The 144,179-nt window shown below is 47.9% G+C and overlaps 3 protein-coding genes across 5 annotated transcripts in view; all 3 read right to left on the minus strand.

Moving 5' to 3' along the window:
- Positions 1-551: 551 nt before the first annotated feature.
- On the minus strand, positions 552-2,209 carry LOC140425422 (E3 ubiquitin-protein ligase NHLRC1-like). Its single transcript, XM_072509689.1, has one exon. It carries the CDS (start codon positions 2,135-2,137, stop codon positions 905-907), a length of 1,233 nt encoding a protein of 410 aa, XP_072365790.1. The 5' UTR covers positions 2,138-2,209; the 3' UTR covers positions 552-904.
- A 5,002-nt stretch (positions 2,210-7,211) lies between these two features.
- On the minus strand, positions 7,212-79,240 carry LOC140425423 (probable thiopurine S-methyltransferase). Of its 3 annotated transcripts, XM_072509690.1 has the most exons (9): positions 79,108-79,240; positions 55,669-55,818; positions 51,279-51,371; positions 49,546-49,678; positions 47,453-47,505; positions 40,401-40,475; positions 37,792-37,877; positions 14,356-14,400; positions 7,212-7,926 (listed from the first exon to the last, which is right to left on the minus strand). In XM_072509690.1, the coding sequence occupies exons 1-9, from the start codon at positions 79,131-79,133 to the stop codon at positions 7,802-7,804; spliced, it is 786 nt and encodes a 261-aa protein (XP_072365791.1). In that variant the 5' UTR covers positions 79,134-79,240; the 3' UTR covers positions 7,212-7,801. The 3 variants fall into 3 exon arrangements, with proteins under 3 accessions (XP_072365791.1, XP_072365792.1, XP_072365794.1); XM_072509691.1 differs by lacking the exon at positions 40,401-40,475; XM_072509693.1 differs by lacking the exon at positions 55,669-55,818 and having other exon boundaries at positions 79,108-79,170.
- Positions 79,241-106,791: 27,551 nt separating this feature from the next.
- LOC140425425 (probable thiopurine S-methyltransferase) overlaps positions 106,792-144,179 on the minus strand; it is a 117,526-nt gene continuing 80,138 nt past the window's right edge. Inside the window, exons 6-9 of the mRNA XM_072509695.1 lie at positions 140,336-140,410; positions 123,686-123,771; positions 114,980-115,024; positions 106,792-110,895 (exon numbers count right to left, since the gene is read on the minus strand). Coding sequence (XP_072365796.1) covers positions 110,753-110,895; positions 114,980-115,024; positions 123,686-123,771; positions 140,336-140,410 — 349 coding nt within the window. The 3' untranslated portion in view covers positions 106,792-110,752. The remainder of the gene's footprint in view (positions 110,896-114,979; positions 115,025-123,685; positions 123,772-140,335; positions 140,411-144,179) is intronic.

Raw genomic sequence — 144,179 nt, forward strand, 5'->3', positions numbered from 1 at the left:
GTGAAGGCAGTCCCACCCAGCTGGATGACAGTGGAGAGGCATGAGCGTGGTCACTTGTAACAATCCTCAGCTGTGGTAGTCCTCAGTTCAAATGTCTATTGCCACCGTCACATGCAGAATGACCACTAATTTGAAACAGTCAAGGCTTGGTTGCACCCACGTCAGCTTGCTTCAGTGCTCTTGTCTCCTAGTCAGATGGTTGTTTTTGTCGCCTCCACAGTGAATCCATGATAGTGATGTCCCCTTCCACGGAGGCAACACACTGTCAGATGCGCAGCCTTTTGAGTTGAGTTGTCAAACCCATGCTACATCTGCCTGACGGTGCAAACGTTCCTGCAGCATTATTCAGAAAAGAGGCGTTCTCCTTATGTCCTGCCCAAAATTTCTTCCTCAAATATCATAAAAAACTGTAACTATCCTTCAAAAGTAATCTGGCTGGCTTGAAAGCACTGGGGGATGTGAAAAGGCTGTTATTTTTAATAACATTGGGAGATGAGAGGATGACAGGAATGTCTGCTAGTAGTGAAAAAAAAAGAGAAATTCAAACTAAATCGAGTAAAGAATATTTTATGAGTAATCAGGAGAGAAATCTTGCACTGGTACAGTGGGGAGGGAACAAGCTTCTCGGTTGAAGTGTATTTGCTCTTTGAAAGGACTTTCCCCACCTGTATCCCGGACCTTTGCAGATACACAGCAAAGTTTTACTCTTTTAGAAGGGCGGCCTCCTCTCCGTCAAAAGGTTTCCAGCGGAGGAGACGAAATCTCAATTCCATTTCCAGTCTTTGAGAGTATTTTTGGAGGAAAGAACAAGTCTTTATAAATTGCGGCCGGTCTCCGGGCCCTGCGGTTGTCGACCCCGGGGTGGGGGTGTCAGCGGAGCGGCGGCGGGCTTCCTGGCGAGTGGTCATCGCAGGCTGGCGGTTGAGTCCGGCGCCTCTGGCGTGCGGCTCCGGTAGACTTTCCAGGTGTGGTCGCCGGCGTCCAGGACGATCAGCGTGTCGTCGGCGGGGCAGGCCAGGGCCACGGGCCGGATGAGGCCTTGGTCGATGATGGTGCGGCGCTCGGCCTTGTCCACGGTGCCCACACACAGCACGGCGCCGCTGTCCCCGTCGGCCAGCAGCACGTTGCCCCGACCGTCCACGGCGATGGCGGAGACGCCGGCGGGCAGGCCGCCCCCCGGGCCCAAGCCCAGGCTGTCCATCCGGCGGAGCAGCTGCCCCCGGCTGTTGAAGGTGCTGAGCCGCCGCCGCCCGGGGCACGCCGCCAAGTGCTCCACGACGTGGACGCAGCCGTCGAGCGGGCAGAGGGCCACCTCCCGGGGCCCGCACAGCCGCTCGCACACGCTCTCCTGTTGGAGCAGGCCGCCGGCCGGCAGCTGCAGGGTGAGCCGCAGCAGCGAGCCCCGGGCCCAGTCGGTCAGCAGCACCGTCCCGCCGGCCGGGCCGCCGGCCAGGCCCCAGGGTAGGCCGAAGCCGTCGCGGGTGAACGCCAGCTCGGGCCGCCCGCCCGCCCCCCAGCGGAACACCTTGAGCGACGAGTCGCCGGCGTCCGTCACCAGCAGCAGCCGCCCTCCGCCCGCCAGCGCCACGTCCAGCGGGTAGCGGAGCTGCTGCTGCCCCCGGTCCGGGCCCGGCAGCGGGCGGCCCCCCCGCTCGAAGAGACCGAGCGGCTGCTCGCCGTCCTGGACCACGGCCACCGCCCCCGAGCGCCCGCACACCGCCAGGCCCCGCGGGTTCAGCAGCCGGCCCCAGCCCCCGAAGACGGCGCACAGCTCCGGCCTGAAGCCGCCGCCTCCTCCCCCCGCCGCCGGGCTGGGCTCGCCGCCCGCTCCGGACAGCAGCTCGGCCAGCTGCAGCAGCGGGACGCAGTCGGCAGCTTGCGAGAGCGGCCCGCTCCTCCGGCAGAAGGGGCACTCGAGCTGCGCGGCGGCGGCCTCCTCCTGGGCCTGCTGCGCCCGGCGGCGGTGGCTCAGGGCCGAGGCGCAGTGCCGGCACACGGCGTGCCCGCACGGCAGGGCACAGGGGCGGCGGGCCGGGCTGCTGCTGAACCGCTCGAAGCAGACTTTGCACTCGAGCACATTGAGCTCGATGTCCCGGAGGAGGCTGCGGGGCTGCCGCTCACCCTCAGCGCTGCACATCGCCCTCACTCACTCCTCTGCCCTTCACTGGACGTCCTCTACTGGGCAAGGAGCGTCCGACAAGGCAGAGAATACCCACAGCAGCTGGAGGGCTGCTGCCCCCCTGCTCACTACAGCATTGCAATCATTCTTACTTGACATCACAGCAGAGGAAAGGGCCCTTTGGCCCATCGAGTCTGTGCTGGCTTTCCCATCCCATTGAGTCCTATCCCGATAGTCATAGATTTCATTTCATTTACAGTGCGGAAGGAGGCCATTCGGCCCATCGAGTCTGCACCGACCCTTACAAAGAACGCCCTACTCAAGCCCACGTATTTACCCTATCCCAGTAACCCCCACTTAACCTTTTTGGACACGAAGGGCAATTTAGCATGGCCAATCCACCTAACCCACGCATCTTTGGACTGTGGGAGGAAACCGGAGCACCCGGAGAAAATCCACTCAGACACGGGGAGAACGTGCAGACTCCGCACAGACATTGACCCAAGCCTGGAATCGAATCTGGGACCCTGGAGCTGTGAAGCAACTGTGCTAACCACTATGCTACCGTGCTGCCCTAATCAGTGCCGCGAGTACTTTTATTTTTGACGTAGCTGACCGGTTTCCATTTAAAATCATTGATCGTCTCTGCTTGAGTCACCCTGGTAGGCAGCGAGTTCAAAGTTATTTTTTACACTTTTATAAAATTAAAGTACCAAATCCTTTTTTTCGAAATTAGAATGGCCAATCCATCTACCCTGCACAACTTTAGGTTGTGGGCGTGAGACCCAGACAAACACGGGGAGAATGTGCAAACCTCACACGGACGTAAGTTCCAAGTTATCATAAAAAAGTTCTTACAAACATTCCACCTTGCATGTATTGCCCAAAACCTGAAAGCTGTGCCACTTTCCACAGAATACCTACAGTGCAGAAGGAGGCCACTTGGCCCATCAATTCTGCACTGACCCTCAGTAACAGCACCCTACCTAGGCCTACTCCCCCCGCCCTGTCCCCATAACCTGCACATCTTGGGACACTAAGGGACCATTTAGTGTGGCCGATCCACCTAACCTGCACATCTTTGGTCTGCGGGTGGAAATCCGAGCACCTGGTGAAAACCCATACAGACACAGGGAGGACATGCAGACTCCACACAGTCACCCAAGACTGGAATTGAACCTTGTATCATTAGCTAATGGGAACAGCTTGATGAGGTGACCTTGGTTGTATTATTTAGGACATTGTTAATGATTGACTCTGATACTTCTTGAACGTAGGTTAGATGCTTTTGGTTGGGTTGGGATCAGGTGATTCAGTCACTCAATTCCAAATTCCCACCAAGGAATTTGTGCCAAGTGTCCATGTTCACAGACTCACAGAATTGTTAAAGTGCTGCAGAAGGAGGCTATTTCACCCACCATGTATGCACTGGCTCTCCAAATGAACGATTCACTGAGTGTCACTTTCCTGCCTTCTCCCCGTGACCCTGCACATTCTTTTTCTTCAAATAACAGTCTAATTATGTTTTGAATGCCTCGACTGAACCTGCCTCAAAGTATATTCCCTGAATTAAGTCTTTACAGCTCCAGACAGAGCGACTGGAGAGGGATAATCACAGGTTAAAGAGGTGTGAATTGTCTCAACCCAGGAGGCAGAAGGAGGCCATTCGGCCCAATTGAGTCTGCATCGGCCCTTGGAAAGAGCACCCTACTTTTTTTTAAACTTATTTTTTTAAAATTTGAGTACCCAATTCATTTTTTCCAATTAAGGGGCAATTTAGCTTGGCCAATCCACCTACCCTGCACATCTTTTGGGTTGTGACCCAGAGCCGGGATCTAACCTCGGACCTTGGTGCCGTGAGGCAGCAGTGCTAATCACTGCGCCACCGTGCTGCCCAGAATAGGGTTGTTTTACTACAATTGTATGGGGAATTAGTGAGGCCATACCTGGAGTATTGTGTGCAATTTTTGTGTCTTATCTGAGGAAGGATGTTCTTGCTGGGGAGAGAATGAAGCAAAGGTTTATCAGGCTGATTCCTGGGTTGGTGGGGATGTCATATGAGGAGAGACTAAATCGATTAGGATTATATTCATTGGAGTTTAGAAGAATGAGGGTGGATCTCATAGAAACCTAGAAAATTCAATAGGATTAGGCAGCTGGATTCAGAAAGAATGTTCCCAATGGTGGGGGAACTAGGGGGTCATAGTTTGAGGGTAATAAGTAAACCTTTTAGGCTGAGGTGAGGAGAAATTTTTTCACCCAGAGTCATGTATCTGTAATCTCGAGAATATGTTTTGGGGTTAAAGGGATCAAGGGATATGGGGGGAAGGCGGGATCAGGGTATTGAACTCGATGATCAGCCATGATCATATTAAATGGCAGAACAGGCTCGAAGGGCTGAATGGCCACTTCCTGCTATTTTCTATTTCACCAGTCCTGTGGCATCTTCCCTCAGTCTAGGAAAGATGAAAGACTATGGCCAGTGCTCCTACAATTTTCACACAGATACATCTCACCCGGTCCCAGTGCCTTGTCAACTTCAAGTACCGACAGTTAATGCAATACCTCCTTATCAATTTTGAACCCTTCTCATGAGAGTCCTCCTCTGTCACCATGGTCTGGATAGCATCTGCTTCCTTGGTAAAGACAGATACAAAGTGTTGGTTTAACAACTCAGCCAGGCCCCTTGCCTCCATAAAGGACCCGCTGGGTCACTGTCTGTGCGGAGTCTGCACATTCTCCCCGTGTCTGCGTGGGTTTCCTCCGGGTGCACCACTTTCCTCCCACAGTCCAAAGACGTGCAGGTTAGGTGAATTGGCCATGCTAAATTGCCCTTAGTGTCCAAAAAAAAAAAGGTTAGGAGGGGTTACTGGATTACGGGGATGGGGTAGAAGTGAGGGCTGAAGTGGGTTGGTTCAGACTCGATGGGCCGAATGGCTTCCTGCACTGTATGTTCTGTGAGTAAATCCGCTTTTTGGTCCCTAATTGGCCCTACGCCTTCTTTTACTATTCATGTACCGATGGATGACTTTCGGATTCCCCTTTATGTTGGTTGCCAGTCGTTTCTCATAATCCCTAATTGTTTCTTTTATTTGCTTTTTTACCTTCCTTCTGAATCTTCTGTATTCAACTTAGTTCTCAATTGTATTTTCTACCTGACAACTTGTCATAAGCACACTTTTAATTCTTTACCTTAATTTCTATCTCCTTTTTCATCTGAGGTGCTCTGGATTTGTTTTCCCTACCTTTCCCTTTTGAGGAAATATATCTTGATTGTGCCCTATCCATTTCTTTTTCGATTGTAGTCCATTGTTCAACTACAGTTTTCCCCACCAATCTTTGGTTCCAGTTTATCTCGCTCCATTCTTGCCCTATTGAAGTTGATGTCAGTTAATCATTCATATTCTGAATTGCCCATTGTCCTTTCCTACCATCATACTGAACCTTATAATACAGTGATCACTGTCTCCTAAATGTTCCCCCATAACACTTGAAGTACTTAGCGCACCTCATTTCCAAGGTCAGGTCCAACAGTGCTTCCTTGTTGGACTGGACCCACAATGCTGTAGAAAATCCTCCTGAGCGCAATCTAGGAACGTTTTGCCCCTCTGCCCTTTACATTACCTCTATCCCAGTCTATATTTGGGTAATTTAAGTCCCCCATTGTAACTAGATTCGCACATGAGCAGTTGAGAGAGAATGAGACAGAGGGGGACAGAGCAAATGAATGCGTGGCTGAAGAGATGGTGCAAGAGGGAGGGCTTTAGTTTCCTGGATCTGTTTCTGGGGAAGGTGGGACCTGTACAAGGCGGATGCGTTGCACCTGAACCGAATGGGACCAACATCCTTGCGAGGACGCCTGCTAGTGCTTTTATGGGGGTGCGGGTTGAAACAAACTTGGCAAGGGGGCTGAGTTATGGAGTGGAGGTTCAGTAGGGGGTGATGCACCCCCAAATATAGAAGACAATCCAACCCAAGTCAGTCTGGAAGGCAGAGCAACGATAGACATGTTAAGGCATAAGGCAATGAGGCGAGGACGGTTGTGCGAGGAGAGTAATGGGGCTGATAGCAAGGTTGGCTCTCTGAGCTAAGTGCCTTTGAATGAGGGAATCGCACACCCCAGTTTTTCTCGTCATGCTCCCCTCCTGGCGAGCCTCTGCCAACGGCTGTTCATACCAGCAGCAGAGGGATGAGGCCCTTAAGTGGGCATTAATTGGGGGGGGGGGGTCAGTCGCCCATGGGCCTTCTTGACATAGACTTAATTGGGGTGGAGGCAAGAGGGTGGTGGGGTACCCACCTGGCACCCCTCTCCACCAAACTTGTCATGAGGGAGGTCATTAAATTTCACCTGTAGAGAAAGAAAGATTTCAGTGGGAGAGTGAAATTCATTGAGTGTGCAAAATAGTGACTGATCTGAATAGTCATGAAGAAAAGAGCTAAAAGAGTTAACATTTAAAAACTTTGTGACACAATCTGTTTTATATTTTCATTTGGAGATTTTTCCATTGAAAATCATGTTTCTAAAACAAGTATTTTTGAAAAAGATATTCTGGAATATGCTTCACTTCCTTGGGATAAATTGCTCTGTCACTTCATGTGAATATGATAAAGTATTTATATCAATTAAATAAATTGTGAGGGATGTGTTGACGCTTACAAATTCCATTTTAACCACTGACCACAGTCAACTTCGACATCAAAGATCCAAACCAAATGGTTGGTACCAAACACAGTTCCATGCCAAATTTATCAAAGCCATAAACATCCCACTGCTAAATCTGGAACAGTGTCTGGCACAGAGGAGTAAACACTGGCACAAACAGACCATGTTTTGCATTCGACTAGTAAACCACAAGAAAACTTCGAACTCCAAGATTAGGATCCAGAAAGTGCTGTCCAGCTAGATTCCTGCCAAGAAAAATGTCTGTTGTGCATTCTCTAGAAACTCACATTCTTGATCTTTGCCACATGACGTTCTGAAATTTCATACCACTTCCAAAATCTGTCTCCCCATCGTGGATTCAGAGCTCACATGTCATACTTCTATCACTGTTACTAAAACTAATTTATGAAAACAAAATGAACCAGTACATTTTTCTCATGACAGATTTATTGCACATTAAAATTCATAATTGTAAAGGCATGATTATTTTCTACTTTCAGTTTGCAGAGCTTTGCACAAGGTAAATGTAATACAGACTATTTTGGAGTTGTTGAGTTTTATACATCTGCAATTTAGATACTGAATGAAAAATTAAAATTGGGGCTACATGGTGAGTGTATATTACAAGGCTGCCTTTTTGAAGCGGTTACAGATGATGGTCATTCACACACTGACGAGGCAGGTACTTGGCTTCCCTCAATGAACGTGGCATTTTGTTCACACGCAGTCAGTAATTAAACGTACAGGGGTGCACTTCTGAATGTGGCAGCCATGTTTATTATATCTCGACAATAAGAAATAAAACATCGTCTTGACAAACAACCTAGACATAGACTATCAACTGACAGGGACAGTTGGTCATAGAGAAGTCTTTCCTCATGGTGTGAGAAAATGGTATAAGCCCATGATAGGGAAATTAATCAGGTTACATTTGTGCACCAGCCATCTTGAAAATTGGGAGAATTAAAACAGATGATTTTATTTTTAAAAAATGAACAGAGCCTGTGTTATATGAATATTCATGAAGAATCTGTCTTTGGCGTAATGAGATGAACTTCCTCAATGAAGGATTCCAGACCCCACAACTTTTGTTTACCAGTCAGTGTGTCAGATGAGTCCAGCAACTGAATATCGCAGGCATGACCTGGAAAAAAGGATACCAGTGATTGCAAACAGTAAAACTGGAGGGTTTTCACAGATATTAGAGGTTTACGAAGATTCCCATTAGACAGTGCAGGTGAACAAAACTAACTGAAGCCACACACACCATTGTGTTTACAAATGTCACAAGCTTCTTTTGCAAAACTATATTTAGAATAGTCTCATTATTGTTTTACATTTTCACTAAGCATTCAGAAGCATGATGTAGATCAATCAGAGGAGAAGCAGAGAGGCACATTGCTTTGCCAAGGAGGGTCTTAGAAATACCTCAGATGTGACACTGGTGGTTTTGAACTCTGAACAGCATAGTAGGTGTGTTGACAGATGTGGAGGCTGAGGTTCTCCTGGTGTCTCAAAGGTAAAACTATAGTGCCCATGTCACACAGAACAGCATATTTTAGGTTTGATTCCACCCCCCACTCACCTAGAAACCCCTGGTCTGTGCTGAGTTAGCTGATCTCAGCTGGAACTCTACTCGTGGCGTTATGATTAGCACCTGTGCCGGCGGCACGATGGCGCAGTAATTAGCACTGCTGCCTCACAGTGCTGAGGACCCGGGTTCGATCCCGGCCCCGGATCGCTGTCTGTGCGGAGTTTGCACATTCTCCCCATGCCTGCATGGGTCTCACCCCCACAACCCAAGATGTGCATGGTAGGTCGAATGGCCACGCTAAATTGCCCCTTAATTGGAAAAAAAAAGTGAATTGGGTACTTTAAATTTTAAAAAAAATGATTAGCACCAGTGCCATTGGATTTGAGAAGGGTAGAGTTTGCCACGATTGCTAGTACTGACTTTTACGGCTGCTGGATACGTGAGTATGTTAGAATAGGGAGGGCAGGATTCGACTTCAATACTTTCTATCATAGATTATCCTAGAATTTATAGTGCAGAAGGAGGCCATTCGGCCCATCAAGTCTGCACCGGCTCTTGGAAAGAGCACCCCACCCAAGGTCAACACCTCCACCCTATCCCCACAACCCAGCAACCCAACCCAACACTTAGGGCAATTTTGGACACAAAGGATAATTTATCATGGCCAATCCACCTAACCTGCACATCTTTGGACTGTGGGAGGAAACCGGAGCACCCGGAGGAAACCCACGCACACACGGGGAGGATGTGCAGACTGCACAGACAGTGACCCAAGCCCGAATCGAACCTGAGACCCTAGAGCTGTGAAGCAATTGTGCTATCCACAATGCTACCGTGCTGCCAACTATTGTTGGATAGTTTGCCGACAGTCCTTGTTGTGCTGACACGAGTACTGATGTGAGGTATTGGAGGGTGACCAATGCCTGTGGTACTGTAACCTTGCGAGAGAGTCAATAATTTACAGAGCTATGACAAAAGGCCAAAGGAGTGGACTAACTTGATAGCTCGTTCAAGGAACCAGCATAGCATTGATGGCTGAAAGGCATCTTAAGACTCTTATAATTCTGGGAGAGGAGCAAACTATGGGTGCAAGGGGACCAGGGGAAGGAAAGGAATTGGGGGAATAAAAAGCACGAGGCACCATAAAGGCCAACAGGGTAGGAGAATCAGGCATGGAGTGAGCTAGGGGGATAATAATTATTGTGCACTTAGCTTTAAACATTTTCAAAAATGTTGGTTCTGATTGCTGGGTATGTTTCTTTTGGGCAGCTGGGTAAACTTTGATGACCCATTCCCATTCTTCAGAGTCTTTAAACCAAGTTGATTAAAAACGCACAGTTTCTGCTTGCCCGATTATGAAATGCACACTCTCCCCAAAGAGACGCAGGCATTTAATCAACTCTCGACATGGAGGTAGGTGCAGGTTAGTTACAATTAGAGCATCTCCAAGTCCATGCTGCAGCACTGCTGGAATGTAACTAGTTAATACAATGAAGCTTATCTGCTTAAAGCATCTTGCTACCTATCTAGCCGGGACCACCCTAACTATTAGGACACTGTTATACAGGATGATGTGGAAAAATGAGTTGGAAGAATCCAAACTGTCAATGCCAGGAGAATTCCTTCAAGTCCTATTAAACCGATCAATTGTCAATATGGTAATGTTCTGGAGCAGAGGTTCTCAACTGGACAACTACAAGAAAATATCGAATCTGTCAAGACAAAAAAAAGGTTTACATGAAACAAAACTGGTGCTTAATATCAATGATCAGACCCAGAATGGTGCTGCCACTGAGTGGCGTCCCTATGAACTGCAGGCATGGGATAAAGATCTTGCATTGGCTGGAATTCTCCGGCCATTGGGATTCCCTTTACCTACTGGCAATGCACCCCCGCCCATGGGTTTCCCAGCAGAGTGGGGTGGCTTCAATGGGAAATCCCATTGACAAGTGGCAGGAAGAAAGAATCCCACCACCAGTGAATCACGTGCCACCGAGGAACAGGCGGCTGGAGGGTTGAGGGGGACCGGAGACTCCCGCCCATCGAGTGTAGTTGCAGTCTTTGGTTAATTCACTAAGCCCAAGTGTTCCTCACCCTAAACTACACAGGTAGAGAACCAATGCACAGACATTTTGAGTATGATTGTCACTGCTGAACAAGGAGAAGCCGATTAGACTGTCGCTCAGGTTCATCTATCTATAATGTGTTTCTCATTGCCACTGCTTGTTTCTGTCTTGCTGCAAAATGTCAGCAACAGAACATCGGGTTTTACAGCCAACAAATAATGAAATTCTGTTTCACACAACTCTTCAAACTTTTAAATAAAGAAAAGCAGAACAAGAGCCTCCAACCCCAGTGGCCTCTTGGAATCAATATTAAATGTAATGTGAATCTTTAAAAAAAAAAATTAGAGTACCCAATTTTATTTTCCCAATTAAGGGGCAATTTTAGCATGGCAATCCACCTAGCCTACACGTCTTTGGGTTGTGGGGATGAGACCCCGCAAACACGAGGAGAATGTGCAAACTCCACACAGTGTGTAACGTGAATCTTAGGACAGTTACATAAAGAAAGGAAACACTGAGGGAGAGGACAGCAAGAATTCAAACTCTGCAGTTCCTTCTAGAAACTGGCATCAATAATCTCATTTCTGTTCTAGGTGCTGGGTGTGGTTTGGAAGGTCTTAAGGTATTGGTAGTCTTAGGTAGTTTAACAGTAAGTATTTATGAGTTACTAGAAACGACATACTTTGTATAAAAACTCTGGAGGTCCGAGAAGTTAACAGTATTTAATAAATCAGTACAAAATAAAGGCTGCAAACTGGCTTACAGTTCAAACATCCCAACTGGGACTACCAATCATGCCGGTCCTGTCTGGGCCAGCTTATATTAGGTGGATTTATGAACCTCAGCTGGGCGGGCCTCTGCGACTAGCGAGGGAGCTCATATTTTACGGGTCCCATGGGGAGATCTATTGATGTGACCCTGTGGGTCTCGTAAGGGTTATTACAGTTTGGTACAGTAAAGGTCCAAGCTAGAATCTGTCTCCATGCTTGCTTCTATACACGGCTCTGTCCAATGCAACACTGAAGCCGAGGTGCAAGTCATGTTCTCTTACATCACCGTGTGGGTGGTATTACACTCAGCCCCATATTAACCGTTTTATGTGCCAGATTCTTGTATAGCTCCCCCCCCCCCCCCCCCAAGTCTTCAACAGATTTACAAGTTATTCCAGTTTCCCCACGTTTTACATCATTACTACTACTCCATTTTCTCCGTGTTAAGTCTCCGTGTTCATACGTTTATACAGTGCGGAGGCCTTAACCTTTCCGTATCTTGTTCTCACTACTGCTGGAGGAGTAGTCCGGGAAATGCCAGGCTACCACATGGCAGATTGGGCCTGCGTCCTGCACTTGATGATGCCCAGGTGACCCTAGTGTATTTTTTTGGCTGCAGGAAACTGGGATGACCAGCAAATCATTGTAGACCAGAAGTGTTTTTGTTGTCCGAATCCAGCTTTCATGATACCACTGCTTGGTCTTTGTTGTGGCTACCCTTGTTAGAAGTAATGGCAGATTTGGCACCACGGTAGCACAGTGGTTAGCACAGTTGCTTCACAGCTCCAGGGTTCCAGGTTCGATTCCCGTCGTGAGTCAGTCTGTGCTGAGTCTGCATGTTCTCCCAGTGTGTGCGTGGGTTTCCTCCGGGTACTCCGATTTCCTCCCACAGTCCAAAGATGTGCAGGTTAGGTGGATTGGCCATGATAAATTGTCCTTAGTGTCCAAAAAGGTTAGGTGAGGTTACTGGGTTACGGGTATAAGGTAGAGACATGGGCTTAAGTAGGGTGCTCTTTCCAAGGGCCGGTGCGGACTCGATGGGCCGAATGGTCTCCTTCTCCACTGTAAATTCTATGTGGGCACACCAATCATCACATTTATGTTCCTGGCAAATCTGTTGGAGTTTACTTGTGATCACTGGCAGTTGTCTCCCTGTAAATTAGGAGTAGTTTCCTTGATTGGATTGACATCCTGTTTTATCAGAAGACCCACTGTGGCCTTAGAAAGTGTGTCTGCCATTGTTTATTTTTTGCCCTGTATACCATCTTGTAGGTGAACCTCATGAGGCATCAATAGAATCTCTGGATACTGGGAAGCATCTTTGTCAGTTCCTTCTCATCCAGCACTGAGACCACTGACTTATGATCTGATTCAATTGTGACCTGTGGCCAATGATATAGGCCAGGATTTTTCACGCCCAATTGAGACCGCCGTGTTTGGTGGTGAGATAAGAAGATTTTACGAGAAGGCCCTAGGTGTGTTTTCCAACTACGTGAATCCAGGATGCGATTGATCCCCTCCCCCGTCAGTGACGTTTCCCACCGTTGAATGTCAGTAATTTAATTTGAATGCATTTGCATCTCATTATTGTGGCACCTGCTGGAATCACACCCCCATGAAAAATTAAATCCCACGTCAGCGTGACTTTGTGGTGCCGTGATTTACAACTGCCTTTAAAAAGCGTGCACCTGGTGACCTGAACTTCGAGGTGAGTGCACAGAACTTAATGCAGTGTTAATGAGGATCCCAATGCACAGAAGTGGATCTGTGCGTTTGGGGTCACAGACAAGTCTCCACAGCAGCTTCTTTGTGGCTGTCTTGTGGTGTCAGAGCAAAGGCAACAGTGCCAGAGAGAAGGGAATCTTGGGGTAAGTGCCTGGAGAATGGGGAGAAGGTTATCTCAGGGCAAGGGCTACAGTGAAGGTGGGGGCAGGATCGTAATAGGGAGTTCCATCAGAAACATGACTGAAGGGAGTTAAAATCAGCCCCATACCCTGTTGCATACCTTAGTATTCTAAACTACAGAAGAGGATAGTTTGTATACATTGTGAACGCCACAAACCTATACTTGGATTTGCTGTTATTACACACTGACAAACTAGGTCTGTGAGTATTCTGCCAATCATTCAATTGCTGAATGTTTTTTTCATTTGCATGATCGTGAGAAAGACCAGTCTCTCAGACTCTATATGATTTTAGCTGTCCACCAGCCAATTCAACTGACTTCCAGTTCTGACTTTGACTCAGTATTAGTCCTGCTTTTTAATGTGCCACAGATTGGGGGAAGACAGTGTACTCCTTGTGGAATTTTACGATGTCAGCTGGATCATCAGTTGCGGCAGATTCTTGACGTTTAAAGTGAGTCCATCTGGATCAGCTGTTGAAGTCTTGGGGAAAGATTGCCTACTCCATTGACTGCAGTTAGAGCATCAGTCAGAGACGGCAGTCAAAAATTATAAGGTGAAATGGAAGATATCTGTCCTGAAAACATGAAAATAGTTGCATCCCGACACAACCTCATAAGAAAAACAGACATAAAAACAAACAACAGCAAGATCCTTAGCATTGTTGAAAAAGCATTGTGAGGCAACACAGTTTTAAATGAGAATTTTTATCCATAGAATCCCTACAGTACAGAAAAAGACTATTCGGCCCATCGAGTCTGCACCAACCCGATGAAAGAGCAGTCTATTTCCTCTGCCCTATCCCTGTAACCCCACCCATTGATCAAGGCCAACTCATCTAACCTGCACATCCTTGGACTGTGCAGAGCACCTGGAGGAAACTCACGCAGACAAGGGGAGAGTGTGCAAACTCCACACAGACTGTTACCCAAGGCCGGAATCGAACCAAGGTCCCTGTCACAGTGCTAACCACTGTGCCACCGTGCCGTCCTTCTGTAAATGTCTGAAGCTGAACACATATTAAAATTTATAAATATGCTTTAACTAAAAATAAATAAATTTAAAGTACCCAATTCATTTTTTCCCCCAATTACGGGGCAATCTAGCGTGGCCAATCCACCTAATCTTTGGGTTGTGGGGGTGAGATCCACGCAGACAGGGGAAGAATGTGCAAACTCCACATGAACAGTGACCCTGGGCCAGGATCGAACCCGGGTCTTCGGCGCAGTGAGGCAGCTGTGCTAACCACTGGGCCACCCTATAAATGTGCTTTAAAAGATGCAATGAAAATAAACTCACCATACAAATCCCGAGTTTCAGCTTCTGAGATCTTGATTGGCAAACCTATGAACATAAAACACATTACTAGTTCAAAATGTTTAATCATTTTTAAAACGAATATTGATTATTGAAGAATACGTTAATGAATGATTCAGGTCATGCTGCATTGGAGAATCAAAGATAAAGGAGGTCATAATGTCTCCCAGTCAGACAGACCCCCTCTACTCCACAGGCTATGAACTAAGTTGTTTACCAAGTGTATGTTCTTTCTGTAAACTAAGTGCCCACTTTCTTAGATCATAACTACCTTAACAACTATAAGAAACAGGAGCAAGGGCTGAACTTCAACATTCGTTGCACCTTCCTGCCCTATTTCCAGATTGTTGAGCCCTTACTGTCCAAAATTCTATCAATGTCAGTATTGAACATACTCAGTGAGTGAACATACACAACTCCCTGAGGTAGAGAATTCCAAAGATTCACAACCCTTTAACTGAATATATTCCTCCTCATCTCAGTCTTAACTGGTTCATCCCGAATGCCAACATTCTGACTCCTGTTCTGGACTCTAAGCAGGGGGAAACAGCCTTTTAGTATCTACCATTTCAATGAGATCACCTTTGAATCTTCTAAATTCCAGAGATCAGTGGTCCATTCTACTCAATCTCTGCTTCTAGAACAGTCCTCTCATCTCATAAATCAAGCTAAAAAGAGAGCAGTTGAAATTAAAGAAAAGGCGACTGTAAGAAATTGGGGTCTTGAATAAACAGGTAGACATCCGGTGGCGGCTTGTAGGAGGAAGTCGCACGTTGGGTAGCTCCTGCTCGAGACTCAATTATTGGAACTTAATGCCCAGTCCCAGGGGCAATTTTTAAATGAATATGATGTGGAGATGCCGGCGTTGGACTGGGGTGAGCACAGTACAAAGTCTTACAACACCAGGTTAAAGTCCAACAGGTTTGTTTCGATGTCACTAGCTTTCGGAGCGCTGCTCCTTCCTCAGGTGAATGAAGAGGTATGTTCCAGAAACATATATATAGACAAATTCAAAGATGCCAGACAATGCTTGGTATGCGAGCCTTAGCAGGTGATTAAATCTTTACAGATCCAGAGATGAGGTAACCCCAGGTTAAAGAGGTGTGAATTGTGTCAAGCCAGGACAGTTGGTAGGATTTTGCAGGCCAGATGGTGGGGGATGAATGTAATGCGACATGAATCCCAGGTCCCGGTTGAGTTTAAATGAATAGGCACAGGAAGACTTAAGGAAGGAGGGGGATGTCTAAAACTAAGAAGAAGGACACCGGGAAGAAGGGGGCAAGTGAAAGTTCACCGTTGAGCGAAAGGGTCAGCCTGGCAGCAGGAAAGATGGCGGAGGCTGGGTCGCTGGGCAGGGCCGTGCACGGCAGAAAAGATGACCGAGGTAGCACAAGTGGCTAGCACTATGGCTTCATAGTGCCAGGGTCCCAGGTTCGATTCCCCGCTGGGTCACTGTCTGTGCGGAGTCTGCACGTTCTCCCCGTGTCTGCGTGGGTTTCCTCCGGGTGCTCCGGTTTCCTCCCACAGTCCAAAGACGTGCAGGTTAGGTCGATTGGCCATGATAAATTGCCCCTAGTGACCAAAAAGGTTAGGAGGGGTTATTGGGTTACGGGGATAGGGTAGAAGTGAGGGCTTAAGTGGGTCGGTGCAGACTCGATGGGCCGAATGGCCTCCTTCTGCACTGTGTGTTCTATGTGGTGATGGCCGTGGAATTTGATAAACAGTTTGCTAAACACATGGAGGTGATGGTGGATAAAAGATATGCGGAGGCCCCGGACGAAGGACTATATAGAGAGAGGCGAAGACTTCAGGCGGAGTTTGACATGCTGACCACAGGGAAGGCAGAGGCACAGTGGAGGAAGGCACAGGGGATGAGATACGAATATGGGGAAAAGGCGAGCCGGCTGCTGGCCCACCAGCTTCGCAAGAGGATAGCGGCGAGGGAAATTGGGGGAGTCAGGGATGAAACGGGAACTACGGAGCGAGAGCAGGGAAGGTAAATGAGGTGTTTAAGACCTTTTATGAGAGGCTATATAGGTCCCAACCTCCGGAGGGAAAAGAGGGAATGCAACAGCTTCTGGACCAACTAAGGTTCCCGAGGGTGGAGGAGCAGGAGGTGGCAGGTCTGGGGGCGCCAATTGAGGTGGATGAGGTGACTAAAGGGCTGGGGAACATGCAGGCAGGGAAGGCCCCGGGACCAGACGGGTTCCCGGTGGAATTTTACAGGAAATATGTGGACTTGTTGGCCCCGCTGCTGGCGAGAACCTTTAACGAGGCCAGAGAAGGGGGGACTCTACCCCCGACAATGTCGGAGGCGACAATATCACTAATCCTGAAGCGGGATAAAGATCCGCTGCAATGCGGGTCATATAGGCCTATCTCGCTCCTGAATGTAGACGCCAAATTGCTGGCAAAAGTGCTGGCGACGAGGATCGAGGATTGTCCCGGGGGTAGTGCATGAAGACCAGACAGGGTTTGTAAAGGGGAGACAACTGAATGTCAACGTGCGACGGCTGTTGGGGGTGATAATGATGCCCCCAGCGGAGGGGGAGGCAGAGATAGTGGTAGCGATGGATGCAGAGAAGGCATTCGATAGGGTAGAGTGGGAGTATCTATGGGAGGTGTTGAGAAGGTTTGGGTTCGGGGATGGGTTTGTCAGTTGGGTCAAACTCCTATATGGGGCCTGTAGAAGCCAGGTATTTCGAATACAACTAGTATAGGTAAAAGATAGCTGTTTAAGCATAAATATTAGGCCCCAGTTTTAAATACCCACTTATACAGCATAATTCACTTTTACTGAGGTCCGTTGTTCTGGCAAATGCATATTTTCAAAGTCAGTGTGACACTAAAACAGCACAGTTGCAAGACAATTTGACACTGCTTGTGCTAATTGTCAAGGACAAGGACTGAATACCATAGCAACATGAAGGCACCATTGTTCACAATGCAGATAACAGCAAGTCAGAAAAGCTAATGTTGCACATTGAAGATGGACGGCTTGCCATCAAATCAAATGTGTTTGAGTCTAACCCAAACCAATTAGGATTATATTGGGGTGTGATTAGATGACTTAAGACAGATATGAAAGTGTATAACTGAAAAGTTTCCGCCCGCCATTTTAGTGTTGTCTTTTGTGTTGTCTGTCCTTAATTTCTGTCTTTGATTCTGTCAGTGAGTCTTTCTATGTTGTCTTTGGTGCTGTCTGTCCGTAATTGCTGTCTTTAATTCTCTTAGTCTGTCTGTTAAGGTTTTTGTTTTTGGCGATGTCTTTTGGGGGTTCTACCAGTCTGTGTCAGTGATGTAATGCACTTTTGACTTTGAGTTTGAGTTTAGCTGAAGATTAGCTTTCTCTCTCTCTTCATGTTTCATTGCCAGACTTTGACCGTTTAAAAGTTACTTTCGAGCTGTCTGCCTAAGCAAAAAAAGATAATGTCTGTAATTCTCTGAAAGCTTCGAATTGTCTACGAATTGCCTTTTAAATGAATTTCAAATTGTAATCAAGTGACTACAAATAAAACAATTCTTTTTGGCACCTGAGAAGTTTTAACTGAAGTTTCTGCTGAGTCCCAGTATTCGCAAAGTGCTACTGGTAACCGAATAGCAGAGATAATATAACTTCCTTCAACTTTACACAGTCGAATAATACAAGGAATCGAACAACTTGGCATAGTCCAAAAATATTACAAATCTTACAACTTGTCGTATTGCGCCAGGACTTTGATTCATCAACTAAGCTTCCCCCAAACTTGGCGTAGTTTGACAGGTTAAGATCCCATAAATTAAAGATTCCTACTTTTTGGCGTAGTCGGCAGGATTTAACATTCCTAAAGTTGCAGATTTTTTACATTTGGGCCCAGTGGCAAATGTAGTCACAAATCGGCAAAGATCGGAGTATTTTCGGTTACATAGGGGAACAAGGCAGGGGTGCCCTATGTCCCCATTACTGTTCGCGTTGGCAATTGAACCACTGGCCATAGCGTTGGGAGACTCTAAGAAATGGAGGGGGGTGGTTAGAGGGGGAGAGGAACATCGAGTGTCACTCTACGCAGATGACCTACTGCTATATGTGGCGGATCCTGTAGAGGGGATGACAGAGGTTATGCAGATATTGAGGGAGTTTGGAGATTTTTCAGGATATAGGCTAAATATGGGGAAGAGTGAGCTTTTCGTAGTACACCCTGGGGATCAGGGAAGAGGGATAGACGCCCTGCCGTTAAGGAGAGTGGAAAGGAGCTTCCGATATTTGGGGATTCAGGAAGCCAAGAGCTGGGGAACTCTACACAAACTCAATCTGACGAGGCTGGTGGAGCAGATGGAGGAGGATTTCAAGAGGTGGGATATGCTGCCGCTCTCACTGGCGGGCAGAGTGCAGGCGGTAAAAATGATGATCCTCCCAAGGTTTCTTTTTGTGTTTCAATGTCTCCCCATTCTGATCATTAAGGCCTTTTTCAAGAAAATAGACAGGAGTGTTATGAGTTTCATGTGGGCAGGGAAGACCCCGAGGGTAAGGAGGGGGTTCCTGCAGCGCAGCAGGGACAGAGGGGGACTGGCGTTGCCGAATCTGGACGACTACTACTGGGCCGCCAATGTGGCGATGGTTTGTAAGTGGATGAGGGAGGGAGAGGGGGCGGCGTGGAAGAGGCTGGAGATGGCGTCCTGTAAAGGAACGAGCCAAAAGGCGCTGGTGACGGCGCCACTGCCGCTTTCCCCGAAAAGGTATACCACAAACCCAGTGGTGGAGGCAACCTTAAGGATCTGGGGGCAATGGAGGCGACACAGGGGGGTACCAGGTGCCTCGGTGTGGTCCCCGATCAGGAATAACCATAGGTTTGTCCCATGAAGGATGGACGGAGGGTTCCAGAGCTGGCATCGGGCAGGAATTAGGAGATTGAGAGACTTGTTTATTGATGGGGAGTTTGCGAGCCTGGGAGCGCTGGAGGAAAAGTATGAGTTGCCCCCGGGGAATATCTTCAGATATATGCAAGTGAGGGCGTTTACGAGGCAACAGGTGAGGGAATTTCCGCTGCTCCCGACACAGGGGATCCAGGATAGAGTGATTTCGGGGGTATGGGTCGGGGAGGGCAATGTGTCCGAAATATATCAGGAGATGAGAGATGAGGGGGAGGCGCTGGTAGAGGAGCTGAAAGGAAAATGGGAAGAACAGCTGGGGGAGGAGATTGAGGAGGGGCTGTGGGCTGATACCCTAAGTAGGGTAAATTCCTCTTCCTCGTGTGCCAGGCTTAGCCTGATACAATTCAAGGTTCTACACAGAGCACACATGACGGGAGCAAGACTGAGCAGGTTCTTCGGAGTGGAGGACAGGTGCGGGAGATGCTTGGGAAGCCCGGCGAACCACACACATATGTTCTGGTCGTGTCCGGCACTGGATGAGTACCTGGGGGGGGGGGGGGGGGGCGTGGCAAAGGTGATTCCAAAGGTGGTGAAGGTCCGGGTCAAGCCAGGCTGGGGGTTAGCTATATTTGGGGTAGCGGAAGAGCCGTGAGTGCAGGAGGCGAAAGAGGTCGATATTCTGGCCTTTGCGTCCCTGGTAGCCCGGCGAAGGATCTTACTTATGTGGAAGGAAGCGAAACCCCCCGGCGTGGAGGCCTGGATAAACGATATGGCAGGGTTCATAAAACTGGAACGAATGAAGTTTGCGTTGAGAGGATCGGCTCGGGGTTCTCCAGGCGGTGGCAACCGTTCCTTGACTATATCATGGAACATTAAGGGAAAATAGATCGTCAGCAGCAGCAGCCCGGGGGGGGGGGGGAGCATTCTTTTTTGTTACGTTGCCAGTTCGCTATTTTATTTAAATAATGTTACTTATTAGTTAGTGTGTTATTTTTTATGTTGATTTGTAAAGTGGAAAAATTGTGTTTTTGAAACTTTAATAAAATATATATTTTAAAAAACACATGGAGGTGATGAGGAAGGAAATGATGGTGGCAATGAAGGTATTGGTGGAAGAGTCGATTGCCCCGGTGAAGGTGGCGGTGTCGAAGACATCAGCCGAGGTGCGGGGAGAAGGTGGAGGAGGCCTTGTTGCAACACAGTGATCAGCTCACCTCGATGGGTGAAGAGCTGCAGAGGGTGGTGGAGTCAAACAAAGGTCTGGGAGCAAAGGTGGAAGACCTGAACAATAGATCTAGGCGGCATTACTCAAGAATTGTTGGTCTGCTCAAAGGAGTGGAGGGCCCAAGGCCGACTGAGTACTTTGCCAAGATGTTGGCGGAGCTACTGGGGGAGGGGGAAGATCCCTCCCGGTATGAACTGGATTGAGCTCATCGGTCGTTGAGCCCTAAACCGAAGGCGAGTGAGCAGCCAAGCACGGTAATAATTTGTGATGGTGGTTTTCTGGGGTTTGTGTGTTTGCACTGGGTTTGTTTGTTTGAAGGGGATTTTTGGGACTGGGCATGGGGGAGGGGATTGGGAGGAGGGGGCCTGGGCAGGGTTCTCCACACTAGCAAGCTTAAGTTGGCTAGTGAACGGGAGTGTGGTGGCGGAGGGCGGGGCCACGGTCATCGGAGCCTGGTCGAACAGGTTTCGATGTGCCTGGGAATTGTGAAAAGTGGGGGGAGGGAATTGATACCAGGAGAGGTGTTTTTGAGAGGAAGTGGATGGGGGGATTCTGGGGGGGAGGGGTTCGATGGCAACATAGGGTCAGGGCGGGTCACGTCCACTGGACAGGGCCCGGAGTTATGAGGAAACTCCAGGCTAGTTTTGACCGGTCTACGGTCAACTGAGGCGGGTGAGGGGAGCCGTTTATGAATATGGGGAGAAGGGGGGCACATGATGGCTGGCCAATATTGGAGGAAGGCGACGGCGAGGAAGTAAGTCCAGGTGTGGGGTAGGGTGGGGAAATTGATGGCCCCCGAGCGGATTGGATTTTGTTTATTGTCATGTGTACCGAGGTACAGTGAAAAGTATTTTTTTGCGAGCAGCTCAACAGATCATTAAGTACATAAAAATAAAATAAAATACATAATAGGGCAACACAAGGTACACAATATAACTACATAACACCACATCGGGTGAAGCATACAGGGGTGTAGTGTTAATCAGGTCAGTCCACAAGAGGGTCATTTAGGAATCTGGTAACAACAGAGAAGAAGCTGTTTTTGAGTCTGTTTGTGCATTTCTTAGACTTTTGTATCTCCTGCCCGATGGGAGACGTTGGAAGAGTGAGTAAGCCGGGTGGGAGGGGTCTTTGATTATGCTGCTCGCTTTCCCCAGGCAGTGGGAGGTGTAGATGGAGTCAATGGATGGGATGTGGGTTCATGTGATGGAATGGGCTGTGTTCACAACTCTCTGAAGTTTCTTGCGGTCTTGGGCCGAGCAGTTGCCATACCAGGCTGTGATGCAGCCCGATAGGATGCTTTCTATGGTGCATCTGTAAAAGTTGGTAAGAGTTAATGTGGACATGCTGAATTTCCTTAGTTTCCTGAGGAAGTATAGGCGCGGTTGGGCTTTCTTGGTGGTAGCGTCGACGTGGGTGGACCAGGACAGATTTTTGGAAATGTGTACCCCTAGGGATTTGAAGCTGCTAACCATCTCCACCTCGGCCTCGTTGATGCTGACAGGGGTGTGTACAATTGCTTCCTGAAGTCAATGACCAACTCTTTAGTTTTGCTGGCATTGAGGGATAGATTGTTAAGATGTTTGAGGAGTTTTATGTAAAGCTGTATAGGTTGGAGCCTATAGGTTGGAGAGAGGAATGAGGGTTGAGGGAGTCCCTGGATGGTTTGGAATAGAACATAGAACATACCTGAGGCTGGAGGATGAAGATAGGGTCATATTGGAAGGATCGATGGGGGAACAAGTGGTAAAGGAGGCAATTGGGAAGATGCAATCTGGGAAGGCGGCAGTGCCAGATGGGTTCCCTGTGGAGTATTACAAGAAGTTCAAAGACAAATTGGCGCCACTGATGGTGGGGATGTTTGAGGAGGCGATAGGGAAGCGGGTACTACGACAAACTTTGGGACAGGCTTTGATCTGTTAAAGAAAGGCAAGGATCCAGAGGAGTGTGGGTCATTTAGGCCCATATCATTACTGAATGTAGACACCAAGGTACTGGTAAAGGTACTTGTGGCTAGGTTGGAGGGGTGCCTTCCGAAGGAGATAGGGGAAGACCAGAAAGGGTTTGTGAAAGGAAGGCAGCTATTTTTGATGTCAGGAGATCAGTAAATGCAATCGTGACGCAAGCTGAGGGAAAGGAGATGGAGGTGGTGGTGATGCGAGATGCAGAAAAGGTGTTCGATCGGGTAGAGTGGGGGACACTTGATGGCGGTCCAAGAGAGATTCGGGATTGGTCCAAGATTTATGGAATGAGTACGGCTATTATATAGGGAACCGATGGCGAGTGTCTGCACAAATAATATGAGCTAGAGGTACATTGCTCTGCACCGGTGCACCAGACAGGGTGTCCTATGTCCCCCCCCCCTTCTATTTGCACTAGTGATAGAGCCATTGGCCATTGGTTTAAGAAGTTTGGGACTGTGAAAGGGGACAGTGCGTGGGTGGGAGGAATGGAACATAGGGTATCTTTGTACGTGGATCATTTATTGTATGCTTCAGAGCCGAGTATGTCAGTGGGAAACATAATGGGACTTGTCCGAAGATTTGCGTAGTTTTCAGGATATAAATTACATTTGGAAGAGAGTGAGTATTTTGTGGTGTCACAGCCAGGTGAGGGGGCGGGGAGGCGGGCTGCTATTTCGCAGGGCAGCAACCCACTTCAGGTACTCTGGGGTGTAGGTGACGCGGGACTGGGGGAGGTGGGGCCTGTGGGTACAATTTTACTAGTCTGGTGGGGAGGTTGAAAGTGACTTGGCAAGGTGGGACAACCACCCTCTGTCATTGGCGGGCCGGGTGCAGTGGATTAAAATGAATGTATTGCTTGTGGACTGGGTAAAGCTATTATATAAGGAGCCGAGGGCCAGCATCCGCACAAATAACATCAGCTCAGGATACTTTCCTCTTCATCGTGGGACTAGGCCCAAATAACATCAGCTCAGGATACCTTCCTCTCCACCGTGGGACTAGGCAGGGATGTCCTATGTTCCCACTGCTGTTTGCACACGCGATTGAGCCATTCGCCATCGCTTTAAGAAGTTCGGGGGTATGGAAAGGGATAGTGCGGGGGGATAAAGCATAGGGTGTCCTTATATGCCGATGATTTGTTATTATACGTTTCGGAACCAAGTGTGTCAATAGGGGGAATACTGGAGCTGCTTCGGGTGTTTGGGTCTTTCTCAGGGTACAAATTAAATCTAGACAAGAGTGAATATTTTGTGATATCTCGGCCAGGGGTGGGGGGGCTGCCATTCCGTCAGGCAGGGACTCACTTTAGATACCTGGGGGTGCAGGTTGCCCGAGATTGGGGGGGCTCCGTAGGTACAGCATTTCTAGTTTGGTGGGGAGGGTGAAAGCTGATCTGGCAAGGTGGGATGGTCTCCCTCTGTCACTGGCGGGTCGGGTACATGTGCTGCCGCGATTCCTGTTTATTTTTCAATGCCTGCCGATTTTCCTGCCAAAGGCATTTTTTTTTAAAGAGAGATTGAAGGGATGATTACCTCGTTCATATGGGGAGGGAAGGTGGCCAGAATTAAAAAGGTGCTACTACAGAGAGGAAGGCAGGCAGGGGGTTTGGGTCTTCCGAACCCTATGTATTATTACTGGTGGGCGAATGTGGAGAAGGTATGGAGCTGGGTCAGAGGGGTTGACTCCCAATGGGTCAGAATGGAGGAGAGTTTGGGTAGGGGGTCGGAATTGAAGACACTAGTGACAGCGCCGCTCCCGACGGCCCCGGGGAGATATTCAGGGAGTCCGGTAGTAATAGCTTCGTTGAGAATTTGCTGGAGGAGGTGCTGACAACGGGACTGGAGAAGGAGGTAGCATTGGCGGTTTATGGGGCTATTTTGGAGGAGGAGAAGGCGCCGCTAGAAGGGATCAAGGCAAAGTGGGAGGAAGAGTTGGGAGATGGTATGGAGGAGGGGTTCTGGTGTGAGGTGCTCCGGAGTGTGAATGCCTTCACCTCGTGTGCGAGGTTGGGGCTGATACAGCTGAACGTGGTGTATAGAGCGCACCTTACAAGGGTGAGGATGAGCTGGCTCTTTGAGGGGGTAGAAGATGTGTGTGAATGTTGCGGGGGAGGCCCCGTAAACCACGTTCATATGTTTTGGTCCTGTCCAAAGCTGGAAGATTACTGGAAGGAGGTGTTTCAGGTAATCTCTAAAGCGGTGCACGTGAAACTGGACCGGGACCCTCGGGAGGCCATATTCGGGGTGTCGGACAAGCCAGGGTTGGAAATGGGCCCGGAGACAGATGTTGTAGACTTTGCCTTGGTGAACGCCTGAAGGCGGATCCTGTTAGGGTGGAGATCAACCTCTCCACCCTGTGCCCTGGCGTGACGGGGGGGGGGGGGGGGGGGGGGGGGGGCTGCTGGAATTCATAATGCTTGAAAAGGTCAAATTTGAACTGAGGGGAAGGATGGAGAGGTTCTACAATTCATGGGCGTTATTCATTATGCACTTTCGAGAATTGGATCACATCGAACATTTGGGGTTTTGGGGGCTGGGAGGGTTGGGGGCAGGGGGACTGTATGCGGTAATGGTGACTATGGGTGATTCCAGATTCCTTTTTAACATTTGTTTATGTTATGGGATCGTTGTTATTGATGTGGGGATTGACAGTACATTCGTTATTGATTATTGTTTATTGTTGGGTGTGGATTTGGGAAAAAATGTGAAAAAGGAGAATAAAAATATGTAAAAAAATAAAAAATGAATGTATTGCCGTGATTTTTGGTTTTGTTTCAGTGCCTGTCGGACGTTTTACCGAAGCATTCTTCAAGGTAGTGGACAAATTGGTCACCTCATTTATCTGGGGGGTGGGAGTGTGAATAGTAGCCAGAGTCAGGAAAGTGGTCCTGCAGAGAGGACAGCAGGCGGGTGGAGCTAGGCCTCCTGAATTTACTAATTTACTATACTATTACTGGGCGGCAAATGAGGAAAAGTTGAGGATAATATAAAACCCCCTAAAAAGCTTTCTAAAAAGGTAACAATTTTTAAAGCGGAGGCACAGGGCAGAGAAGCTGACCTTCACTCCAACAGGACCCGCCTCCGGGCAATCAGCTAGGCGAAGGCTAAAACATCTGCCCCCGCACCCGCCTGCAGCTTGGGTCCGACACCCCGAAAATAGCCTCTGAGGGACCCGGTTCCAAGTCCCCATGTAACACTCCCGAGATGATGCTAAAGATCTCCCTTCCCTTCGTCTGTACGCCATGGGAGCACATGAGGTGAACACTGACCCAAACCGTTCCGGTACCTCCATGAGGTATTTCCATTCTACTCAGTCGAAGGCCTTCTTTGCGGCCAGGGAGATGATCACTCCTGGTGTCGTCTCCCCGGGTTGTGGACGTTCAGCAGACATCTGATGTTCTCGGTCAGCTGTCTGCCCTTGACAAACCCGGTTTAATCTTCCCCGATTACTTATGGCAAGCAACTCTCCAGCTGCCTCACCAGAGCTTTTGCTAGGACAAAAGTGTCAGTGTTCAGGAGTGAGATGGGTCTGTATGACCCACACGCAGTCGGGTCTTTGCCTTTCTTTGGGATCAATGCAATCGAGGCCTGTACCAGTATGGGTAGCAGGACCCCCCTCGACAGCAAGTCATTGAACATCTCCTGCAGGTTCGGGGCCAATGCTGCTACAAACATTTTGTAAAAGATCATCGGGAACCCATCCGGTCCCGGTGCCTTCCCTGATTGCTTGGAATTGATGTGTTCCATGATCTACTCCAGACCGAGCGTTGCTTTCAGTCCCTGCCTCTTTTTCTCCCCCACAGCTGGGATGTCCAGCCCATCCAGGAACTGCTTCATCTTTGAGTCCCTCTTGGGGGATTCAGTGGTATACAGTCCCTGGTAGAAGGTCGTGAAAGCTCCGTTGATTTCCTCTGGAGCCGTGACCACTTTACCGTTCCTGTCCCTTATCTGCGCTACCTCTCTTGTGGCCACCTGTCTCCTCAGCTGGTGTGCCAGTAGGCGGCTGGTTTTGTCCCCATGCTCATAAAAGGTCATCGTGTCTGGTGGAGCTGGTTCACTGCTTTTCCAGTGGAGAGCGGGTCAAATTCCATTTGTAGTTTTTCCCTCTCCGCCAGCAGCTCCATTGTCGGGGCCATGGAGTACCGTTGATCCACTTCCAATATAGAGTCCATCAGCCGCTGTTTGGCCACCTTATCGTTCCGGTCCAGGAGTGCCCTATATGCTATTATTTCTCCCCTGATCACTACTTTCTGGGAGGCACTGAAGGCAGAGGGGAGACCTCCCTATTCTAGTTGCAGGTTACATACCGGTCGATGGCTTCTGTCATTCCTTTGCAGGTCTTCTCGGCAAGGAGGACTGTGTCCAGCCTCCATGAGGCGTGCTGGGCCCAACCCGTCCCCAACCTTAAGTCTACATATCCCCTCTTCAGAACCACCCGCCCCCTCTATTTATGGTTCTGCACGGTAGCACAATGGTTAACACTGTTGCTCCACAGCGCCAGGGCCCCAGGCTCGATTCCCGTTTGGGTCACTGTCTGTGCGGAGTCTGCACATTCTCCCTGTGTCTGCGTGGGTTTGTGTGGGCTCCGGTTTCCTCCCACAAGTTCCGAAAGTGCTGTTAGGTAATTTGGACATTCTGAATTCTCCCTCTGTGTACCCGAACAGACACTGGAATCTGGCGACTCGGGGCTTTTCACAGTAACTTCATTGCAGTGTTGATGTAAGCCTACTTGTGACAATAATAAAGATTATTATTACAGTTTAAAGTCCTTTCCACTTCCCTAGTTATATGGTTTGTGAGAATAATGGACCCAGCACAGTTCAGATGCAGAACAACATTAGAGTGCCCACTTTCCCCAGGACTGATGGCAGTGCATCACAAACTGAAACCTACTCCAATCTCTGAGCCACGGGGTTTGATTCAACCACTCTTGGTGTGGAGTCAGGCATGACAATTTTTTCTTGACAAATACATGATTTCTTGACAAATACATGAATAGGGTGGGAATAGAAGGGTAAGGACCCAGGAAGTGTGGAAGATTGTAGTTTAGTCGGGCAGCATGGTCGGCACGGGCTTGGAGGGCCGAAGTGCCTGTTCCTGTGCTGTACTTTTCTTTGTTCTTTGTATGACGGGCAAATCACGGGTGAGGTCCAAATCAGACTTCGCACCAGGTGGCAAGCAGACCCGAGTCATATGACTCGCGGTACCGGGGGTGATCTGGATAATGAAATTTAAATGAACCTTAGGCGTCGATTAGCACTGGTCTCCACAAGCGGAGACCAGTTGTGATGCCACTTGGAGGTTTCGGAGGACATGAGAGCTCCCTTGATGATCAGAGTCAGGGCAGGGTAGTACCCTGATATGTGGGCAGTGCCAACCACGCATCCTGGAAGTGCCAACTGGGCACTGCCAGGATGCCTGGTTGGCACTGCCAGGGTGCCAGGGGCACTTCCTGGGTGCCAGGTTGGCAGTGCCAGGGTTCCTGGGTGCCAGGTTGGCACTGCTAAGGGTCAGGGCCAGAGGGGGCCATGCCCATGAAAGAGGGTACGTGCCCATGTGAGGGTGGTATGAAGGGTGGGGAGGGGGTGGAGAGGGGTATGTAGGGGCTCAAAGGTTGGGAGGTGAAGTAGGGGTCCTGAAGGAGGGGATACCGAAAGGTGGGGGCCCTCAGCGACTCCATACAGGGGTGTCCTCACTTGGGAGGGGGGGATTAATGCCCATGTCTGTGGGTGTGGCATTGCCCATGGGTGGGGGATGTGGGGGACCCTCACGCTCACTTAGAGATCTGGACATGTTTTCAAAATGGCGCCCTGATCTCCGGTGTCGGTCTTGGCGGAAGTTCAGCTCCCCACTGCTGAAAAGGTTTCTAAACGTGGGCAGGACTAGGGAGAAACGCCCCAAGGCCCCAAAAAATGACTTAACTGTGGGTGAATTCAGTTCTGGATCTCATCCAAAAGGCCGACGGGAAACACCCGCTAAACTTTTTCAAAATGACACTAAATCTTGTGGCTGAATCGTGTCCACAAATTCATCTCTCTAATTTTACATACCCTATTTCAATTTTCATGCGGTTCAGGCAATAATCCAGAAATTATAACCTTGGAGGTTCTGTTGTTTAATATTGTTGGACTTCCGGTTGCGGCTATGCAGAGCTAAGTCGCACGTTCGGCAGATCCCGCTTGGAACGGCTTTTGGGCTCTTTTCAGGACACCCAACGGCATTTTATCGACATTTCCCGGTGTGGGAAGAAGATTGCAACATTCCTCTGACAGTGTATGGTTTGGACCAGGAGCGGGGCGACTAAAAAAGTGGTGGTGAAGCCAAAGAAAGTGCGAGGGAAGAAGAGAAAGATGGCGGCGGGCAGGGACCAGGCAGCATGGATGCAGTGGGTGCAGGAGCAGCAGGAGGTTATCCAGCGCTGCTTCAGGGAGCTCAAAGCGGACCTGCTGGAGCCGATGAAGGCTTCTATTGATAAGCTGCTGGAGACCCAGACGGCCCAGGGGGTGGCGATCCGCGAGGTCCGACAAAAGATCCCAGATAACGAGGACGAGATCCTGGGCCTAGCGGTAAAGGTGGAGGTGCACGAGGCGCTCCACAAGAAATGGCAGGAACGGTTCGAGGAGATGGAGAATCGGTCGAGGCGGAAGAATCTGCGGATCCTGGGCCTCCCGGAGGGGCTGGATGGGTCGGACGTGGGGGCCTATGTGGTCACCATGTTAAACTCGCTGATGGGAGCGGGGTCCTTCCAGGGGCCCTTGGAGCTGGAAGGGGCCCATAGAGTGCTGGAGAGGAGGCCCAAGGCTAACGAGCTGCAGCGGGCGGTGTTGGTGCGGTTTCATCGGTTCGCTGATCAGGAGTGTGTACTCAGGTGGGCCAAGAAAGAGAGGAGCAGCAGGTGGGAGAATGCGGAGGTTCAAGTATATCAGGACTGGAGCTTGGAGGTGGCGAAGAAGAGGGCTGGGTACAATCGGGCGAAGGTGGTGCTGCACAGGAAGGGGGTGAAGTTTGGCATGCTGCAGCCGACGCATCTGTGGGTTACCTACAAGGACCGGCACCATTATTTTGAGTCCCCGGAGGAAGCGTGGGCCTTTGTTCAGGCCGAGAAGCTGGACACAAACTGAGGGTCGGGATGGGGGGTCGGGTGTGTGGATGGTCGTGGATTGTTGTTGTTGTGTTACATTTTGAGGGGGGTTCTTTGTTCTTGTTCAGTTTTGGTTCAGTGTGGGTGGTTAGGGTGGGTTGGGCACTGTTTTGGTTGGGTCTGTCGGGTGGGCTCTTGGAGGGGGGCAAGTAAACGGAGTAGGGGGTGGATGGCCGGTAGGGGGGTCGGGCCCCGCGGGGGAGGGGGATGGAAGGGGGAGGCGGAGAGCCTGCTGGTGGGTAATGGAGGGGGAGGAGAAGTCCCACAATGGGAGGGGTCGAAGGAGAGGTGGGAGCGGCCAGGGTCAGCAGGAGTCAGCTGACTTGCGGGAGTGCAATGGGGGGAGCAATGCAGCTAGGAGGGGTCCGGGTTGCTGCTGGTATGGTCAAGGGGGAGCTGGAGCTGGAGCGAGTCGAGGGGGTTGGGACGGGGGTCAGCCGGCGTGGGGAACGGGACGGGCGCGTGGCTGGCCGAGGAGGTGTTATGGCTAGTCAGCGGGGAAGGGGGGCGGGTAGCCCCCTGATCCGGCTGATAACCTGGAATGTAAGGGGGCTGAACGGGCCGGTTAAGCGGGCCCGGGTGTTCACACACCTGAAGGGGCTGAAGGCGGATGTGGTCATGCTCCAGAAGACACACCTGAAGGTGGCAGACCAGGTAAGATTGAGGAAGGGGTGGGTGGGCCAGGTTTTTCATTCGGGGCTGGATGCCAAAAATCGGGGGGTGGCGATCTTGGTGGGAAAGAGGGTGTCGTTCGAGGCGTCGAGCATTGTGACAGACAATGACAGCAGGAACGTAATGGTTAGTGGTAAGCTGAAAGGGGAAAGGGTGGTGCTGGTCAATGTGTACACCCCGAACTTGGACGATGTGGGTTTTATGCGGCGCATGTTGGGTCAGATCCCGGACTTGGAAGTGGGGGGCCTGATAATGGGGGGGGACTTTAACACGGTGATGGATCCGGCACTGGATCGCTCCAGGTCTAGGACAGGTAGGAGGCTGGCGGCGGCTAAAGTGCTGAGGGGGTTTATGGACCAGATGGGAGGGGTGGACCCTTGGAAATTTGCAAGGCCGGGGGCTAGGGAATTTTCATTCTTCTCGCACGTTCATAAGGCCTATTCCCGGATTGACTTTTTTGTTATGAGCAGGGCGCAGATTGTGAAAGTAGAGGATACCGAGTACTCGGCAATAGCCACTTCGGATCACGCCCCGCATTGGGTAGACCTAGAGGTGGTGGAGGAGAGGGACCAGCGCCCGTTGTGGCGCTTGGAGGTGGGGCTGTTGGCGGACGAGGAGGTGAGCGAGCGGGTCCGAAGAAGCATAAAGAGATACCTGGAGGCTAACGTTAACGGGGAGATCCGAGTGGGGATGGTATGGGAGGCGCTGAAGGCAGTGGTTAGGGGAGAGCTGATCTCCATTAGGGCCCACAAGGAGAGGAGAGAGCAGAGGGACAGGGAGAGGCTGGTGGGGGAGATAGTGAGGGTAGACAGGAGGCATGCGGAGGTGCCGGAGAAGGGACTGTTAAAGGAGAGGTGTAGCCTCCAGGCGAATTCGACCTGTTGACCACCAGGAAGGCGGAGGCGCAGTGGAGGAAGGCCCAGGTGGCGATTTATGATTATGGGGAAAAGGCAAGTCGGATGCTGGCGCATCAGCTTCGGAAGCGGGACGCAGCTAGGGAGATTGGGGGAGCTAAGGATTGGGGGGGATGCTGGCGCATCAGCTTCGGAAGCAGGACGCAGCTAGGGAGATTGGGGGAGCTAAGGATTGGGGGGGGGGGGGGGGGAGTGCGGTACGGAGTGGGGTTGGCATCAATGGGGTCGTCAGGGACTTTTATGAGGAACTGTATCGGTCCGAGCGCCCACTGGAGGAGGGAGGGATGGGCCGCTTTCTGGACCAACTGAAGTACCCGAAGGTGGAGGAGGGACTGGTGGCGGGATTACGGGCCCCGATTCGGTTGGAGGAGCTGGGCAAAGGGATAGGGAGCATGCCGGCGGGGAAGGCACTGGGGCCAGACGGTTTCCCGGTCAAATTTCACAAAAAATATGTGGACCTGTTGGGCCCATTGCTGGTTAGGACCTTCAATGTGTGCCGCAGGTCATCCACGAAGACCAGACGGGGTTCGTGAAGGGAAGGCAGTTGAACGCGAATGTGCGGAGGCTCCTGAACGTTATTATGATGCCGGCGAGGGAGGGGGAGGCGGAGATAGTGGCGGCGATGGACGCTGAGAAGGCCTTCGATAGGGTAGAGTGGGGGTACTTGTGAGAGGTGCTGAAGAGGTTCGGGTTTGGGGAGGGGTTTGTCAGGTGGGTTAGGCTGTTGTACGAGGTCCCGATGGCGAGTGTGGAGTGTGGCCACAAACAAGAGGAGGTCTAAGTACTTTCGGTTGCATCGAGGGACGAGGCAGGGGTGTCCCTTGTCCCCCCTGCTCCTCGCGCTGGCGATTGAACCCCTGGCTATGGCACTGAGGGAGTCGAGGAACTGGAGGGGGCTGGTGCGGAGTGGGGAGGAGCATAGGGTGTCGCTCTATGCGGACGACTTGCTGCTATATGTGGCGGACCCAGGTGGGGGGGAATGCCGGAGGTAATGAGGATCTTCAGGGAGTTCGGGGATTTCTCAGGGTACAAGCTCAACATGGGGAAGAGCGAGTTGTTTCTGGTTCACCCAGGGGACCAGGAGAGGGGGAATGGCGAGCTCCCACTAAAAAGGGCAGCGAAGAGCTACAGATATTTGGGGGTCCAGGTGGCCAGGAGCTGGGGGGCCCTGCATAGACTTAATTTCATGAGGCTGGTGGAGCAAATGGAGGAGGAGTTTAAGAGGTGGGACGCATTGCCGCTGTCCCTGGCGGGTAGGGTGCAGTCAGTCAAGATGACGGTGCTCCCAAGGTTTTTGTTCCTGTTCCAGTGCCTCCCCATTCTTATCCCGAAGGCCTTCTTTAGGCAGGTCAACAGGAACATAACGGGGTTTGTGTGGGCGCGAGGGACTCCGAGGGTGAGAAGGGTGTTCCTGGAGCGGAGAAGGGATGGGGGGGGAGCTGGCGCTGCCCAACCTCTGTGGGTACTACTGGGCCGCCAATGTGGCAATGGTGCGCAAGTGGGTGATGGAGGGGGAGGGGGCGGCATGAAAGAGGCTGGAGATGGCGTCTTGTGAGTGCACGAGTCTGGAGGCGCTGGCAACGGCGCCGCTGCCGCTCCCTCCAATGAGGTATACCATGAGCCCAGTGGTGGCGGCTGCCCTCAAAATTTGGGGGCAATGGAGGCGGCACAAGGGGGAAGTGGGGGCCCGATACGGGGGAACCACCGGTCTGTCCCAGGGAAAATAGATGGAGGGTTTTCGGGGTGGCACAGGACAGGGATAAGAAGGTTGGGGGACCTGTTTGTGGATGGGAGGTTCGCAAGCCTGGGTGAGCTGGAGGAGAAGTACGGGCTCCCCCTGGGAAACGCCTTTAGGTATCTACAGGTAAGGGCGTTTGCCAGGTGGCAAGTGGTGGAATTCCCGCTGCTGCCGCCACGCACGGTACAGGACAGGGTGCTCTCGGGGGCGTGGGTTGGAGAGAGGAAGATCTCAGCAACATACCAGGTGATGCAGGAGGAGGAGGAGGCCTCGGTGGAGGTGCTGAAAGGTAAGTGGGAGGAGGAGTTAGGGGAGGAGATCGAGGATGGGACGTGGGCAGATGGGACTAGGGAGGGTGAACTCTTCCTCTTTGTGTGCGAGGCTCAGCCTCATACAGTTTAAGGTGCTGCACAGGGCACACATGACCGGGACAAGGATGAGCCGATTTTTTGGGGGTGAGGACAGGTGTGTTAGGTGCTCAGGGAGCCCAGCAAACCACACCCATATGTTCTGGGCATGCCCAGCGCTGGAGGAATTTTGGAAGGGCGTAGCGAGGAGAGGACGGTGTCGAGAGTGGTAGGATCCAGGGTGAAACCAGGCTGGGGGCTCGCAATATTTGGGATTACAGAGGAGCCGGGAGTGCAGGAGGCGAAAGAGGCCGGTATTCTGGCCTTTGCATCCCTGGTAGCCCGGCGAAGGATTCTTCTTCAGTGGAAGGATACGAGGCTCCCAAGCATGGAATCCTGGATCAACGATATGGCGGGGTTTATTAAATTGGAGAGGGTGAAATTTGCCTTAAGGGGATCGGTACAAGGGTTCTTTAGGCGGTGGCAACCGTTCTTGGACTTCCTGGCAGAACGGTAGACAATGGTCAGCAGCAGCAGCAACCCGGGGCGGAGGGGGGTGGGATCTATTTTATTTTTGTTTGTCTATACTGGGGGATCTGAGGGGGTGTATATATTTGCTCTGTGTTTCGGCGGGTGTTAATATATTAATTATGTATAGGGGGGAGGGGGGCACGGGGTTGTTTTGTTTTGTATTTAATTCTATTGGGTTCCTTTTACATTTTGTTGTTGATATTTTGTGAAAACTTTAATAAAAATTATTTTAAAAATATATATATATTGTCCTTAGCCCCTCAAACTCTCAATGCAGAACCTCTTGACTCATTCTACCTATGTCATTGGTATCTACATTGACCATAACAATGGGATCCGCCCCACCCACTGTAAGCCCGAGTAGATGTTCTGAACCCTGATACTGGACAGGCAACACAGCTGTCTGGACTCTGGCTTTGCAACAGAGTACAATGACAATCCCCCTTACTATACTGTCACCTACTACCACTAGTTTTATGTGCTCTGCCCTATCACAGTGCCATGGACAATCAGCTCATCCATCCTGCAACCCCCACTCTCATCCAAACAAACAGAGATCCAAACAAACAGAGAACCTAAAACCTATGGACAATTGCAGAGGATGACACTCCTGCTCTCTGGTCCCCTTACCTGCCTCAGCTGCAGCCCCACCCCACTGTCCCTGACCACTTTCCAAACCAGAAGACCCTACCCTAAGGGGAGTGAGCTCCTGAAACAAAGCATTCAGGTACCTCTCCCTCACTGATGTGTTACAATGACCACAGGTCAGCCTCCAACTCAATGACTCTGAGCTGAAGCTCCTCAAGCTGCAAATACTTACTGCAGATGTGTTTGCTCTGAATTACAAAGTTATTCAGGAGCTCCACATTCTGCGGCCTTGACACATCACCTCTCCTGCCAGCCTTGATGTCTTTTAAATAATTACTTATGTATTTGTGGTGATTTTTATATATATTATTAAATAACCACCAAGTTGTGCACTGTTTTACACCCAAGGGCACACTCTGTTTACTTCTCTAATTATAACACTATTCTTGTTTGGACTACTTATGTCACTTCACTATATTAAGCCCTAACTTTCCCTTGTTCCAGATGCAGCACAGTGTTTAGCACTGTTGCTTCACAGTTCCAGGGTCCCAGGTTCGATTCCCAGCTTGGGTCACTGTTTGTGCGGAGTCTGCACGTTCCCCCCGTGTCTGCGTGGATTTCCTCCGGGTGGTCCGGTTTCCTCCCACAAGTCCCGAAAGACGTGCTGATAGGTGAATTGGACATTCTGAAATCTCCCTCTGTGTACCCGAACAGGCGCCGGAATGTAGCGACTAGGGGACTTTCCACAGTAACTTCATTGCAGTGTTAATGTAAGCCTACTCATGACAATAATAAAGATTATTAGATTATTATTCTTAAGTTTTGCACACACTGCACCTTAAATTGAGCACTTACCGGCCATTCAACTTACCAGTTTCTTGTGACCTCAGAGTTTTCTTTTTGTTCCCCACTGCTGCCTCTACTCCTGCAGCAGGGCAACACCACTTTCTGAAGGGTGGAAGCATCAGAAAGCAACAGAGCATCTCTTTCCCCTCTGCGCTGAATTCCCACTTTGCTCCAAATTCCCAAATGTACTCACTCGGACTGTGGCTCACCCAGCTAATGTCTCTCCCACTGCTTGTGCACCCAGCAAGACCAAGACAACATACAGAGTTGGGATTATAAGTGGCAAGTAACAATTGTGCCATACAACTATCAGGAAAGGCCTTCTCCAAGAAGAGAGGATCGAACAGTCTCCCTTACACATTCAATGGTATTACCATTGCTGAATCCTCCGCTATCAATATCCTGGGGATAGAACCAGAAATTGAACTGGACAAGCCATATGTGGTTACACAAGCAGATTAGAGACTGCAACAACACTCAAGAAGCTTGACACATCTGGGCCAAAGCAACCCACATGATCGGCACCTCATCCATCACCTTCAATGTTAACTTCTTCGAAAGCTGATGGGCACTGACAGCAGTGTGGAACTTGGGCAAGATGCACTGTAGCAACTCGCCAGCCTCCTTTGGCAACACCTTCCAAACCTGTGGTCTCTGCCATCTAGAAAGACAACTGCAGCAGACACATGGGAATACCACCAAAAGCAAGGTCCCTCCAAGCCAATTACCCTCTCAAGGGTAATTAGGTATGTGCTGACCGTACCAGTATCATTCTAATCTCTTGAAAGAATGAAATAAAAGCTCATCTAAGGCTAATATATCCTTCCTACGTTGTGGTGTCTGGTACTGCTCCCAGTTCTCTAGCTATGGTCTAACAAAGGTTTTGTATATCTACAGCATGACGTCTACCACCTCGTATTCTAGCCCTCTAGTTATAAAGGCCATTTTTTTCCATTAGTCTTTTTGATTACTTTTGGACCCTGTTCATGACATTTTAATGGCTGTATAACTGAAACACCTAAATCTCTTCGAACCTCAACTGTTTGTAGTTTTTCACCACTTAGAAATATGCTGCTCTATCCTTTCCAGGTTGAAAGCCCATTATCTCTACTCTCTCTAGTGTCTGCTGGTCAGCCATCCACCTCTCTCAACGCCCACCCCCCTCACTCAATCCCCCACCACATTCTCACACTCTCCCAAACCATCTCTCACCCCCCACCCCATCTCCCTCTCTCACCATCTCACCCCCTTTCTCTCACACCCACATCCCCCTCTCTCATGCCCCATCCCTTCCTCTCACGACCCCAACCCATCTCTCACCCCCACCCACCCCCTTCCCCCTTATCCCCCTCTCTCTCAACCTCCACCCTCCTCACCTCCTTCTCTCAACCCCCACCCCTCTCTCACTCCAGATCCCCTCTCTCGCCCCACCCCCTTCCCCCTCTCACCCCAACCCATCATCCCCGTCTCTCACTCCAACCACCCCTCTCACCCCAAACTCCCATCCCTCTCTAACCCCAACCCCCGTCAGCTTGCAGTCCTCATGACCATCGTTTACTCTAGGATCCTGTCCCGCCCCCAATTCAGGTGGAGCAATCCCAATGGTACAGTTCCTTCCTGCTCCCATACTGGGATCAGTATCTCATCCAATAGATTCCTTCTTTCCCACACCACTCCTTCAGCCACACGTTCACCGGTCTAACATTTTATTTATAATATCCCCTACAACAACCCACCACTTTACGCTTTCACTGCATTTCCATCTGCTTCCACTGCTCTTCCATCTTTTGAACAATCTTCTGCTCCAAGGTGCCGTGGTCTACATTCTGGATGTTCTTCCAACAGTCTTCATCCTCATCCCCACAGGTAGTGAATACATTATACTATTTGGATAGGATCAGTTTCCATGGACCCTGGTGATCTCTTATCCGAGCTGCCCTAACAATCTACACTATGTCACACCAACCCATTCTGAACCTGCACCTCCAATATGGTGTGACCAAAGTCTGGGACAAGCTGTCCAGATGCTGCTCCCCCTCCTTTATGCGTTGAAGCATCTCCAACTCACAATCAGCTCAATAACTATGAGCTGAGAAATTCAAGATGGGCGACATTTGCTGCGGATGTGTTCACTCTGGATAGTCGCACTGTCCGCAGACTCCCACAAATCCGGACACATCCTACTCTGCCATACTAAGTCTTTTATCATTTATAGCCAATTTTTAGCTTGTTGTGAACTTCTTTTCTATTACTAACTTGTGCTAAGCACCAAAACACTGGATAAAATACCTTTTGCCCCAAGGTTACATGAGCCACTGCAAGCATCGGAAGAAAAGCAGCACTTCCTTCTCCTTCTGCAACAGATTCCCACTTGAACTAATTCCCACTTTTAGACTTGTTTTAATGCTGCTTCAGTTCCGTGCTGTATGCCAACCACACTGAACATGCAAAACAGTATACATGTTTACTTATATCTAAGCCAGTAACTATTTTTCTCTCCACCGATGCATCTTGAATGTTGAATGGTTCCAACATATTCTGTCTTTATACTTATATCTAAGTAAATTTGGAACATAAAAGAATGGAAAGAGTCATAACTTACCTTCAAAATCACTTTTGGTGCAGACTAAAGTGTCCAGAAGGTATCGACACCCTTTGGCCATGAGAGTTATCAACAGTTTGCTATAACTGAAACAGACAAGACTTAAAACAATGCCCACACACATTAAACTTCTGCGGTATCACACAAGACTTTTTTTTAAACAAGGTTTCTCAGCCTTTCTGCTTTTGTGACCCCCTCCCTCCCATATTGTAAACATGTTCTGAGACCTCCTGTAATTTAAAAAAAAAATCAATTTAGAGTGCCCAATTCATTTTTTCCCCATTAAGGGGCAATTTAGCGTCGCCAATCCACCTACCCTGCACATCTTTTGGGTTGTGGGGGCAAAACCAACGTGAACACAGGGAGAATGTGCATACTCCACATGGACAGTGACCCAGAGCCGGGATCGAACCTGGGACCTCGGCGCCATGAGACAGTAGTGCTACCCACTGTGCCACCGTGCTGCCCGAGACCTCATGTGATAACGTACCATTGGCAATACCTCAACTAATCACAGTCCACTTGGCAACTAATCAGCACTTTCTTCAAATACAGAATAAATTTGTTGATTTCCCCTATTCTTGCGAATGCTCTGATGAGTACAAGGTGAAAAGCTTCGGCAACACACCAGAATCCTGCCAGTGCCCATGAAACCGTATCCTGGCATGAGACACTATGTTTAGGAAAGGAATTGTTAAGAGGGAGAGTAAAAAGATTTGGTAAAGGGGGAGCAAATAAAAAACGACAGCAAGACAAAATAAAGTATCCTGGGTTTGAGAGAAGAAATTGACAGGGGAAACTACTTTTACATTGAATTTCAGTGCAGGTGTGATGCCAGGTACGTAGGGCATAAGTCCCAATGACTGGCTGATTGAATTAAACAGCATGTTCCTTCAGCTTATCGTGAATGGCGGAGTAAGGACCATACTCAACCAGCCAGCACTTTTGTGGTGGTGAATGTCTTCCAACTAACCACAGGAGACTGAGAGACAGATTACAACCGTTTATTTGTGATTCAAGAATGAAGGGAACAACCCAGAAATACCTCTGAAGCAGCCCTCTCCTCTATTACAACTCTCACATGGAGAGCATTCTAATACAGCTTTTTCCACCAAGTCACAGATGCAGACAGCTTATACAGTTAGTCAGTACACAGAACATCAGTTGAGCCTGTAACGTCACTCACTTAGGCTTACGAGAAGCGACATACATTCATATGCAGGGACCCATTCTCTACAAACAAGAGGAATATGTTCAAGCCTTGCACCTTTTGTGAATTACTCTGGAGTGTGAGGAGCCTATCATTCCTTGTTTCTTTCTCCTTGCCAACACTTCGGCCAATCAGAGTTAACTGCCAACAAATCAGACGCTTTTTCACCTGTAGTATGAACTTTTGTGATTGTATGAAATTTAGCATTCTTGCATTTGTCCCGATGAACGCATGACGCATGAGCTGTCAGCAATTTTCTAGGGTCAATCAAGCGAGAGCACAATGGGGAGTACTTCTTCATTGAAACTGACTGGCTCGGAAGGCTTGGATCAGTGAAACTGAACAGCTTCAGTCATACCCAGCTGAGAGGCTGGTGCTCAGAGCACTTCTTCTAAGAGAGTGTTTCTAGTGCTTGATTGTCAACTTCTTGGTGAGTCATTTCAGTCACCTTGAACTGCACTTTCCTGTCGTCAGCCTTTACCACTGCAGAGGAACAGCTTGTGCTGCTCTACCGTACACGTCTGATGAGGAACAAGAGGGGCACCAACAACAACAGCACCAGTCGTAGTTCTGCCATCTCTTTAGCCACATGCCATTATATACAGCAAAGGGAAAAGACACAGAAATACTGTTCTTTGGTTTTAACACCTTCAATGCAGGCAGAGGATCAGTGTCCATGTGAAGTTTGCACATTCTGCCCATGTCTGCGTGGGTCTCACCCAAAAATGCTAAATTGCCCCTTAATTGGAAAAAAAGAATTGGGTACTCTAAATTTGTAAGAAAATAATGATAATAATAATAATCGCACTCGAAGCATTACAGAGACGGTTCACTCGGCTGATTCCTGGGAAGAAGGGCTTATCTCACGAAAAAGAGGTTGAATAAGTTGGACAAATACCCAATGGAGTTTAGGAGAATGAGAGGTGATGGTACTGAAACATATAAGAGCCTGAGGAATTTGACAGGAAAGTTACCAGAAGGATTTTAAGATGGAGATAAGAATGAGTTGATTTTTTCTAGTATTTTCTTTTTCAAATTTATTTCCCAATTGAGGGGCAATTTAACGTGGCCAATCCACCTACCCTGCACATCTCTGGGTTGAGAGGGTGAGACCCACACAGACACGGGCAGAATATGCAAAGTCCATACGGACAGTGACCCGGGGCCAGGATGGAACCCGGGTCCTCGATGCCGTGAGGCAGCAGTGCTAACCACTTCCAGTTCTAGGTACAGAACCACATACAGCCAGAAGATAAAAATCTAAACAATCTTTTTTGTTTCTTTAAAGATTAGCTGTTTCATTTTGAGAATCAATAAAATACTCCATGCTGAGCATCAGATCTTATGTTAACTGAGATGCATACCAGTGCATGAAATCAGAAAAGGACACAGTGCTCACCGTTGTCTGTCAGGGCTGTTGAGAGCTTGCAGAGAACCTCGGTCCCAGATCCCATCAAACTGCCCAGCAATTAAACTACCCATGAGAAAAGCAGAATGAAATGGATTACAAATTATTGTTCAATCCAATGTAATTAGTTATATCAGCTATCACAGAATCAATTAAAAAAATAAATACAGGGCGAGATTCTCCACTCCCGCGCCGGTTGGGAGAATCGCCTGGGCCGGCAAAATTTCCCGAGACGCCGGTCCGACGCCCTCCCGCGATTCTCCCAAGCGGCGGGAACAGCCCGGTCGGGTTCCGCGGGTCACAGGCCGGAGAATCGCCGGAGACACCCAAAATGGCGATTCTCCGGCACCCCCGCTATTCTCAGGGCGGGATGGGCCGAGCGGCCAGGCCAAAACGGCGGGTTCCCCCCGGCGCCGTCCACACCTGGTCGCTGCCGTCGTGAACGGTGCGTGAACGCTGGGGGGGCGGCCTGCGGGGGGGCGAGGGGGGATCCTGCACCGGGGGGTACCTTAAATGTGGGGTGGCCCGCGATCGGTGCCCACCGATCGTCGGGCCGTCCTCTCTGAAGGAGGACCTCCTTCCTTCCGCGGCCCCGCAAGACCCGTCCGCCATCTTCTTGCGGGGCGGACATAGAGAGGACGGCAACCACGCATGCGCGGGTTGGCGCCGGCCAACACGCGCATGCGCGGATGACGCCAGTTATGCGGCGCCGGCTACGTCATCTATGCGGCGCCGCCTTTATGCGGGCGACAAGGCCTGGTGAGTGCAGATGACGCGGCCCCGATCCTAGCCCATTGTCAGGGCCTGAAGCGGTCGGGATCGGGGCCGTTTCGCGCCGTCGTGCACCTCGACGGCGTTCACTTCGGCGCGGGAGTGGAAAATCCCACCCACATTTAGAGTATCCAATTATTTATTTTCCAATTAAGGGGCAATTTTAGCATGGCCAATCTACCTAGCCTGCACATCTTTGGGTTGTGGGGGTGAGACCCACACAAACACGGGGAAAATGTGCAGACTCCACACGGACAGTAACCCGAAGCCGGGATCGAACCGTGAAGCATCAGTGCTAACCATTGTGCCGCCTTATCACAAAATCGAAACACAAATATTTCTCACTTTAAAAATACTAACTAAGGTTTGTACATATATTAAAACCAATGCAATGTATCAGAGTACCCAACACTTCATGATACCAGGAGTGATTTGACACCTACCCACAAATCTGCCATCCTGCGCCATGGACACCGTCAACACACCGCAGCCGTTGCAAGTCGCTGGGAACCGCGGCGTAAATTGGAAGCTGTTCAAACAGCGCTTCCAGCTCTTTCTGGAAGCCAACGAAAGAGGGAGCGCCTCGGACACCAGAAAGATCACCATCCTCCTCACCACCGCAGGTCAGCACGCCATCCATGTCTACAACACCCTGGTGTTCGCGGAAGGCGAGGACAAATCCAAATACAAGACGGTCCTTCTCAAGCTCGACCAACACTTCAACGTCGAGGTCAACGAGAGCTTCGAGAGATATGTCTTCCAGCAGCGCCTGCAAGGTAAGGATGAGCTCTTTCAGTCATTCCTTACGCATCTCCGCATCCTCGCGCAGTCCTGCGGTTACGACACCACCTCAGATTCCATGATTCGGGACCAGATCGTTTTTGGGGTCGCCTCGGGCACCCTACGCCAGCAGCTTTTAAAAATAAAAGGCCTCACCTTAGCCTCCGCAATCGAAGCCTGTGTCCTGCACGAAAACGCGACTAGCCGCTATGCCCAATTTCAGGCGACCGAATCGGCGCGTCGGGGGTCCTATGCGGCCCGATTGGCGAGCCAGGTGCCCCACGAGGCCGAACGGGTCCAGGTGATCGAGTTCCTCCCGGCACGCAGCCCGGACGAGGGCGGCCATTTTTCCACTGCTTTTCGAGGCCTCGCGCGCTTGTGCGCGCCAAAACCTACGGCAACACTGAGGGACGTGATGCGCAGGCGAGCTCGATGCAAGACCGAACTGCGCATGCGCAGTGGCGCAACGAACGCCATGACGTCACGACGTGCGGCAACTGTGGAGCTGCATATTTAAAGCGGCAATGTCCCGCAAGAACCCGACAATGCCTACGCTGTGGCAAGGTGGACCATTACGCTGCTTACTGTCGAGCAGCTCAACCTGTCAATCTTCCACAACTCCGACAACCTCGCAGGGACGTGCGGACCATTCAGCCTCCCCATTACGAATCGTGCCCAGACAACATCCAGACCGGTGACACAGATGACCGAGACGCCTTCCGTGTTGCGGTCATTGATGGGAACCGAGTTAACTCGATAAATCCGGGCGATGAAGGGTGTGCCACCCTGACGGTCAACCGATCACCGATAACTTTCCGCCTGGACACTGGCGCCTCCGCCAACCTCATAGCATGGTCAGCCTTCTACGCCATGAAGGCCAGACCACCAATTCGGCCGTCCCGGTGCAGGATGGTCGACTACAACGGGAACGTTATCCCGGCTATGGGATCCTGCCAGCTCCAGGTGACACACAACACACATACGGCCACACTCTCGTTCGAGATAGTCGGCTCATCGAAAGACTCCCTGCTAGGCGCACAGGCATGCAAGGCTCTCCACCTCGTGCAACGCGTCCACTCTCTCTCTCCAGACGGTACGTCTGACTTCCCGGATGCAGAGTTCAACGCACAGCTCCAATCGCTCCTCGCCCACAACCAGGAGGCATTCGAGGGCATGGGAACACTGCCATACACCTACAAAATTAGGCTCAAACTAGACGCCACCCCGGTCATTCACGCACCTCGCAGAGTCCCTGCGCCACTCAAAGACCGCCTCAAGCAGCAGCTGCAGGATCTCCAGGACCAAGGGGTCCTATCCAGAGTCACGGAGCCCACGCCGTGGGTCAGCTCCATGGTGTGTGTCAAGAAGCCCTCCGGCGAGCTCCGGATCTGTATTGACCCAAAAGACCTCAATAACAATATTATGAGGGAACATTGCCCCATACCCAAACGGGAAGAGATCACGAGCGAAATGGCCCAGGCGAAAATATTTACGAAACTGGATGCCTCTAAAGGCTTTTGGCAGATCCAACTGGATCCATCCAGCCGAAAGCTGTGCACCTTCAACACCCCTTTCGGCAGGTTCTGCTACAACCGAATGTCATTTGGCATCATCTCGGCATCCGAGGTCTTTCATAGGATCATGGAGCAGATGATGGAAGGCATCGAAGGGGTGCGCGTATACGTGGATGACGTAATCATCTGGTCCACCACACCACAGGAGCACATCTATCGTCTCCAACGCGTCTTTGCACGCATACGTGAAAACGGCCTGCGCCTCAACCGAGCTAAGTGTTCTTTCGGCCAAACCGAGCTGAAGTTCCTGGGGGACCACATTTCCCGGTCAGGGGTCCGTCCAGATGCAGGCAAGGTGAGCGCCATCACAGCCATGCTGCAGCCGGCAGACAAGAAAGCAGTCTATGCTTCCTAGGCATGGTCAACTTCTTAGGGAAGTTCATTCCCAACCTTGCCTCCCACACGACAGCTCTGCGCCACCTCGTCAAAAAGTCCACGGAATTCCAGTGGCAGCACACACACCAGCAGGAATGGGAGGAGCTCAAACTCAAGCTCACCACTGCACCGGTACTGGCGTTTTTCGACACGTCTCGTGCCACTAAAATCCCGACTAATGCCAGCCAGTCCGGCATTGGGGCAGTGCTCCTGCAGCGGGATGACACTGCGTCATGGCCCCGGTCGCCATGACCCCCACAGAACAGCGCTACGCGCAGATCGAAAAGGAGTGCCTGGGCTTGCTAACCGGTTTAGACAAGTTCCATGACTATGTGTATGGTCTTCCCCGGTTCACTGTTGAAACTGACCAAGGCCCCCTGGTCAGCATCATAAACAAGGACCTGAACGAGATGACCACTCGCCTCCAGCGCATCCTACTTAAACTTAGGAGGTATGACTTCCAGCTGGTCTACACCCCAGGGAAGGACCTTATCATTGCGGACGCCCTACCTAGAGCAGTGAGCACGCCGCCAGATTCGGAGGGATTTATATGTCAGGTCGAGGCGCAGGTGGCCTTCAAATTGGCAAATCTGCCAGCTGACGACTCCAGTCTGGCCCGTATTCGCTGAGAGACTGCGGCCGACCCCCTTCTACAATGTGTGATGCGCAACATGACGGGAGGGTGGCTCAAAGGACAGTGCCCGCAGTTCTACAATGTCCGAGACGACCTGGCCGTCACTGATGGTGTCCTTCTGAAGCTGGACCGGATTGTGATTCCGCACAGTATGCACAAGCTGGTTCTCGACCAACTACACGAAGGCCACCTGGGGGTCGAGAAGTGCCGACGGAGGGCCCGAGAGGTGGTATACTGGCCGGGCATCAGTGATGATATTGCCAATATGATGCTCAACTGCCGCACTTGCCAAAGGTTTCAGCCGGCGCATCCTCCTGAAATGCTTCTGCCCCATGATCCGGTGACGTCCCCCTGGGCGAAGGTGGGTGTGGACCTCTTTCACGCGCTCATCAGGGACTATGTCATCGTTGTTGACTACTTCTCCAACTACCCAGAGGTCATATGCCTGCACGATTTGACGTCGTCCGCTGTCATAAGGGCCTGCAAAGACACCTTCGCTCGCCACGGCATTCCGATGACTGTCATGTCGGACAATGGGCCCTGTTTCGCCAGCCAGGAATGGTCATCGTTTGCTGCCTTGTATGGCTTCACACACGTGACGTCTAGCCCTCTGCACCCCCAGTCCAATGGAAAGGTGGAGAAGGGCGTTCACATTGTCAAGCGGCTCCTCTGTAAGGCTGCTGCTGCCGGATCGGATTTCTGCCTCGCCCTGCTGGCCTATCGTTCGGCCCCACTAGCCACTGGTCTCTCACCAGCCCAGCTGTTGATGGGTCGCGCCCTCAGGACCACTGTGCCTTCCATTCTGGCACCCACAATAGACCATGCTCCGGTACTGCACAGGATGCAACTGCAGCGCGGTCGCCAGAAGAGGTCATATGACACACGGGCAACTGATCTTCCCGCCCTGGCCCCTGGAGACGAAGTCCGCATCCACCTACCAGAAGGTGGCTGGTCAGCACCTGCCGAAGTTCTCCCCCGCGTGGCTCCCCGCTCGTTCTTGGTTCGCATGCCTGATGGATCCGTTCATAGGCGCAATCGCCGGGCTCTTCGCCTGCTTCCACGCTCGCTACGAGACCTTACACTGACACCGTGCCCTCCTGTTGTTCCTGATATCGACTTCGTGGAGCTGCCTGCTACCTTGCCCCTTCCGTCGTCGCCCGTGGCCAGGCCCGTTCCTCAGCCGGTGGTTCCAGACCTACCCTTGAGGCGGTCAACCCAAATTCGTCGCCCACCTATTAGACTGGACTTATGAGACTGTTTATACATTGAACTCATGCAACCACTGTGCTAATATGTTTATGTTCTTATCGTTACAGGAATTTGTTTTATCGTTCGACATTTCCCCGTTCTTTGTTTATGGTACAACATCGTTATTATGTCACACCCGACATCGCCCCTTGTATATAGTTAAGCCCCATGCACATGCTGTAAATATTACACGCACACACATTTAGCTACACTCAGTACACATCTCTATTTATAACCCCGTAGGCACATAATCTTGTAAAAAAAGGGGGGGATGTCATGATATTCAGGTGAACATCACAGCACATACATACATACATAATGATGGACAGATCAACGGATCAATCAACACACACAACACGACAGCCAATCACAGACAGGAGCATACACAGTACTAAACAGGGAACATGACACTTCCTGGGCACTCGAGCAGGAGACGGCTCAGGGCACAGACCTCATTGCCAGCCACTCAGACATTCACCATGTGCTGAGTACCAGAGTTTATTATGTTAATAGTTGATTGAAATAAAACTGCGTTGTACCATTCGCAACCATGTTGGTTCGTCTGTGTATCAGAGTACCCAACACTTCACTCTATTGATTCAGAGGCTTTTTTGCAAAAAAAAAGCTAAAGCACTTACATCTGGTTATTGGCCATTCACTGAAAGTAGCTAATCGATGTGAAGCTGTATTAGGACAGTTACCAAATACTGGAAACTTAACAGCTTACATTTGGAGTCTGATCCCATGCCAATGTTTAACATCAATGAGGGAATTGCAAGTAAGGCAGAGTATGGAGCCATGGTTGGAACCTTGCCCTACCCCTGGCTTGATATGTAGGAGGAGGATGATAAGCCACGGGCTGGCAACTCATTAGTTATGTTGGAATAGCAAGAAATGGAATCAACCAAGGGCAGAAAAATGTAGCAGGGCCACCAAAAAGAGATGGTGGAAGAAAAATTGGGTGGTTGACCCTGTTCAATAAAGAGAGAATGAGGAAGACAAAGAGAGATAATATGCCACAGTTGAAATTATAAAGCATACCGTTGGCTTAATCAGGGTGGTCTAGTAACAGTAAGCCTGGTGACAGATAGACTGGAGACAGTTGAAGAGGACATGGGTTTGAAAGATGAACATGGAACTGGTGGCGATGCTGCCGTCTAAGGGATGAATGATAATTTAAAAGATGAGACAGAGGCTGAGAGAGGTTTACATTGTTTAGGGATGGGCATTTTAAGGACGGGGTTGTCTGGCATCTTTGAACAGCATAAGAACAGTATATTTGCATAAGGCACCATTAATGCTGTAAGCAAACACTGTAGCAAGTAAAGGTAGTCGTTTAATCAAGAGTTGGGTTGAGAAGATGCATAAGGGTTCAGGAAGAAAATTAGAGTGTTGAGAATGGTGGTCAGGGGTTGGTGGCGTAGTAATTGAAAACATTTAGAGTGTTACGGAGTTGACTCGGTTAAGGGAGGGAATTAAGGCAAGGAGTGTGGAAGGGTGAGGGATGGAAGAGGAGGAGGTTTAGGGAGCCATGCTAACCATAGAAATACAATGAAGCATGGACTACCCATGTAGCTGTGTCAAAAAGAAAACTACACCAGGGAAACAAAATTGTAGATAAAGAACACACTTAAAATGGAGATTGTAACACTTTTTCTTACCTTGAGAAGTCAAATATATTACACAGAAACAGAGAAATCTGTCCTTCGGTAGTCTGAAATGGAAAGCATGAAACAACCAAGTATTAAATTGTAGCCTTTTAAGATTGAACACCATGTTCCACTTCTGTAGACTCCTACTGAGATGGCTCTGGCTTTCCTTCAAGTGAAGGTTGGTTTGTCCCGAAGTGTCTTTACTTGCTGGTTTGTCCCCATGTCTGCGTGTCATTGGTGTGACAGGTACAGGTGTTGTACAGGTTAATAGTGCCCCTGTTATTTGTTCCTAATGGAAACAGAATACTTGGGTAGGCTACAAAGCACTCAATTTTGTGGTTATGATAAATTAGGCAAAGATATATCAGTTGTGCATGTTTTCTTTGTCCTGTAAAGATTTCCCAATTATTTCCCATGCCCTCACCCCCAGAGATGAAATATCCATCAGGTGCCACTTCAAAATTGGCACACCATTGTATACTACAAATTAGGATTGATATCTGAACATGTGGGGGGCACAAATCTTCAATGCCAGTCACTTAGCAATGTGAACATTTAGAGCGTCAGAAGAATGAAATATATTCATAGGGCAGATTAAAATTAAGACACTTCTGGAGAGATGCTTGTTAGGTGGGAGAATGAGCCAGTCCTGTATGGCTACATTTTGGAAACACTGCATTGCTGAATTTTCCTTCATATTTCACACCAGATTTTATAAAGCTAGTGTAAGACCATAAGAAGTAGGAACAAGAGAGTAGGCCATTCAGCTCCTCTAGCCTGAACCACCATTTAATATGATCATGGCTGATCTAAATACATTAAGACTACTTTCCTATCTTATCTCCTTAATTCCCCTATTGATTATCGATCTCAGCCTTGAGAATGTTCAAGGATTCGGCCTCCACAGCTTCCTGGGCTAAAGAATTCCAAAGTTTCACCACTCAGAGAATAAATTCTTCCTCAAAACTGTCTTAAATGGGTGCCTCCTTATTCTGCAACTATAACCTCTGGTCCTACACTCTCCCATGATGTGGAAATATCCTCCCTCCATTTTACCCTGTCTAAGAATCTTATATGTTTCAATCATACCGCCTCTCATTTTTCTGAACTCCCAAGGAGTACATACCCAACCAGGTTAATCTTTCCTCATTTAGCAACCCCTCCATACCCGGGATCATCCTCTTAAACCTCCTCTGTACTGCCCCGAATGATTATACTTCTTTCCTTAAATAAAGAGACCAAAGGGTGGCAGTGGTTAGCACTGCTGCCTCACCCTGCACTCTCTCCTCTTGGTTTCTGTGGCTATTAGCTCCCTGTTTCCCTGGGTTTCTGTGGCTATGACTCACCTTTCATTCTCCACAGTATAAATATTTCCTACTTTCACTGTCTGTTAGCTTTGACAAAGAGTCATCGGACTCGAAACGTTAGCTCTTTTCTCTCCCTGCAGATGTTGCCAGACCTGCTGAGATTTTCCAGCATTTTCTCTTTCGTTTCAGATTCCAGCATCCGCAGTAATTTGCTTTTTTTCTCAAGTCCCGAAAGACGTGCTGTTAGGTCAATTGGACATTCTGAATTCTCCCTCAGCGTACCCGAACAGGTGCCAGAATGTGTTATGTTAGCCTCCCGCTCCCCCTCCGTAGCTATGGCGTCCAATCCACATTTGTAAATACTTGTAGTAATTCACACCCGCGAGACTTCCGCCTGTAAGGAGCAGAGCATCATGGAAGGGCGGAGCATACTGTGTCCAACCCACAATCACATTTAAACGCAAGCAAATGCCGGTTTTGCATGCCGTCGCTGGGTGCTAACCTTATTATCGCCACTAAGGAGGGACCAGAGCATGGAAAATAAGAAACTAGATAGCACAAGAAAGACCAACTATGGATGGTGCTTTGAATCAGCTGAGTTTGGAAAGCATTAATTAAGGAAACATTGTATGGAATTGGCCCCATACTTTATACATAACCCACAGGACAAAACCACATGCCTGCAGGATAAATTCAATGTATCAAGTAGATTTCCAGCCATACACCATTATTAATCTTCAGTGTAAAAATCACAGACTGTAGTAAACTGTCAACAAACAGCTATCGCCACCTTACCTTAAATATATCCACACCTGGCATCCCTGCTACAGGTTCTTGAATGTAGGACAGATTCTGTTCTGTGAAAAATTGTTTTATTGCAATTTCAGATAGTTCCACACCAACTACAGTATGCCCCTGATCAGCCAACCTACAGACAACAGACCAAATGAAGAGGCATGATCCTTTGTAGCAAAGTGAATCTCAAAACTCACAGAAGTTCACTGTACAAAAATATATCTACATGCTTCGTTTTAACGAAAGATTTGAAACACCCAACTCAACTATTCCTCCATTGTATCTTCTTGCCTTGACAATGCAACTATAAACAAGGCATACTGAATTCAGATAATTGTGATTGAGCTGTTCTTCAATGAATTAATTGTTTCCACTAAATCGAGTGAATGGCTGCACGTCAGTTTTATGGCTGCAGGAGAAACCTCCTGAGATTACATCAAAGGCAGGTATGGGCTGATGCGCGTAATCAACCACTCACGGTGGTATGTTAATTAGGTTCATTAATGAACCATTTGACACTAATTATCCCTGAACCCACCAGACGTTGGTGGCACAGGGATTAAATGGGAGTTGCCTTCTCTCCCATCCAAACACTCTGCCTGACTGAGGGACGTGGCACCAGGGGGGGAGGACATCGGAAAGGATGAGGGTGGCATCGGGAAGGAGGGGCATTGAAAGCCATCCCTTGCACTTGCCTCCAAAGCCCCTGTCCCCAACCCTCTGGAGACTCTCTCTCTGCGACCCCCATCTCGTCCCAGTCATCTATGTTCAATGATCTAGGCAGATACTTAATGAAGTTCGGAGAGCATTACTGGCAGCAGACACCCGATGGCACTGACAACAATGGAAGCCTGCCGGCCTTCGGACATGGGGGAGTGGAAGGGGGGGGGGGGGGGGGGGTGGGGGTCGGCTGGTTTAAATAGTGAAATTCGTTTTTTCCCCACAACTCTTTAACAGTAACTATCATGGTAAAACTGGCAGGACCATCCAGATGGTTCCCAACCCAGTGCAATTGTCCAGGGGAGGTTAAATCATTGCATGGGTGCTTCCTAGAGGAATTCCCCAGTGCATCATAGGGGTACTCCCTAAATGCGACGTTGGGAAACCAGGATTTTATGGGCCAATGTTCTCCAAACAAATCAAGGTCCATTTGATCAATTAAACGTGTCTCAATTATTGATTTGATTGTCCTTCAGGAATTCCAGCGCAAGACACAAGCTATTGCCATTAAACCACACTTACTGTTCCTTGGCATCAAAATGCTGTGCAAATATTAATGCATGAATAATTAATATCTTCATATGGCTTTCCTTTGAGGAAGAACTACTTCTCGCAGAGGGTGGTGAATTTGTGGAATTCGCTGCCCCATAGTGCGGTGGAATCGGAGTCATTAAATGTTTTCAAGAAAGAGATAGATATATTTTTGATAAAACACGGGTTAAAGGGATTTGGGCAACTGGTAGGGAGGTGGATTTGAGACCAGGAAGAGATCAGCCATGATCTGATTGAATGGTGGAGCAGGCTCAAAAGTCTGAATTGTCTACTTCTGCTCCTAATTTCAATGTTCCCATGTTCCTATTATAAAGCAAATGCATTTTTTTTTAAATCAGGGAGAGGCAAATGATAAATTTCAGTCAAAGCCCCAAATGGTTCTGACCCCAGGGAAAGGGTTGCTCTCAGCAAGATTGCAGTTCTAAAATCCAAAGGTTGGCACTCATTGGCAATTTCCTTACCATTTCATATCCACTGCCTTCCCACAAAGTGGGAAAAATATACGGATTTGCTTTCTCCCATTTAGCATAACGTCCACGTGTTTCTTCAACATCCTGCAGATGAAGATCAGTTAAAAACAATTATGATTGGACAGTTCCAACCAACTCAGCAGCCCCCACAATATAATTTATTGAGTTATAATAGTGCTGTGGAACCGAAGTTCATCCAAACATTCTCTACATTTCCCACTGACAGCACATTTCCAATTTTACATGTTGCTTTCAAATTATTTATCCCTCATCCATCTCCCCTATCTGTTAACTTACGGATCCAAGGGTAGGTCCTCAGAGATTAAACTACAATGCTATATCAAAAATACTTTTACCTTGCAGGTTATAAGATTTTAATCTTAAAAATATCAGCCAATTTAAATTACAGAATCTGGATCACTAGGGCAGTGGGCATTCTTGTCAACTGGATGCAGATGGCTGGGGTTGGAGCCCATTAAAACCGCAAATATTAACACAAGGTCAAAACAGAAATGACTGAAATGTAAAACAAAATGACAAAGAATGAATAACCAGAAATATCTTGCCTTGCAAGGATGTTGGTTTTATTGTGGCTGATTAAATTTTTTTTGTGTTATACGATGGCTCTCAGACAGTGTTGAGCACGTGATTGGAACCACGCTCGACTTACAGAAGAGCCGTAGTTATCGCTGGAGATTATGACTGACTGGTCGATACTCAATCCATGTCACAGAACAGAGTCATGGTCAGGTATTATTGGGTCTGAAGACGTCTGGTGGCGGCCATGGGCTGAGTGGTTGCATGAAAGGTGACTCTTGTCTAATAAGAACCTCGACTAAGGCCTTTTAACCCCAACAATCGAGCACCAAAGGTACTCTGCTTCCCCCAGACTAAACCCCCACTGACTGCACTGTCAAGCAGGATGGGAAAGAATCAGCCGCCCAGTCGAAAAGCCAGTAAAGACAAGGGGAAGGAACCCTCAGCCTCAGAGCAGGGACCCGTATGTGGAGGCACAGAACCAGCGAGGGACGACCCTGTGGAGCTCCCAGCAAAGGCCCAAGCGCTGATGGGCAGGTTGATGTGCGTCATCACCTCCGAGCTCCAGAGACATAGGGAGGAGATGAGAAAAGACCTCCTGACAGCCGTTGAGGTGGCAGCGGAAGCTGTGATGGCCCCCCTAAGGGAGGAAATGGATAATATAGAGCGGAGGATATGGGTCCAGGTAAATACGACATGGGACCTCAAACAAAAGGCCAAAGACCACAAGAGGACCGGATCGAAGGCACTCAAAGCCGAGGTAGCGAGCTTGGTCAAGACCCAGAAGGTCAGAATACATAACAGCGATGCTCGGGAAGCTTGTCGGCGAGGAGGGCTTCGCCAAGCCCCTGGAGGTAGCCTGCACCCACAGGTCACTTCACATAACCCGAGAGAAAAATAATTCTCCTTTACCCACGTGCACTAGGCCTACTCATGTATAGACTTCTTTGTTGTCGGGAAAAGGGTGCTTCCAGTGGTAACAAAGGCAGAATACTCAGCGATTGTAATCTCTGACCACGTGCCACATTACATGTACGCGAGGTTGGTGAAGGGCCAGGCCCAACGTGCCCCATGAAGGCTGGATGCAGCTCTCCTCATCTATAAGGAATTCTGTACAAAGATATCGCAAGCCATCAGCGGTTATGTAACATGCAATCAGAACAGGGAGGAAATCATAGCTTATAGGGCCCTTAGGGACAAGAAAGAAAGGGCAGCCAAGCAGCAGCTGGAGGTGGATCGGCGATACTCCATGCCCCCGAGCATGGAACTGCTGGCAGAGAGGGAAAAGCTGCAGATGGATTTTGATCAGCTCTCCACAAGGAAGGCAGTCCATGAGGTCCCCTAGGCATGGGGAACCTTCTACGAACATGGAGACAAGGCCAGCCGCATGCTGGCACACCAGCTAAGAAAGCAAACAGCGCAAGGACCGCAATGACAGCAGATCCAAACAAGGTTAACAAGATCTTTCCAATTTTTTACCGAAGACTGTACACCTCCCAACCCCTAGGGGGGGATTCGGTGATGGAACAGTTCCTCAACTGACTAGATATACTGGTGGTGGGAGAGGACAGGAAACAAAGGCTGGAAGCATCGCTAGAGCTAGGTGAAATCATGGAATACATTAATTTCATGCAGTCAGAGAAAGTGCTGGGACCAGATGGGTTCCCGGTAGACTTTTATAAAATATTTGCAGCCGCGCGGACCCCACACTTGCAGGAGATGTTCAATGACTCACTGTCAAAGGGGCCCTGCCGCCCACGCTGGCCCAGGCATTGATCTCATTGATTCCCCAAAAAGGACAAAGACCCGACAGAGTGTGGATCATACAGACCCATCTCTCTCTTAAACACTGATGCAAAAGTCCTAGTGAAAGCAATGGTAGGGCTGGATGGTTAGGGGGCGGCAAATGTGACAACATCTATGGATGGCTCATAGAAAAGGTCAGGACCCTACTGGACGAGACCAGACAGAAATGGAAGGAGGAGCTAGGCACGGAAATCGGGGGAGGACTCTAGATCGAGGCACTGCACCGGATTAACTCCACCTCCTCTTTCTTCAGGCTAAGCCTGATGCAGCTCAAGGTGGTGCACAGAGCGCATCTTTCTAAGACACACATGAGCGGGTTCTTCCTGGAGGTGGAGGAGAAGTGCGAGCGGTGTCAGGGGAGGCCTGGCAAACCACACCCACATGTTCTGGTCCTGCCCCAAACTCGGAATTCTGGACAGCTTTTTTCGAGGCCATGTCCAGGGTGCTGGGGGTCGAGATGGAGCCGTGCCCACCTGTGGTGGTCTTCGGGTGTCAGAGCACCCAGAGCTCTGGACAGGGAAGGAGGCGTACACCCTGGTCTTCGTCTCACTGATAGCCAGAAGCAGACTTCTGCTGGGCTGGAAGTCGGTAGTGCCATTCAGGGCCTCAGAGTGGCTCTCAGACCTGGTCGAGTTCTTGAAAGTGGGAAAAATAAAATTCTCGATAAGGGGGTCCCAAGGAGAGATTCTATGACACATGAAAGAAGTTCACAAACCTCTTCGCAGACATGTTCACAACCGTCCTAACCTCCCTCAAGAACTCACACTCTCTCACCCTCACTCACCTCACCCTCCCTCTCTCACACGCAGCCTCACCCTCTCTCACACGCACACCCTCACCCTCTTTCACACACCTTCACCCCCTTTCTCTCACACACCCTCACCCGCTCACACATACCCACCCACCGTTCCGTATACGCCCCATCCCTCCCGCCACGTCTTCCCGCACACACCACGCCCTCCCGCACACGTCACGCCATCCCGCACATGCCACGCCCTCCCGCACATGCCACGCTCTCCTGCACGCGCCATGCCCTCCCGCACAGGCCACGCCCTCCCGCACACGGCACGCCCTCCCGCACACGCCATGCCCTGCCGCACATGCCACGCCGTACACGCATGCCCTGCTGCCCACGCCTGCCCTGCCACCCACGTCACGCCCTCCCGCCCACACCCTACCGCATACGCCATGCCCTGCCTCACACGCCAAACCCTCCTTCCCACGCCATGCCCTGTCGCCCATGCCACGCCCTGCAGCCCACGCCACGCCCTGCCGCTCAGGCCCTCCCGGCCATGCCCTGCCATCCAGGCCATGCCCTGCCGCCCAGGCCACACCCTGCCGCACAGGCCCTGCCCTGCCACCCAGGCCATGCCCTCCCTCACGCACCCCTCCCTCTTGCACAAGCCCCTCCCTCCCGCACACGGCCCTCCCTCCCGCACACGGCCCTCCCTCCCGCACACGGCCCTCCCTCCCGCAAATGGCCCTCCCTCCCGCACACAGCCATCCTCCCACACACGGCCATCCTCTTACACACAGCCCCCTTCCTACACACAGCCCCCCTCCTACACACAGCTCCTCCCTCCCAAACACACTCCCTCCCTTCCACCACCGTCAGCCACCCTCCCACACACAGCCATTTTCCCTTTCTCATACACACACTCACTCACCCTCACTCACCAGGGTACGATAAGAGCAGAGGAATCATCTGATGCATGGCACGAGAACGAGCTGCACCCGAATCTGGATGCGAACCAAGGGAGCACGAGAGCTGCAAGGGACCCAGAGCTAAAACAAGCGGCTGGAGCAGTTAGGAATGCACTTGGAGTCACACTATTGAGCCTATCAACAGCAAACGCCTGAGAGAAAGAGGCATTTTCACCAATCACCCTGAGGCTGCATGGAGGAGCTTTGTGAGCCGCATTGCTGTGGGATGGACAAGCCAGCTCCAGAAGGTCTGATGGAGACAGCTTAGCATCGTGGGATAACTGCACCACAGGACTGCCTGAACCTTAGAGTAAAACGTAAATGTACCACTCACTCATGTACTGTATCGAGGTGAAATCCAATTTTCTGCTGTTCCCAACGTGTGATCCAATGTTCCAGTGTCAGGTCGGCAGGCTTGCATTGTTGAAATTGAAGCCTGCTTGACGTCTTTCCAACTGCATCCACTTCTGTAGACATAGCGAGCCTGTACAAAATGGGACATTATGACCAGACATGTGTACAACACAGCATGTGTGGTAAACACCCCTGGTAACACACTGCATGTATTACGGTACTGCCACTGTATTACAGGTACCACAGTAAATCCCAGCCTGCTGGCTCCTCCCAGCAGGCGGCGTATAAAAGTGTATGCTCTCCTGCGCTGCTCCCAGCTGCAGGAGGCACAACATCTTGTGCAATAAAACCTCGATTGTTTCACCATTCTCGTCTCGTGGTAATTGACGGTACATCAATTTATTGCACAAGATTTTAAAAGATGGATCTCCTAATCAAGCCTGATCGCCTGCAGCTGAGCCTTCACGCAGCCAACGCCACGTCCGCCTTCGAGCACTGGCTAGCCTGCTTTGAAGGCTACCTCAGAGCAGCCACTGAGGAACTCTCGGACCCACAGAAGCTCCAAGTCCTCTACTCACGGGTGAGCCATCAAATTTTTCCCGTTTGCGTGGGTTTCGCCCCCACAACCCAAAGATGTGCAGGCTAGGTGGATTAACCACACTAAATTGCCCCTTAATTGGAAAAAATGAATTGGGTACTCTAAATTTCTCTTTTTAAAAAAAAACACATTTTCCCCTCATCCAGGATGCGCCCACCAACACAGAAGCGATGACGCTACTAAAGGGACAGTATGTTAAGTCGGTGAATCAAGTGTCCGCCAGGCACCTCCTGAGACGGTAACTCCCAGGGGAAATACTGGACGATTTCTTGCGGGCTCTACAGATTCTCAGTAGGAACCGTGACTGCCAGGCAGTTTCGGCAGTCCAACACACCGAACTACTAATCAGAGACGCTTACGTCACGGGCATTAAGTCTACATACGTTTGCCAGCGGCAATTGGAAGGGGGTACGCTCGATCTTGCAGAGACTCCCGTAATCTGGAGGCCTCCACCTCTGACCGTGCGGCACCCTCATGGGCATCGTGGGCCCCACCAGCTGCCGACTCGAGTACACCGCAAGCCTGCGTGGCAGCCAGCCAACTCCGGAGGGCCCAAATGTTATTTTTGTGGCCAGAGCAAACATCCCAGGCAGCGCTGCCCGGCGCGGAGCGCGACCTGCAACGGGTGCGGGAAGAAGGGCCACTTTGTTTCCATTTGCCAGGCCCGGTCGGTCGCCGTTGTTTCCAGGCCCGGCATTGCTACACCCCCCACGTGTGATCCAGGGGCGCCGCCATCTTTTCCAACACAAGCCACATGCGCCCCGTGGGCGCCGTCATCATCAGCGCCATTTTGGACCGCGCCTCAGGACCCCTGCTCGCCGGGCCGTTCGCTGCCCGTTGATAGCTCCGCCACCGCTGATCAGCCTGGAACCTCCCAACATCTGCCGCAGCTTGCCTCCATCACCCTGGATCAGTCTCGGCCCCGCAACCTCGCGATCACTACGACAACGGTAAAAATCAATGGGCACGAGACGACCTGCCGCTTGACTTCGGGAGCACAGAGAGTTTCATCCACCCTGCTCCGGTAAGGCGCTGCTCCCTCCCGGTACTCCCCGTCACCCAGAAAATCTCCCTGGCCTCCGGATCCCATTCCGTGGAAATCCGGGGGTACTGCGTCGCGACCCTCACCGTTCAGGGCGAAGAGTTCAGCAACTTCAGGCTCTTCGTCCTCCCCCATCTCTGCGCTGCCCTGTTACTAGGTCTTGACTTTCAATGCCACCTCCAAAGCCTTACTTTGAAATTCGGCGGACCCCACCGTCTGCGTCCTTCACTGTTTGCAAACCTCACCCCGGACTGCAAGCCCGTCGCCACTAGGAGCAGACGGTACAGTGCACAGGACAGGGCCTTTATCAAGTCGGAGGTTCAACGGCTTCTGCGGGAGGGGATCATTGAGGCCAGTTACATCCCCTGGAGAGCTCAAGTAGTCGTAGTGAAGACTGGGGAGAAGCACAGGATGGTCATTGACTACAGTCAGACCATCAACCGGTACACGCAGCTCGACGCGTACCCCCTCCCCCGCATATCTGACATGGTCAATCAGATTGCGCAGTATCGAGTCTTCTCCACAGTAGACTTGAAGTCTGCGTACCACCAGCTCCCCATCCACCCAGAGGACCGCCAATACACTGCATTCGAAGCAGATGGCCGCCTCTATCATTTCCTTAGAGTTCCCTTCGGCGTCACCAATGGGGGTCTCGGTCTTCCTGCAAGAGATGGACCGAATGGTTGACCAATACGGGCTGCGGGCCACGTTCCTGTACCTAGATAATGTCACCATCTGCAGCCACAATCAGCAGGACCACGACGTAACCCTCCAAAAATTCCTCCATACCGCCAAACTCCTTAACCTCACCTACAATAAGGAGAAATGCGTGTTCCGCACCAACCGCTTAGCCATCCTTGGCTACGTAGTGGAAAATGGAGTCCTAGGGCCCGACCCCGACTGCATGCGCCACCTCCTGGAACTCCCTCTCCCCCACTGCCCCAGGTCCTGAAACGATGCCTGGGGTTCTTCTCCTACTATGCCCAGTGGGTCCCTAATTATGCGGACAAGGCCCGTCCACTCATCAAGTCCACAGTTTTTCCCCTGATGGCTGAGGCCTGCCAGGCCTTCAACCACATCAAGGCAGACATCGCCAAAGCCACGATGCACGCAGTCGATGAGACCCTCTCCTTTCAGGTGGAGAGCGACGCATCAGACGTAGCTCTGGCCGCCACCCTCAACCAGGTGGGCAGACCCGTGGCTTTCTTTTCCCGCGCCCTCCATGCCTCCGAAATTCGGCACTCCTCTGTCGAAAAGGAGGCCCAAGCCATTGTGGAAGCTGTGCGACATTGGCGGCATTACCTGGCCGGCAGGAGATTCACTCTCCTCACTGACCAACAGTCGGTTGCCTTCATGGTTAACAATACGCAGCGGGGCAAGATAAAAAATGACAAGATCTTGAGGTGGAGGATCGAGCTCCCCACCTATAACTATGAGATCTTGTATCGCCCGGGGAAGCTCAATGATCTCCCTGATGCCCTATCCCGCGGTACATGTGTCAGCGCACAAGTGGACCGGCTCCGGGCTCTCCACAATGACCTCTGCCACCCGGGGGTCACCCGATTCTTCCATTTTGTCAAGGCCCGCAACCTGCCCTACTCCATTGAGGAGGTCAGGACCATCAACAGAGTCTGCCAAGTCTGCGGAGAGTGCAAGCCGCACTTCTACCGGCCAGACAAAAGCGCACCTGGTGAAGGCCTCCCGCCCCTTTGAGCGCCTCAGCATGGACTTCAAAGGGCCCCTCCACTCCGCCGACCGCAACGTGTACTTCCTCAACGTAATTGATGAGTACTCCCGGTTCCCTTTCGCCATCCCGTGCCCCAACATGACTTCTGCCACGGTCATCAAAGCCCTGCACAGCATCTTCACTCTGTTCGGTTTCCCCACCTACATCCACAGCGATCAGGGATCCTCCTTCATGAGTGATGAGCTGCGTCAGTTCCTGCTCAGCAAGGGTATCGCCTTGAGCAGGACGACCAGCTACAACCCCCGGGGAAACGGGCAGGTGGAGAGGGAGAACGGGACGGTCTGGAAGGCCGTCCTCCTGGCCCTGCGGTCTAGAAATCTCCTGGTCTCCCGCTGGCAGGAGATCCTCCCCGACGCGCTCCACTCCATCCGGTTGCTCCTATGCACCGCTACTAATGAGACGCCTCACGAACATGTGTTTGCCTTCCCTAGGAGGTCCACCTCCGGGGTCTCGCTCCCAACATGGCTGACAGTTCCTGGACCCGTCCTCCTCCGGAAGCATGTGCGGAGCCATAAATCGGATCCCTTGGTTAAGTCCACCTCCTCCATGCAAACCCACAGTATGCCTACGTGCACACCCCGACGGGCGACAGGACACAGTCTCCCTCCGGGACCTGGCACCCGCTGGGTCCCCACCCACAACTCCCGACCTGATACCGCTCCTCATCCCCCCCCCAGTTGCCTCATTCACCCCTGCGCCACCCACCCTCCCACCAGCGAACCTCACTGCAGCCCCCACCCCAGCAGGATCCGTCCCCTCACTGGATCCACTAAGGTGTGACGAAGAAGAGGACAACACGCTCCCGGAGTCGCTGATGACCACGTCGGCGCCCACATCACCACCAGGACTGAGGTGATCGCAGCGGAGGGTCAGAGGCCCCGACAGACTCAATCTGTAATGTTTTTCTTCACCCCCGCCGGACTCTTTTTTAAACAGGGGGTGAATGTGGTAAACACCACTGGTAACACATTGCATGTATTACGGTACTGCCACTGTATTACAGGTACCACAGTAAATCCCAGCCTGCTGGCTCCTTCCAGCAGGCGGCGTATAAAAGTGTATGCTCTCCTGCGCTGCTCCCATTCTGGTTCCAGCTGCAGGAGGCACAACATCTTGTGCAATAAAGCCTCAATTGTTTCACCATTCTCTTCTCGTGGTAACTGACGGTACATCAGCATGAATACCCAGTGAACATGTACAACACAACATGAATATCCAGTGAACACAGCTTTGAACACTTCGAGCCAACTGTAGCTCTCAACGTGCACATTTTTCACTAGAGATTGGTTTTGAGTGTCAAGTATGGCAGTTTTTTAAAAAGTATTTTTATTGAAGAGTTTTGTTTATAACAAACAAACAAAATTAAGTATACACAAAATACACAATAGTAACATGAAGAAACGATATTTACATGTACAATATTAGAAACAAATACAAAAAGAAAAAAAACCCCGAAAATTGAACAATTTGCAGGGCAATGTTACCGTAATACCGCTTATACGCACCCATGCCACGGGTGTAGTGCAAACACTTTGCTTTTCTTTGTAGTGATGTGGATGCTATCCATCCCCCACTTCATTCCCTCCGCCACTTTTGTCCTGTGATAACAGGCTATCCAGCAGGGTGTGTCTGGGTAACTGGAGGAATGAAAGGCCTCCTTGCTGAGGAAGTCCCGTATTTGAAGATATCGGAACTCGTTTTCTTTAGGGAGTTGGAATTTTTCCGTAAGTTCTCCAGTGTTGCTACTCTACCATCTACATATAAATCTTTGACTGTGTGGTAAACCACTGTAGTATATAATATGTGCATTGTGGTAAACGGCTACTGTATTACATGTAATGTGGTAAACCACTGCCCGATGGCTCTGCCTCCCCTCGGACCCGGTATAAAGGTTGCTGGTCTTCGCCTCTGACCCAGTTCGAGATCAGAGGCCAGGAGGCTTTCTGTTTAATTTATTAAAGCCTCAATGACATTCACTACTCGTCTTGTGTTCATTGGTGGCACATCAATTTAATAAACTAAACTTCGAAGATGAATTCATTGCTCAAGCCTGATCGCCTGGAGCTGGACCCACAGACAGCCGACGCCACTGCAACATTCGAGCACTGGCTAAGCTGCTTCGAAGCGTACCCCGGATCCTCCACCGAAGACTTCACCAACCCCCAAAAGAAGCAGATCCTCAATGCACGGGTGAGCCCGCAAGTTTTCCTTCTCATCAGGGACGCCCCCTTGAATACGGAGGCGATAATGCTGCTGAAGGGACAATATGTAAAGTCTGTAAACGAGGTGGATGCTAGGCACCTTCTTGCCATGAGGCGACAACGCCCTGGAGAATCACTAGCAGAATTCCAGCGTGCCTTACGGGTACTCAGCCGGAACTGTGATTGCCAGGCAGTATCGGCCACCCAACACGCGGAGCTGTTGATCAGGGACGCCTATGTCGCAGGCGTGAAATTGAACTACATCCGCCAGCGATTGCTAGAAGGGGGTACACTCGGCCTCCCAGTGACAGTGCAGCTCTCAAACTCGATGGAGGTGGCCTTCCAGCCCATGGAGGCCTACACCTCCGAACACGCAGCACCCTCGTGGACGCCGCCATCATCCGACTCGAGTGCGGTGCAAGCCTGTGCCGCGCAGCAGCCCACCAACGCCGGAAGTGCTACTTTTGCGGCCAGGGTAAGCATCCCAGACAACGCTGCCCTGCACGGAACACGACTTGCAACGGGTATGGGAGGAAGGGCCACTTTGCGAAAGCCTGCCAGGCCCGATCTCTCCCTAAAACTCCTAGGCCGCCCCCAGCTGCCGCGCCACCCGTCATGTGCACCCCGTGGGTGCCACCATCTTTGCCGCCATCTTCGATTTGGGCTGCCACCTTTGACGCCATCTTGTACTCCACCCGCCATGCCCGACCCAGGGGGGGCGCCATCTTTGACGCCATCTCCGATGCCACCCGTCACATGTGACCCATGGGGGCCGCCATCTTGGGACCACTCCGCAGCCTCCTGGGAGCCCTGCTCACCCGGTCATACGCTGGCCGCCGCTACCTCCGACCGGCCTACCCATCACCTTCCGAAACTCGCATCCATCACGCTCGACCAGTCCCGGCCTCATCACCTCACAAAATCTACGACGACCGTCCGGATCAACGGGCACGAGACGGCTTGCCTTTTCGACTCCGGGAGCATAGACAGCTTCATACACCCAGATACGGGTAAGGCGCTGCTCCCTCCCAATTTTACCCGCGACCCAGAAAATCTCCCTGACTTCCGGATCACATTCAGTAGAAATCCGGGGCGGAGGACCGCCAATACACTGCATTCGAGGCAGATGGCCGCCTCTACCACTTCCTCAGGGTTCCCTTCGGCGTCACCAATGGGGTCATGGTCTCCCAACGAGAAATTGACCGAATGGTTGACCAGTACAGGCTGCGGGCCACGTTCCCGTACTTAGATAATGTCATCATCTGTGTCGCGACCTTACCGTACAAGGCGTAGAGTACACTAACTTTAAGCTCTACGTCCTTCCCCATCTCTGTGCTGCCCTATTACTGGGGCTCGACTTCCAGTGCCACCTCCAAAGCCTTACTTTAAAGTTCGGTGGATCCCAGCCCCTCCTCACCGTCTGTAGCCTCGCGACCCTTAAGGTCGCCCCACCATCGCTCTTCGCAAACCTCACCCCGGACTGTAAGCCTGTCGCTACTAGTAGTAGACGATACAGTGCCCGGGCCAGGGCATTTATCAGGTCGTAGATCCAGTGACTCCTACGAGAGGGGATCATTGAGGCTAGTCCCAGCCCCTGGAGAGCCCAAGTGGTGGTCATCAAGACTGGGGAGAAGCACCGGATGGTCATCGACTACAGTGAGACCATCAACCGGTACACGCAGCTCGATGCGTACCCCCTCCCCCGCATATTTGGCATGGTCAACCAGATTGCGCAGTATCGAGTCTTCTCCACACTTGACTTGACGTCCGCGTTCCACCAGCTCCCTATCCGCCCGGAGGTCCGCCAATACACTGCCTTCAAGGCAGGTGGCCGCCTCTACCACTTCCTCAGGGTTCCCTTCGGCGTCACCAATGGGGTCTCGGTCTTCCAACGAGAAATTGACCGAATGGTTGACCAGTACGGGCTGCGGGCCACGTTCCCCTACTTAGACAATGTCACCATCTGCGGTCATGACCAGCAGGACCATGACGAAAACCTCCGGCACTTCCTCCACACCGCTAAACTCCTGAACCTCATCTACAATAAGGAAAAATGTGTTTCCCGCACAACCCGCGTAGCCATCCTTGGCTACGTTGTGGAAAACGGAGAACTAGGGCCCAACCCCGACCGCATGCGCCCCCTCCTGGAACTTCCCCTCCCCTACTGCCCCAAGGCCCTGAAGAGATGCCTGGGGTTCTTCTCTTACTATGCCAATAGGTCCCCAATTATGCGGACAAGGCTCATCCACTTATTAAATCCACCATTTTTCCCCGACGGCTGAGGCCCGCCTGGCCTTCAACCGCATCAAGGCAGATATTGGCACAGCCGCGATGCACGCTGTGGATGAGTCCATTCCGTTCCAGGTGGAGAGCGATGCATCAGACTTTGCTCTGGCCGCTACCCTCAACCAGGCAGGCAGGCAGGCCCGTGGCTTTCTTCTCCTGTACCCTCCATGCCTCCAAAATTCGACACTCCTCCGTTGAAAAGGAAGCCCAAGCCATTGTAGAGGCTGTGCGACATTGGAGGCATTACCTGGCCGGGATGCGATTCACTCTCCTCACTGACCAACGGTCGGTTGCCTTCATGTTTAACAATACACAGCGGGGCAAAATCAAGAACGACAAGATTCTGAGGTGGAGGATCGAGCTCTCCACCTACAACTACAATACCTTGTATCGAGCTGGGTAAGCTCAATGAGCCCCCAGATTCCCTATCTCGCGGTACATGTGCCAGCGCACAAGTAGACCGACTTCGGGCCCTCCACAATGACCTCTGTCACCCGGGGATCACCCGTTCTTTTCACTTTATCAAGGCTCGCAACCTGCCTTACTCCATCGAGGAGGTCAGGACTGTCACCAGGGACTGCCAGGTCTGCGCGGAGTGCAAACGCCACTTCTATTGGCCAGACAGGGCGCACCTGGTAAAGTTCTCTCGCCCCTTTGAGTGCCTCAGCATCGCCTTCAAAGGGCCCCTCCCCTCCACTGACCGTAACGTGTACTTCCTCAACATTGTTGACGAATACTCAAGATTCCCCTTTGCCATCCCATGCCCTGACATGACCTCTGCCACCATCATCAAGGCACTGCATAGTCTTTTCACCTTGTTCGGGTTCCCCACCTACATCCATAGTGATCGGGGTTCCTCATTCATGAGCGACGAGTTGCATCAGTTCCTGCTTAGCAAGGGCATCGCCTCCAGCAGGACGACCAGTTACAACCACCGGGGCAACGGACAGGTGGTGAGGGAGAACGCGACGGTCTGGAAGGCCGTCCTCCTGGCCCTACGGTCTAGAAGTCTCCCAGTCTCCCGCTGGCAGGTGGTCCTCTCCAATGTGCTCCACTCTATCCAGTCGCTGCTGTGCACTGCCACTAACGAGACCCCTCATGAACGTATGTTTGCCTTCCCCAGGAAGTCCACCTCCGGGGTCTCGCTCCCGTCCTGGCTGACAGTCCCAGGGCCCGTCCTCCTCCGGAAGCATGCAAGGAGGCATAAATCAGATCCCCTCGTCGAGAAATTCCTGCTCCTCCATGCAAATCCACAATATGCCTACGTGGCACATTATGACGGGCGACAGGACACAGTCTCCCTCCGGGATTTGGCACCTGCAGGTTCCCCAGCAACCATCACCACCACCCCTGATCCTACACCGTTTCCCTTCACCACTACCCCGCTACTTCAAGAACTGGCACCCGCAGGCCCACCGGCGACCATCACCACCACCCCCACCCATACACCGCCCCCCCCTCAACCGACTCAACTACTGGGTGAAGAAGAGGACAACACGCTCCCTGACGCGCAGGTCTCGACACCGGTGCCCACACCACAGCCGGGACGGAGGCGATCACGGCGGAAGGTCAAGACCCCCAACAGACTTGATTTTTTAGTCCACTTCACCCCCGCTGGACTCTTTTTTTAACAGGGGGTGAATGTGGTAAACCACTGTAGTATATAATATGTGTATTGTGGTAAACGGCAACTGTACTACATGTAATGGGGTAAACCACTACCCAATGGCACCGCTTCCGCTCGGGCCGGTATAAAGGTGGCTGGTCTCCGCCTTTGTACCCAGAGAAGGCTCGGAACTCCCTCAGGAGTACCATCATCTTACCCATGCTTGTAGGGGACTTGAGATGTAGAGGAGCAGGTCATCCACAGAGAGAGAAACTCTGCGTTCCCTGCCTCGTCTCTGATTGCCTCTCCACCCCTCCACTGATCTGAGCGCAATAGCCAGTGGTTCAATTGCTAGAGCAAACAGCAGAGGGGACAACACGCATCCCTGCCTCGTGCCATTGTGCAACCAGAAATAGCCTGAGCTGGTGGTGTTTGTCCGAACGCCCACCATTTCACTCGTGCAGTTTCACTCATGAGGTGAACACTGGTCCAAACCTAAACTGTTCCAGTACCTCAATGAGGTACGCCCACTCCACCTGGTCAAAGGTCTTCTCTGCGTCCAGGGTGATGATCACTTCTGGTGTCTCCTCCCTGGATGGGGACATGACTACATTCAGCAGGCGTCTGATGTTCACTGTCAGCTGTCTGCCCTTAAAAAACCCGGTCTGATCTTCTGTGATCACTTCTGGCAAACAACTCTCCAGTCATTTCATCAGAACCTTCACCAAGACTTTAGCATTAGCATCGGTGTTCAGGAGTGAGATGGGTCTGTAAGACCCACAATCCGTCAGGTCTTTGTCGTTCTTTGGAATGAGTGAGATTGAGGCCTGTGCCAGGGTGGGCCGCAGGGTCCCCCTCAACAGCGAGTCAGGTGCGGGGCCTGTGCTACCGCAAATGTTTTGCACCGGGAACCCATTCGGTTCCAATGCTTTCCCTGATTGCAAGGTGTTGATGCATTCCATGAACTGCTCCAGACCCGATGGTGCCTCCGGTCCCTGTCCCCTTTCCTCCTGCACAGCTGGGAAGTCCAGCTGTCCAGGAACTGCTTCATCATCGAGTCCCCCTCTAGTGGCTCGGAGGTGTACAGTCCCCGGTAGAAGGTCGCAAGGCTCCGTTGATCTCCTCCGGGGCCGTGACCACTCGTCCCTGATCTGCGCTATTTCTCGTGTGGTCGCCTGTTCAGTACGATAGATATTAAAAAAGGAGACTGGAATTTTAATGCATGATCTCCTACCTGGAGAGTGTGTTGATTTAAGACATATAACTTAAAATGGAGTGCATGACAAAGAGAACAATGCAATATTACAGTTCTGTCGTATCTGGCATGTAAAACACTTGCAAACCTGTTTCAAGGTAATAAATACATCCCGAAGGCTATAATGGAACAGGAGTAAACCACCCAGCCGCTTGAGCCTCTTCTACCGTTACTCAATGTGATCAAGGCCGAGATTCTCCGATCCTGCGGCCAAGTTCTGATGGCGGCGTCAAAAGCGGCGTGAGCCACTCAGCATCAACGGGCCGCCAGGCCCGGGTATGCACCGCTTCCTAGGGGGCTAGTACCGCACCGGAGTGGTGTCCACTGCTCCGGTGCTCGGAAGCCGTGCCCGTGCATGCGCGTGGGTTCCCGTCTCCATGCCGGCCCCCGGGCAATATGACGGAGCCCGACAGGGGCCCGGCGCGGAGGAACATAGGCCCCCCAGTGAACTAGCCCGCCCGTCGATCGGTAGGCCCCAAACGCGTGCCAGGCTACCGTGGAGGCCCCCCCCGGAGTCGGATCCGCCCGCCCCCACCAGGACGGCCCCCGCAGCCAGATCTCCGAGGTCCCGCTGGGTGGGACCATACGTAACCCACGCCGGTGGGAGTCGGCCGAACTCGGCGGCCACTCGTCGAGGTGCGGAGAATCGCCGGGGGGAGGGGCGCTTTCAATGGCCCCCGACCGGCACGGCGGCGATTCCGTGGGCGCCTGAGAATCGGCGCCAGAGAATCGGCGAGCCGTCGGAGCGGCGTGGCGCAATTCTCGCACCCCCCGGCGATTCTCCGACCCGACGCAGGGTCGGAGAATCCCTGCCCAAGTCTTAATTCCATCTCCATCTCCCTGCCTTAATTCCATATCCTTCGATACACTTGCCCAGCAATATTTAAAATTATTAATTGAGCTTGCATTTGCTGTTTTTTGTGAATGTCTCACACTTGGGGCTGCACGGTGACACAGTGGTTAGCACTGCTGCCTCACAGTACCAGGAACCTGGGCTCCATTCCGAACTTGGATGACTATTGCTATTTAAATAATATTCTGAAGTTATGTCTTTCCTATTGAAGTGGATAGCTTCACACTTATCCATGTTATACTGCATCTGCCATGTATTTGCCCACTCATACAACCATCTTGAAGCCTCCAACATCCTCCTCACCACTCACATTCCCACCAGGTTTTGTGCCATCAGCCAACTTGGAAATATTACTTTTGGTTCCCTCATCCAAATCATTGATGTGTACTGTGTACAGCTAGGGCCCATGCACAGATTCTTATGGTACCCCACTAGTCACCACCTTCGATTCAGAAAACAGCCCATTTATTCCTACCTTTTCTTGTCTGCTACATAATTCTCAATCCATGACAATATATTACCCCCAATCCCATGTGCATTAATTTTGCTCACTATCCTTTTTGTGTGGTACTTTTTCAAAAGATTTCTGAAAATCTAAATAGATCACATTCACTGGTTCTCCCTTATCTATTCGACTAGTTATGTCCTCAAAATCTCCAATAGGTTTGTCAAACATGATTTCCCCTGCATAAATCCACGTTGACTTTGTCTAATTCTGTTGGTATTTTCCAAGTGGTCTGTTATCACATTCTTTACAATAGACTCCAAATTTTCTCTATTACTGACGTTAGGCTGACCGGTCTGTAATTTCCGGTTTTCTCCCTCCCTCCTTTTTAAAATAGTGGGATTACATTTGCCACCCTCCAATTGTTGGGACGGTTTCAATCTACAGAGTTTTGGAAGATGACAACCAACGCATCCACTATTTTCATGGCCACTTCCTTTGGTACCCTGGAATGTAATCAGGCCCTGGGGATTTATCCGCTTTCAGTGCCAGATTTCTCCAGCAACCTTTTTTTCGTAATACTAATTTCCTTCAATTCCTCCTTCTCACTGGACCCGTGAGGCCTAAGCATTTCTGGGAGGTTATTTGTGTCTTCCTCCTTGAAGACAGACTATAAGTAGTTGTTTAATTGCTCTGCCATTTCCTTGTTCTCTGTTATAAATTCTCCCATTTTGGAAGGGACCTACATTTGTCTGCACTAAACATTCTTTTAACATACCGGTAGCATTTGCAGGTTTACTCTCACACTCGATCCACCACCGCCCCCTCCTAATCAATCTCTTGGTCCTCCTTTTGCTGAATTCTAAACAGCTCCCAAACCTCAGGCTTGCTCTAGCCACTTTATATGACTCGATGACTCCCTGTTGGATCTAATGCTATTCTTAATTTATTCTGTAAGTCATGGTTGGGTCGCTTTTCTTGTTATGTATACCAGAAAGGAATATATAGCTGTTGCCATAAATCATTCTTTCCTTAAATATTAGCCAATGCCTATTCACATTCATGCCTTTTAGTGAAGTTCCCCAATCTATTTCAGCCACCTCATGCCTCATACCTTCATAGTTTCCTTTGCTTAGATTTGGGACCCTAAGTTCAGATCAGTCTACTTCACTTTGCATCCTAATGAAGAATTCTATCATGTTATGGTCACTGTTCCCTCAAGGACCCTACACAACCAGATTATTAATTAATCCCTTCTCATTGCACAATACTAAATCTAGGATATCCTGTCCCTAACTGGTTCCTCGACATACTGGTCTAAAAACACCACCTCATACACATCCCTGAAATTGATCCTCTACAATATTATTGCTAATGTGGTTTTCAGAGTCTATGTGTAGATTTAAGTCATCCATTATTACTGTAGCACCATTGTTACATGCATCTCTAATTTCCTGTTAAATACTATCCCCTACCTTACAACTGTTTGGAGGCCTATGGACAACTCCTACTAATGTTTCCCACCCCTTGTTGCTTTTTAGCACCACCCAGACTGATTCTACATCTAGATTTTCTGAGCCAATATCCTCTCTCATGTTGCACTGATTTCATCTTTAACTAATACACCACCCACCTCCTTTTCCATTTTGCCAACTCTTCCTAAATATCGAGTACCCTTGGATAGTCCGTTCCCTGCAGTCACGTCTCCCTAAACGCAATATTGTTTCCGTTTACTTCCATTACACAGTTAAGCTGTCTACCATATAATGAATGTTCCATGCAGATAAAGTTCCTTAAACTGGTCTTTTTAACATTTTACACATTTGTATTTGAATTTTGGCCCTATTTGCTGCTCGTCCTCTATCCTCTGCATTCCACTTTTGTTTCTATTTTTCTGTCCTTCATTTTTCATCTTTGTTTTCCTCTTTTGTGTTTCCTGCTCAGGTTCCCATTGCTTTCCCATTCTAATTTAAACCCTCCCCAACAGCACTAACAAAGACCACTGCAAGGATGTTGGTTCCGATCTTGCTGGGGTGCAACCCGTCCAGTTTGTACAGGTCCTATTTTCCCCAGAATCGGTCCGGGTGTCTCAGGAATCCAAATCCCTCCCTCCAACACCATCTCCCCAGCCACCCATTCATCTGGTCTATTCTCCTCTTCCTGATCTCGTGGCCCTGGGAGTAAACCTGAGATTACTACATTTGAGGTTCTGCTTTTTAATTTATTTCCTAGCTTCCTATATTCTGCTGTCATGATCCCATCCCTCGTTTCACCTACATCATTGGTACCAATATGGACCACAACCTCTGGCTGTTCACCCTCTCCCTTCAGAATATCCTACAGCCACTCAGTGACATTCTTGACCCTGGCTCCAGAAAGGTAACAGACCATCTTGGTGTCCTCTCTGTGGCCAGAGAAATGTCTATCTGTTCCCCTTACAATTGATTCCCCTGTCATTGTTGCTCTCCCACTCAATTACTTCCCTGCCCTACCCCCCCCCCCCCCCCCCCCCCCCCATGTGTAGCTGAGCCACACGTGGTGCCACAGACTTGGCTCTTCCTGCAAACCTTGAGAAACCATCTCCTCCAGCAATATTCAAAACGGAAAACTTGTTAGAGAGGGAGATGGACCCAGAGGGCTCCTGCACTAGCTGCTTAATGCTTTTGCTCTGTCTGGCGGTCACACATTCCCCTTCTGCTTGCGCACTCTTTACCTGTAGCGTGACCACCTCACTGCACATACGATCCACAAAGATCCCATCCTTGTGGATGCTCCTCAGTGACTCCAGCCGCAGCTTCAGCCCCGAATGCGGATTTCGAGTCGGTGCAACTGGAGACACTTCCGGCACATGTGGCCACCTTGGACACTGGGAAGTGTTCCTGACTTCCCACAGTTAGTCTAACATCTGTTGTGAGAAAATTATTGAACTCCATAATTAGGAACTAAAGAAATTTGAACTATTTCGAGGGTAATACCAACCATTTGCTCTTTTGGTAGCATTCTGGCCTCAGAGTCATAACACAGAGATTTGAACACATAGCCTTGACTAACATTTCACTGCAATAGAAAGAACACTGAAGGGGGGTGCCATCATTCAGACCAGGTCAAAGAGTCATAGTGGTCTACAGCACTGAAAAGGCCTTGTGACCGCACCGGTCAAAATAACCAGCTAATTATTCTAATCCCATTTTCTGGCACTTGGCCCATGGCCTTGAATGCCTTGGCATCGCAAGTGCACATCTAAACACTTGTTAAAGGGTTTATGAGGGTCTCAGTCTCCAGCACCCTTTCAGTCAGTGAGTTCCAGACTCCCACCATTCTCTCAGTGAAAAAGCTTTTCCTCATCATCCCCTCAAAACGTCCTACCCCTTAGCTTAAATCTATGGCCCCTGGTCATTGATCCCTCCACCAAGGGGAAAAGTTTATTCCTGTCCATTCCACCTATGCCACTCATAATTTTATACATCTCAAGCATGTACTACTCAAGTAGCAGCAAAGTATTCCCATGGCTTCATTTTAAAGGAAAGCAGAGAAGTTGACCTTAGTGTCGTGGTCAAATCTGCCCCTCAACCGATACCTAGAAAAAAATTATCTGGTGATTTTCACATTGCTGCCTGCAAACTGGCTGCCACGTTTCCTACATTCTAACAGTGACCTACATTTCAAAATTAGTCCAGTGGCTGTAGAATGCTTTGGGGTGGTCTGAGGTCATGAAGAGTGCTTTATAAATGCAAACTTTTTAATAGACAGGGAAATGTCTTAAGGATGAAGTTTATTTGAACTTCTAGAAGGCATTTGACAAGGTTGATAAACTTACAGAATTGAAAGCAAATGATTGACCTGGTTATGAGAGTCGGGATCATGACAGTGTACTCATATTGCAAGGAAGTGACTAGTGATGTCTCACAAAGGTCTGTGCTGGGCCTTAACGATTCATTACATTTATTACGGACTTTCTTAACACTATAGAGAGTCTTTTATCCAAGTGTGCCAATGATAGAATGATTGGTGGCATGGTATGTAGTTTAGATGGGGGCTTAAAATAGTAAAGAAACTTTGTTAGATGAAGCAGGCAAAACTGTAGCAAATGGATTTCAATGCAGGCAAGTATGATGTCATCCATTTTGGACCAAAAAGGATGGATCTGATCTTTTATTAAATGGTGGAAAGCTTGGAACAGTGGAGGCCCACAGGTACACGGACACACATCAGTAAATTGTAGCGGTCAAATACCAAAAAAAATCACAAAGGCTAATGAAATGTCAACTTTATAGCTGGAGGGATAAAATAGAACAGGGAGAACATTTTTGCTACAACTATGTAAAGTCCTGATTAGACCAGATTATGAGTACTGCACTTCACAAGGTTCTGGGCCCCATAGTACATACTGGCCTTGAAATGAATTTTGTGCATTTTCACCAGAATTATACCAGGGCTCCATGGGTTCAATCAAACTTTCTTGGCTGAAAGACACATTTTCAAATGGATTGGTAATCAAGGAACTGCGTGCCAACTTAATTATAATGCTATCTAATACTCATAATATAAAACTGTTGGGTGGATAGAGTGTTTTAATAATGCTTTTAAGAAAACAGGTATTTACTTAAAGTAGCAACCTAAGAATCCTTTCACTATTGTTACGACACAGCTGGGCTAGTGTGCAGCCAACTCCAGCCTCACTTGACACATAGTCGAAACTCAATTGAATTAACCAATAATTCGTAGAAAAATACCCAAGGTCTTTGTCCCTTGGCTGCTCAATAATTACAGTCACCAGGTTTGTAAATTTAACCACAATTACTTTTTAATAATAAGAACTATAAGAAAATATGCAGCAAATACAACTGGTTAACTATTATCTAATTCCTAATTCCCCCCCCCCCCCACTTTACCTTGCCCCACACTCTACCCTTCGCTGATCTTTTCAGACTTCAAGTTATGCAATGTTGGCCTTATCAGTCTTACAGTCTGAAATGGTTAGGGCAGCATTTCTTACAGGGGTCTGGTGAACTGTGAGCATTCTTTACCTGGGCCTGGTGAGCTGGAATGAGTAGTTCAGTCTTTCTTACATTGTATCAAACATTTTGACCAGTCTTCCCATTGACCAGTTTTCCCATCATGCCATACTTAATTCGTACCATATCACAAAAAGAAGAAATTCCCCTTCATCGTCATCTTAAATCGGAGACCTCTTTTTTAAAAACTGTGCCCCTGGTTCTAAATTTCTTCATAAGGGAAAACATCCTTTCAGTATCACCTTGTCAAGCTCCCTCAGAATCTTATATATTTCAATAAACTCATTCTCCAAATTCCAATGTGTATAAGCCCACCTCTTTGTTTTAATTTATGGGATGTGCGCGTCGCTGGCTAGGCCAGAATTTATTGCATCTCCCTACTTTCCCTTAAGAAGGTGGTGGTGAGCTGATTTATTGAACTGCTGCAATCTCTGTAGTGTAGATACACCCATAACACTGTTAGGAGGGAGTTCCAGGATTTTGACCCAGTGACACTGAAGGAACAGCGACATATTTATTAGATATTAGACATTAGACATATTAGATAGGGCAGCACGGTAGCATTGTGGATAGCACAATTGCTTCACAGCTCCAGGGTCCCAGGTTCGATTCCGGCTTGGGTCACTGTCTGTGCGGAGTCTGCACATCCTCCCCGTGTGTGCGTGGGTTTCCTCTGGGTGCTCCGGTTTCCTCCCACAGTCCAAAGATGTGCAGGTTAGGCGGATTGGCCATGATAAATTGCCCTTAGTGTCCAAAATTGCCCTTAGTGTTGGGTGGGGTTACTGGGTTATGGGGATAGGGTGGAGGTGTTGACCTTGGGTAGAGTGCTCTTTCCAAGAGCCGGTGCAGACTTGCTGGGCCGAATGGCCTCCTTCTGCACTGTAAATTCTATGATGATTTTTCCAAGTCAGGATGGTGAGTGACTTGGAGGGGAACATCCCAGTGGTGGTGTTCCCATGTATCTGCTACCCTTGTCCTTCTAGTTGGTAGTAGTCGTGGGTTTGTAAGGTGTTGCTTGGTGAGTTCCTGTGGTGCATCTTGTAAATAATACACACTACTGCTACTGTGCGTTGATGGTGGAGGGAGTGAATGTTTGTGGAAGGGGTGCCAATCAAGTGGGCTGCTTTGTCCGAGATGGTGTCGAGCGTCTTGAGTATAGTTGGAGCGGTATTCATCCAGGCAGGTGGGGAGTATTCCATCACACTCCTGACGGTTTCTGGTCAACGGTAACCTCCAGGGTGTTGGTAATGGGGGATTCAGCAATGGTAATGCCATTGAATGTCAAGGGAAGATGGTTAGATTCTCTCTTGTTGGAGATGGTTATTGCCTGGGTAAGGACACTTCCTATTAATTCCCTTATTTCCCCTTCCTTTATTTTTGCTGTTAACATTTTGATCCAAGGATGCTTAATAGACACATACCTTCAAGTCGAGCAGGAGAAAAAAATAACTCAAAAGTTATAAATGTGAACACCGTACTAACTTTTGAACAGCAGAACTCAGATTTTTCAGCACCCGAGAGTTCAGTGGGACTCGGTTTGATTGGTGGCCAATGAATTGGTCAAAAGGCCGTATTCTGGTAATGAAGGTAACAGGCGGTGATTGGATCCAGCCTGAGTGGGATGATTTTCAGAGCACCAGGGGAAGGAGACTTGGAGTCCTGAATGCGCAGAGGAAAGACGCTGCTCTCTCTCTCTTCCCCCTCCCCCACCCCCTGTGTTTTTCTCCAGGATAGCTGCGTAGCTGTACATCTGAATTAATCTACAGTGAAAACCTTGAACTGAAAACCTAGACTGAAGAAAGGTGTGCTAGAAACAACCATCTAAAAAAAAAACTCTTATCTTTTTACTTTTATCATTATTTTTACACCCCTCCTTTCCCTTTTTTTTTGTTTGTCTGTATGTGTACGTGTATATATATATATTGAGAGAGGTTGGGGGTGAATTAAGGGGGGGCTTATGAAATAGTTAACCTGTTGTATTTGCTGTCTATATTGAATGATATAGTTATTGTTATTAATGAAATTGATCGTGTTTAAATTTACAAACCTGGTGACTATAGTTATTGGACAACCAAGGGCCAAGGAATTTTGGTATTTTTCCTTTGAATTGTTTATGAATTTTAACTGTGTAGCGAGTCTGGGGCAAGTGGAGCTGGGATTGACCGTGCACTAGCCCAGGGGGCCATAACACCTGGCACTTGTGTGTGTGTGAATGTTACTTGCCACTTGTCAGCCCAAGCCAGGTCACTGTCCAGGTCTTGTTGCATTTGGATATAGACTGCTTCAGTACCGGAGGAATCATGAATATTGCTGAGCATTGTACAATCATCAGTAAACATCCCACTTGTGACATTATGACGGAAGGAAGGTCAATGATGAAGCAGCTGAAGGTTGTTGGGCCTAGGACACTACCCTGAAAAACTCTTTGACAGTGATGTCCTGGAACTGGGATGATTGGCCTTCAACAACCATAACCATTTTCTCTTGTATCAGGTATGACTCCAACCAGCAGAGCATTTTCCCCTGATTCCATTGACCCTAATTTTACTCGGGCTCCTTGATGCCACGCTCAGACAAATGCTGCCTTGATGTCAATCGCACCTCAGGGCGGCATGGTGGCCCAGTGGTTAGCACTGCTGCCTCATGGCGCTGAGGACCTGTGTTCGATCCTGGCTCCAGGTCATTATTCGTTTGGAGTTTGCACATTCTCCCCGTGTCTGTGTGGGTCTCACCCCCACAACCCAAAAAGATGTGCAGGTAGGTGAATTGGCCACGCTAAATTGCCCCTTCATTGGAAAAAAAAGGATTGGATACTCTAATTTAAAAATAACTCACCTCACCTGTTTAACTTTTCCTCGGAAGACAAACCCCTCATTTCAGGATTCTGCATAGTGAACCTTTTTTGAATTGCTTCAAACGTAAGTCTGTCCCACCTTAGTAAGGTGATCTATGCTGAAGTCTCATCAATGCTCCGTACAGTTGTAGCAAGACCTCTGTACTTTTACACTCCATCTTCCTTACAATAAAAGCCAGTATTCCAGTTGTCTTTCTAATTACTTATGGTATCTGCAGGCAAACTCTTTACGAATCATATACAAGAACATCCAGGTACCTCTGTACCACAACATTTTGCAGTCTCTCTGCAATTAAATAATATTCTGTTTTTCTATTCCTCCTGCCAAAGTGGACAACCTCATTTTTCCGCATTATACTCCATCTTCCATTTTTTAACCCACTCACTTAACCAATCTTTATGCATTTGAAGACTCTTTGTATCCTCCTCACAGCTTGCTTTCCTACCTATCTTCATATTGTCTGCAAATTTGATTACAGTACGGTTGGTCCCTTCATTCCTGTCATTAAAATAGATTGTATATAGTCGAGGCTCAGCACTAATCCCTGTGGTACTCCACTAGTTACAGTTTGTCATCCTGAAAAAGACCCTCATCCTGACTATTTCCTGTGAATCAGCCAGTCGTCTATCAATATCACCTCCAAACACCATAAACTCTTATCTTATCATGTGGCACCTTATCAAATGTCTTTCGAAATCAAAATACATTACAACATCTGGTCACCCTTTATTCATCTTGCTTATTACAGTCTCAAAGAACTCAAATGAATGTCAAACATGATTTTCCTTTAACAAAACCATGTTGACCCTGCCTATTATGATTTTCGAAAATGTCCTGCTATTACCTCTTTCAATAATGAATTCTAGAAAATTTACCATGAAAGATGCTTAGCTAACTGGCATATTGTTTTCTCTTTTCTGTCTCCTTTCTTGAAAAGAGGTATTACATTTTACATCCTTTACAGAATGTAGGGAATTTTGCAAGATTACAAGCAGTGCATGCACTGTCTCTTCTTTTAAGGCCTAGGATACAGGCCATCAGGTCCAGAGGGCTTGTCTGCCTTTCATCCCATTAGTGTTCCATTTATTTTTCTCTTGTGATAGTAATTGCTTTAAATTTCACGTGTCCTCCCTCTTGCCTCTTGATTGTCTACTAATCATTTTCTGTTGTGAAGACGGGTACAAAACACTTGTTTAAAGCTTCTGCCATTTCACATTTTTAAATCTCCAGTCTCACCCCTCTCAGGGACATATGCTCACTTTAGATTCTCTTTTCTTTATTAAATATTTGTAGAAGCTTGTACAGTGTGTCTGCTTTTATATTTCTTGCTAGCTTTCTCCCGTACTCCCAATTTTCTTTCATTCATTTTTTAGTCATCCTTTGTTTGAATTTAAAACTTTCCCAATCTTTTAGAACCTACTAATCTTCAAAACATTGTATACCTTTTATTTTAATTTGATATCATCTTGAACTTCTTTAGATAGCCACGGATGCTGCATCCTTCTGGTAGGTTCTGTCTTCCTTAATGGAATATATCTTTGTTGAGAGTTATGAAATATCTCCTTAAATATCTGCCATTGCAGACATTTTAGCTTTTCACATTTTAACCTATTTATCAGTCTACTTTAGTCAAGTTATCTTCATACCCCTGTAATTGTCTTTATTTAAGACACAGCATTAAGTTTAACACATGCACATATCTCACACTCAAACTGAATGTGAAATTGTATTGTGTTATGATCACTCTTGCCTCAAGGATCCTTTACTATGATGTCTTTAATTAATCCTGTCTCAATATGCATCACCATTTCCAAAATACCCTGGTACATGGTGGATTTCAGAACTGTTCTGAGATTCAGTCTTGAATACACTTTGAACTCAACCTCCAGGTTACCTTTTTCCATTTATTTTCATCTCTTCTTTTGATTTGTGTAATCATGGATAAACTGTCAGTTTTACTTGCCTTCACTACGTTGCAATAATGTAAATGATTAAGCAAACGCTAAGGTGACAGTGCGACAGAATGTGAGCTTGAGAATTTTAAGTGAAGGAATTCGAAGGGTTAATTCCAAGAATAAATATCTTACCAAACTATCATCTAATTCTAAAATTTTGGGGTTGTAACTTCCTCAGAGTGGCAAGACCGAGCATCGTAATGGGACCTGTTCACTGCAGGAGTTCAAATTGAATAAGTCCAATGGCGGGACCTGGTCTTTTGCCAACTAGCAGCGAAACAACCCCAAGTTTTTCACTTAACATTCCCCCAAAAGGGTGACAGCACTGCTGCCTCTTGGCGCAGAGGACCCGGGTTCGATCCCGGCCCCGGGTCACTGTCCATGTGGAGTTCTCTCGTGTCTGCGTGGGTCTCACCCCCACAAACCTAAAGATGTGCATGGTAGATAGATTGGCCATGCTAAATTGCCCCTTAATTGGGGGAAGAAAATAATTGGGCATTCTAAAATGTTTTTTAAAATTCCCCCGAAAAATGTAAAGAGCAATGGGAAAGGCTGGTTTGTTATGACCAGAAACGTCAGGACGGTGGAACCAGACTTCATAGAAACTTGTAACGGCAATTGCACATGTATCTGAGGATAGTTGATCTGCAAGGTTATTGAGCAAACCCGGCGAGTAGCACTAAATCGGTAAGCTGTGCTGCATGACTCTGCGATTGTCGTCCTCTGGAGCAGGCTTCATCGGGAAGAGAAGGATCCCCATCTTTCTCAATACATTGGCACCCGATAAAAGTGGGGTGAGAGCCAGAGAAATGTTTTTTTTAAATGTCTTGCAGCATCCAGACTCCCAACGTTAGCTCTGTTCTCCCTCTCCACAGAGGCTGTCAGGCCAGCTGAAATCGTCCAGCATTTCCTGTTTTTGTCTCTGGAGTTTCTCCAACAACAACAAAAAACTCCATAACGCTGGTGAAATTTTATGTTTCCTATTGACCCTGTCGCAATGGGTGACTCACTTCGCCTTCTCTGTGAATCGAGTTGGCTAACGGAATGGCAGAAAGGGGGGCAGGCAGCAGGTGTCCAGATTGCATTTCCGACCAGAGGCGCCAAAATAAAGCATCGGCCCAGGAAACTCGGCAGAAGGTGGGGGAAAAAAATTAGAAAAATGGATCCACATAGCAACAAACTTTGAAACTAAAATGGCAGGGTCGATCCGCAAACTTTCCCATTTGAGGCGGGGGCAGGTGCCCGGCTTCACACTGCAGCGCACAGGGCAGTGATTTTATCAGCAGCTTGTATCTGGTCATCACACCCAATTGGCAGAATTAAAGTCATTCCTTTACAGTAAATTAATAAGACATTCCTATAAACAACGCGCAGGGGGGGGCGGGGAGAAGGGTGACACTAAGCTGTAATGCTCATTTGGAGAACCGGTGCAGACAATGTTGGCGAATAGTGTCCTTCTCTGCGCCTTAGCAATTCTGTGATTTTCTCCAGAATGCTGATCGCCTCACATGTTCCCACAAAGTTATCTTTTAGAATGAATTATGGCGAAACATGCAAGTACCTGTACTCCTGAAAAGTTACTTGCATCGGACTCTTCCCAGTACCAAGTTTACAGGGTGTGAGCTCAGGAACATTTTATTGGTTAGAAGTTACTTGACTTCCTGCTTCCGGCAGCTGGTGTTTGAAGCTCTGCAACACCCCCTAGACGGGAGGGATGCAACATAAACCTGTCAACTTGGGTACTTGGAGCGCAGTAGGGGGGTACTTGGAGCGCAGTAGGGACCGAGGAGGGCTGGCGCTGCCAAACCTAGGGAGCTACTACTGGGCAGCAAACGTGGCGATGATTCGTAAGTGGGTTATGGAGGGGGCGGCAGGTGTTGGGGAGCCTCCAGGGCTGGCAGAGCCGGATTATGCAGGGGCAGCCGGGGCTCGAACCAGCTGCCCCTCTGTTCCAATGGTCTGCCCATCCACAGGAATCCACTTGGGATGTGTGAGGTGATCACTTTATAAAAAATAAATTTAGAGTGCCCAATTATTTTATCTCCCAATTACGGGGCAACGTACTGTGGCCAATCCACCGAACCTGCGCATCTTTGGGTTGTGGGGATGAAACCCACGCAGACACGGGAAAAATGTGCAAACTCCACACAGACAGAGATACAGGACAGGAATTCGAACCCAGATCCTCAACGCTGCAGTCCCAGTGCTAGCCACTGCACCACGTGCCGCCCTATGAGGTGCTCACTTAACCACGATTCCCACATGCTACATGGTCCGCCAACCCACAGGAATCCACTTGGAATGTGTGAGAGACTCACTTAACAACCGGGCAGCACGGTAGCATAGTGGTTAGCACAATTGCTTCATAGCTCCAGGGTCCCAGGTTCAATTCCCCACTGGGTCACTGTCTGAGCTGAGTCTGCACGTTCTCCCCGTGTGTGCGTGGGTGTTCTCCAGGTGCTCCGGTTTCCTCCCACAGTCCAAAGATGTGCACGTTAGGTGGATTGGCCATGCTAAAATTGCCCTTAGTGTCCAAAATAGCCCTTAGTGTTGGGTGGGGTTACTGGGTTATGGGGATGGGGTGGGAGTGTGGGCTTGGTGGGGTGCTCTTTCAAAGAGCCGGTGCAGACTCGATGGGCCGAATGGCCTCCTTCTACACTGTAAATTCTGTAAACAACGATTGCCAATTTCCTATTAACAACAGCTTTCAACCACATGGTGAGAGACCTCGGCAGTCAGTGGGGTTATGGATGGTTTGTGGGGCAGACGGGCAGGGACAAGGATTTGCCCCTGAATGGATACATATGATCCAGTGATTGGCATAGTGGTGCCATGTGTGGTTGCGCCCCCCCACCTCCCAAGGCGGCCCACCTCTGCGGCGGGTCCCCCACCCCCTGCCGACCACTGGGGTGGCAAGCCCAGTGCACCGAGTTCTTTGCCTGTGAGCAAAGATGGCTGCACACCTCCATGGCTTCCCACAGAACCCCTTCCGCCTGGTTCACATTTTTTACAAGGAGTTCTAATCGGCGCTAGCGTGACCACTTGTTGGGGAGGCCGATGTATGATGGGAGGCTGTTGGATATGGCGTCGCTTCTGTTAATTGTATGGAAATAGGGCTTAAGTGGTGATAATTGGTTTCTTGTCATGCTAAGGCGAGATCCCAATTTTGTCTTCGGGAGCGGACCGTTGTATCGTAAACTGGCACCTGGCGTGGTTTTCGTTTTTGGCCTCTCCTACTCTTCACCGGCCTAGTTTCGTTTGAACGAGAGCGGGCTGAGGCTGGAAATTTGCGCCCACAATACGTGGAAATTTGGTAGGAATTGAGATGATCGTGTGCTTTGGGGAAAAATGCATTTCTTTTTGTGTGATATCCCATTTAACACCAGGATGAACTGGGGAGTTTTCGAAAGAGGGTTAATTGATTATAACATCATTATGTTCCAGGAAATACTGATGGGACCTGGGGTTGCTTTGACTGTGTTATGGGCGGGGCGTTTTCAGAACCCCAAAATGTATCATGGAGTTCAACCTACCTCTCCCTTTAATGGATTTGTTGCTTTTCCTAGCACACGGCTTGTTCCCTAGGTGTGGGATTACAATTATGGACACTTGGGTTTTTAAACACAAAACACTGTTTATTCCATGAACTCAACTTAACATCTTAAATAAACATTGGATCTCTTAACACCCCTTACTTCAAAGATAACTCAGAAAATATTGCAACAGTAAATAATTCCTTAATATGTTCCTTCCAAGAGACTTAACACCTTTAAACAAAATCACATCAGGTTAAAGGTTTTACTATTATGAGTTTAAATCACCCAAATGATCCAGAGATGGTCTTTGATGGCAGAGATCCAGCTCACTGCAAAACACAGACACACACAAGCTGCTTTTGAAACTGCAAAACTAAAACTGCAAAATGGCTGACCTGACCTCAGCTCTACCCACTCTCTGACATCACTGTTTTCTTAAAGGTACATTGCTTAAACATCCATGTCTTAAAGGTACTCTTACATGACACCTCCCCCCAAGAAAAAAAAATAAACCATCTACTTCAAGATGTTTTCATTTTTCACCATCCACTAAGAAATGTACACAGTAAATATACCTTTTCGTTTTGAAAAAAAACAACACATGCAAACAGGTATAGTCCATTTTTCTTTGTTCTTCTTCCTTCAATCAAAATCCTTCTCGATTGACAGTCTCTTTGAATAAATTCTCTGCACGATCCATCCATTCCTCTACTCCTCGGCATTTCTCTTTAGAATCAGATAATTTAGTTCAATCTGACCACAGAGTCCCTTGCAATTCTCCAATACAGGAACATTGGTGGTCACAGCTTTCAGGCAGTCAAATGCCTGTTAAAAGTCCGCTGTCCATTGACATTTTTTAGGTTTCTCTAGCAAGTCCATCAGTGGAGAAATCACGCCACAAAACGTTTGCACAACTGTTTGATCAAATTCATTCATGCTAGGAGATCACATTATTTCCCTTCGTCTTGAGGGTATAGGAAACTCAGCAAGGAAAGTGATTTGGGCTTCTCCAAATTCAATTTCGGCTAGGTTCATCACCAAACCCGCCTCCCGAAGTTGATCGAAGAACTCCATACGATGTTTTAAATGTTCTTTCCATGTCCGGAAGTTGAAAATAAAGCAGATTGTCCCAATTTCTCAATGCAATCCCTCAAACGTGGAATAGGATAAGAGTCCGTTCTTGTAACTGCATTCACCTTTCGATAGTCCACACACAACCGTTGGGTACCGTCTGGTTTAGGTACCATCGCTATGGGTGAGCTCCATTGGCTGCAACCCACTTCAATTATGCAATTTTTAAGCATACTCTCAATCTCTGTTAACCTGTGCCAATTTTAAAGGATTAAGTCGATATGGATGTTGTTTGATAGGAACAGCATTTCTCACATCTACATCATGTATAGCCATTTTAGTACTTCCCAATTTATCTCTACAAACTTGTCCATGTGATATCAACATCTCTTTCAAGTCAGTTCGTTTTTCCTCTGGAAGGTAACTTAACAATTCATCCCAATTTTTAAGAACATCGAGCAAAAGACGCTCCCGTACAGCCACAAAATCGCGGCTTTTTTGGGGGGGTTTTCCCGGGGAAGCTTCAACAAAAAAAAAAAATCCTTTAGGCCCCGCGAATTCGGTCCTGCCCAGGCGCCAAAACTCTGTCCCACGGAGCAGGAAAAGGAGAGAAAAAGAAGAGAGACTGGTCCCAGTGAGCTGCACGTGGAGAAGGAGTGGGGATCGCTCAGAAACGGCCTGAAAGTCGGAGCACGGAGAGGATCACAAGAACAAAATAGGAATTTTAAAATTCAACCTTCCTTGTTCCTCTCCTGCAAAATCTTTTTTAAAAAAAGGAAACAAAAACTTTCAAAAAAAAATCCCTTTTTCTAAAAAAAAAAAAATCGTTTTTAAAAGGATTTAAAAAAAACCTTGGGGTTTTTTTTTTCTTTGGGGGAAGAACAAAAAAAAAAAGAGAATTTCTTTTTCGCACCAAAACCCAGGAAAAAAAGAGAAAGGAACAGACAGAAATATGCCTCCAAATAATAAATTGGGGAACGGCGAGATGTAAGAAGGAACATCAGCGAAGGCGAAGGAAAAAAGCAGGAGCTGTGGCAGCGCAGGCAGATGACCCCAAGGGGCAAGACGGAGGTTCAGGCGAATCAGGAAGCGGAAAAGCTGGCGAGCCGAGCAGCGGAGCAGGAACAGGAGGCGGCGACCATCCCCCCCCCCCCCTCACGCGCACAGGGGGAGGAATGGAGAAGTGTGCTGAAAACGGGAATAAACGCCATAAAGGAGGAGATAAAATCGGAGATAAATGCCATGAGGGAGGCACTCAGGACGGAGCTCCACACAATGATGAAGGAATTGCTGACGGAGACAACAGAAAAAATGCAGCGAACTATCAATGGCCTGGAAAGGAAGGTGGAGGTGCAGGAGAAAACTATTCAGGAGTTGGAGAGGGCCGCCTCGGACCAGAGCGACAGGATGGTAACTCAAGAAACCGAGGTGAAAAGGCTGGTAACGACCCAGGGGAGCCCAAGAGGGAAAGTGGAGGACCAGGAAAGTAGGTCCAGACGGCAGAATGTTAAAATAGTGGGTCTGCCAGAGGGGATGGAGGGCAGAGATCCAACAGGCTAAGTCACCCAAATGCTGGGCAAGCTAGTGGGAAGGGAGAAGTTTCCAAACCCCCCAGAAATCAACAGGTCACTCCGACCCAGGCCCAAGCCGGGGAGCAGCCCAGAGCGATTATCGTGAAGCTGCACAGGTTCCAAGACAGGGAAAAAAAACCTAAAGTGGGCCCGGCAGACGAAAGCGAGCACATGGAAAGGGAAGACCATAAGGGTGTACCAGGACATTGGGGCGGACCTGGCCAAAAGAAGGGCTGAATTCAACAGGGCCAAATCAGCACTCCACAAAAGTAATGTGAAATTTGGGATGTTATTCCTGGCCAAACTCTGGGTAACATCTGAGGGGAAGGAGCTGTTTTTTAACACCCCAGCGGCAGCGGAGGAGTTCGTTAGAGCAAACAAACTGGGGGAGGGACAGCCACAATGGCCATCATGAAAGCGACGGGGATGGAAAAGAAAGGAAGAATCGGAACAAAGAGCAGAGGGCAGACCGCAAACAGAGACAATACGATCACAAACTGTACACACGTGTTTGGTGCACTGTGCGGGACTGTGCTGACTCGTTCCCGGGCTCGTTCCATCTCTCAATGCAATGGCGGGGAGCGAAGCAAGGTGAATGAGGGTGAAAAAGGCGGACAGGAGGGCGAGACAAGGGCTAGCAAAAGGAAGGTAAAACAGGACCAGAGCAGGACAAGTGCTGGGAGGGGGGCCACCGTGCTAGCGAGGAGGGCTAACACGGGAGGGCAGGAAGAAAGGAGGGCCACGGCATGCTTCTCAGGGGAGAGGGTGCGCCTGGTACAGAGAGAAGGGGGGGCAGGGCATAAGGGGGGGGGGGAAGAACACGGGGGGGGGGGACAGAGGAGCAGGGACTAAGGGGGGGGGAGAGCGCAGAACAAAAGAGAAGCAAAGGGAAGGGTGAGGCAGATAAGCAGCACGAACACAGGCCTTGGCAGGCATGGAGCAGGGCGAGGAACCAAGATGGTGCCACAAACAGCCACTCGGGAGGGCTTCAAGACGAAGGGAGACCCTGGAGTGCAGGGGCGCAGCCACGTGGCGTACACACAGCTGGCGGCCATGGTGGGTGCCCCCTAGACAAAAGGAAACCCCGGAGCCCTGGGGCCCGACCTCATGGTGAGAGCGGTGACCGTGGCCATTTTGTACGGCCCCCTAACGAAGGGAGACGCCGGAGGGCAGGGGCGCATCCACCAGGTAAGTATGGGTGACCCCGCATGACCGGGGGGGGTCAAAAACCCCTCACCAGGATTGTTACCTGGAACGTAAGGGGACTCAACGGCCCGGTCAAAAGATCCAGAGTCTTCACCCACCTAAGAAGCCTGAAAGCAGACATAATCTACCTACAAGAGACGCACCTGAGGGAGAAGGACCGACGGCTGGTAATGAAGGGCTGGGTGGGACAGACATACCACTCATGCTATGGCATGAGGGCGAGGGGAGTAGCAATATAAATTAGTAAGAGGACGAGGTTTACGGAAACCAAGGCAGTTACGGACCCAGGGGGACGGTACGTCATGGTCAGCGGTGTCCTGGAAGGGGCACCGGTTGTACTGGTAAATGTGTACGCTCCCAACTGGGACGACACAGAATTCATAAAGAAGACCATGGCGGAAATCCCCAACATTGACACACACCGACTGATTATGGGGGGCGACTTTAACTGCGTGCTGGACCCACTGACTGACCGAACAAACTCCAGAACAGGGAGAACTAGGAGCATTTATGGAGCAGATGGGGGGGGGGGGGGGGTGGACCCATGGAGGTTCCTGCACCCGGGAGAGAAGGAATTTTCATACTTCTCACAAGTACACAAGGTATACACCCATATCGACTTCTTTGCAGTGGGGAAATTCAGGGATCACGGGAACGGAGTACTCCGCGATCGTTATCTCTGACCACGCTCCACACTATATGGATGTGAGGTTGGAGACAGGCCGTGCCCAGCGCCCCACATGGAGGCTGGACACGGACCTCCTGGCCAACAAGGCCTTCTGTCAGAAAACATCGCGGGCCATAGGCGACTACGTGAGTAACAACCAAAACAGGGAGGTCTCACCCTCCATGTTCTGGGAGGCACTGAAGGCCATAATTAGAGGAGAGATCATAGCCTACAAGGCAAGCACAGATAGGGAAGAGAGGGTGGCCAGGCAACAACTGGTGGACTCCATCCCGGAAGTCGACAGAAAATACTCCGAAGCCCCGACCGTAGTGCTGCTGGCGGAGAGGAAAAGGCTGCAAATGAACTTTAACCTGCTATCCACCAGCAAAGCAGTGTACCACCTCCGTCAGACACGGGGGACCTTCTACGAACACGGAGACAAGGCTGGCCGCCTATTGGCTCACCAGCTGAGAAAGCAGGCATCCACAAGGGAAATAGCGCAGGTAAAGGATAGCAGAGGCAGACTGGTGACAGAACCAAAGGAGGTCAATCGGGCATTTGTGACCTTCTACCGGGGACTGTACACCTCCGAGCCTCCCAACGGGGACGCGGGGATGAAACTGTTCCTAGACGGACTGGAACTACCATTTGTGGGGGAAGACAGGCGGGCGGAGCTGGAAGCACCAATAGACCTGGGAGAAATCATGGAGAGCATCAGCTCCATGCAGGCGGGGAAGGCACTGGGACCCGATGGGTTCCTGGCGGACTTCTACAAAACATTTGCACCAGTCCTGGCCCCACACCTAAGGGACATGTTCGCGGACTCACTGGCAAGGGGCACCCTGCCCCCAACGCTAGCGCAGGCCACAATTTCACTGATACCCAAAAAAGATAAAGACCTGACGGAATGCGGATCATACAGACCCATTTCACTGCTGAACGTGGATGCAAAAATACTCGCAAAGGCCCTGGCCAAAAGGCTGGAGGGCTGTGTACCAGAGGTGGTCGCAGAGGACCAAACCAGCTTTGTCAAGGGTAGGCAGCTCACAGCGAACATCAGGCGGCTGCTGAACGTAATAATGACCCCCTCTGGGGAGAGAACACCAGAGGTGATCGTCTCCCTGGACGCAGAAAAGGCCTTCGACAGAGTCGAATGGAAATACCTCCTCGAGGTACTGGAACGGTTTGGGCGAGGAGCGGGGTTCACCGCCTGGGTGAGAGTCTTGTACAACGCTCCCAAAGCGAGCGTCCGAACGAACACCACCAGCTCTAAATACTTCCAGCTGCAGAGAGGAACAAGACAGGGCTGCCGCCTGTCCCCACTCTTGCTCGCGCTAGCCATCGAACCCCTGGCGATAGCCCTGCGGGACACAAAAAGCTGGAAGGGAATCCGGAGAGGAGACAGAGAGCACAGAGTCTCACTCTATGCAGATGACCTGCTCCTCTATGTCTCAAAGCCACAGGAGGGACAGAAGGCAATTCTGCATATGCTGAAAGAGTTTGGAACCTTCTCGGGCTACAAACTTAACCTGGGCAAAAGCGAGGCTATCCCAGTGAACACAAACGGGGGAGGGAGAGAGCTGGAGGGGCTCCCGTTCAAAACAGCCCAGAACAGATTCCGCTACCTGGGGATCCAGATAGCCAGAGACTGGACACAGATCCACAAGTGGAACCTGACCAGCCTGGTGGAGGAAGTAAGAAGAGACCTTCAAAGGTGGGGCTCGCTCCCACTCTCCCTGGCGGGGAGTGCGTACGATCAAGATGAACATACTGCCAAGGTTCCTCTTCCTGTTTAGATCCATTCCGATCTTCATCCCCAAGGCCTTTTTCCAAAACGTAGACAGTCTAATCATGGCGTTTGTGTGTGTGTGGGGGGGGGGGGGGGGAAGAACCCGAGAATCCCAAAACAGACACTGCAAAGAAGGAAAATCAAAGGGGGCTTGGCCTTACCAAACCTACAATACGACCACTGGGCAGCAACAGCAGAAAGAGTGAGGGGATGGGTACAAGAACCTGACACAGATTGGGTACAAATGGAGGAGGCATCCTGTAAAAGAACGACCCTCCGGGCCCTGGCTACAGTAGCACTCCCACCCCCCTCAACAAGATACACAACAAGCCCAGTGGTAGCGGCCACGCTGAGAACATGAACCCAGCTCAGACAACACTTCGGGATAACTAAAATGTTCCCCATGGCCCTCATCTGCGGCAATCACAGATTCCCCTCAGCAATGCTAGATACCACCTTCAAAAGATGGAGGCGGGATGGAGGCACATTGACAGTCGGGGACTTCTATGTAGGGCACAGACTGGCGACACTAGTCAAACTGACGAGGAAGTGGAGGCTAGCAAAAGGACAGGAAATGAGACACCTCCAAATAAAACACTTCCTCCGCAAAGAGACAGTGGGGTGCCCTGGGGCCCCAGAAAGCACACTACTAGAGGACCTGATAGGCACAAGCAACGAGAAGGGGGGGGCTATGTGGGATAATATACAGACAGCTACTGGCCAGAGCCCGGACTCCACTGGACGAGATCAGACAAAAATGGGAGGACGAACTGGGGACAGAGGTAGGATGGGGACTCTGGAGCGAAGCACTGAGCAGGGTGAACTCTACCTCCTCCTGCGCAAGGCTAAGCCTAATGCAGCTCAAAGTAGTGCACAGAGCGCACCTGACCAGAACCCGAATGAGCAGGTTCTTCCCGGAGGTGGAGGACAAATGTGAGCGGTGCCAGAGGGGCCCGGCCAACCACACCCACGTGTTTTGGGCTTGCCCCAAGCTTGCTGGGTTCTGGACAGCCTTCTCCGAGGCAATGTCCAAGGTTGTGGGGGTGAGGGTGAAGCCATGCCCAATAGTGTCAATCTTCGGAGTTTCGGAGCAGCCAGAGTTACAGATGGGGAAAGGGGCCAAAGCCCTTGCTTTCGCTTCCCTAATCGCACGCCGGAGAATCCTGCTCGGCTGGCAATTGGCAGCACCACCCACAGCTGCAGACTGGCTCGCTGACCTTTCGGAATTTCTCCACCTGGAGAAGATTAAGTACGCCTCCCGAGGGTCAGAGGAAGGCTTCCTGGATACTTGGGGGAAGTTTGTCGGTCTGTTCTAAAACCTGTTCGAGGCCAACAATGAGGACTAACCTAAGAATTATTTATTTTTAAAAAATTAAAACACCAAGATAGATGAGTTACCAAAAGACTGCGCAACCCGGGGGGGTGGGGGGGGTGGGGGGGGGGGGGGGGGGGCGGAGAAGGCAAGGAAACCACGAGAGATGATTCCATTCTGTCCGGAAAATAAAAGAAAAGCACAGCCGAAGCCGGGGGGCGGGGGACCGATGAACGGGGAAGGGGGAGGAACCATAGACCGATCCAGAGGGCAATGAAAGGCATGTAGGGTCAATTAAACGAAGGACAAACTAAACCTCTGTAGAATAAAGGAAATTAGTGCAGGCGAGAAAAATGTGATATGTATATACACAACTGTTTATAAATATGAGAAATGCCAATAAAAAGATTTTTTTTTTAAATAAAATTTTAAGAACATCCTCAGTTTCCAATTTAATTTGAGGTATGTCAAATTCACAGTCACCTGGATTTGTTTCGTCATTTTGAGTTAGAATCCTTAAAATCTCCTTTTTCTCTCCTTCCCTTTCAAAGTCCCTTTTAACACACTCGGTGAGTCTTCCTTCTATCTGGTGTTTTTACCACATAATTCACCTCACTTAATTTCCTTTCAATCTGATATGGTCCACAAAACCTAGCTTTTAAAGGCTCCCCTACCACTGGTAACAACACTAAAACTTTATCCCCACTGGCAAAACTACGAACTTTGGATTTCTTGTCCGCTACCCGTTTCAATCACATTTTGTGCAACTTTCAAATGTTGTCTAGCCAATTCACCTGCTCTATTTAATCATTCCCTAAAATTTGACACGTAATCCAATAGTGTAATTTCCGATTTCTCACCCACCAATTTTTCCTTAATCAATTTAAGTGGTCCTCTTATGTCATGACCAAAAATTAGTTCAAAAGGACTAAATTTGGCAGACGCATTAGGTGCATCCCTAATTGCAAACAATACAAATGGGATTCGTTTATCCCAATCCTCTGGATAATCTTGAAAATACACCCTCAACATTGTCTTTAACGTCTGATGCCACCTTTCTAACGCTCCTTGTGATTCTGGATGGTACGCAGTTGATTTAAATTGTTTTATTCCTAAGCTAGCCATAACTTCTTTGAATAACTTTGAAGTAAAATTCGATCCTTGATCCAATTGAATTTCTGTGGGTAGTCCATATCTAGTAAATAATTTAAGTAACTCCTCCACAATCCTTTTAGCTGTAATATTACGTACTGGAATGGCTTCTGGAAACCTAGTAGACACATCCATTACAGTCAAAAGATATTGATTCCCACTTTTTGTTTTAGGAAGCGGTCCTACACAATCGATTAGGACCCTTGTAAAAGGTTCCTCAAATGCTGGAATGGGTATTAAGGGCGCTGGTTTTATCCCTGCTTGAGGTTTCCCGATCACTTGACATGTGTGACATGATTGACAAAATTTAACTACATCTTTATGTAGTCCAGGCCAATAAAAATGTTTCTGGATTTTAGCTAGAGTTTTCCTTATTCCCAAATTACCTCCCACTGGTACCTCATGTGCAACTCGCAACACCTCCTTTCTATACCTTACCGGCAATACTACTTGATGAACTTCTGCCCACTTTTCATCTGCCTGCATATGTACAGGTCTCCACTTTCTCATCAAGACATAATTTTTACGGTAATAACACTCTGGTATACTCTCAGATTCCTCTTTCGCATATGCTTTCTGATGTATCCGTTTTATTTCTACATCTTTCTGTTGTAACTCCGCCAGTTTTCCTGAACGAAAAATATCCGCCTCATCCTCCACCTGTTCTTGTTCTTTTTCAACCATCTGATCAAAAATCGTTTCTGATAATTGCACTTCAACTTCGTCTTCACTCTTTGATTTCTCCTCTTGTCTTAACCTGTGACTTTGCGACCTTGTTACTACACAATCCGGAAAAATCCCAGGATATTCGTCCTTCAACACTTCAGTTGACTGATTTTCCACTGGCTTATCAACCACAGTAGTGATCACTCCCACCTGCGATCCAGCTATATCATTACCCAAGATAAACTGTATTCCTGGACAAGATAGTATATCTATTACTCCTACTACCACTTCACCACTCTTCACTGGACTTTCCAACCTTACCTTATATAATGGAACCCTACTCCTCTCACCCTGAATTCCACATATCACCACGTTTTCTGGCAACATTCTTCCCAAATTACATAATTCCTCATCTCTTACCATTAAAGATTGACTAGCCCCTGTATCTCTTGAAATTGTGACTTCTTTACCTGCTCCTCCTGATACACGAGTAAACTTTACCCACACAAGTAAATTCTTTAAAGACATCAGGCACCTTCTTAACAATGACTTCTTGAACAGGCTGTACAATTGTTTGCACCTCCTTCGCTTCCCTTGGGCTTTCCTTTACCACTCGAACAAACCCCACTGTATTATCCTGTTTTACCACATCAGCCTTCCCAGTGCTTTTCTTCAGCCACCAACACTGTGACTTTACATGGCCTAGTTTATTACAGTGAAAACATCTGAAACTTTTTATTTCTTTTCCACCCTCCTGGATTTCTTTTTTAATCTGAGGTACACCCTCTTTATTGTCTCCCATCAGATCACCTTTACCTTTACCTTGAGTATTTCTCATGTCCCCAGTTTCTATCCCTCACCGGCTGAAACTGATGTCGGAAACCAATATTTGATTTATGAACTAATTCATAATCATCTACCATTTCCGCTGCTAATCTCGCAGTTTTAACCCTCTGTTCTTCCACATGAGTTCTCACTACATCAGGAATTGAATTTTGAAACTCCTTCAAAAGTATAATTTCTCTAAGAGCTTCATACGTGTGGTCTATTTTCAAAGCCCTTATCCATCTATCAAAATTACTCTGTTTGAGCCTTTCAAACTCCATGTATGTTTGACCAAATTCTTTCCTTAAATTTCTAAACCTTTGTCTGTAAGCTTCAGGCACTAGTTCATATACACCTAAGATGGATTTCTTCACCTCCTCATACGTACCAGACACCTCCTCCGGTAGTGATGCAAACACTTCACTAGCTCTACCTACCAGCTTTGTTTAAATCAGTAACACCCACATGTCCTGTGGCCATTTCATTTGTTTAGCTACCTTCTCAAATGAAATGAAAAAGGCTTCCACTTCCTTCTCCTCAAACCTTGGCAATGCTTGGACATATTTAAATAGATTCCCACCAAGCCTTCGACTATGACGCTCTTTCTCACTATCCTCATCACTATCATCCAACTGTACATTTCCCTTTACGTCTGCCAATTTTAACTGATTGTCATGTTTCATGGCCATTTTCTGAAGTTCAAACTCCCTCTCTTTATCTTTTTCCCTGATCTGTATCTCCCTTTCTTTTTCTTTTTGTTCTGCTAGGGCTATTCTTTCTTTTCTCCTTTCTTCTCTGTCCTTTTCTTTTTCCTCTCTCTCTCTTTCTTTTTCCTCTCTCGCTCTTTCACTTTCTTTTTCCTCTTTCTCACTCTTGTATGCCAGCCGCTTTCATTCTTTCTCATGTTCCATTTGTTTAATTTGCAACTGAGTTTTTGCCATTTCCAATGAGTCAAACTCTATCTCAGGCAACTTTAAATGCTTAACCACCGCCATAATTACTTCACCTTTTCGCATTTTGTCAGGTTATGTTAACTGCAATGTTCTTGACAAATCTAACAGTCTGCTTTTCCTTTCTGTCCGTAAAGTACTACGTGTGACATTCTTCACCCCCAGTAACTTCTGAGCCTCTGAAAGAGCCATTGTTCACAACACTCTTCCCACTTAAACTAAAATACCACACCGGAAAAGCAACAATCCTTCACTGTCTTTAGGTTCACAAAAGCCAATCCAATAGATAGACTTTTATCCCCCTCGAGCCCCCAATTGTTATGGGCGAGGCATTTTCAGAACCCCAAAATGTATCATGGAGTTCAACCTACCTCTCCTTTAATGGATTTGTTGCTTTTCCTAGCACACGGCTTTTCCCCTCGGTGTGGGCTGATAATTATGGAGACGTGGGGTTTTAAACACAAAACACTGTTTATTCCATGAACTCAACTTAACATCTTAAATAAACATTGGATCTCTTAACACCCCTTACTTCAAAGATAACTCAGAAAATATTGCAACAGTAAATAATTCCTTAATATGTTCCTTCAAACTTCCAAGAGACTTAACACCTTTAAACAAAATCACATCAGGTTAAAGGTTTTACTATTATGAGTTTAAATCACCCAAATGATCCAGAGATGGTCTTTGATGGCAGAGATCCAGCTCACTGCAAAACACAGACACACACAAGCTGCTTTTGAAACTGCAAAACTAAAACTGCAAAATGGCTGACCTGACCTCAGCTCCATCCACTCTCTGACATCACTGTTTTCTTAAAGGTACATTGCTTAAACATCCATGTCTTAAAGGTACTCTTACATGACACCTCCCCCCAAGAAAAAAAAAACCCATCTACTTCAAGATGTTTTCATTTTTCACCATCCACTAAGAAATGTACACAGTAAATATACCTTTTCGTTTTGAAAAAAAAAACAACACATGCAAACAGATATAATAATATAGTCCATTTTTCTTTGTTCTTCTTCCTTCAACCAAAATCCTTCTCGATTGACAGTCTCTTTGAATAAAGTCTCTGCACGATCCATCCATTCCTCTACTCCTCCTCATTTCTCTTTAGAATCAGATAATTTAGTTCAATCTGACCACAGAGTCCCTTGCAATTCTCCAATACAGGAACATTGGTGGTCACAGCTTTCAGGCAGTCAAATGCCTGTTAAAAGTCCGCTGTCCATTGAAAGTACATTGCTTAAACATCCATGTCTTAAAGGTACTCTTACATGACAACTGGCTAAGAAACAAAGGGTAAATGAAAAACTAATTGCAGTGGGATTGGGTTTCATTCTGTATTTTCTGTTTGGCAGTTCAGGTTGCACTGAAAATTCATGTGAGAGAAAAACAAGCAAGGCTCTTTCCGAATGGGCCAGTTTTCTGTTAGGCAGTTTTTGAACAGATCCTCGTGGTGAAGCAGGTCACGGAGTACAGAGCAGAAACTGTGTTGTGTGTGTTATACAATTGGAAAATATGGAGATTTGAAGACAGGAAGGGTAAGCGATTGCTGGCTGGGCAGGACCCATTGCTACTGTTGCAGTGTTGCCAAAGCTCACCAGACTATTTGAAGGGTTTACTAAAAGGAATCTTAGGATTTTGTTGCATCATGCTCATGATGTGAGGAATAACACATTAGCATGGATAGAGGATTGGTTAGCAAACGGAACTAAAAGTAAGCATAAATAGGTCATTTGTCGATTGGCAAGATGTGATGAGTGAATTACACAGAGATCAGTGTTGGGGCCTCAATTATTTCTAATTTATATCAATTACTTGGATGAAGGGACGGAATGTATGGTGCCACGGTGCTAAATATGCTGATCATTCAAAGGTAGATGGTAAAGTAAGTTGCAAAGAGAACGTAAGGAATCTGCAAAGAGATATAAATAGGTTAATTGAGTCATCAAACATTTTTGCAGATGGAGTGTAATGTGGGAAAATGTGACATTTTGTCCACTTAGGCAGGAATAGAAAGAAGGGATGTTATTTAAATGGAGAGATTACAGAAGTCAGAGGGACCTTGGTTTCCTGGTACACGGATCACAAAAAGGTTAGTATGCAGGTACAGCAAGTTATTTGGAAGGCCAGTAGAATGTTGTCATTTATTACAAGGGGAATGGAATATAAATATAGGAATGTTTTGCGACAGTTGTATAGGGCGTTGGTGAGACCACATCTGGACCACTATGTATTGCTTTGGTCTCCTTATTTAAGGACGAATATAAAAGTAGCTCCGAGAAGACTAACTCAACTGATACCTGGGATGGGGATGGATGGTTATCTTTGAGAAAACTTTGAGCTTGTATCTATTGGAAGTCTAGAAGGATGAAAGGCGACCTTATTGAAACTTATAAGATCCTGAGGGGACATGACAGGGTGGAGACTGAAAGGATGTTTTCCCTTGTGGAACAGACTATAACTAAGGGACACAATTTAAAAATAAGTGGTCTTCCAGGTAAAATGTAGATGAGGACAAATATTTTTTCTGAGGGTTGTGAGTCTTTGGAATTCTCTTCCCCAGAGGCAGCTTGAGGCAGGGTCATTATATATTTTGAAGACAGGTCGATAGATTTTTGACTGAATAAGGGAGTCAAAGATTATTGAGGACGGGTGGGAACGTGGAGTTGAGGCCGCAATCAGATCAGCCATAGTCTTATTGAATAGTAGGGCAGACTTGGAGCTGAATGGCCTGTTCCTAATTCATGTGTTCGTATCAGGACTTTTGTGACCCGAGTGAGAGAGCGTTTGTAGACATGCATCTTGTGGTAACCGTGTCAGGAGACTTTCGATGGAATGTGATGGTTGATGTGACTCAAGGGCTGAAATGATTGGATGAGAGATCTTGTAAAAAAGAGGCCAAGTTGGTATGATTGTGTGATTGCTCATTTATGCGGGAATTAATGTAAGATGCACCTCAAGCTGCATCTTACATGTAGCTTGAGGTGCATATTTGTTGCATCAGCTAAATTAAGTGAAATTCACTTCTTTGTTTGAAATATCTTCCGCCTGTTAATTCATGTTTGGATGGCATTGGTTTTAGGTGGTTTGTTACAGTAGAAGTTGTGAAAAGTGAAACCTTATACATTTGGTTTTCTTTTTGGCATTGTGGGGAATCATTTTTTAAAAGTTATTGATCTCTACAGGGATCATAACAGAATAGAAAATATTTTTTAGGTAAAAGATTTGTAAAAGTTGGTATTCAGAGGGATTTGGGGGCTCTTGTACACAAATTACAGAAATTTAAAATGCAGGTATAGCACACAATTTGTTTTCTAATTGCATGTTTGCCTTCATTGCAGGGGATGCAGAATACTAAATAAGAAAGTCGTGCTGAAATTATCTTGGGCTTTGGTTCAGATCACATGAGGAATACAATTTTAATCTCTTGACCTCAAGGAAGGATTTACCTGCCTTAAACAGGTGCAACAAAGGCTCATTAGATTGATTCCCGAGATGACAGAATTGAGTAGAATGGTCTAAATTCACTGGGTGTTTAGGAGATTGACAGGTGATATTTGAAACATGCAAAATTCTGAGAGGACTTGACAAAGTCAATTGAGAGGCTGTTTCCCCCAGGTTGAACAGAGGTTGGCAACCTGCAGCTCCAAAGCTGCACGCAGCTCTTCAACATCTCATGTGTGCCTCCAACCTGTTCTATTTACATCTTATCATCACAAAAAAGCCAGAAAATTACAAACCAAAGAACGAGATGGCAACATAATTTTCTCTGTTGAGATCGTTATTCATTAGAGAATCACAGAAAAAATACAGTGCAGAAAAGGCCCTTTGGTCCATCGAGTCTGCACCACCACATGAAAGGCACCTGATCTGCCAATCCTCATCCCATATGCCAACACTTGGCCATATCCTCGAATGTTAAGACCTGCCAAGTGCTCATCCAGGCACTTTTTAAAGGATGTGAGACAACCCACCTCTACCACCCTCCCATGCAGTGCATTCCAGACTGTCATCACCCTCTGGGTAAAAAAGTTTTTCCTCAAAACTCCCCTGTATCTCTCACCCCTCACCTTGAACTTGTATCCCCTCGTAACCGACCCTTCAACTAAGGGGAGCAGCTGCTCTCTATCCACCTTGTCCATGCCCCTCATAATCTTGGACACCTCGATCAGGTTGCCCCTCAGTCTTCTCTGCTCCAGTGAAAACAACCGAAGCCTATCCAATCTCTCTTCATAACTTAAATGTTCCATCTCAGGCAACATCCTGGTGAAACGCCTCTGTACCCGCTCCAGTACAATCACATCCTTCCTGTAATGTGGTGACCAGAACTGCACACAGTACTCCAGCTGTGGCCTCACCAATGTTCTATATAACTACAACCTGACTTCCTTGCTTTTGTAATCTAGGCCTCGATTAATAAAGGCAAGTGTACCATATGCCTTTTTTCACCACCCTATTAACCTGCCCTTCTGCCTTTATAGATTTATTTACAAACATGTCAATGTCTCTTTGTTCCTCAGGACTTCCCAGTGTGGTGCCATTCATTGAATATTTCCTTGTCAAATTGCTCCATCCAAAGTGTACCACCTCACACTTTTCAGGATTAAATTCCATCTGCCACTTTTCTGCCCATTTGACCATCCCATCTATATCTTCCTGAAACCCAAGACTCTCAGCCTCACTGTTAACCCGGCCTACCTTTGTGTCATCTGCAAACTTACTGATCCTACCCCTCACATAGTCATCCAAATCATTTATATAACTGACAAATAATATGGGACCCAGCACAGATCCCTGTGGTACGCCACTGGACACTGGCTTCCAGTCACTAAAGCAGCCGTCTGTCATCACCCTGTTCCCTACAGCTCAGCCAGCTTTGAATTCACCTTATCCAAGTTCCCCTGTATCCCATGTGCGTTTACCTTCTTCATTAAAATGTAGGGTAAAAGCAAATTACTGCGGATGCTGGAATCTGAAATCAAAGAGAAAATGCTGGAAAATCTCAGCAGGTCTGGTAGTATCTGTAGGGAGAGAAAAGAGCTAATGTTTCGAGTGCAGATGACCCTTTGTCAAAGCCCTTCTTTATTAGTCTCCGATGTGGGACCTTGTCAAATGTTTTGCTGAAATCCATGAAAACTACAGCAACCGCACCACCCTCCTCTACACACATGGTCACATGCTCAAAAAATTTAATCAAATTTGTTAGGCATGATCTCCCTCTGACAAAGCTATGCTGATTATTCCTGATCAAACCTGGCCTCTCCAAGTGGAGACAGATTCTCTCCTTCAGAATTTTCTCCATTAGTTTCCCCACCACTGACATGGGATTCACTGGCCTGTAGTTCCCTGGCTTATCCCTACAGCCTTTCTTCAATATTGGGACCATATTCATGGTTCTCCAGTCCTCTGGCACCTCTCCCTTGGTCAGAGAATAATTAAAAATTTGAACCAGGGACCCTGCAATCTCCTCCTCACCTCCCATAGCAACCTGGGATACAATTCGTCTAGACTTGGAGATTTCTCCACTTGTAAGCCAGCCAACACCTCCAATAGTTTATTTCTCCCTATGACAACTTGCTCAGTAACCTCACAGTCATTTTCCCCCGGTTCCATATCTGCCTCCTCATTCTCTTGGGTTTTTATTTTTTGGTGAACAAGCCCAGAGAATTATGGATGAAGCCCAGAGAATGGATGATTAATTAAAAAAAATAGTTTTGTTCTGACATGCTTCATAATAGCATCTTTAAGGACTATTTTGGACAAATATGTGGTAAAATGGTCTTAAAAAGATAAATTAAAAGTTCAAACTTAACAGGGCATCTCCTAGTTATTAGCCGTTTATCTCACGATTCAATTCATGCATGTTACAAATGTGATAGTGTTATGGGCCAGGGTTTAGAGAACCCCAAAGTGTATCAAATTCACCTGACCCACAACTTTTAATAGACTGTGGTATGGGGAGCACATGGCCCACTCTACTGGTGTGGTACAGCAGAAATGGGAAAGTATTTTTTTAAAGCAAAACTATGTTTATTCTATGAACTCAAGTTAATCTTTTTAAAACATACAGTGAACATCTTAGCAACCATCAATTCAAATACAACCTCAAAGAATACAACACTAAGTAATCCGTAAGCTGTCCTTTTAACATCCAGAAGACTTAAGAATCCCCTTTTAACAGAAGCACATTAGGTTTACATTCACTACTGAGAACATTTATAATTCTGAATTCACCAAATGATCAAGAGATAGTCTTTTCATGGCAGAGAGATCAACAGTACACCTGCTCTGTTTGGCTTAATCTCCAACACTGAAAACAAAACTAAAACACACCCTGCAGCAAACAACCTAAAACGAAAGTAAAAAGCTGACAGACAGCCCAGCTCCACCCACACTCTGACATCACTGCAGTAGTAAACACCCATTTCTTAAAGGTACTCTCACTACAGATATTTATATACACACCCATTTCTTAAAGGTACTCTCACATGACAATAGTGAAAGGGGGTCTTGTGATCTGCTCTGTGCTCTGCCTTTCAAGCTTGTGTGGCTTGGTTACCACAGAGACCAGAGGTTCAGACTGAGACTTAATGAGATCAAGGTGCAAAATATTCAAACTTAAAATCAAAGGCACGAGCAGCTGAACTGACTGGACAGACTTTCTGAGTCAAAGGTTTTGGACAAAAAAAAGTGTAAGAGACAAAAGGCATCATCTGATGTGCTGTTAAAAATGGAGAATTGTTGCGTTAACAACGCGTCTCCTGCTGGTCACCTGATGCTTTCAGTTCCAAAATGGCCACAAGGTTGGGAAGTCTGGTCCAGCTAACTTCAAACAAAGAAAAACCTTTTGCATAATCTCCCATAATGGTGCTAATGGCTGAAGCATTTGCAATTCTGACACAATGGTCTCAACAAGAGAGAGCCAGTTTACCAACCCAGAACCAATTTTTCCAAAGCAAAAGGAATCACGACTCCAATTAAACTTCAAAGTTCCAGTCATCCTGTGTCCAACACGAAGAAGGTATATTACATGATTTCACCAAAGCTGCATTGTGATATTGTCTGTTGGAACTGAATTGCGGTACTTACTGTCTGATGTGCAATGTGAACAGAACTCAAGGCAACAGCCTGTGCTGTGTACCATCAGGCTAGTGGCTACATAAAGAACTTGTACCTCATCAACCTTGCTAACTGCTGGAACTTTGGAACTTGTACCTCCAAACTGACTCATTCTACGTGCTTTCTCCTATCATGTCACTGAATGGCTGGAGGGCATTCTGAAGGAGGAGGGTGATAAGACAGAGGTCATGGTACACATTGGTACCAATAGTATAGGCAGAATGAGAGAAGAGGCCTTGCATTAAGAATTTAGGGAGTTAGGCAGTAGACGAAAGAGCAGGGCCACAAAGGTTGTAATCTCTGGATCTCTGTGGCTACAGGGATGGTACAGGAGGGAGGGTTTCAGATTTCTGGGTAATTGGGGCTCATTCTGGGGTCGGTGGGACCTCTACAAACGGGATGGTCTACACCTGGACCAGAGGGGTACCAATATCCTGGGGGGGAAATTTGCTAATGCTCTTCGGGAGGGTTTAAACTAGTTCAGCAGGGGCTTGGGAACCTGAATTGTAGCTCCAGTATACAGGAGGTTGAGAGTAGTGAGGTCATGAGTAAGGTTTCAAAGTTGCAGGAGTGTACCGGCAGGCAGGAAGGTGGTTTAAAGTGTGTCTTCTTCAATGCCAAGAGCATCCAGAATAAGGTGGGTGAACTTGCGACATGGGTTGCTACCTGGGACTTCGATGTTGTGGCCATTTCGGAGACATGGATAGAGCAGGGACAGGAATGGTTGTTGCAGGTGCCGGGGTTTAGATATTTCAGTAAGCTCAGGGAAGGTGGTATAAGAGGGGGAGGGGTGGCATTGTTAGTCAAGGATAGTATTACGGTGTCAGAAAGGACGTTTCATGAGGACTCGTCGACTGAGGTAGTATGGGCTGTGGTTAGAAACAGGAAAGGAGAGGTCACCCTGTTAGGGGTTTTCTATAGGCCTCCGAAAAGTTCCAGAGATGTAGAGGAAAGGATTGCAAAGATGATTCTGGATAGGAGCGAAAGCAACAGGGTAGTTGTTATGGGGGACTTTAACTTTCCAAATATTGACTGGAAACGCTATAATTCGAGTACTTTAGATGGGTCCGTTTTTGTCCAATGTGTGCAGGAGGTTTTCCTGACACAGTATGTAGATAGGCCAACGAGAGGCGAGGCCATATTGTATTTGGTACTGGGTAATGAACCAGGACAGGTGTTAGATTTGGAGGTAGGTGAGCACTTTGGTGATAGTGACCACAATTCGATTACGTTTATTTTAGTGATGGAAAGGGATAGGTATATACCGCAGGGCAAGAGTTATATCTGGGGGAAAGGCAATTATGATGTGATGAGGCAAGACTTAGGATGCATCGGATGGAGAGGAAAACTGCAGGGGATGGGCACAATGGAAATGTGGAGCTTGTTCAAGGAACAGCCACTGCGTCTCCTTGATAAGTATGTACCTGTCAGGCAGGGACGAAGTGGTCGAGCAAGGGAACCGTGGTTTACTAAAGCAGCTGAAACACTTGTCAAGAGGAAGAAGGAGGCTTATGTAAAGATGAGACATGAAGGTTCAGTTAGGGCGCTCAAGAGTTACAAGTTAGCTTGGAAGGACCGAAAGAGAGAGCTAAGAAGAGCCAGGAGGGGACATGAGAAGTCTTTGGCAGGTAGGATCAAGGATAATCCTAAAGCTTTCTATAGATATGTCAGGAATAAACGAATGACTAGGGTAAGAGTAGGGCCAGTCAAGGACAGTAGTGGGAAGTTGTGCTTGTAGTCCGAGGAGATAGGAGAGATGCTAAATGAATATTTTTCGTCAGTATTCACACAGGAAAAAGACAATGTTGTCGAGGAGAATACTGAGATTCAGGCTACTAGACTAGAAGGGCTTGAGGTTCATAAGGAGGAGGTGTTAGCAATTCTGGAAAGTGTGAAAATAGATAAGTCCCCATGGCCGGATGGGGTTTATCCTAGGATTATCTGGGAAGCTAGGGAGGAGATTGCTGAGCCTTTGGCTTTGATCTTTAAGTCATCTTTGTCTACAGGAATAGTGCCAGAAGACTGGAGGATAGCAAATGTTGTCCCCTTGTTCAAGAAGGGGAGTAGAGACAACCCAGGTAACTACAGACCAGTGAGCCTTACTTCTGTTGTGGGCAAAATCTTGGAAAGGTTTATAAGAGATAGGATGTATAATCATCTGTAAAGGAATAATTTGATTAGAGATAGTCAACACGGTTTTGTGAAGGGTAGGCCGTGCCTCACAAACCTTATTGAGTTCTTTGAGAAGGTGACCAAACAGGTGGATGAGGGTAAAGCAGTTGATGTGGTGTATATGGATTTCAGTAAAGCGTTTGATAAGGTTCCCCACGGTAGGCTACTACAGAAAATACGGAGGCATGGGATTCAGGGTGATTTAGCAGTTGGGATCAGAAATTGGCTAGCTGGAAGAAGACGAGGGGTGGTGGTTGATGGGAAATGTTCAGACTGGAGTCCAGTTACTAGTGGTGTACCACAAGGATCTGTTTTGGGGCCACTGCTGTTTGTCATTTTTATAAATGACCTGGAGGAGGGTGTAGAAGGATGGGTGAGTAAATTTGCAGATGACACTAAAGTCGGTGGAGTTGTGGACAGTACGGACGGATGTTACAAGTTACAGAGGGACATAGATAAACTGCAGCGTGGGCTGAGAGGTGGCAAATGGAGTTTAACGCAGAAAAGTGTGAGGTGATTCATTTTGGAAGGAATAACAGGAAGACAGAGTACTGGGCTAATGATAAGATTCGTGGCAGTGTGGATGAGCAGAGAGATCTGTCCATGTACATAGCTCCCTGAAAGTTGCCACCCAGGTTGAGAGGGTTGTTAAGAAGGCGTACGGTGTGTTAGCTTTTATTGGTAGAGAGATTGAGTTTCGGAGCCATGAGGTCATGTTGCAGCTGTACAAAACTCTGGTGCTGCCGCATTTGGAGTATTGCGTGCAATTCCGGTAGCCGCATTATAGGAAGGATGTGGAAGCATTGGAAAGGGTGCAGAGGAGATTTACCAAAATGTTGCCTGGTGTGGAGGGAAGATCTTATGAGGAAAGGCTGAGGGACTTGAGGCTGTTTTCGTTAGAGAGAAGGTTAAGAGGTGACTTAATTGAGGCATACAAGATGATCAGAGGATTGGATAGGGTGGACAGTGAGAGCCTTTTTCCTTGGATGGTGATGTCTAGCACGAGGAGACATAGCTTTAAATTGAGGGGAGATAGATATAAGACAGATGTCAGAGGTAGGTTCTTTACTCAGAGAGCAGTAAGGGCGTGGAATGCCCTGCCTGCAACAGTAGTGGACTCGCCAACACAAAGGGCATTTAAATGGTCATTGGATAGACATATGGACGATAAGGGAATAGTGTAGATGGGCTTTAGAGTGGTTTCACAGGTTGGCGCAACATTGAGGGCCGAAGGGCCTGTACTGCGCTGTAATGTTCTATGTTCCACTCCCGGTGCCAAGTGCTAGCGAGTACAGGAATAGGCAAAGAGCAGATGAATGTGTGGCTCAAGAATTGGTGCAGGAGGGAGAGGTTTAGATTCCTGGATTACTGGGATTGTTCTGGGGGACGGTGGGACCTGTATAAGTGGGACGGTCTGTACCTGAACCAGAATGGGACCAACATCCTTGTGGGTGGGTCTGCTGGTGCTGTTGGGGGGGATTTAAACCTAGTTCATCAGGGGAAGGGGAACACAGAATGTTAATGCCATATGGACACAGCACGTTGAGGTTCAAGGGAGTAACGCGAGGCTGGATGGCCTCTACTTTAATGGTAGGAGTATCATAGGTAAGACAGATGAGTTAAGGATGTATAATGACACGTGGAGTTGTGATGTTGTTGCCATCAGAGATGTGGTTGAGAGAGGGGCAGGACTGGCAGCTCAACATTCCAGGGTATAGAATCTTCAAGCCAGACAAGGGAGGGTGTAAAAGAGGTGGTATTGCATTATTAATTAAGGAGTCTGTTACTGCAGTAAGGAGGGACAATATCTTGGAAGGGTCTTGTAATGAGGCTTTATTTGTCAAGTTTAGGAACAAAAAGGGGGCAGTCACACTCCTGGGAGTGTATTATAGACCACCAATTAGTCAGTGGGCAATAGAGGAGCAGATATGTAGACAATTCACTGAGGTGTGTAAAAACAATAATAGAGTAATTATATTTAGGGAATTTCAACTTCCCCAACATCAATTGGGATAGTCACATTGTAAAGGTTTAAATGGAGCCGATTTCTTGAAATGTATTCAAGAGAGCTTTTTATATCAACATGTCACAGTGTTTTACAGCACAGAAAGAGACCCTTTGGACCATCATGTCTGTGCCAGCCACCAAACATCTATCTATTCTAATACCTTGTTCTAGCACTTGGTCTGTAGCCTTGTACGCTGTGGCATTTCAAGTGCTCACCTAAATGCTTCTTAAATGTTGTGAGGGCTCCCACCTGTACCACCCTTTCATCCTGCTCATTACCTTAAATCTATGTCCCCTGGTTATTGATCCCTCTATTAAGTCGAAGGTCCAACAAAGGATGGTGCAGTGAGGGCAGCACGGTGGCACAATGGGTTAGCTCTGCTGCCTGACGGTGCCGAGGTCCCAGGTTCGATCCCGGCTCTGGGTCACTGTCCGTGTGGAGTTTGCACATTCTCCCCGTGTTTGCGTGGGTTTTGCCCCCACAATCCAAAAGATGTGCAAGGTAGGTGGATTGAACACGCTAAATTGCCCCTTAATTGGAAAGAAATTAATTGGGTACACAAAATTTTTTTTTAAAAGAATGGTGCAGTGCTGGACCTAGTTCTGAGGAACAAAACCGGATACGTGTTTGAGTTTGCAGTGGGGGAACATTTTAGTGATAGTGACAACACTGTACGTTTTAAATTTGTCATGAAAAAGGAAAAAGATGGTCTGCAAAAAAAAAAGGGTGGGGGGTGGGGAAGAGGCTAATTTTATTAAAATAAGGCAGTGTTATAACCCGACTGGAGGCGACGGGGTCTGCAACCTCAGAGTCCCTGTGGCCTCACCGGAGTATCTTTTAAAAAATTTGTCCATGGGATGTGGGCGTCGCTGGCGTGGCCAGCATTTATTGCCATCCCTGAGGGCATTTAAGAGTCACCACATTTGCTGTGGATCTGGAGTCACATGTAGGCCAGACCAGGTAAGGATGACAGTTTCCTTCCCTAAAGGACTCTAGTGAACCAGATGGGTTTTTACGACAATCGACAATGGTTTCATGGTCAACCATGATTAATTCCAGATTTTTATTGAATTAAAATTTCACCATCTGCCAGGGTGGGATTCGAACCTGGGTCCCCAGAGCATGTCTCTAGATTACTAGCCCAGTGGCAATACCACTACACCACTGCCTTCCTCATCCCTAGATGAGGGGGCGGAACTATACCCTTAAACCAGGAGCCTCATGGTACATAAATAACCTGGCCCAAATGTGGGAGACCCTTTGGGGAGCAGGAGTTGTAATACAGTAGGTAAAATAAGAGTCAGAGGTCCTTATGGGGTATAGAAAGTGCAGGGGGGGAACTAAGAAAAACAATTAGGAGAGCAAAGAGGGGATGTGTAAAAGCACTAGCGGATAAGATTAGCGAAAATCCCAAGATATTCCATAAGCATATCAAGGGGAGGAAGATAACCAGGGAAAGAGAGCCATTAGAGACTAAGGGGGTAATCTGTGCATCAAGCCGTATGACATTGGTCGGGTGTTAAACGAGTACTTCACATCTGTCTTCACTTTGGAGAAGGAGGATCTAGACAAAATTCAGAGAGGGACTGTGAGGTTCTTGAGCAGTTTGACACAGGGAGTGAGTAGGTAGTGGAGTACCTCAGGAGCATTCTATGAGTGGCATGGCACCAGGAAGCTCTAGGAACAGAGGGATCTTGGAGTGCTTGCCCACAGATCCCTGAAGTCAGCAGGAGAGGTGAATAGGGTAGTTAAGAAGGCGTACAGGACACCTTTATCAGTCGTGGCATAGATTTCAAGAATAGGGAGATTATGTTGGAGCTGTACAGGACTTCAGTTAGGCCACAGCTGGAGTACTGTGCACAGTTATGGTCACTGCACTATAGGAAGGATGTGATGGCATTAGAGCAGGAACAGAAGAGATTCATCAGGATGTTGCCTAGGAGGGAGCATTTTAGCTATGGAGAGAGGCTGGATAAGCTCGGGTTGTATCCTTTGGACTTGAGAAGGCTGAGAGGGGACCTGATTGAGGTGTATAAGATTATGAGGGGCATGAATATGGTGGATAGAAAGCAGTTGAGGGGATTTAGAGGGGATTCGAGGAAATGTTTTTCACCAGAGGGTGGAGGGAATCTGGAATGCATTGCCTGGGAGGGTAGTTGAGGTAGAAAACCTCACAATCTTTAAAAAGCACTTGAAATGCCAAAACATTCAAGGCAATGGGCCACGTTCAGGGAAGTGGGATTAATGGAGATTTAGAGTAGTTTTTGTCAGTGCAGACTTGACGGGCCAAAGAGCCTCTTCTGTACTGTACAATTCTATGATCATGGGAATCTCGCTCTGAGAAGACGGAGCATTCTGCAACCAGTCAACGTTGCCCCGGAAGGAACATTCCAGTTGGCCTCTGATTCTGGACAAATGTAAAACTGATCCTTGTATTTTATTGTGGTCATGTCCTGAACCCTCTTCCTTTTTCTTTATCCCCCATTTTTTGGGAGTGTAAAAAAAGGGGTGGACTTTGTGAAACCCCTCTCACACGCGTGTGTGTAAAAATAATCCAATCCTTTTATTTGCATCTTACCTCGTGTTTCTGTGCATGTCATTAATAGAGGATAGGAATATTTCCAAATTTAAGGGTTGGGGAAAATACGTCACCTTTGTAAAGGGGGAAATCTGGGGCGGGATTCTCCCCTACCCGGCGGAGCGGACCGGTACAGCCTCCCGTGCGGAAGGATAGAGTGCCCCCACGGCACAGGTCCGCCCACGGATCAGTGGGCCCCGATTGCAGGCCAGGCCACCGCGGGGGCACCTCCCGGGGCCAGATCCCCCCGCGCACCTCCCAAGAACCCCGGAGCCCGCCCCGCCGGTAAGGGACCTACTCCAATTTACGCCGCCGGGACTGGCAAAAGACGGGCGAGACTTGGGCCCATTGTGGGCCGGAGAATTTGGGCAGCTCCGGCGCCCATTGAGTCGCGCCGGACCCCGCCATTCTCCGAGGCGGGTGGTGCGACACACGCTGGGCTGATTTTTGGGGAGCCGGAGAATTAGGAGGACGGCGGGGGCAGGATTCACGCCGACCCCCGACGATTCTCCGACCCGGCGGGGAGTCGGAGAATCCCACCCCAGTTTACTAAAGGATAGAGAATTGGAAAATCTGGGCCGTGACATGTTTCACAAAGACAAAAAGCATTCCTATTTTTGTGTAAATTTCTTACTAATGTTTTATTCAAAGTGAGAACACGCTTTATTTCCATTGAAGTGATATGGTTCACTATTTTTTTTACATTTTTTGAATATGCTTATACATAATTCATGAAAATTGATGCAGAAAATCACATGCAGTAGATACAAACAGAAAAACAAAACAGATGCAGTAAACGTCAAAATACATGATAATTATAATTCCAATTTAGGTCTATTTTAATGTTACGTAACTTCAATACATCTATTTTGTATTTTTGTGATATATGAAAATTATGCATTCTACCAGAGACATTTTGCCATGTATTGGGTTTAGAATGCTGTGGTTCCCAATAATTTTTATTTTAGCCAATTTTTAAAAAGCGTCTTCATGTAATAAAGGTTACCTGGTGCAGAATAAAGTGGCAAAGTCTCAGAATAAGGGAATGCACATTTAATACTGAGATGAACAGTAATTTCTTTACTCAGAGGGTTAGGAACCTATGGAATTATCTCCTCCATATAACTGTGGATATTTGGTTATTGAGTATCTTCACAGCTGAAATTAATATATTTTTTGGACACATAGAATATAATACAAGCATGTGGGGTTCACATAGAAGATCAAACATGATCATACTGAATTATGGAGCAGGCTCCATATGGCTTACTACTACACTTATTTTTGCTCTGAAAGTGCTTTTATGCATCCTGAGGTTGAGAGTCCTTGGGTTGGATTTAACAGGCCAGCTAAAACATTAGAAAGTTAGTCCACTCTCCTGATGGCTTTCCTGCAGCAATTTAATGTTAGGAGCAGCTTCAATTGCTTCCCCCTATTTTGGGATGAAGCCCTACCGTCAAGAGCCAATCAGACTGACTGGCAGCTTTGTAGTCCAACCAGTTCCGTGACAACAGCTGGATTACAGGTTTGTCTCACCATGGTGATAAACCCAGGTTAAATCCAGGGTCAGGGGCTTAGTTGAGGGATGGTGGTGGGTGGTGGGTTCAAGAAGCTTGTGAGATAATCTTTATCAGGTTGCCTCTGATGTGCTCTAAGGTCCGCAAAGGAGGTTTGACCCTCCATGCCTGACACCAGCCTATGCAGCTAAAGTTGCCCAGATGCCTCCATAGGGCATTACACTGCTGTGTTTAAATATCAGCAGGATGGAGGTCCTTCTGTGGCATTAACTGGCCTCAGTGACCCACAGATGGGTAAGCCGCACGATGCCGCTCCCTCCCCCTGTAAAACTGCAGACAGATCAGGGGTAGATGGGTTGATGGCAGGAAGACCACTTGCTGGAATTTACTTCAAACCTGCCAGCGGGAGAGCCTGACATGCAGCCCCTTGCTTCTTTAAGGACAATATTACATTTCTTTGTATTTCAGATTATCTTATTAAACAAACCATCTTTTTCAAAAAATCTTTTTCTTTCTCAATAGTGCAACTGTAGTTGCAGAGGTGGAAATATTCTATAATTAGTAATATGGGGGTAGATGCTGATGGGGTTAGCAGCAATTACACCAGCAGCAAGTTGTTCAATCGGCTTAAAATATTTTTGCATTAACAGGCCCAACTCTTTGGAATGATGGGTATTGCACACAGGGGTCCCAAATTTGTAGGAACAGTGTATTTGGCAGAGCAGCCGATTAATTGAACATCTTAGTTTCCTCTCGTATTGCACTATCACAGGAATTTTGATCTGTTAATGACAGGAAGGTAAATGACGAATCAGGGACTCGCAGATAACATACCTAATGGCTTACCATGCCGACTAGCCACATAACCCACTAAAGTACTGATAACAGACGCTATTATTCAGATAGAGGCATGGTGACAGGAGGCAAATCGGCTATGACTTTTGGAGATCTCCTCAAATCAATTCTGACAAAAAATGGCATAATCCAGCAATATTACATTTTTTTAATGCTTCCAATTAAAGGGCAATTTAGCTTGGTCAATCCAGCTACCCTGCACATCTTTGGGTTGTGGGGGGTGAGACACATGCAGACACAGGGGGAATGTGCAAACTCCACATGAACAGTGACCCGGGCCGAACCTGGGCCCTGAGCGGCGTGAGTCAGCAGTGCTAACCACTGCACCACCATGTTCCGCCACAGACATGGTGCACCTTTTTACACAGCACCAGATCTCGCAATGCCTCCTGTTCCAAGAGCAGACTGGTTAGTAATGAATAGACTGCTGAAAACATTTCAGAGATTCCTCCCTCTCCTTAACCTTTACTTTAACACTATCCCAATTGACATTTGGGTAACTAAAATCGCCAATATAACAACTCTAGTTCTTGCACAGCTGTATGATTTCCCTGTAGATTTGCTGTTTTATCTCTTGCTCAGTATTTGGAGGCCTAGAGAATACCCACAATAGTATGATCATACCATTTTTCCTTCTCAACTGTAACAAAATGAATTCTCTCTTTGCCCCCCTTTCCCCCCCCCAAAAACCCAGTATCTTCCCTAATCAGTCCTGTCACCACACGCCCCTTTTCTGAACACTTTATGCCCTAGAATATCAAGCACCCAGTCCTTATCATCTTATTCCAATTTTCTGTTCTTGCCAACATGTTGTAATCCCAAATGGCTTTTTGTGCTTGCTTGGCAGCAGATGAATTCAGGTAAGTTCAGAAGAAGGTAATGTGAGAAGTGAAAGTAGGTAATCTTGGTAATGGATAAAATATGGGGTTGGAACTTGAGTTTGGAGCATGTGGAAGTTGAGAACAGTCTGATTCAGTCAGATAATGAGGGGTCTGGAATGTGTATGGAGTTTGTGACAGGGCTGAGGAAAATGGTTTTGGTGTTCTCAGTGCTAAAGGAAATTGTGGCTCATCCAGATTGTGGACAAGTGATCTGACATACAAGAGGTAGCAGATGCTTCAAAAGGAGATGAATCTGGATGTTGTCAACATGTGGAAGCGAACCTTATGTTTATGAATGACATCAGTGCAAGATAGCATAAATAAATTCCTGAGAATTTATTGAAGTAATTTGAAGGAAGAAAAGCCAATGATGCTGCTGCTCTGGCAGCAATTGAGGAGGTAAAAGTGCAACCAAGCTATGGTGGTCTTTACAAAAGCGGAGATGTCTTGAATGAGGATGGTGTGGTCAATCATGTTGAAAGATGATAGCCAGGGAGGGAAAGTGAGATAGATGCACAGAAAAACAAACAGAAGGCTATCTTGGTAGAGTGAGATGGGGAGGTGGAGACAGATTTAGACGTGGCTTTCATAAGAGAATTATCTGAAGAAGCAGTGAAGTGGCACTAGGTGAATTGCTCTTGCTTTGAACCGGCAGAGACACTACAGGCCGAATGGCTGCCTCCGGTGCTGTAATCATCCTATGATTGTAAGATGAAATAGAGTGGGTCAAAGCTCATAGGGAGCATGAACATCAGCACTAATGGTCTTTTTCAGGGCTGTAAATTCTATGTAAGGAGGGAGAATACACCATGGTCGTAATCATAGATTATATTATTTGGGTCATTTTGATGTATGCACAAGCAGAAACATGACAGTCAAGATCAAATACAAAGTGGTGAGAGGACATGGATTTGGGAGGCAACCCATTCAAGCACTTGGAGACAAAAGGATAGTTGCTGATGGGATGTTAGTTTGCAAGTACAGAGGGGCTATAGGTAGGTTTTGAGGGAAGAGTGCTGACTACTTTGAAAGGAGGGTGACAATAGTTGAGGAGAGGGAAATACTCTGTGAATAACTTCATACACACTAAAATTGTAATAATTCTGCAAACTCATTTCATTTTGGTCTAACTTTACAGTTAATTTGAATGAACTATAAAACATATACATATTGGAATCAAGAGCATGGACGTCACGTGTTCTGCTACTAGAGAAATAAGGTCTTCTGCTTGCAGCTCAAACCAAAACCCATTATTTTAATTTTGCTAATCAGATTCTTTTTTCTACTTTGCAAATATTTTTGTAAAATTTATGCAGCTTCTGTTAATGCATTAATGCACAGGAATCCGTATCAGTCTTCAATGTAATTAGGTAAATGTGTTCGGTGAAGGAATCCAGACCCCACAATCTCTGTTTGTCAGTCAGAGCATCTGATGATTGTATCAACTGAATATTGCATGATTGGCCTGGAAAGAAGGACATAAACAATAATATACTTGAAAGCCTAAACCTTTAAGTGGCAGTTTTTCCACAATGTTAAATTGCTCAGGATAAAGATATTAGAGAGAAAAAAGCAAATTAGTTTTTAAGAAAGTGACTGAACTGACATTGAGGGTGCAATCTAACCAAAAAAGATCAGAGTTTATTCTGGGCGGGATTAGCAAGCACCATGAATGAAGCACCCCACTATCTAATGGCATTCTGTTGCTATTTTGGGCCCCGGCGGGGAACACTCCCCCATGCGGCCTGAATGGGCCGATTTCCCGACAGCGTGGTTCTCACCACCTAGAAAAATTAGTGATACCGGCGTGCTGGCTGATGTGGCTGCAGGAGGAGGTAGGAGTTGGCTTGGGGGGCCGACGGGCTCCCGAAATGGACACCGGATGTGCTTTCTGCGGGCTGGGGGGGGGGGGGGGGGGGGGGGGAAAGAGACCCCTGCCAGGTTCGGGGGAGGGAAAGGGGGTGTCTACTGGGGACAGGCCGAGCTGTCGGGGAGCCCCCGCCATGACAGGGTGGTGCCCACGCAGCGAGCGCCATTACAGCGACCATCTTGTTGGCCACCAACCCCGGCCCGAGTGCACTCAGGGTTAACGGCCATATGGGTGACACCCACCGGGGGTGGGGGCGGTGGGGGGAGCTCTGCCCGACAGATATTTATTGTCACATGCAGTGAAAAGTATTTTTCTGCGGCCAAGGGAACGTACACAGTACATACATAGTAGACAAAAGAATAATTGACAGAGTACATTGACAGTGGTGCATCAACAAATAGTGATATGCTACAGTGTGGAACAAGGCCATATAAGATCAGCATAGGGCGTCGTGAATAGTGTTCTTACAGGGAACAGATCAGTCCAGGGTGAGTTGTTGAGGTGTCTAGCAACTGTGGGGAAGAAGCTGTTCCTATGTCTGGATGTGCGGGTCGTCAGACTTCTGTATCTTCTGCCTGATGGAAGAGTTTGAAACAGGGCAAAGCCTGGTGAGGGGTCTCTGACAATGCTGTCTGCCTTTCTGAGGCAGCGGGAGGTGAATACAGAATCAGTGGGAGGATGGTAAGCTAGTGTGATCCGTTGGGAAACACCCAGGGCCACACCGATGACTGCTCCCAGTGAGGGCAGTGCCATGAAACGGTGGTCCTGGCAGCAGGGATGGGTGCCAGGAGCACCAATGAGGCAGTTGTGTGTGGCTGGGGCGTGCGGAGCCAACCGGGGCGACCATGTAGCCCATGGCACCTGGTTGTGCATGGGTCTGTGCACCATGGTAACATTTTCTCCCTGGGAGTAAAACGAAAATTCTTTCGCCCTTGGCCTCCCAAATCTCCACAGATCCCCCCCGGGCATGTGCTCCATGAACCATGAACCCCTGAAGCTTCTTAGCTGTAGTCGACACCCTCCCCAACCTTGAGCTCAACAAGTCCAGTCTCGGATCCAGGACCGTATTAAAGACCCCCCCCCCCCGCCATAATCAGCCGATGAGAATCCAGATCCGGAATCTTTCCCAGCACCCATCTCATAAATTCCACGTCATCCCACTTCGGAGCATAGATGTTGACCAACATCACTGGCATCCCCTACAATTTCCCACTTACAATAACTTACCTGCACCCAGAGTCCGTAACTATATTTCCCACCTCGAATGCCACAGACTTATTGACCAAAATCGACACCCCCCTCGTTTTAGAATCCAGCCCTGAATGAAACACTTGCCCAACCCATCCCTTCCTCCCTCAGCCTAATCTGGTCCCCCATATCTTCAGGTGCGTCTCTTGTAGCATGGCCACATCCCCCTTCAATCGCTTCAAGTGCGCGAACACACGAGCCCTCTTGACTGGGCCATTAAATCCTCGTACATTCCACATGACCAGTCTGGTCGGGGGGGGGCACCCTGCCCCCCACCTTCTGCCAATCAACCATAGCCCCTCTTGGGGCAGCCTCCGGCCCACGTCACGCACCTCCCCAGGCCCGCCCTTGGGCACCCACCGCCATCGATCCTCCTACCCGTAAATTTTAAAAGCTCCACCACTGTCAGTAGAACATCCCCCACCCTCCCCAGAGCCTGCAGCAACAACCCTTGCCCCCATCCCCCCACTGACCTTCCACTCACCCTCCATTGCGCTTCCGTGAACCAGCCTGGTGGCCCCACCCATGGCGACTAGCATCCTACCCTCCGCTGTAGGCAGCACGGTAGCACAATGGTTAGCACAGTTGCTTCACAGCTCCAGGGTCCCAAGTTCAATTCCTGGCTTGGGTCATTGCCTGTGCGGAGTCTGCACGTTCTCCCAGTGTGTGCGTGGGTTTCCTCCAGGTGCTCCTGTTTCCTCCCACAGTCCAAAGATGTGCAGGTTAGGTGGATTGGCCATGATAAATTGCCCTTACTGTCTAAAAAGGGTAGGTGGGGTTATGGGAATAGGGCGGAGGCGTGGGCTTAAGTGGGGTGCTCTTTCCAAGGGCCGATGCAGACTCGATGGGTTGAATGGCCTCCTTCTGCACTGTAAATTCTATGATTCTATGATTCCCCTCCCCCTCGCTTGAACACTAGTGCATACAAACCAAAAACAACCCGTCCCCAAACCTTAACAAAGGACAACACAAAAAACCCTGAAGCCGAAAAAGAAAAATATGGCAAAAGTTAACAGCAACATAACAACATCTCCACAAAAAGTTCACGGTCCACCTTCTCCTGCCAGTCCATTGTCTGTGACAAATTCTACCGCCTCCTCTGCCAATCCAAAGTACATTCCCGGCCTTTGTAGGTCACCCACAGTCGTGACGGGTACAGTAGCCCAAACTTCATATCCTTCTTGTAGAGGGCTGCCTTGACCTTGTTGAAACTCGGCTCTCCTCTTGTCCAACTTTGCACCCAGGTCCTGGTACACTTGGATTTCACTGCTCTCCCAGGTGCAGCGCCTCTTCTGACTGGCCAACCTCATAATTTGCTACTTGTCCAGGAATCGCCCTTAGCGGCTCGCTCCCCTGGGGCTTCCTCATTAGTGCCGTGCGCTCGATCGACCTCCAATGGTCGTGCAAACGCGCCCTCTCCGAGCACCTTCACCAGCATACTCCCCACGTATGCACCAGCATTGACTCCTTCACTCCCCTTTGGCAGCCAACGATCCTTATATTCTGCCTGTGTGACCAGTTCTCTAGGTCCTCGGCCTTCCTCTGAAGCCGCTTTGCTGATCGCACATTAGCCCCATATTCACTGCCATCGAGGCAAAGTGCTCCTCGTGTTCCCATACCACCTCCTTCATCTATTGGATCGCCTGACCCTGGGCCGCCAGCTTTGTCTCAAAGCGGTCGATCACCGCCTTGATCGAATCCACCGCCCGGGCCAAGTCTTCCAGACTCTCCTTGCATTGCTGGGTGAACTTCTCGTTCAAGAAGCTCACCAGCTGGTCCGTCGACCACGGAGCCAGCAGGATCGCTCCCTGTCCCTCTGCCATCTCCACGTGCATCGCAGGCACCGCAGCAGCTCCAAACGACTGATTCCGTCCTTTTCGACCGCTTCTGAGCCTCAGCCCCATACACCAGAGGGTAAATCTTTTCCTCTCACTCATCTTCACCTATATTCCGCCTCACATCCACCTGTTAGTCGGGGAAAAGGTCCGAAAAACCACCACGAGAGGGAGCCACCAAATGTGCAACCACTCACTCCGTGGTTGCCACCGGAAGTCCTATTCCTGAGTATATTAAACCACAATGGTAGATTGGACAATGGGTTGTCCTGGGGAGTGGTTGCACCAGGGCAAAAGAGATAAAGTCAATTCACCCTGATTTCCTGCTGTCTCTCTATTGCATGAGGGAAGTGCTGCATTGGATATTGAGCGCTGCCTTCTCATGTGTGTGTAGTTAAGGGGAGGTTTGGGCCTTAAAAGGGCTCGTCTTGGAAGTTTATTTTTAAATTGTGCTTGATAAAATGTTTTACCTATTACCAGGATGATCTCCAGAAGAGCTTCTCACATTTTCATGTAACTAGTGTAAGACACAGTATTGTGATTTGTATACATTTGTTCATTTTGGCAAAATCCTTTAAATCAATAAACATACTCACCATACAGATCCTCAATTACAAGTTCGGGAACGGAAAATGGTGGTCCTGTAAAAGGAAACCAATATAGATTTGTTACTTATTCAAAGTAAGTGGCCAAAAATAAAAGGGTGGCACACTAGTTAGCACTGCTGCCTCACGGTGCCGGGTTGATCCTTGTTCCGGGCCACTGTCTGTGTGGAGTTTGCACATTCTCCCCATGTCTGCACGGGTCTCACCTCCACAACCCAAAGATGTCCAGGGTAGGTGAATTGGCCACACTAAATTGCCCCTTAATTGGAAAAAAAGAATTGGTACTTTAAATTTATTTAAAATATATATACATTATTATAAATAGTGGATATTGACCTGATGGACAACTGTAGTTGGGATGCAAAGGAGTGCCAGGGGACAGAGCATAATGGTAACGTTACTGGTCTAGTAATCTAGAGGCCTTGCTGACTGGTCTGGAGACATGTGGTCAAATAGCATCATGATAGTTGTTAAGAATTTAAATGTAATTAATTGATAAATCTGAATAAAAATGTTATAAAAGCCCATCTGGTTACTTTACTGTCCTTACCCAGTCAGTCAGGCCGGCGTAAGACTCCAAATTGACTGCCCCGGTAAACCACTCAAGTGTATCAAACTACTACAGAGAAAGAACTACAAAGAATAAAACCAGATGGACCACCTGGCGTGACAAAGGCACACAGTGCCCAGTTGACCTTCCTTAACCGCACGGTAGCATTGTGGATAGCACAATTACTTCACAGCTCCAGGGTCCCAGGTTCGATTCCGGCCTGGGTCACTGTCTGTGCGGAGTCCGCACATCCTCCCCGTGTGTGCGTGGGTTTCCTCCGGGTGCTCCGGTTTCCTCCCACAGTCCAAAGATGTGCAGGTTAAGTGGATTGGCCATGATAAATTGCCCTTAGTGTCCAAAATTGCCCTTAGTGTTGGGTGGGGTTACTGGGTTATGGGGATAGGGTGGAGGTGTTGACCTTGGGCAGGGTGCTCTTTCCAAGAGCCTGTGCAGACTCGATGGGCCGAATGGCCTCCTTCTGCACTGTAAATTCTATGATAATCTATGAAACATTAGGGGGCTTTGCCAAAATTGGAAGAGCTGACACATAAATTAATTAAACAACACATTCACCGAAGCAAACCTTACAGCCAATGGCCCAAACTCTCCCATCGCCATTCACTGGTATGCCCAGTACCACTGGCACCAGAGCTGGCAGCATAGTGGTATATGGTTGAAAGCAGTGACCTTGGAGTCTTCAACATTAACCCTACATCCACGGAGTATCATAGCATCAGCTCACATATGAGCAAGAAAACACTGGAATAAAGCAAATTACTGTGGATGCTGGAATCTGAAACCAAGAGAAAATGCTGGAAACTCTCAGCAGGTCTGGCAGCACCTGTAGGGAGAGAAAAGGGCTGATGTTTCGAGTCCAGATGACTCTATGTCAAAGCTGTCAAACCGCTACGCATCTGGCCTACCTCATCTAGGCCTCGTCAGGTCCCAGTGAAAGTCATCACCATGCCACATATCGGGAACTTGGAGCCATTCACTGCAGGTGTGCAGGATGACTTGGGACAGGACATCGAGTGGATGCAATTCTTCTTCTGCACAAACGCGATTACTGGTGACTGTAGCCTTGTTGACAGTTTGCGGGGGACCCACAAAAAGCATTATAAAAAGCCTAACTCACCTGGACCCTCTGGACATCCGCTTGTCCACCTCCCTGGTAGCCTTGGTAGGGGAACATTTCGACCCAAAGACGGCACTGATAGTGCGCCGTTTCCGGTTCCACATGGCTGCCCAGGCCCAAGGCAAAGGTAATAGCAAATTTCTGGCTCACCTCAGGAAATTATCTGAGACCTGTGAGTTCAGCCCAACTTTGGGCGAAGCACGACATAACCAATTAGTATGTGGGATCCACGATGCCGCCATGCAAAGAAAACTACTAGCCAAAGCTCATTTAGAGCTCCAAAGAGCCAAGGAAATTGCGCAATCCAGGGAAAGCGCCGAGCAAGGAATCCAAGAACTCTAGGGGACGGCGGTAGTTTAGGGTGCCAAGACAGGCCTCACGCCTAAGACTGAAGAGCATGTTCCCCAGTATTGGGACACTTACAGGCAAGGGCAAGGGCGAGACGCCGGAACATCGGTGACTTTTTCCCCTGACCAGGAGGACCGTGAGTAAAATGACTGGCCTGCAGCAGTAGCAGTGGAACGCAGGGATGCGGTGCACAGAAGGCTCTGCGAGGAGCCACCCACCCACTGCCAGGCATGACCGCCCCACATGTGACAGGACCCCTAAGTGGAGGACGATGATGACCAGTGCCGACAACTACATTGTGTGGTGGCAACAAGAATTGCGGCCATCCAAATCTCGCTCCAGGTTAACTGCCACACGACCCGCATGAAACTCTGTATGGGAGCTGCAGTGTCTGTCATTAGTCGTCACACCTTCAACCGCATATGATCCAGGATTCGTCCGCTGACTCTCCAGGATACCAATGCAAGGTTAGTGACCTACATGGAACAGCCTCTTGCGACTGCAGGCATGACCACCGTCCTCGTTGAATACGGCAGCAAGTCAACAAACTTACCACTGGTTGTTGGGCACGGGAGTGGCTCAAATTGGGAATAGAGGCATAGACTATTTTTCTAAATGGAGAAAGGCTTCAGAACTCTGAAGCACAAAGGGACTTAGGAATCCTAGTTCAAGATTCTCGTAAGGTTAACATACAGGTCCAGTTGGCAGTTAGGGAAGAAAATGCAATGTTAGCGTTCATTTTGAGAGGTCAGAATATAAGGGCAGCGATGTCCTGTTGAGGCTGTATAAGGCTCTGATGAGAACCCATTTGAAATATTGTGAGCGGTTTTGGGCCCCATCTAAGGAAGGATGTGCTGGCCTTGCAGGGGGTCCAGAGGAGGTTCACAAGAATGCTCCCAGGAATAATGGGCTTGTCATAAGAGGAGTGGTTGAGAACTCTGGGACTGTACTCGATGGAGTTTAGAAGGATGAGGGGGGATCTCATTGAAACCGTCAGAATATAGAGAGGCAAAAATGGGGAGGATGTTTCCACTGGTAGGAGAGACTAGAACCTGAAGGCACAGCCTCAGATTGAAGGGACGGTCCTTTAAAACAGAGATGAGGAGGAATTTCTTCAGCCAGAGAGTGGTGAATCTGTGCAACTTATTGCTGCAGGAGTCTTTAAGACAGAGATAGATAGGTTCTTGATTAATAAAGGGATCAGGGTTACAGGGAGAAGGCAGGAGAATAGGATGAGGAACATATCAGCCATGATCGAGCAGACTCAATGGACTGAACGGCCTAATTCTCCTCCTATATCTTACAGTCTTTACACTCAATTGTGTTTTGCCACACTGCCACCTTGCTAAATGGGACAGATTCAGAACAGATCTAACAGCTCAAAACTGGGCATCTAAGAGGCGCTGTGGACATCAGCAGCGATAGAAATATATCCCACCATAATCTGTAACTTGATGGCTCAGCATATCCTTCACTTAACAATCACCCTCAAACCAGGGGATTAACCCTGGTTCAATAAGAAGTTCAGGAGGACATGTCAGGAGCAACAGAAGGCATACCTAAAAATGAAATGCCGACCCACTGAAACTACAACACAGGACTGCAAAGCAGCATACAATAAATAGAGCAAAGTGATCTCACACAAACGGATCGGATCAAAGCTCTGCAATCCAGCCACATCCAGTCCCAAATGTTGGTGAACAATTAATAGTTTTATTATTCACTACCATTTGCTCCATAATTATTTGCCATCCTCAATGAGGGAGCACAAGAAGCCTGTGCAAAAGCCAAGGCTGAAGCATTTAGAACCACCTTCAGCAAAGTGTCAAGTGGATAATTAATCTTGATCACCACCTGAGATGCATTGTAGAATGCAGTCTTCAACCGATTTAAAGTATTCTTCCTGATATCAAGGAATAGCAGGTGCACTGGATACACAAAGGTAATAAGTCCTTATAATTTCCTGTTATGATCCAAACTGGTCACTTCCCCTAACTACGCTGTTCCAGTACAGCTACTATAGTAAGGCTGCATGGTCAGTGAGGGGAGACTTCGCCGGAGAGAGACAGAGACCAAGTGAGTATAAGTGGGAATTTGGTTTAAATGGGAAATCTTTTTCAAGTTCAATTTTAAAGAGTAAGAGTCAGATTCTAACTTGGAACTAACAGCGTTTAAGTGAGCTAAATTGCCCAGTTATACAGGCAGCTACCTGATAATAATAATCTTTATTAGTGTCACAAGTAGGCTCACATTAACACTGCAATGAGGTTACTGTGAAAATCCCCGAGTCGCCACACTCCAGCACCTATTCAGGTACACCGAAGGAGAATTCAGAATGTCCAATTCACCTAACAAGCACGTCTTTCGGGACTTGTGGGAGGGAACTGGAGCAGTGGTTAGCATTGCTGCCTCACGGCGCCAAGGTCCCAGGTTCGATCCCGGCTCTGGGTCACTGTCCGTGTGGAGTTTGCACATTCTCCCCGTGTTTGTGTGTGTTTCGCCCCCACAACCCAAAGATGTGCAGGGTAGGTGGATTGGCCATGCGAAATTGCCCCATAATTGGGTATGAAGATGAACTAGGGACAGAGGTAGGGTGGGGACTCTGGAGCGAAGCACTAAGCAGGGCTAACTCCACCTCTTCCTGCGCAAGTCTCAGCCTAATGCAGCTCAAAGTGGTGCACAAAGAACACCTGACCAGAACCCGAATGAGCATGTTCTTCCTGGAGGTGGAGGATAAATGTGAACGGTGGCAGAGGGGCCCAGCCAACCACACCCACATGTTCTGGGCTTGTCCCAAACTTGCTGGGTTCTGGACAGCCTTCTCTGAGGCAATGTCCAAGGTTGTGGTGGTGAGGGTGAAGCCATGCCCTATAGCGACAATCTTCAGAGTATCGGAGCAGCCAGAACTACACATGGGGAAGGGGCCAACGCCCTTGCTTTCGTTTCCCTAATCGCACACCGGAGAGTCCCGCTCGGCTGGCGATCAGCAGCACCACCAACAGCTGCAGTTGGAATTTCTTCACCTGGAGAAAATTAAGTATGTCATCCGAGGGTCTGAGGAAGGTTTCCTAGACACTTGGGGGCAGTTTGTCGGCCTGTTCCAGAACCTGGTCGAAGCCATCAAAGAGGAGTAAGTTAAGAATAAAAACCAAGATAGATGAGGAACCAAAGGACTGAGCAACCCAGGGAGGGGGAAGAGATAGAGGGAGGGGGGTGGGGGGTGGGAGATGGAAGGGAAGTGGGAAAACCACAAAAGCGGGGGGGAGGGAACTTGCTTTTACTTTCGGGGGGGGGGGGGGGGTAACCCCCCTCCCTGAAAATAAAAGCAAGCACAGCTGAAGCCAATGGGGGGGGGGCAGGTGGAGTACGCAAGGGAGTGGGGCGGACCATAGACCGATCCAGAGGGCGGAAAAATGTATATTGGGCCAATTAAAAGAAAGACAAAAGAAACCGTTCTGTACATTAAAGTAAATTAACGCGAGTAAGAAAAATGTGATATATAATGTATATATACAAATGTTTATAACTATGAGAAATGCCAATAAAAAGATGTTATTTAAAAAGGAGGTTCTGCACACGAGAAATGCACCAAATTAAGAAACAGAACCTCACAGGTCATTAGATATAGCTCTTGGGGCTAAAGGGATCAAGGAATATGGGGAGGAAGGCGGGATCAGGGTATTAAACATAATGATCAGCCATGATCATAATGAATGGTGGAACAGGCTCGAAGGGCCAAGTAGCCTCCTCCTGCTTCTATTTTCTATGCATGTTTCTATGTAACCTCTGGATTATTTCCTGAGCCATGTGCAAATTTGCATAAAACAAATCAGATTAGGGAGATGAATGCATGGCTCAAAGATTGGTGTGGTTAAAGATGGTTCCAGTTTATAGGGCACAGGTACCAAGACTAGGGAAAGTGGAATTTTTACCATTGGGATGGTCTGCACCTGAACCATGCTGGTGCCGGCATTCTTGCAAGCTGTATAACTAGGGATTAAATATCTATAAGGGATTGTTGCCTAAATATTTCTTTTGTGAGTCTAACCAAGTTGGAATCTTTTTCGGGGGAATGTTCTGTAAGACTAATTTTAGTTGTGTAAATGTAATCTTGTGTGTTTAAATTTTATTTAGTTAATGGTTTGTTTTAATTTAATATTTAAAAATTAAAAAGTGTTACTTGAATTTGTGGCTCCTGACTTCAACACATGCATCTTCTCTTGGTAAGATACAAAAAGATTTGTGATAGCTTGCTTAGTTTCCCTTTGGGATTTGGTTTGCACATCACATCACCTGCCAGATCCTAACAGGAGGGTGTCCCTGACAGTGCTGTCAAATGAACACCTACTTAATAATTCCCACTCAGCGATGTTCAGTTTCCTGCCAGGGAGACGGTCCATGCCTCATAGTAGCCTTGGTCCAAATATGATAATAATAATCTTTACTGCCACAAGAAGCCTTACATTAACACTGTAATGAAGTTACTGTGAAAAGCCCCTAGTCGCCACATTCCAGCTCCTGTTCAGGTACACAGAGGTAGAATTCAGAATGTCCAAATTTCCTAACAGCACGTCATTCAGGACTTGTGGGAGGAAACCGGAGCATCCGAAGGAAACACATGCAGACACAGGGTGAACGTGCAGACTCCACACAGACAGTGACCCAAGTCGGAATTGAACCTGGGACCCTGGAGCTGTGAAGCAACAGTGCTACCCACTATGCTACCGTGGGAAAAAAGAACAGATTCCAGAAGGTTTTTTGGGGGGGAAATGTACTGTAAGACTAATTTTAATTTTGTAAATGTAATTTTAAGTTTTATTTTGTTAATGTTTTGCTTTAATATTGATCTGAGTGGCATTTCATAGGGTACCGAAGAGTCAACCACATTTCTGTGGATCTGGAGTCACATGTGCGCCACGGCAGGTCAGGATAGCAGATTTTCCTTCCCTAAAGGACATTCATGAATGGGGTTTTACAACAATCGACAATGGTTTTATGTTTATCAGTAGATAATTCCCGATTTTGCATCCATGCAATACACTGGTTAAAAAAGGGAGCTCACCACCACCTTCTCAAGAAGAAGGATGGTCAACAAGTAGCGACCTTAACAGTGACACTGAGGTACCATTAAAAATGTCAAGATTCTCCAAGAACTGAGGCCAGAAAAAAAACAATTTCTACAATGAAGAGTAAGCTTTATTTATAGGATGTAAAATAAAATATTGAGCATTTAGTAAGTTTTATTTCTTTCAATTAACTGGAGATAGTGGCATGCAAAATGAAATTAATTTGACTTAATTTAAGTTCCAGAGACACTGAATCATGAATTATTTGATTTATATGGCAGGCCATTAACTTTATGCATATGCTATTGCATCTTCAATTTCTATTCTCTTATTCAATGTTTTAACAGTTCTGAACTACATCCCTTAGGATTTGAAATGACTTGTCATTTTTGCTTTCTACTCTTGCTGAAATCATTGACCTAGTCGTGGCACTTTCAATGAATTTAACACCAGTTTATACATCACTACCTACTCTATTCAGACAAATATAAATGTTCATAACCAGATTTAGTAGCTTACAGGTTAACAATTAATTAAAAATATTTATGAGCCAGACAAAATCAGGCAAATATTGCAATATTCTGTGATGATCATCAGATAGCCCGTCAGAGAGTAAATTCACTCAAATAATCTTTGAATAGATAATAGTCTCTTGGGCTTCATAAAAATTATTTATCATTTCAATATGTCTGTACAACAATGCACAGTGTCCATAATACAACAGGAGAGTTGGAGGCAGTCATGTGTTGGAAGGAACAAAACCATGGTTGGGATTACGGAGAAATGGCTAGAAAAATCAGGACTGGGAATTTAACATCGCAGAGTACAACATATTTTGATAATATGTAGACAAAAGGAAGGTGGAGTAGCTGTGCTTTATAGGGATAACAATGGCAGTAGCTATCAGCAAAGGTAAAATAGAATCCATGATAAAAGATGATCCATCACACTGATAGGTGTAGTCAACAGACTATCTAGTAGTAGAAGGGAGATGAAGGAAGAAATATGTAAAAAAATTAGGAAACGGAATAAAAAAAGTAATAGTCATGGGAGATTTAAACTATCCTGATATTAATTGGACAGAAGTAAAATGAATAAGGGAATGGAGTTCCTGCAATACATAAAAGACTCCTTTTTAACCCATGACGGGAAATACCCAAAAAAGGAAAATTTGCAACTGTATCTGGGGAATGAACCAGAGAAGATTAGAAAAGTACAATTAGGGAACATCTGGACAGAGCAATGAGTGACAGGTACGTACAGCACTGAGCAGCTGCAGTAGGCCAGGGTATGTAAGAAGTGGGGAAGTGGAAGTGATCTGATCTGGGCCAGACCACAGGAGGACTCTGATGTCCTCTACTTTAATTTACTATGGGGAGCATGGCGAGACTTCAGAGGCCAAAGTTGAGGCGGCCTTGGGGGTGCGGGGTTGAAAAAGGAGGAAATGGAATATATGCATTTAAATTTCAAATCTCTTGAATATTTTATTCCTTCACCTGTAATACAAAAAGCTTGTCATTGTACTCAAATACATGCAAGTGCTTTTCACACCTCAAATGTGTCTAAAGCATGTAAAAGTAGACTACAAAATCACTTACCAACATATTTGTCTTCATCATATGTAAAAGTATCCAGAAGATAGTTACATCCTTTGGCCATAAGGTTTACTATTAGCTCGACATAACTGCAACAATCATATATTTAAAAAAAAGAAATTTAACGCATGGTCATATCTCTCATTTAACATGTTTTATAATCTTTCAAATTTGTTTTGCTATTTCATGTTCTCTTTTATTCTTTGATTATCACTTTGTTTAATCTATTAACATTCGGTTTGATTTTACTGGGTCGGCTCAGTTAGTAATGCTTGGATAGGAGGCAGCACGGTGGCATAGTGGTTAGCACTGCTGCCTCACGGCACTGAGGTCCCAGATTTGATCCCGGCTCCGGGTCACTGTCCGTGTGGAATTTGCACATTCTCCCCGTGTTTGCATGGGTTCCGCCCCCACAATCCAAAGATGTGGTAGGTGGTAAATTGCCCCATAATTGGAAAAAATGAATTGGGCACTCTAAATTTTTTTTTTTTTAAAGTAATGCTTGGACAGAATAGGAACTATTAGCCACCTCTGGTAGAGAAGTGCATTTTCCCACATCAGTAAATTAACAGCAGAATGCAACAAGCATTTAATACTTGCACTGAAGTGTTGAACAGTCACTTTTTATACATAACCATACTGTGCCCCATGAGAATTTTTTTTAGATTACCCAATTATTTTTTTTCAATTAAGGGGCAATTTAATGTGGCCAATCCACCTACCCTGCACATCTTTTTGGGTTGTAGGGGTGAGACCCACGCAGACACTGGGAGACTGTGCAAACTCCATGTGGTCAGTGGCCCGTGGCTAGGTTCGAACATAGCTCCTTGGCACTGTGAGGCAGCAGTGTTAACTAATGCACCACCATGCTGCCCCATCTCATCCAGAAATACCATTGTAGATTTAAATTATATTATATTTGATAACTAGGTATATTTGATAACTAAATTTGGATACATTATTTTGCACCATTATCTTTAATTGAGATGGACATCTATTTATTTTGGGTTGTACGCGACATTATGGAACCTGGCTACTCTTTTTAAGTGCCTTTTTCTTGCTGGTGAACTCTATCCTTAGTGTGTGCAGTGTTTCGGGTGACATCGTGAAATTATTCACTTGTCTTGACAATGTACCTTGGTACTTTTGCTGCCTTGATTGAATGTTGAAATGATGTACAAATTGCTGGGCCAATCCATTTGTTGCAGGATGGTACGGAGCTGACTTTGTGCTGTATAGCATTTCCTTTTAAGTAATCTTCCAACTCCTTAAAAGTGAACTTAGTTCCATTGTCACTTACGACCTGCTCCGGTCTACCAAATCTCGCAAATGTTTCTTCCAACTTCTCAATTGTTTGTTCTGTCATTGTGGATTACATAATCACTACTCCAACCATTTAGAGTGCACATCCACAATCACTAGGAACATGTGTCCCTCAACTGGACCAATGCAGGCTATGTCTATTCTCTACCATGGTTGTATCAGTCATTCCCACAGACGTAACCGTTGCAGTGGTGGAGTATTTCTTAAGATTTGTACAAGACTGACATTGCCCCACTTGCTGTTTGATTTCAGTATCTAATACTGAAAACCTAAAAATAACTGCATGACAGTTCCTTCATCCTCAACACACCAGGATGTCCCTCATAATTGGTCAAGGATTTTATTACTCAAACACAGAGGAATAATCACTGTTTTCCCTATAATGAAACTCCATTTTGGACTGTCAACTCTAGTCTTGTTGTGATATAGATCTTGAGGTCTGGATTTTTACGACATACGTCTGTCATCATTCCTTTTTGGACTATGCCCACAATTTCCCTTTCACTGAAACGGTTCTTATATATCTCTGTACTTGAGATGAAGTCACATGTACTTCTGGCCTGATGGCATGTGGTACGGTTCTATCTTTGAGACATTTCGGCATAGCCAAGGATATGTGTCCTATCGAAAGAACAGGCAGATGGGCAAAGAGGGGCGGGGTTGCATTGTTAATAAGGAATGAAATTAAATCAATAGCAAGAAGTGATATTTTAAAAATTTGTTCATAGGTTGTGGGCATCGCTCTCTGGACCAGCATTTAGGAGGGCATTTAAAAGTCAACCACGTTGCTGTGGATCTACAGTCACATGTCGGCCTGACCAGGTAAGGACGACAGATTTACTTCCCTAAAGGACATGAATGAACCAGATGGGTTTTTACAACAATCGACAATGGTTTCATGGCCACCTGTTTTAGACTTTTAATTCCAGAATTTATCCTGCAGTTTGAGAGAGAGAAGCTGGAATCCGATGTAATGGTTTTACAATTAAGTGAGCCAGAGTTGATTGGAAGGGTAGCCGAGCAGGGATGACAGTGGAACAGCAATGGCAGGAATTTTGGAGGTTATTCGGGAGGTACAAAGGAAATTCAATTCAGAGTCGGGGGCAGAGGTGAGTACAATAGTGATAATGATAATCTTTGTTGTCACAAGTAGGCTTACATTAAGACTGCAATGAAGTTACTGCGAAAAGCCCCTAGTCGCCACATGCCAGCAAGAAGGGAGGAAGGCAGAGGGAAGCAGTAGATAGGAAATTATAGGCTGGTTAGTCTGATTTGCGTCATTGGTAGGATTTTAGAGACTATTATTAAAGGATAAAATTGCAGAGTACTTGGAAATGTATGCTTAAAATAGGACTGAGTTAGCAGTTTCAGATTTCTAGAAGGATTCGACAAGGTGCCGTACAGGAGGCTGCTAAACAAGATAAGAGCCCAAAGTATTAGGCTGAAGGTACTTGCGCGGATAGAGGAGTGGCTGACTGGCAAAAGGACTTCTGCAAGTTTAAAGATGATGTAGGTGATACAAAGATCTGTAGAGGGACAGGATGTGTTGAGGAAGCAGGGAGGTTACAGAAGGACTTGGGCAGGCTGGGAGAGTGGGCAAAGAAGTGGCAGATGGAATACAATGTAGAAAAGAACACAGTCAGGAAGAATAGAGGCATAGACTATTTTCTTTTAAAAAATAAATTTAGATGCCCAATTATTTGTTTCCAATTACGGGGCAATTTAGCATGGCCAATCCACCTCCATGCACATCTTTTTGGGTAGGGAGTTGGGGGGGGGGGGGGGGGGTGGTGAGACCCACACAGACACAGGGAGAATGTGCAAACTCCACACGAACAGTGACCCAGGGCCGGGATTGAACCCAGGTTCTCGGCGCCCTGAGGCAGCAGTGCTAACCACTGTGCCACCGTGCTGCCCTGCTGTAGCCTATTTTCTAAATGGAGAAAGGCTTTGGAAGTCTGAAGCACAAAGGGACTTGGGAGTCTTAGTTCAGGTTACTATTCAGGTTAACATGAAGGTTCAGTTGGCAATTAAGAAGGCAAATGCAATGTTAGCATTCATTTCTAGAGGGCTAGAATACAAGAGTAGGGATGTACTGCTGAGGTCGAATAAAGCTCTGGTGAGACCCCACTTAATAATAATAATAAATAACTTTTATTACTGTCACAAGTAGGCTTACATTAACTCTGCAATGAAGTTACTGTGAAAATCCTCTCGTCGCGACACTCTGGTTTGTGCCTGTTCGGGTACACTGAGGGAGAATTCAGAATGTCCGATTCACCTAACAAGCAGGTATTTTGGGATGAAACCGGAGCGCCCGGAGGAAACCCACGCAAACACGGAGAGTACGTGCAGACTCCGCACAGACAGTGACCCAAGCCGGGAATCGAACCTGGATGCTAACCACTTGTAGCCATCTGGGATGGCCACTTCCAGAATACAAAATGGACATTTGCAAAGACTGCAGGGAAATATGCACAATGCTAAGAAAGCAGGCAGGCACAGAGCCTGTCTGCATATTGGAGAAACAGCTCCCAGACAAGACCAAAACTGTAGGCCCATTAGCATATGGATGGCCCATCTCCGGGAACAAAGGAAGAGACTTAAATAACCGATCTGGCCCCAGACCTCGCGCCACCAGTTCCCCAAACCGAAAGCAGAAAACAAAGCAAGGCCCACGGCCACCTAGGACACGCCCAGCCATCAGGGCACCCACCCCTTTATTGGTCAGGATCAATGCGAATGATCAAGAAATGGCCCAATTGATTGGGGCCAAGTTCAAGGCCCGTCCATAAGCGCACGAAGCCCCCTTCGGGTATAAGAAGAAGGCCCCAAGAGCGAATCGCTCTCTTGGACTTGGCTCTCACAGCGGAGAGACCCATCCACCAGCTACACCAGAAGCAAGTAAGTCCAAGGTCAACGCTCGCTAACAGACGGAAGACCTTAGCTGTTCCCCTCTACCACTTCGACCCCAGCAGCCTCAGTTGGAGAGTATGAAAATAGGAACAGCGCAGCAGGAGAATTCAGGATCGACCCTCGAGCCATTAGTCACAACAAACAAGTTAGGTAAGTACTGCAGCAACACAAAGCAGCATTTGCACAGCATAAGCATGACCGTGGCAAGATCGCTGGCTTAGTGAATATTACAGGTCCCGGCCCCAGACCCCAAAAGCAGTACGGTTTTCCCCAAGAAGCAGAGGGAGAAATCTCAAAAGTGATTCAGAGTTTGCTTGATCAAGGAGTACTCCGAATCGAGCCTCCACGAATAATCCACCAATGTGGCCTGTCAGGAAATCCGATGGATCATGGCGACTAACCATTGATTACTGGGAACTGAACAAAGTAACCCCAGTAGCAGCCCCCACCATAGCCACGAGTCCTGAGACCATGCTCAAACAGGGACTACAGTCAAAGTTTTTTTCGGTTTTGGACATTAGCAATGGCTTTTGGTCCATTCCATTGGATAAAGCGTGCCAATACAAATTCGCATTCACATTCCAGGGACAGCAGTATACGTGGACGTGCCTTCCACAAGGCTTCCACAATTTCCCCTCCATTTTCCACCGACAGCTGGCAAATGGATTAGCAAAATTTTCCCGACCCGATTGTCTGGTCCAATATGTAGATGATCTGCTACTACAGACGGACACAAAGGGAGAGCACATTTTGCTTCTCGCCGAATTGTTAGGACTCCTACAACAAATTGGCTGTAAAGTAAACCCCAAGAAGGCCCAGATTTTACAGGAAAAGGTGATTTACTTAGATACAGTAATCACACATGGCAAACGCGAGATCGAGCAGAAACGAATCGACTCGATTGTCGAATTAATTTCACAGCCCTCCGGTCATTTCTAGGACTGGTTGGCTACTGCAGAAACCATTTCAGCGGTTTCGCCACAAAAGCAGCGCCCCTATCCGAACTTCTCAAGAAACAAGCACCTTGGGAATGGCTTCCACAGCACACGGATGCCGTGGATGCTTTAAAAAGAGCCTTTAGCACAGCCCCCGCATTACAGGTCCCAGATCCACTTTCCCGTACGCAATTGAGGTTGCGACTACCAACCGAACCCTTTCGGCCGTGCTCCTCCAAGAACGACATGATCGATTAGGCCCCGTGGCATACGCCTCACGCGTATTAGACCCGGTCGAGCAAGGATTTTCTGCCTGCGAAAGGCACCTGCTTGCAGTCTTTTGGGCAGTACAATACTTCGTCTACATTACAGGACTCAACTTCATCACCCTTCTCACTGAACACACCCCAACACAGCTACTACTAGATGGTAGACTGAAGGATGGCACAGTCAGCCAGATCGGCGCAGCCCGTTGGACCCTTCTTTTACAGGGACGGGGCACAACAGTTAAGGGAACCAAGACCCACACTTTCCTAGCCGATAATTTACAATATGCAGGTGCCCCACATGCGTGTGAGATCATCTCCACTAAGCATAATACAGGACCCTTTGTACCGAAGTCAGCTCCCAGGAAAGCAGGAACTTCACCCCAGAGACCCCAGCCCACCGACACATGCGCACCTCTTAGAATCTATGTGGATGGCTCCTCCACAGTTCTAAACGGGAAAAGAATTACCGGTTGCGAAATTTATATAGAGGACGCGCAGGGACGCGCCCTAGAAGAGATTTCGTTAAAATTGCCAGCACATTTAGGCTCGCAGGCAGCAGAACTGGCAGCCATAGCTTATATTGTAGATCACAAAAGTGCCCCAGTACACCCGGTTCAGGTCTCACAGACCAACATTCAAGATTTGGCAAAGGCTCAAAAGGAAGATGAGAAGCTCAGGGAAGTTTTAAAAGGCAACTTCCCAGCCCCTTATGGTAAGTTTTAAAATGCGATAACCACACATGACGGTGTGATTCTAAAAGACGGCATTTATGTAGTCCCCAGCCAGGACAGGAATCAAATTATTTGTCAGTTCCATGACAATCATGGACACCAGGGCATTGAACCCACCCTAGCCCACCTCAGACCCCTCCGCTGGTGGCCTGATTTAAAAGCCAATGTTACACATTACATTGAAAACTGCTTAATCTGTGCCCAGAACAATCCGGACAGATATGCTAGAAAAGCTCAGCTAAGTTAATGGCCCCGGACGAATTTGCAAATCGACTATATAGGACCCCTACCCCCTTGCAGAAATGGTTTTAAGTATGTGTTGGTGGTCATCGACACCTTCACAAAATGGGTGGAAGCTTTTCCATCCAGAACAAACACTGCCAAAACGACAGCTAAAATCCTAACACAGCACATCATTACAAGATGGGGCCTCCCATGCAGTATAGAGTCCGATCAAGGCTCCCATTTTACAGGACGCGTTATGAAAAACGTCCTGACAATTCTCGGAATAAAGCAAAAGTTTCATATTGCATATCACCCCCAATCAAGCGGCATTGTAGAAACGATGAACAAAACTCTAAAAGCCACCCTTAGAAAAATGGTGCAACAGCACAACAGCACCTGGGACACAGTTCTCCCATTTGCATTAATGTTCATTTGAAACACAGTATCCACGTCCACAGGATACACCCCCCACACCCTCATGACCGGACGCCCCATGAAAGGCACAGAATATTTATTAGGACTGGATTTGGCCAGCCCCACAGTCACCGCCCTCACGCATGAGAAAGCAGTACAACAGGTTATTGAAAATGTGAAGGCCGCCCAGCTTGCAGCAGCCATCAGGCTTGGCACACGGAAGAAACAAAGCAAGGCTTGCTTTGATAAAACGGTACACGCCACTGAGTTTGCAATAGGGCAGCAAGTGATGCTATCCCTATAAAACCCCAGTTCATTCCTTCCCCCAAATTTTCCGGACCCTACTCCATCTCAGATAAAGTCAGCCCCTCTGTGGATAAGATCACCTATCCGAATGGCAAGTCTGCGTGGTTTCACGTAAACCAGCTTAAGGCTCGCAGAACAACCATGCACACCACATCTCGCTTGCAGCAGCAGATGAGCACGCCCTGCCCACGAATGACGTATTCCTACCCTCCCCCAACTTGTCCAGCCCATCCTCAGACACGACTTCGACTCCACCCCCAGAGGCACGACTTCGCCTCTCCCTTCCTTCAACCAGCAGCGATAGTGATAGCGACAGCCCCAGCACACCACGCTACGATTACACCCCTGCACCAGGCCCCACTCCCAGCGATTCCGAATATGATTCCAGTGACCCCTTCGAGATAACGTACATTAAAATCCCTGACCCAGACCCACCGCCCAACAATTATGGATTAAACTCTAGCAGCTCCAACCTCGACACAAGATTCTGGCACCGAGACAGTTAGTTCAGGCTCATCCGGAATGATGAGATGAACCCCAATTCGCCCCAAGCAGCTTTAGCGCACCTACTCCAGTCAAGAGTATGGTAGCCGGGAGAAGATGATGACATAGAGTCTGACTCCCACCAAACAAATCCCTTTGCGACTCTACAAGGAGGGTGTGTAGCCATCTGGGATCGCCACTTCCAGAATACAAAATGGACATTTGCAAAGACTGCAGGGAAATATGGACAATGCTAAGAAAGCAGGCAGGCACAGAGCCTGTCTGCATATTGGAGAAACAGCTCCCAGACGAGACCGAAACTGTAGGCCCATTAGCATATGGATGGCCCATCTCTGGGAACAAAGGAAGATACTTAAGTAGCCGATCTGGCCCCAGACCTCGCTGTGCCAGTTCCCCAAACCGAAAGCAGAAAACAAAGCAAGGCCCACGGCCACCTAGGACACGCCCAGCCATCAGGGCACCCACCCCTTTATTGGTCAGGATCAATGCGAATGATCAAGAAATGGCCCAATTGATTGGGGCCAAGTTCAAGGCCCGCCCAAAAGCGCGCGAAGCCCCCTTCGGGTATAAGAAGAAGGCCCCAAGAGAGAACTGCTCTCTTGGACTTGGCTCTCACAGCGGAGAGACCCGTCCACCAGCTACACCAGAAGCAAGTAAGTCCAAGGACAATGCTCGCTACCAGACGGACGACCTTAGCTGTTCCCCTCTACCACTTCGACCCCAGCAGCCTCAGAACCGAAAAATGGCCATTGTTCCTCTGACTGAGTGGGTGCCCGAAGCTAAGTATAGGCTTTAGCAGTAGTGGTAGTTTAGTCTGTAATATTTTGTGCATGAGTAGATATTGCGGTGTGTCTAAATAAATAGTATTGACTTTGAACTAACTAACTGGTGTACCGACTCTTTGATCAGTATTCGTGTTTGGACCTTGTGGCGGTATCGAAAGATACCTGGCGACTCTAAAGCAAACGTATTTAGAATTAAGGAAGGCGGCCATATTGACCGCCATATTTAGAAACAACCAAAGAGAGCAACACACTGTGCTACCATGCCACCCATTTTGGAATATTGAGAGTGGTTTTGGGACCCGATCGAAGGAAAGATGTGCTGGCTTTGGAGAGGGTCCAGAGGAGTTCACAAGAATGATCCTCAGAATGAAGGACTGGTCATGTGAGGAGCTGTTGAGGATTCTGGGTCCGTACTTGATGGAGATTAGAAAGATGAGGGGGAGATTAGAAAGATGAGGGGGATCTTACTGAAACTTTCAGAATACTATGGCCCAGATAGTGGACACAGAGAGAATGTTTCCACGAGTAGGGGAGACTAGAACCCAAGGGCACAGCCTCAGACTGAAGGGATGATCCTTTAAAACTGAGATGAGGAGGAATTTCTTCTGCCAGAGGGCAGTGAATCTGTGCAACTCATTGCTGCAGAAGGCTGTGGAGGTCAAATCATTGAGTGTCTTTAAGATAGAGAGATAGGTTCTTGATTGATAAGGGTTCATGGGTTATGGGGATGAGAAACATCAGCCATGATTGAATGGTGAAGCAGACTCGATAGGCCCAATGGCCTAATTCTGCTCCTAGTCTTATGGCTGTTTGGCTAAATTTTGAGTTGAACTTCAACTCCTGTCATTGAGCGCAGTGAGTCTTCAAAAACCTTTGAAATACTTTTCCAGAAGTTGTAGGTCATTCTTTGAAACAACTCGTTGATTCACTGCCCTTTCCCAACCATGCTCTCCCAAATAAAAGTAGGATCATTTCCACGGACAACTTGGAGGGCACCTCCGTTGTCTGCCCATTTACTTCTACTTTTACCATAATGTATCCTTTTAATGTTATGACATCTTCTGTGTACGTCCTTAGGATCAACAAACATTTGATGGTTTTAATGGCAGATGCTTTAAACTTTTGTTTATATTGTCTCATATATATCCAATTCCATTTTGACTTGGATACCATCAAGTTTCGGGAATACCCAGAAACGTTGTTGATCATCCTGCACTGACAAGACATCTAGTTTCAACTCTTGGAAATTGTTCGGGTACGTCGTCTCCTGAGGGGCCTGAAACTTCTCTACTATCTTATAGACTCAACTAATATGCTGAGACGTGTTTTTTTTCTTGCACATCTTGGGTGTTGGTGACTGCTGAGCCCAACATGCTTTGGCAATATGGTCCCTTTTACCACTGTCCAACTTGTATACATCAATGCCATGGTTGCACCCTTACAGACTGAATTGTTTCAGGCTGTCTACATCTTGTGGATCTTTGCACCAGCCCCGATCTGTGAAGCCTCTTTTGTGCTATCTCCATAGACGTGCCAACTCTCAAATCAGCTGTTGAAGTCGCTTACAGTAAGGGCAGCACGATGGCGAAGTGCTTAGCACTGCTGCCTCATAGCATCGAGGACCCTGGTTGATCATGACTGTCCATGTGAAGTTTGCACATTCTCCCTGTGTCTGTGTGGGTTTCATCCGCACAACCCAAAGATGTGCAGGGTAGGTGAACTGGCCACACTAAATTGCCCCTTAATTGGAAAAAAATAATTGGGTATTCGAAATTTAAAAAAAGACAAAAACAGTCGCTTACAGTAAGCAGCCTCCTCTGAAACAGCTTCATTGTGGAGTCCACATACCAGCCTATGACAAAGGATTTTGTCTAGTGTTACAACAAAATCGCTGTATTTTGCGAACCTTAAGGTCACCACGAATTGAGAGATACTTTCACCTTCTTCCTGACTCTGGCAGTGGAAATGAAACTTTTCTGCAATTAACAGTGGTCTTGGTGAGAAATGCCCTGCTAGAACATTCACTAACTCGTTATAGGTCTCATCTTCCAGCTTTGCTAAATGAACTAAGCTTGCAATAGCATAAACCTTTAGGTCGTCCGGTGTTTGATTCTCTAGGAGATGAAGATGAAATCTTAAAGTCTCTCAGTCTTCATCAAATGCATACATGGCATTTCCTGCCAGTGTGGATACTGGCTCCCAGCGTCTATACTTCAAAAAACTTTCCCCCCTTCCCTTTTATTATGTATGAAACAAGGGGTCTACAAGCAAAATAACATGGACTACAGAATCAGAATATTTTGAATCATCGTTTCCTCAGCCCATTTTGCTTCACCATGTGCACGGTCCTGAAGCCTAGAATCTACCCACTTCCAACGGCAAGCAAATTTTCAAACTGTTGTTCTGCTTACTCATGTTTATCCTTAATTTTTTTTAACCTTTAGCATTGGCGGCTTTTCCATTTGACTGATGTGTGAATCCAGTCCCTGAGAATCTTTTCCTTTGCTCTCGTCTCCATTTTTCCAGTTGACTATTTTGTGCCTCAGTTTTTTCTTGCCTCAATTCTCATCACCAGTGTTCTCTTCATTATATTCTCAATGTGACACAAAAAAAAAAGGTATGGAAGTGCCACACACTTGGATTTCTACAAAACCCGATGGGAGGCTGATTAGGAGATGTTGCTCATACAATCTAAGATGGAGAAATGAAGCCTGCGCAAACATTCTGCTGATGTCGCTACAGATTACGTGACGTTCCACCAGCAGGAATGCATTCTTCAATACAGAACACTGATAAATGTGAGTGATGTATGGAGTCTAAACTCAGTTTTGATGTGTTAAGTTGGTTCAACGTTGGCTGCAACTGGATGCAGTGAAACTAGAAACAGGCTTCTGACACAAGAGATGGTCCAACACTATTTTATTGAACTCCCTGATTGCTGTACATAGTCTGCTGTGAGTTGACACTCCATCAATCTAACTGATAATCTCCTACTGGCTTGACCAGACTAACTCTCTACCTCATGGTGATAGTGCTCACTGGCTTGTGCACTCTTACTATCTCAGTAGCTGTGTCCTGTAGAGAGAGAGAGAGTCTTAATGCCCTGTGTGCTTTATAGTGGTTGTGTCCTGTCTGGTGATTGGTTGTTATGTGTTGTGTGTGTTCATTGGTTATCTGTGTGTCAATCACTGCCTGTCTGCATCTCATTATATACATGAGTGGATATTATGACATCTTCCCTTTTTGAAGTAAATTTTGGAACGTGGCGATATATATACATGCATGATTATATACAAGTGGTGAGTGAATGAACATATGTACATGGGAAGGTGTCTATTGTGCAGATGCAGAGCAAACAACAAAATTTACAAGATTTAAGTCTATAGATTCAGTCTTTGTGGCGGATGACAAATTCTTGTCGATCGCCTCAGAGGTGGAGGGGGGGGGAACGCCGGCACTTGGACAGGCGGGATTGCTGCCATGTCGGTGGCTTCATGGAGAGGCAGGATCGGTGCCAGATCGGTGGCCTCGTGGTGCGAGATGTCAGGAGGAGGCATGATGACATACGGAGAAGTGCAGCCAGGCGGTGGGCAGGGAACTTTTCGTAGCGCCCTCCTGTTGCGCCGTAGAATGGAGCCATCAGCCATTTGGACAACGAAGGACCTGGGGGCAGCCTGCCTGACAACAATAGCTGGGGCTGACCAACCTCCCTCAGGCAACTGGACGCGAACAACATCGTCTGGAGCCAGCGCAGGTAGATCCTTGGCATGAGCATCATAAATGATCTGCTGCTGGTCCCTGGATCGCTGCACTTTCTGCAGCACCGTGAGGCGGTCAAGATCTGGAACATGGATGGCTGGAACAGTCGTCCTCAGGTTGCGGTTCCTGAGCAGCTGCGCCGGAGACAAACCAGTCGACAGAGGGGTTGCCCTGTATGCCAACTGCGCCAGGTTGAAGTCTGAGGCTAAGTTTGCAGCCTTGCACAGCAACCGCTAACAATATGGACCCCCTTTTCGGCCTTCCTGTTTGATTGCGGGTAATGGGGATTGGATGTGATGTGACTGAAGTGGTAGGATCGTGCAAAGTCGGACCATTCTTGGCTGTAGAAACATGGGCCGTTGTCACTCTGAGTGGTATGGCGTGCCTGGCAAACGTCGCTTTGCAGGCTTTAATCACTGACTTGGACGTGAGTTCTGACAGTTTTACCACTTCCGGGTAGCTGGAGAAGTAGTTCGACCAAGAGCACGTAATCACGCCCATTTGCGTGAAAGAGGTCTATCCCCACCTTGGACCACGGAGACGTCACAATCTCGTGCTGTTGCAGTGTTTCCTTGGGCTGAGCTGGTTGAAACTTCTGGCATGTTGTGCAGTTGAGGACCGTGTTGGCAATGTCCTGGCTGATGCCAGGCTAGTAGACTGCCTGCCGAGCTCTGCGTCGACATTTTTCGACCCCAAGATGACCCTCATGGATCTGTCGGAGCACCATGGCTTGCATGCTTTGGGGAATGACAATTCTATCTAGTTTAAGAAGTATCCCCTCAACAACCGTTAACTCGTCCTTAACGTTGAATAACTGGGGGCACTGCCCCTTTTTCCAGCCATGGGCAAGGTGTTGCATCACAAGCTGCAGTAGAGGATCTTTGGCAGTTTCTTTGCGTATCTGGACAACTTGTTCATCAGTGGCTGGGAGGTTGCTGGCACACAACTGCACCTGTGCCTCGATGTGGTGAATGAAGTCGCCCGGTTCACACGGCATGGTGATGAATCGGGATAGGGCATCCGCAACGATCAGTTCCTTGCCCGGTGTGTAGACGAGTTTGAAGTCATATCGGCGGAGACAAAGAAGAAGTCACTGCAGCCGAGGTGTCATGTCATTTAAATCCTTTTGGATTATGTGGACTAGAAGCCTGTGGTCTGTTTCCACCGTGAACTTCGGCAGACCGTATACATAGTCATGAAACTTGACTATTCCTGTTAGGAGACCCAGACACTCCTTTTCGATCTGGGGTTAACGTTGTTCGGTCGGAGTCATGGCCCTGGAGGCATATGCCACTGGAGCCCAAGACGAGGAATCGTCTCGCTGGAGGAGCACCGCCCCAATACCATCCTGGCTTGTGTCTGTGGATATCTTGGTATCCTTGGTTGGGTCAAAGAATGCCAGTACTGGGGCTGTGGTGAGCTTCGCCTTCAGCTCAAGCCACTCTGCTTGATGTGCAGGAAGCCCTGGAACACTGTCGACTTTTTAACGAGATGCCGGAGGGCCGTGGTGTGGGATGCCATGTTGGGAATGAATTTTCCCAGAAAATTTACCATCCCGAGGAAGTGGAGGACTGCCTTTTTGTCCTCTGGTGTCTTCATGGCATTGATTGCCAGCACCTTGTCGGCATCACACCTTGCTGTGAAATGTGGTCACCTAAAAACTTGATAGCGGACCGCCCAAACGAGCATTTGGCCCTGTTGAGCTGGAAGCCATTTTCATGAATCCTCTGGAAAACCTGTTTGAGGCGAGCAATGTGATCCTCGGGCGTCGTGGACCAGATGATCACGTCGTCCACATAGACTCGCACACCCTCGATGCCTTCCATCATTTGTTCCATTGTGCGATGAAATATTTCGAAAGCTGATATAATACCAAAAGGCATGTGGTTGTAGCAGTACCTGCCGAACGGAGTGTTAAAAGTGCACAGCTCCCGACTGGACTCGTCCAGCTGAATTTGCCAGAAGCCACGGGAGGCGTCCAGCTTGTTAAAGAATTGGCGTCAGCCATCTCACAGGTCAATTCTTCACGCTTCGGGATCGGGTAATGCTCTCGCATGATGTTGCGATTCAGGTCTTTGGGATCAATGCAAATGTGGAGTTTGCCAGAGGGTTACTTGACGCAGACCATGGAGCTGACCCAGTCTGTGGGTTCCGTGACCTTTGAGATGATGCCCTGGTCTTGGAGCTCTCGTAGCTGCGTTTTCAGACGATCCTCGAGAGGAGCCAGCACCCGGCGTGGTGCATGGATGACTGGGGTGGCATTCGGCTTGAGCAATATCTTGTAGCGATATGGGAGCGTGCCCATCCCATCAAACACACTGTGGTATTGTGTGAGAATGTCGTCTATCTCAGCCTGGAGATTCGCATTGGGCGAGGCCATCGCCGGTGTCGAGGACATGGCATGAAATCGCTGTACCAGATTTAGGAGTTTGCATGAGCGAGCACCGAGCAGGGATGCCTTGTCAGGCCGGACGATCTCGAATCTCAACATCGCCTTGATTGCCTTGTGAGAGACACCTAGCTGCACGATCCACTGGCACGACCCATTGTAGTCAAGGAGCTGGCAGGCTGGTGGAAGAATGCTAGGTTGGTGTCGGATGCTGTCGCGGTCCGACTGTGAAATGAGGTTCGCAGACGCGCCAGTGTCCAATTTAAATCGGATGCGAGACTGGTTGACCGTGTTGACGGCACACCACTCGTCGGCAGGATGCACACTGAGGATTGTAAGGCGGTTGGCAGGCACGGTAGAGACCAACTCGCGTGTGGTGATGATGCCCACCTGATATGGAGACTCGAGGCAGTCAGCACGGGGTCCGCTGGGCTCTCTGGATCAGAATCCTGCATGCCTTGTACGCAGCAGACACGTCTGTGCTGCAGCTGGGATCGCTGTCTGTTGTTCGGCGGAGTGGACCTGCAGAAGGCCGCGTAGTGGCCAGGCTTTCCACACTGTAGACATCGCCTGCCTTTGGCTGGATATTGCCGCTTTAAATGGGCGGAGCCACAATTCGGACACGTCATGATGCTGACGTCAGCACGTTCTGTGCGCCATCGTGCTTGCGCAGTGCGGTCGGCCGACGTTCGCGCATGCGCCTCAGGGTCTTCGGCCTCATCGTCCACCCGGTCGTGGCGCGCATGCGTGGGGACCCGAGAAAAGCGCGCGGAACGGCCACTCTCTTCGATGCTCAGGCCTTGCATTTTCGCTAATGCCTGTACCCTTTCTGCCTCGTGGGAGACCAGTTTTGCAGTTTCTGCCGCCCTGATGCGGGAGTAGCGATTTCTGGCATGCTCATGGACAACGCATCTTTCGATGGCGACGGAGAGGGCCAACTGTTTGATTTTGAGGAGCTGCTCCCGCAGGGAGTCGGACTGGACCCCGAAAACGATCTGATCCCGGATCATGGAATCAGTCGTCGAGTCATAATTACATGACTGCGCTAGGATGCGGAGATGGGTCAAGAAGGACTGAAAAGGTTCATCCTTACCCTGAAGCCTCTGTTGGAACATGTACCGTTCAAAGCTCTCATTCACCTCAATGTCGCAGTGGCTGTCGAATTTCAGCAGAACTGTCTTGAACTTTGTCTTGTCTTCGCCATCGGCAAACGTAAGCGAGTTATAGATGTGGATGGCGTGATCCCCTGCAGTCGACAGGAACAGCGCGATCGTTCTGGCATCCGATGCTGCCTCGAGGTCGGAGGCCTCGATGTACAGAAGGAACTTTTGTTTGAAGACTTTCCAGTTGGCGCAGAGGTTGCCGGAGATCCGGAGTTGCGAAGAAGGCTGGATCTTCTCCATGCCGCTGGATGGCTGCTTGCTGGTCATTGCAGATGCACTCGAGGTAGGTTTGTTTGGATTAATAGCACTCTGGTACCATGATGTGTTAAGTAAGTTGGTTCAACGTTGACTGCAACTGGATGCAGCGACACTAGAAACAGGCTTCTGACAGGAGATGGTCCAACACTGTTTTATTGAACTTCCTGATTGCTGTACATAGTCTGCTTTGAGTTGACACTCTATAAATCTAACTGATAACCTCCTACTGGCTTGACCAGACAAACTCTCTACCTCATGGTGATAGTGCTCACTGGCTTGTGCACTCTTACTATCTCAGTAGCTGTGTCCTGTAGAGAGAGAGAGAGAGAGAGTCTTAATGCCCTGTGTGCTTTATAGTGGTTGTGTCCTGTCTGGTGATTGGTTGTTATGTGTTGTGTGTGTTCATTGGTTATCCTGTGTGTCAATCACTGCCTGTCTGCATCTCATTATATACATGAGTGGATATTATGACAAGTTTCACTTAGGTATGGGAGACCCAAGTTGTGTTAACTCTGGGTTTCCCTTATACTTGTGCTATTACTCACACTCGGAATTAAATTGTATCTCTCTAATACCGTTAAACAAGTTTAATTTTGTCACTTTTTGGATGAAATGCAGAACAGCAACTTATTAAAATTAATAAAAGATAAATAAAAGCAGATGACATATTACTCACCGTTTTTTATCAGATGGATTGATAGCTACTAGAGAACCTCTGTCCCAGATCCCATCAAACTTTCCAGCAATTGCACTATCCATCAGAAAGAAAAATACGCAAGGTTTATAAAATATTAAAAATACTTTTTTCAATTAGTAGTCACAGGCAGAACATAAAATGGACAAAAACAACAGCAAGCGTATGAACTGAAAAATTACTGCAGATGCTGGAAATTTGTAACACAAACAGAAAATGCTGGAAATACTCAACAGTTCATGGTAACTTCATTTGAAGCCTACTTGTGACAATAAGCGATTTTCATTTCATTTCAAGTCAGCCACTATCTTTCAGAAGAACAAAAATATTTGTATTCCGGAGGAGTTATCAGAATGGTGAGACTATTACTACAAGAAAACAGCTTTTTAAAATGCCAGTTATAACAAAAGGCACATTCAAAACCTTTTTCTCCACAGATGCAATCTGTTAATTGTTACAGATTTTCAGCATCTGCAATCTTGTCTTTATATTCAAATGGAAATATGATGGAATGAGAATTCTACATGAGCTAAAACAGAGAATGAATGAAATCTGTGTAAATTCAGTCCTTAGCTTTTCAAATTGGGAGCACAATTCTCCAAATGGCAATTTTAGAGAGGCCATCAGTTTCCAACAAGGGAACATACATATCCATTGGTACAGTATGTTGTGTTCTGAGGTTGAGGGAAAGGTACAGAATATTAAAACAACATTCTACTAAACATGGATGTGCTTGATCCATTGTGAAGTGCAAAGAATACCATTCCTCCACAACGACATTGCTCATCTCAATGAGTCTCATCTCAATGAGTATCAAGTTAATGTTAAATACTTGAATTACGCATTTCCAAGAAGAAAGAGTTAAATGTATTCTTTAAGGATTGGGACTGAGATACATTATTGGGGTTGAATATAGAATACGTAACCCATTTATTGGATTGAGATATGTTTGATACCGATATAGCTTGTTTAATATAGGTATCATTGGAAGTTTACATTGTAATTTTCGAATATATAGAATATTTCTTTTAGAATTATTGGGATATTTTTTCCTTCAGGTGAATTAATAAACTTGGGAAAACCCTTAATGGTTATTTTGTAATCAAAGGGCTTTTCACAGCTAGTTTATTCTGATTGTGCATCCTGGCTAAAATAAATGCGTCAATTTATGACTTTCAGCTCTTAGATCTTCATCTATGGCTTAGCACTAGGCAAACTTTGCTGGTATCACAAACCATTTTAAGTTGTGTTTAATTCATTGAATCCTGCAAAATGTTATGTCCCAGATATATTGTAGGAAATTGGGATTTCGCCCATTTGTTATTTTAAAATAAACCAGAATCAACAACTTTTGAAATGCTGTATATACAACTAAACCTACGAGAAGACATTGGATCATCTGAAGACGCAAAATAAGATTTAATTGGTCAGAAACAGGAAGTGGTGTATTCGCTACACATTTTTCACCTTGCCTGATTTTTGTTTCCATTGTCGCACATGTGTAAAATGGGAGTTTGAAATGAAAATAAAAATCACTTATTGTCATAAGTAGGCTTCAAATGAAGTTACTGTGAAAAGCCCCTAGTCGCCACATTCCGGCGCCTGGAAATCGCGCGAGTGGAGAGGCTGTTGGGAGATTGTAAACAGTGAGTAAACAAATAGAGACATCACATTAAAGATGCAATTTGATTTGTTGGAGAAGCTAGCAGTGTGGTGAGTATCTTTGTGTGTTTAAAATTTCAAACCCTATTTAATACAATATATAAAAAGCACCATAAATAAGTAAACCATAAACACATTAAGGATGTACCTTTCCCTCAGCCTCGGTCCACCACGTATTGTACCAGTGTATATTCTCCCTGTTCCCTTGTTGGAAACTGGTGGCCTTTCTAAAATTGCCACCTGGAGGAGAATTGTGCTCTCAATCTATGCAATAATAACATTCCAAAAACATGAAATAATCAATAGGCAAAAGGGAGGGTGGAGAAAATAAATAAAATAACTATCAGTGGACGGACCTTGGTGCGGCGGCATGAAGTAGCGGCCGCATCTCGGGTGGCTCCCGCGCAGGCACCGGCACTTTGCGCTGATCTGCCCGATCGGAAGAATTTAAAGAAAACGGACTTCCCATAGTGAAAGTGTGATGTCGGAATTGACAGTGTACTTTATCAAAGACTGTGGTCTGGACACGGCTTGAGGGATGCGGGGATTGGTCGGTTGGGATTTTAATATTTTATTGATTTTATTGTTCATGTTTTTAAGGTGATGAGTTGGGTTAATGGCCAAAGTGTTTGGATGGGGTAGTTTTCTCTGTTCTGGGGTTATTTTAATAAAAGCTTTTCCACAGTCATTTTTGGTATTTGGGTGTCCAGTTAGCAAGGGACTGAGGGAGACTTCAGAGGTTGAATTATACAAAACTGGTGGCAAAGGTCAAAGTGGACTTGCAAAGATGGGGGCGATTTCCCATTATCCCTGGCGGGTGAGTGCAATTGGTTAATATGAAACTCTTGCTGAGACTTTTATTCTTATTCCAGTGCCGTCTTATTCTTACCCAAGGGATTTTCAGAGTTCGCATGGCTTCATGATGGGGAAAATCATCCCTGACAAACTTAATGGAATTCTTCAGGTGGTAATGAGTAGGATAAAGGGAAACCAATAGATGAAATACACTTGGATTTCCAAAAAACATTCAATAAGGTACTAAACAAAAGGCTACTTAATAAGGTAAGAGTCCATTGTGCAAGGAGTAGTATATTACCACAGATAGGGGATTGGCTAATTAATAGAAGCCAGAGGAGTGGATTCTCCACTGCTGGTAGTGGGGTTCACAATCCAGCGGAGAATTGAGCAGAAAACTAGATTGGCGATGGTCCAGTCACTCGACAATGGCAGCAAGCTACATGCCCTGTGCCAGTGGGAGGATGCAAATGGATAATTTGAACTAATTTACATCTGATTAATTGGATGGAAGCCCAAATCCTTAGGGCCCGATGATGCTCCGACCCTGTCGGCCAAGTTTCACGTGGGTGTGGATTGATGCAAATATTTTCAAGTGTGCCCTGACGTGGTACGGACGCTGTAGCCACCTGGGTTGGCCAATTCCCAACGTAAAATGGAGAACAGCAAAGGCTGAAGCAAAATTCAGCCAACACAGGCAGAAACTAGCAGGTGCAAGTTTACTGTGTAATAAACTCTGCAAAAGCCCAGACAGCATCGATACCAGCAACCATCTGCATAATAATGTAGCAGCCATCTACATGCTAATGAGCGATCCCCGGGAACAATCGAAACATTTCAGATAAACAAGACCAAGCCAGACTCCTCGGCGCCAGCAGGAGCCAACACAAAAGAGGTTAACGGACACCTAAAGACCGCCCATCGATCAGGGAACTGCTCCAGTATTGGAGAAATCGAACCAAAGTTCCAATCACTTGAAATCAGGTACGGGGTCCACCCCGAAAGGCGGGAAGCCCCTGGGGACTATAAAGTAAAGCCCCCAAGTTCAAATCGTCCTTCTTGACAGGGTCACTCAGCAACGCTAACCAACCCTTGACAGTGACCTGTCCAGCTGCCGCCAAAGAACGTAAGTCTCAAGTCAATGCTCACTATGAGATAGGCGTTCCTAGCTACCAGTCCATACCAGCTTTTGAATCCTGCAGACTCAGAACCCGAACGAAAGGCCATTTGTTCCCCTGATCTGGTGGGCCAGTCCGAAGCTAAGTACTGGTCTGTTAGTGATAGAAATAGCTTAGAAAGTAGAGTTTATGCATGAGTAGATTTGACTAATTGGTGTACTGAGTTATTGATCATTACTTGAACTTGAACC

The sequence above is a fragment of the Scyliorhinus torazame genome, chromosome 6 (genome assembly GCF_047496885.1).
Source record: "Scyliorhinus torazame isolate Kashiwa2021f chromosome 6, sScyTor2.1, whole genome shotgun sequence".
In the NCBI taxonomy this organism is placed as follows: domain Eukaryota; kingdom Metazoa; phylum Chordata; class Chondrichthyes; order Carcharhiniformes; family Scyliorhinidae; genus Scyliorhinus; species Scyliorhinus torazame.

Excerpts from the sequence above, each read along its gene's own strand:
- LOC140425423 (XM_072509690.1), bottom strand. The coding sequence starts at position 79,133 with ATGCAAGTAACTTTTCAGGAGTACAG. Across the intron at positions 49,679-51,278 it reads AAGGCAGTGGATATGAAATG|GTTGGCTGATCAGGGGCATA; the intron begins GTAAGGAAATTG and ends TGTTGTCTGTAG. Across the intron at positions 7,927-14,355 it reads TGAAACTCGGGATTTGTATG|GTCATGCCTGCGATATTCAG; the intron begins GTGAGTTTATTT and ends CCTTTTTTCCAG.
- LOC140425422 (XM_072509689.1), bottom strand. The coding sequence starts at position 2,137 with ATGTGCAGCGCTGAGGGTGAGCGGCAGCCCCGCAGCCTCCTCCGGGAC.